This window comes from Vitis riparia, chromosome 19 (genome assembly GCF_004353265.1).
Source record: "Vitis riparia cultivar Riparia Gloire de Montpellier isolate 1030 chromosome 19, EGFV_Vit.rip_1.0, whole genome shotgun sequence".
Lineage (NCBI taxonomy): Eukaryota > Viridiplantae > Streptophyta > Magnoliopsida > Vitales > Vitaceae > Vitis > Vitis riparia.
In genome coordinates this window covers 22433785-22563676 of record NC_048449.1, presented here as the reverse complement: position 1 = coordinate 22563676, position 129892 = coordinate 22433785, and the positions used below count along the sequence as shown (strand labels likewise).

The 129892-nt window shown below is 32.2% G+C and overlaps 4 protein-coding genes and 2 pseudogenes across 7 annotated transcripts in view; all 6 read right to left on the bottom strand.

Moving 5' to 3' along the window:
* Positions 1-8757: 8757 nt before the first annotated feature.
* LOC117908963 (putative disease resistance protein RGA3) lies at positions 8758-19405 on the bottom strand. The gene is made up of 4 exons (XM_034822828.1): positions 15764-19405; positions 15528-15609; positions 15242-15441; positions 8758-8789 (listed from the first exon to the last, which is right to left on the bottom strand). The coding sequence occupies exons 1-2, from the start codon at positions 19346-19348 to the stop codon at positions 15589-15591; spliced, it is 3606 nt and encodes a 1201-aa protein (XP_034678719.1). The 5' UTR covers positions 19349-19405; the 3' UTR covers positions 8758-8789; positions 15242-15441; positions 15528-15588.
* LOC117908962 (putative disease resistance protein RGA4) lies at positions 11036-97729 on the bottom strand. Of its 4 annotated transcripts, XM_034822824.1 has the most exons (12): positions 93924-97647; positions 93406-93771; positions 93156-93255; positions 92869-93069; positions 91283-91352; positions 91126-91193; positions 90805-91037; positions 89994-90201; positions 74403-74449; positions 72718-72773; positions 72159-72212; positions 71702-72044 (listed from the first exon to the last, which is right to left on the bottom strand). In XM_034822824.1, exons 1-2 carry the CDS (start codon positions 97590-97592, stop codon positions 93754-93756), a joined length of 3687 nt encoding a protein of 1228 aa, XP_034678715.1. In that variant the 5' UTR covers positions 97593-97647; the 3' UTR covers positions 71702-72044; positions 72159-72212; positions 72718-72773; positions 74403-74449; positions 89994-90201; positions 90805-91037; positions 91126-91193; positions 91283-91352; positions 92869-93069; positions 93156-93255; positions 93406-93753. The 4 variants fall into 4 exon arrangements, with proteins under 4 accessions (XP_034678718.1, XP_034678715.1, XP_034678716.1 ...); XM_034822827.1 differs by lacking the exons at positions 71702-72044; positions 72159-72212; positions 72718-72773; ... (3 more) ...; positions 91126-91193; positions 91283-91352 and adding exons at positions 11036-11321; positions 12315-12522; positions 13125-13357; ... (2 more) ...; positions 91683-91947; positions 97695-97729 and having other exon boundaries at positions 93924-97570; XM_034822825.1 differs by lacking the exons at positions 90805-91037; positions 91126-91193; positions 91283-91352.
* Positions 38744-59509, bottom strand: LOC117908964 (annotated as a pseudogene).
* Positions 97730-115579: 17850 nt separating the features above from the next.
* On the bottom strand, positions 115580-117134 carry LOC117908329 (annotated as a pseudogene).
* Positions 117135-126335: 9201 nt separating this feature from the next.
* LOC117909285 (putative disease resistance protein RGA1) overlaps positions 126336-129892 on the bottom strand; it is a 26499-nt gene continuing 22942 nt past the window's right edge. Inside the window, exons 10-13 of the mRNA XM_034823247.1 lie at positions 128511-128594; positions 127613-127869; positions 126985-127486; positions 126336-126883 (exon numbers count right to left, since the gene is read on the bottom strand). The gene's annotated coding sequence lies outside the window, so the exon portion shown is untranslated. The remainder of the gene's footprint in view (positions 126884-126984; positions 127487-127612; positions 127870-128510; positions 128595-129892) is intronic.
* LOC117908328 (exopolygalacturonase-like) lies at positions 127250-127867 on the bottom strand. Its single transcript, XM_034821927.1, has 2 exons — positions 127613-127867; positions 127250-127486 (listed from the first exon to the last, which is right to left on the bottom strand). The coding sequence occupies exons 1-2, from the start codon at positions 127865-127867 to the stop codon at positions 127250-127252; spliced, it is 492 nt and encodes a 163-aa protein (XP_034677818.1).

The following is a 129892-nucleotide window of genomic DNA, read 5'->3' as shown; positions in this document are numbered from 1 at the left end:
AAACTGTTATACCAATTAAGTAGTTTATGCTTCTTATTCAACTTATTATTCTATTGCACATGAGAATAAAAAAAAAAAATAGTATTGCCAATAAAGTTTAAAAATTTATAAACAAATCAATTAAAAAATTATAAACAATAAAAAGATGAAAAAAAAAATTAGATATGAATCATAAACCTGAACAACGAAGGTTATATATATGGACACTATAAGGAGCTTGTAAGTTGGTGATATAGTTGAACCAACTTTTCTCATATGCTTCAAAGATGCAAAACTTGTGAGCATTTGTCTCTAGAATAGTGACTAATGGTCAAACAAGACTAAATATTATCCTTTTGGTATTAGTCATAGTACTAAATTGATTTCAATATAATAATTGATTAAGCCAAGTATCTTTACAATCAATAATTGATTATTACAAACATGATACTAAATAATTACCAATATTTGATTTCTTTTAACAAAAAACCTGGTTCACTATTCACTTCTAAGCGTATCAATGAATATAATAAAGAAAGAAAAAAATAGTAAAAAGAGTATTATTCATGCAAGCAAGTTCACCATTGTAGTAAGATTGATTACAAAAAAATAGACATGAAGTAACAAATGGAATGAGAGCAAACCTGAAATATTTTGCAAGAGGCTCACCTCAATTAAAGAAGGCATGATTCCTCTACATAATACCCATGCGGTACCTTTTAATATAAAAGGAGTATGAGATAAACAAAAAGGTCAACTTTGAAAAATTATTGATAACTAATTTAAAAAGATAGTAGCAAGATGTCCAAACCACGTCAAATTAAATACTTCTTCTAACTTTCTAGACAAATATGGAACTTGACAATGTTCCCTACAAATAATAGCAATGCCATTTAAGGGCATGTCAATAGTGAATAAAATTACACAATTGAGGAAAAGGTTGATTTTTTTTTTTTTCCTTACTGAAAGTGAACTTAGGCTCCAATAATAGTTTTCAAGAGTTGAAACTCATAGACAAACACCACTTACAAGTCTACTAAATATAATTGAAGTTTGGAAAATATACCATATACATAAGACATGAATCTCAAGTAATGTCCAACTAAACTTCATAATTAAATTGCCAAATTACTCAAGAAAGCAATATCAAATCAATGATACTTATGCTGTTGTAAAGATTAATGGTTCTTTCTCACACTCTAAAAAGAAATTTGAAAATATTAAATTATTTCAGTAATGAAACGTGTTATAAATATAAATACATGATGTTTATTAGTGGTGGCATTAGAGGTATGTTAATGGAATACTAACAATAATAGGTTGGGCATTTCACTCATGATATAATTGTTAAAAAGTCAGTGAAGTCAATTACCACGATAAAATAAGAATGATTATCATGATAGTTATAATAACAATCAAAAAATCATAACAAGATCAATTAATCACCTGAATTGAAATCCAACAAAGCACCAAAGCGAGAATTATCAAACCTTATCAACATCAAACGTTTCAACTCCAAGGCAATTAAAGATTACTTAATATATAGTTGACCATCTATTACAAATTGTATGTCATGCAATTACCACGTTGTTCTATTGTCTATAAGAACAAAAAGATAAGATTTATAAATAGAGTACAACAATTTCTTAGAAATGGATTGTTGTGTAATAAACCATAAAAGACAAAAGTTTAAAAAGTGGTTGAAAATAAAAACTTGAATGATAAAGACATTATATATGAACTTTGGAAAACAACTAAAGAGGGCAGAGAAGAGAGAGTATGATGCAAGTGCTGGGTGTTTACCTTAGCACTAACCCTTGGTAGTTTGTCAATAAATAGGTTGAGCATAGACTATATTTTGCATCCTAACCATCACCATTTATGCATTAACTTGAAAGATATCATATATGTCATAAAATACTTGGTTTAAAAATCTTCCAAATATAAGCATGCATGGACCAAGAAGATCATTTAAGAAAACATGTCTAATTTCTCAACCTACAAAGCTGTAGTATTTTTTAGGAATGGGAAAGAGGATGCTACAAATTGCCTTCTAATAAAAATGAAGATGATGAGAAATACTCATTTTCATCATTTTTTTGTTTTTGTAATTCATGGTATTTTAATTCAAACATGAAGAATCTTGAGATTAGGAAGGTGGATAGATTGATAAGCGACTTAGTAAGATGTGCTCCTCACTCAATTTGTTGGTATCTTATTACATATGAAAAAAAAAAAATCATCTCCAAATACACAAACAATTTTTAATAAATTAAATAGAAAGTAATCAATAAAAAATCAAAAGATTTTAACACATGTACATTTAAGCATATAGTATATGAAAATCAAACAAGGTGATTTTTTTCTTTATATGTCTTAATTCATTTTAGAATAAAAAAATAAAATTGTAAAAAAAGTAGAACATTGTTAGAAGATTGATTGTAAAATAATTCAAAAAAATAGAGCCAATAGAAACAAGAGAAATGTAGGATTACTGACATGAAACATATAACAGATGACACACTTGAATTAAGGAGACCATGTGTGGTTTATTAATCAATCATGCTCAAGCCAATCTTCACTTTTTCCTTTTAGCATTCTTAATAAGTGGCAAGAGTAGTAGATTATGAGTTTCTATAGAGTGCTCATGGGTTCCTTCTAGTAGTGATTTTAATTCAGGGCATTCAGCAATTTGAAGTTGCCTATCTAGTCTAATAAAGTTGTAAAACCATAATACTTACACTTCTTAGAATTTCCAAAACGGTTACATGTTGAAACCCTAATTGTATTGACAGCTTCTAAAGCTTCAAGGGTAGTGACGCACTAAAGCACTTGAGCTGAATACTTTATGCTACCACACTTCTAAATTTTCAACAACTTAGAGAGAAGTCAAGTGTGGCAGCAACTGAGAGAGGCATTGGTCCATGAAAAATCCTCACTTTCCTCTTTTGCTTTAACTTGGCAACAAGTACATTTGCAATAAAATAATTAATACATATGACAAGTAAACAACATTATAGAAAATAGAGTATAATGCTCTTAACACATTGATAGTAAAATAACAATACAACGTTCAAAATAGGAAACATGTTAGAATTGCAAGCAATACACCTGACTTAAAAGAAAACATAAATTTTGAATGCTACTAAATTCTTTGGCCATGTAGTAGATATGAATTTCTTAGACACGAGAAATGATTGTGCCAAGGGATAATCACAAGATTCTTGAGTAAGGCAAAATCTGTTATAAAATAGTAGTTCAGCCAGCCCTAACATTTTCCCAAACTCTTACAATGCAAGACTTAAAGTAATATGATTAGTTTGGTCTTTAATTACTAATTAATTGAGGATGCAAACTTTTCAAATTAATCATCTAAGTCCTTTTTGATCTATATGCTAATATATACAAAAGTTACCATATAGAATGTAAACAAAGCATATTGATAAAAACAAAACCATAAAAAATGAGAAGAAAGATTGGGATTTCAAACCTGAACTAACTCTATATTAGTCCAATCTTCACCAAATATCAATATCTAGGACTAAAGATTATTGGGCCAATCTTCACCTATTTCCCTTTTAAGTCTTTCTAATATACATGGATGATAAAATATCACAAGTGTCTGCAGGGATATGAAGGAACCAATCTCTTGTGACAATGATGTGAATCCAAGGTAGCTATCAATTTTAGTGTATGTAAGTGAAGTAGGGATGCTTATCAAATCTGCTATCATTGCCAAAATGGAGAAGTCTTGAATTATGGGTGTCAACTGAGGTTTGGATGAACCATCTAGTTTGAAAGTGATGTCAATTCAAGATAGCCATGAATTTGAAGCTCTGTAACTGATGCAAGGTTACCTATCAAGTCTGCTGAATGTTTACAAACCATAACAGTCTCCAATTGTGAGTGGTTATAGGGTGCTAAGGATGCACGTCTTCTAGCAGTGATGCTAGTTCGGGATAAATATAAATTTAAAGGTTTTTGTTAATGAAGATAGGTTGCCTATCAACTCCGATAATGTTGCCAAACCAGAATTGTCCCAAATTATAGTTGTCTGTAGAATGCTGAGGGAACTCATCTTGTGGTAGTGATGCTAGTTAACAACAAAGATGAATTTTATGTCGTGTAAGTAACTCGAGGCAACATAGCCAGTGTACTAATGTTGCCAAACCTAAACAACACATAATTGAAAGAGTTTGAAGCATAATAACATGTTGAAGCAGCTTAACTGGGAAAGAAATTATGTTATTTATGTCAATTCAAGACAACAATTTAAAGGCCCAATGTGATATCAGAATACTACCACAAAGTTCCTTACTTTCCAATTACTTTTGAGAAGTTGTTGAAACCACGTCATTATTCAATTTTGCTTTGACCTGAAAACAATTATATCTTCAATAAAATAATTACTTTAATAAAGCTCTTGAACATATAAAATGCAAGCAGGAAGTAACAAGAGGATACATTGACTATAACCATTAAAGTAAAAGCACTAGAAACTTATGTAGTCTTCAAGAGGAGTAAGAGGGTTAGAAATGCAAACATCATACCTGAATTTAATAGAAACCAAAAGTTCTAAGCATAATCAGATGACTTAGCCATCTTGAAAATGTGAATAAATGCAAGCTTTTTAAGAAAGGTGATATCTACAAGAAAATATTACAATCAAATCCAGTTGTTTCCCAAACTCAAGAATGAAAAAACTTAAAAAGTTACGGTGGAAGTTCGCATTAGCTGCATAAACATATACAAACACAAAGCAAAGTGAAGGAAAGCAATGTAAAACTTTTCCTTTCATGTGTGCTGATGGATGAGAATCAGGTAAACAAAATACAACATCCTTATAACATTGACCACAAAGTAATATAAAAAAAATGAAGTTATTTAAAGCAAGAAGAGGGTTTGGATCATGAACTTGAAGTACATTATAGATGTCATTATCAAAGATCCCTTCAATTCTTCATGAATTAGCAACAAATATTTGTCAATATCAGAACATGGGAATGTTGAGGGCACATACTTCTAGCAGTGATTTATGTTCAAGGTAGACAATGACTTGGAGCTTATTAAGAGATCTGAAGCTGCCATGGAAGAGACAACTCAAGCTTTTAAGTCCTTAGGATTATCCTTACTATGTAGTAAATGAAGTTTTTTGCGATATTTATTATAAGGTCCCCATAGTGATGAAATGTAGAATCTGTTGATATAGAGACCTAGTTTATAGAAACCTTCAATTCAACTATTCAAGGAAGGTTGTGCCCAAGCCCCACAATCGTCCCTTTTTGCATTGATTTGAGAACATTATATCTACAGTAAAATTGCTAGTCTGACAATATTTTAAAACATGAAGAATGCCAATACAAAATAACTTGAACAAAATAGTTCTTATGCTACCTACTGATTAACACAACAACAAGCATGATTTCTAGGGAAAAAAATAGCTAAATTATGATACATAACAATAGAGAGCACTGACATAATAGGTTTGTTTTAGTGATATTTTTAAAAAATAATTAACAGAACAGTTGATACACACAAAGCAAATACAAGGAAAGTAGTCAAGAAATTTTCTACTCTACAAGTTGCATCTTTCTCAATCCAGTTACCGTCTTATCATATAAAAAAATTAAGAAATATAATCACAACTTGTATGATGCTCTCAATAAACAAATAGCAAGCAGGGATTACTTAAAATACAAGGTAGAAGTGTTTTTTGCTTTAGCCATCTAGTAGATATGAATTTCTAGGCCATGAGAAAATTTTAGGTCAATCTAAAACTTTTTATTGTGATTTTAATTTGAGGAATGGAAAAATGCAGGAACTCGTTTTAAGATGGACCAAAGAATAATCACAAACTTCTAAAGTGCAGTTAAATTTTCCAAAAAAAAAAAAAATAATTCAACTTTTGAATGTAAAATTTAAATTGATTTGAAGACAAAAAAAATTCAAACTTACTTGTTTAAGCATTTTATCAAATGGATAAGGTGTGAACATAAATAAATAAAAAATTAGTTTTGTTTTATATGCTAATGTAATTGCAATAAACTTTTGCTCGACGACATGGATGTTATTATTTTAGGAACAGTGTGCTTAATGACCCTCAAGAATTTTTTGCCCTTACTTGTAAATAGACTAATAATGTCTTATTTCATTTAATCTAGTTCTTTATTCCATTCTCTACAAGAAATTTTAGCCCTTATTAATAAATGAATGGAATATTGCATGGGTGTAGAAAAAAATAAAAATGGTTTGACGCCTATCTTGTTGAAACCAAAAATTTATGAACCTCAAGATCATCTGAGACATTAGTTATCCTAGGGAATTCCCTTTTAATCACCTTGACAAATAGGTGCACTAGTAATGGTATAGAAACAGTGACAAGAAAAACAAAAAAATCTAAAATTCTACCTTAGAAACAAGGTCCTCATATGTGGCCAACCTTCCTTTGATATCTTCTGATATATTGAGAATGTTGCATTAGTTTCTTTTCACCTTGTCATGGTGTAAGTGGTTTTGACGGTTTCTTATGAGGTGGAAGCAAATTAATGAGAAAGGATTTCAAGTGTGAGAAATAAAGGCTATGCTTAAATGAGAAAAACACATAAGAGGAGGATGAATTGGGTTTTTCAAAAACTTTTTCAACACAACAAATTCAAGTACAATATGATAAAAAAATAAAGAGATAGAGTTAGAGAATTTAAACTTGGATTTTATAGTGGTTTGGCATTTCCTTGCCTACGTCCACTCTCCTCAATCTCTTAACCGAGTGAGGGTTTCACTAACTTGAAGCTTCAACAAAGCTTCCAATCTTCTTTACACTTGGATTCTGGCTCCAATAGGCTCTTACATAATCTCTTCAAGATTCAAACCTCTTGAAGGCTTTAACACTCAATTTTTACAAGAATGAATCCCTCAATCTAGCTCAATGATAGTTCAAATACAAATCAAAGCTAGGATGATTCACAAGGGTGCATTAAAGGATATGCAAGTGAGGATTTAATGCACTAAGAAATAAATGAGAGCTTTTAAGGCAAGAACAAGTGGGTAGACAATTGATTGCAAGTTTTCTCTATGTCATAAATGAAGTGGAGCTTTCAATTTATTGGTTTCTAAGCTCGGGAGCCAAAAAGAGCAAAAAATAGCCCCAATCGGTCGAGCTAGGGGTCGACTGGTTCACTAGCCGTTAAAGCATTTAATGCTTTGGCAGGTTACCATTGCCTCGACCGAACCTCGACCAGAGGTAAGGAGAGTACCTCGACTGGGAAGAGAAGGCTACTGGATGAGAGAAAGTGTTTTTGACACTCCTCGACTAGATCTCGATCGGACAAGAGCAACCGATTTACCGGTTCCCTGGTTGGTTGAGCCGGTTGGCATGTGCCTCGATCAATTCAGCCTTTTGGCCCCAAAAACCTATATTTTTCAATTCTTTTCCTTTCTAACACTTAGGCAAGGTCTTTAGGTAAATTAATATGCTAATTTTGAAACGTTTTGCCTAAGGTACATTTGATAAAACTCGGGTTTTAATGAAATCGTAATTTTAAGGAATAAACTGAGTTTTCAAAGATTCATGAAAAGATATGTAAAACCTAAGTGCACCCATGCATTCATCTTACATTGGTTTCCTATGATCAAAAGTCTTCCAAAAGTCTCGATCTTGTATCCATTTGATCCTTTGATGAATTTCCAAATTTATACCTAAGATTCTTTACCATTCAAACCAATTAGTCACTTAACCATGGTTTGTTATCATCAAAACCTGATTAGGAGAACCCTTGGGCTAACAAAGTGCTTAAATGTTTCTTTGGGCTTCTCTGTATAAAAGCATGCCTTGTGTTATTGATGATCACAAGTCGGGCCTCCTCGCCCAAAATGCATGCATGCAACAACAATCTCAATAGTGAGGAACACATGAGCTAGTGTTTATAATGTTGTGGGCATGTAGATAGGTGATATGAGTTTACCTTTTCAATTTTTGAGCCAGTTCTACTAGGAAGACGTTATCTTGGTCTTCCCAAATTATTAAGATAGGTTGCATAACAAGTAAAGGCAATTTGTAACATAACAAAAATGACATAAGGATAATTAGTGGATTGTAAACTAAGTGAATCAAAATTCAACCTGTTAGATCTTGGGTAGCTCTAAAAGTTTCTGGTCTTTAGGAATAGCTTAGATCAAATTTTTATTCTCTTCTACAAATTCTATCTACAAATTCTATGCACATTAGCTGCTAGTATTTTGTCTGTATTAGAAAACAAATATATCAAATAACCAATAATAATAATAATAATAATAATAATAATAATAATAATAATAAACTTGAATTTTAATCACTCAACTGTGATCAAATTTTGTGAATCGTTAAAAAAGACATTTTGAATTATTCTAAAAAAAACACCAAAGAAAATGTGATATCCAAAGAACTTGAATGAAATTATTGAGAAAACAAAAAAATGTGATATCTAAAGAAAATGAACATAAATAATTTCATATAGATATTGAATAAAAATGAAGCCATAAGAAAATGAGAAGAAATGAGAATTCCATACTTGAAATGGTTCTCCTTATTGATGGAACCTTCACTAAGTATGGCCTTTGTATTCCTGGGCAAGTATTCACCTGTTTCCCTTTGGTATCTTGCGAGTAGGTGCATATAATGAAAGATTTTCTATGTGGAACACATCTCTTCCAAAGTGGTGTCGATTTAGTGCAATCACCAATAAGAAGGTCTATAAGTGAGTTAAAGTTGCCTTTCGAGTGCAGTAATGTTGCAAAACAAGAGTAGCGTTCAATTTGAGTTTGGATCATATCATCTATGCATCCAATAAATAGAGACTTCAATGAAGAAGTAGAGACAAAGCATTAATTGACACAGCACCTTAGCTCACTAAGAGATGTGAGGTTGTCTATCTAATTTGATGAAACTACTAAACTAAAACATTTAGGTTATGTTTGGTTCCCTAAAAGTACTAAGAAAAAAAAATGTTAAGGAAAATGATTTTCTCATATTTGATTGTCTTTTGGAAAATACCAAAGAAAATCAAATATAATTAAAATTAATTAGAAATTTATATTGAAGAGTTAAAAAGAGTGAAGTGAGTTTGAAGTAGCATATAAAAATAATTTATTGACTTTCACTTTTTTTTCCTTCCACTTTTCCTCTCTATTTTATTTTCCTCACATTTTCCCTCAAATTTTCTAAGACCAAACAAAGCTTAAATGATTTTTTTTTAAGAATATTTGGAACAGTAACATGATAAAGCCAACCCCACACTCATTATCAACAGAAGCTGCTAAACTACAAGTCTACAACATAGATGAAGTACTGAATTCATTAACACCATTCTCTATTTTGCATTTACTGGACAATTATTGCTCTAATAAAACATTTAGACTACATCAATGGCTAAATTGAAAAGAGAGCAAAATTTCTTTTGTATCAGGCATCTAGTAAATACGAATGTTTGGACCATGTGAAATCTTCAAGCCAACCCAAAGTTGTTTCCTTTTGGGATCCTTTGGCCATTAGGTTAATGGTAAGCTTCTTAAGAAAGGAAGACTCTATGACCAATACTATTTATATTAGAGTTCAATATTTCCTCAAACTCTTAGAATGCAAAACACTCAAGCAAAATGATTTGAAGATGTAAAAATTTTCAAACTTACTAGAGTAAGCATTTAATAAAACAAATAAGGTGCAAATAAAAAGAACTACCAAAACAAATGAAAACAGAGAATTTTTGAATGTAAGATAATAAAAATGAAGTCATAGAAAATAAGAAGAAAAGTTAGGGATTTCGAACCTGAAAGGCATTATGTATCAGTTCAATCTTCATGGATGCTATTATTTTAGGAACAATGTGCTTGATGACCCTCAACAATTTTTGGCCCTTACTTGTAAATAGAATAATAATGTCCTATTTTCATGTAATTTAGTTCTTTATTCTATTCTCTACAAGAAATTTTAGCCCTTGTTAATAGATGACTAGAATATTGCATGGGTGTAAAAAAAAAAAAATATAGTTGGCACCTATCTTGTGGAAACCAAAAATTTATGAACCTCAAGATCACTTGAGACACTAGTTATCCTAGGGAATTCCCTTTTAATCATCTTGACAAATAAGGTGCACTGGTAATAGTATAGGAATAGTGATAGGAAAAACACAAAAATCTAAAATTCTACCTTAGAAACAGGGTCCTTATATGTGGCCAACCTTCCTTTGATATCTTCTTATATATTGAGAATGCTGCATTAGTTTCTTTTCACCTTGTCATGGTGTAAGTGGTTTCGAGGGTTGCTTATGAGGTGGAAGCAAATTAATGAGAAAGGATTTCAAGTGTGAGAAAATAAAGACTATGCTTAAATGAGAAAAACACCCAAGAGGAGGGTGAATTGGGTTTTTCAAAAACTTTTTCAACACAACAAATTCAAGTACAATATAATAAAAAAATAAAGAGATAGAGTTAGAGAATTTAAACTTGGATTTTATAGTGGTTCGGCATTTCCTTGCCTACGTCCACTCTCCTCAATCTCCTAACAAGTGAGGGTTTCACTAACTTGAAGCTTCAACCAAGCTTCCAATCTCCTTTACACTTGGATTCTGGCTCCAATGGGCTCTTACATAATTTCTTCAAGATTCAAACCTCTTGAAGGCTTTAACACTCAATTTTTACAAGAATGAATTCCTCAACCTATTAGAAATAACTTAGATCAAATCTTTATTCTCTTCTACAAATTCTATGCACATTAGCTGCCAGTCTTTTATCTGTATAAGAAAACAAATATATCAAATAACCAATAATAATAATAATAATAATAATAATAAACTTGAATTTTAATCACTCAACTATGATCAAATTTTGTGAACCGTTAAAAAAGACATTTTGAATTATTCTAAAAAAAACACCAAAGAAAATGTGATATCCAAAAGAACTTGAATGAAATTATTGAGAAAGCAAAAAAATGTAATATCTAAAGAAAATGAACATAAATAATTTCATATAGATATTGAATAAAAATGAAGTCATAAGAAAATGAGAAGAAATGAGAATTCCATACTTGAAATGGTTCTCCTTATTAACGGAACCTTCACCAAGTATGACCTTTGTATTCTTGGGCAAGTATTCACCTGTTTCCCTTTGGTATCTCGCGAGTAGGTGCATATAATGAAAGATTTTCTGTGTGAAACACATCTCTTCCAAAGTGATGTCGATTTAGTGCAATCACCAATAGGAAGGTCTATAAGTGAGTTGAAGTTGCCTTTCGAGTGCAGTAATGTTGCAAAACAAGAATAGTGTTCAATTTGAGTTTGGATCATATCATTTGTGCATCCAATAGATAGAGACTTCAATGAAGAGTAGAGACAAAGCATTAATTGACATAGCACCTCAGCTCACTAAGAGATGTGAGGTTGTCTATCTCATTTGATGAAACTACTAAACTAAAACATTTAGGTTATGTTTGGTTCCCTAGAAGTACTAAGAAAAAAAATGTTAAGGAAAATGATTTTCTCATATTTGGTTGTCTTTTGGAAAATACCAAAGAAAATCAAATATAATTAAAATTAATTAGAAATTTACACATTTTTCAAATGATTTAATCTTTATATTGAAGAGTTAAAAAAAGTGAAGTGAGTTTGAAGTAGCATACAAAAATAATTCATTGACTTTCACTTTTTTTTCCTTCCACTTTTCTTCTCTATTTTGTTTTCCTCACATTTTCCCTTAAATTTTCTAAGAACCAAACAGAGCTTAAATGATTTTTTTTAAGAATATTTGGAACACTGACATGATAAAGCCAACCTCACACTCATTATCAATAGAAGCTGCTAAACTACAAATCTAAAACATAGATGAAGTACTGAATTCATTAACACCATTTTCTATTTTGCATTTACTCGACAATTATTGCTCTAATAAAACATTTAGACTACATCAATGGTTAAATTGAAAAGAGGGAAAATTTTCTTTTGTATCGGCCATCTAGTAAATATGAATGTTTGGACCATGTGAAATTTTCAAGCCAACCCAAAGCCGTTTCCTTTTGGGATCCTTTGGCCATTAGGTCAATGGTAAGCTTCTTAAGAAAGGAAGACTCTATGACCAATACTATTTATATTAAAGCTCAGTATTTCCTCAAACTCTTAGAATGCAAAACACTCAAGCAAAATGATTTGAAGATGTAAAAATTTTGAAACTTACTGGAGTAAGCATTTAATAAAACAAATAAGGTGCAAATAAAAAGAACTACCAAAACAAATGAAAACAGAAGATTTTTGAATGTAAGATAATAAAAATGAAGTCATAGAAAATAAGAAGAAAAGTTAGGGATTTCGGACCTGAAAGGCATTCTGTATCAGTTCAATCTTCATGGATGTATGATATCAATTTGTGGGATATGAGCAATCTTTGGTTAGTCTTCACTTTTCCTTTCAGCAGCTTTCCTCTAAGTGTGAAAAGATGCAAATTGTTTAGTGTCTGCAAGCTTTTGAGGGAACATATCTTCTAGCAAGGATGTCAATTCAGGGTAGCCATGAATTCCAAGTTCTGTAATGGAGGTGAGGGCATCTATCAAGAGCAGTAATATTCCAAACACAAAACAACATTTAAGATTGAGAGTTGTCATATCAGACCTTAGTTTTTTCTCAAACTCTTAGAATGTAGAACTCCAAGTAAAATGATTAGTTTAGTGCACAACATTACAATTTGTTGAAAATCTGGAAAATATTTTCAAAGGTATTGATGTGAGCATTTAAACAAACATATGAGGTGCCAATATAAAAAAACTTTTGCTCAACGACATGGATGCTATTATTTTAGGAACAATGTGCTTGATGGCCCTCAACAATTTTTGGCCCTTTCTTGTAAATAGAATAATAATGTCCTATTTGCATGTAATTTAGTTCTTTATTCTATTCTCTACAAGAAATTTTAGCCCTTGTTAATAGATGACTAGAATATTGCATGGGTGTAAAAAAAATAAAAATAGTTGGCACCTATCTTGTGGAAACCAAAAATTTATGAACCTCAAGATCACTTGAGACACTAGTTATCCTAGAGAATTCCCTTTTAATCATCTTGACAAATAAGGTGCACTGGTAATAGTATAGGAATAGTGATAGGAAAAACACAAAAATCTAAAATTTGACCTTGGAATAGGGTCTTCATATGTGGCCACCCTTCCTTCGATATATTCTAATATATTGAGAATGTTGCATTAGTTCCTTTTAACTTCGTCATAGTGTGAGTGGTTCTAGGTGTTGCTTGGGAGGTGGAAGCAAATCAATGAGAAAGGATTTCAAGTGCTTAAATATTTCCTTGGGCTTCTCTATAATAAAAGTATGCTCTATGATCACAAGTTGGGCCTCCTCACTTGAAATGCCTGCACGCAATAACAATTTCAATAGTGAGAAAGACATGAGCTAGTGTTTGTATTGTTGTAGGCATGTAGGTAGGTGATACAAGTTTACCTTTTCAATTTGTGAGCCAGTTCTACTAGGAATACCTTATCTTAGTCTCCCCAAATTATTAAGGTAGGCTGCATAACAAGTAAAGGCAAATTGTAACATAACAAAGATGATATGAGTAGAATTAATGGACTGTAAACTGAATGAATCCGAATTCAACCTATGGGATCTTGGGTGGCTTTGAAAGTTTTCGATCTTTAGGAATATCTTGGATCAAATCTTTCTTCTCTTCTACAAACTCTATGCACATTACTTGTTAGTCTTATTTTTGTATTTGCAAGCGAATATATCAAATAACTACTAATGATAATAAGAATAAACTTGAATTTTAATCACTCAACTATGATCAAATTTTGTGAATAGTTAAAAATGACATTTTGAAATTATTCTAAAAAGAAAAAAAAAACCCAAAGAAAATGTGATATCCAAACAACTTACTTGAATGAAATTATTGAGCAAGCAAGAAAATATAATATCTAAAGAAAATGAACTTAAATAATTTCAAATGGATATTGAACAAAAATGAAGTCATTAGAAAATGAGAATGGAGGATTTCATACTTGAAATGGTTCTCCTTACTGATGAAACCTTCATCAAGTGTGGCCCTCTGTATTCTTAGGCAAGTATTCACCTGTTTCCTTTTGGTATCTTGCAAGTAGGTGCATATAATGAAAGATTTTCCATGTGGAACACATCTCTTCCAAGGTGATGTCAATTCAATGCAGTCACCAATAGGTAGGTCTATAAGTGAGTCCAAGTTGCCTTTCCAATGCAGTAATGTTGCAAAACAAGAGTAGTGTTCAATTTGAGTTTGGATCATATCATCTGTGCATCCAATAGATAAACTTCAATGAAGAAGTAGAGACAAAACATTAACTAACATAGCACTTCAGCTAAATAAGAGATGTGAGGTTGTCTATCTAATTTGATGAAGCTGCTAAACTAAACTAGAACATTTAGGTTTATGTTTGGTTCCCGAAAAGTACTAAGAAAATAATGTTAAGGAAAATAATTTTCTCAAGTTTAATTGTCCTATGGAAAATACCAAAGAAAATCAAATATAATTAAGATTAATTAGAAATTTATACATTTTCAAATTATTTAATCTTTAAATCAAAGAGTTAAAAAAAGTGAAATGAGTTTAAAGTATAATATAAAAATAATTTATTGACTTCCACTTTTTTTTTTCCTTCCACTTTTTCTCTCTATTTTTTCCCTCAAATTTTCAAGAAACCAAACAAAGCCTTGATGATTTTTTTAAGAATATTTGGAATGGTAACATGATAAACCCAACCTCATACTCTTTATCTAACAAAAGCTGCTAAACTGCAACATAGATGAAGTACTGAATTCATTAACACCATTTTCTATTTTGCATTTGTTTGGCAATTATTTCTCTAATAAAAAAGTTACATTAATGGCTAAATTTTAACTACTTTTTGTATCAGGCATCTAGTAAATACAAATTTTTGGACCATGTGAAATCTTCAAGCCAATCCAAAGTTGTCTCCTTTCGGGATCCTTTGGGCATTAGGCGATGGTAAGCTTCTTAGGAACGATGGACTCTACTAGTTATATTAGAGCTCAGTATTTCCTCAAACTCTTAGAATGCAAAACACTTATAGTAAAATAATTTGAAGAAGTAAAAATTTTCAAACTTAACTGAAGTAAGCATTTAATCAAACAAGTAAGGCACAAATACAAAGAACTACCAAAACAAATGAAAACAGAGCGTTTTAAAAGTAAGATAATGAAAATGAAGTCATAGAAAATGAGAAGAAAAGTAAGGGATTTCGGACCTGAAAGGCATTGTGTATCAGTTCAATCTTCATGGATGTATGATATCAATTTGTGGCATATGAGCAATCTTGGGTTAGTCTTCACCTTTCCTTCAGCATCTTTCTGTGAACAGATGCAGATTATTTAGTGTCTGCAGGTTTTTGAGGGAACATATATTCTGACAGTGACGTGGATTCAGGGCAGCCACGATTTCCAAGCTCTGTAAGTGAGGTGAGGGTATGTATCAAGTGTAGTAACGTTCCAAACACAAAACAACGTTTAAGATTGAGAGTTATCATATCAGACCTCAGTATTTCGTCAAACTCTTAGTGTACAACTCCAAGTAAAATGGTTAGTTTAGTGCACATCATCGGAAAGCGCGTCCACGCTGGAAAAAAATTTCAAAATTATTAATGTGAGCAGTAAAAACAAACACATGAGGTGCCAGGGATACAATGAAAACACAATAATAAAATGGAAACATAGTATTTTGATTCTTAAATAATAAAAATGGGAAGAAAGGTTAGGGATTTCGGACTTACCTTCATTAGCATATAGGAATCACACTTGAAACGAACACGTCGGATATGAGCAATCTTGGCCCGGTCTTTACCTGTTTCCTCTAGGTGTGGATAATCACAGAAATAAAATGTCTGCAGTTTTTTAAGGGAATAGATCTCTTCTGGCAGTGATGTCAATTCAGAGCAGTCATAAATAAAAAGTTCCGTAAGCGAGGAAAGGCTGCCCATCCAGTGTAGTAGTGTTGCCAAACCAGAGCACTTAACAATGTAGAGAATTTCGAGAGTGGAAACAAATTGAAGCGGCTCCTCTGGGAGAGATATCATACCATCAATCTCCCATATACCCAGAGACTTCAATGAAGAAGAAGCAGAGACAAACATGAACTGCCTCAGTACCTCTGCTCTGACTCCACGCAGGCTTAGTTCCTCAAGACGAGGTAATGATGCCGCATTTAAGGATGCCAAGTTAGGGCATTTTATGATCTTTAATTGAGAAAGAGAAGGAGAAGAATGCAGTTCTAAGAATGACAAGTTATGGCAATCGATGATCATTAATTGAGAAAGACAAGGAGAAGAATGCAGTTCCAAGGATGCCAAGTTATGGCAATTTCTGATCATTAATTGAGAAAGAGAAGGAGAAGAATGCAGTTCCAAGGATGCCAAGTTATGGCAATCGATGATCTCTAATTGAGAAAGACAAGGAGAAGAATGCAGTTCCAAGGATGCCAAGTTAGGGCAATTTCTGATCTCTAATTGAGAAAGACAAAGAGATGACGGCAGTTCCAAGGATGCCAAGTTATGGCAATTTCTGATCTCTAATTGAGAAAGAGAAGGAGATGAATGCAGTTCCAAGGATGCCAAGTTATGGCAATTTCTGATCTCTAATTGAGAAAGAGAAGGAGATGAATGCAGTTCCAAGGATGCCAAGTTATAGCAATTTCTGATCTCTAATTGAGAAAGAGAAGGAGATGAATGCAGTTCCAAGGATGCCAAGTTATTGCAATATCTGATCTTTAATTTAGAAAGATGAGAAAATGAAGGACCCCCCTCTGCTAGTAAGTCCATCCTCCACAATTCCTTCAACTTTGGCATGTTAATGAGTTTGAGCGATTCAAGAGATGGGAAGAGTGGCGTTGTTAATGAACCCTCGTTTAACTCCACCAGTTCTTTCATGATATGAAGCTTCAAAGACTTGAGAGAAGGGAGTTGAGAAAAGGGTGGCAGAATTTTGCATCTTGAACATCCCGAAATTTCAATTTTAATTAGGTAGGGAAACAGGGAACCCAACCCATCATTCATCATCCAACTTGGAAACTCCGTACCTCCATAACCTTCTATAAAGATATGCTTTAGGTGTGGGTGTGGTTGAAGGCCTTCCATCACTGACTTATGACCCTCATACCCCCCATCTTGGCCCCGCCGATACCATTGCAATCTCAAGGACTGAAGATATTGTTTTCCTTTCAAAATTTCCCCCCTGGATACCAGTTCAACATCCCTCACGTTTTGAAGATTACGTATGCATAACCCTCCTCTTAGATGGTTCAGGCTTTCCAACTCAATCAAGCTACCAATTTTGTGATTCCTTATCTTCCCTGTCTCATTCCCAACAACAAACAATGGTAGACTTTGAAGTAAAGTCAACTTTCCCATTCCACGTGGCATATGAGTCCATTCATCACACTCATCATTCTCCAAGTGTTTAAGATTGATTAGTTCCCCAAAATTTTTTGGAAATCTTTTCAAATCCGAACACCCTTCAAGTTTTAGTGTTTGCAAATTCTTTAACCTTGTAATAGCTTTTGGAAGTACCTCAAAATTGTTGTAGGAAAGATCAAGATACCTTAAATGACTCAATTTGCCTAAACACTTTGGCACCTTCTCTACACACATACAACTAAAACTCAATGCACGTAAACACATAAAACTCGGAAAAAATGAATTTACAATTGTATTTTCTTCATCAAAATATATACAGAGGTTTAGAAAGGTCCTTATAGGTTTTCCCTTTAGAAACTTTATCATAGGATTTTTCTCTTCAAACAATGATACATGACGAACTTCTTCTGAAATGTTATTTACATCCCTTCTTAAAATAAGGATCTCAGATCCTACAATTGATTGTGCAAGATCATGTATAAGGTCATGCATTTTAAAATGATTGGTTCCCGCCTTCTCCAACAATGACCTTGACAATAATTCCTCAACATATTGATCCCCTATATCCTCTAATTGCTCATTATTATCATTTGAAGATTGAATATAACCTTGTGCTATCCATAGTTGTACCAACGACTTTTTCTCAATCTCACAGTCTTTTGGAAATAAAGCACAATATGTAAAACATTGTCTCAAATGAGTTGACAAATTATCATAACTTAATTTCAGCACCCCTAGAACATTCTCATTTTCATCTCCAAGTGACAGCAAATTTTTATTGTTTCTAATAGACAACCACTGCCCCGGTTCTCTTTCAGACTGCAATATCATTGCTAAAGACTTAATAACGAGAGGAACTCCCTTGCACATTTTTGCAATTTCTTCTCCAATTTCTACAATTTCTGGCTTCAAAATCTCCTGTTCTCTAAATGCAAATTTTGAAAATAAAGCCCAAGACTCCTTTTCTCCTAGACCTTTCAAACTAACGGGAGACTTATCTTCCATAATGGATGCAACATTAAGTTTTCGGGTGGTTACTATAATTTTACTACCTTTAGCACCAACCATCAACAATTTTTTCACTTCATACCATTTTCCAGGATTTTCGTTCCAAACATCATCAAGTACTAACAAGTACTTCTTTTGACTTATTTTTTCGTGAAGCTTGTCTTTCAAACCATCCAAGGTCAGACTCTCCACATCCTGAACTCCCATAGATTTTGAAATCTTTTTGACCCACAGTTTGACGTCAAGACCATCACCAGAATCATCAGAAATGCAAACCCATGTCTTATGCTCAAAATGTTTTACTCTTTCGTCATTGTATACCAATTGAGTTAGGGTGGTCTTACCCAATCCCCCAAAGCCAACAATGGCAACAACGGAAAGAATTTCTTCTTTGTTAGATGACAGCTTCCTTATTATCTCCTCTTTATTTTCTTCTCTTCCTACAATTTCAGACGGCAACAAGAATGAGTGGGTTTCTCTCCCACTATTCTCTTCCCGTGTGTGTAGTACTATGTCCCGTGGAATGAGATTTAACATGGGGATGTCGTTTGCAACATCATCTAGCCTTTCTTTGATATCTTCGAGTCTATGACTCATGTTTAAACGAAAAGCAACTTGATTTTCAGATGAGAAGAAGTCACTGACCTGCCTTGCCAACCCTCCTCGCTTCAGATAATGGGTTGCATAGTCATCCAGCAAGTCATCTGCGTCATACACAACGCCTGTGAGCCTCCGGACCCAATCTTTGACTGCACGATTGCTCTGCTGCTGCTGCTTCTCCTCAGCATCCAAAAGCACAGCCTTGATGGTGCCCAGTTTCCCATTGAGCTTGGTCATCTCCTTTGGAACACCATACGTGGATCCAATTTCTTGAAACGCCTTGGACCCCAACTTAGTCAAAATGTGCTCCACAACACCGAATGGAATTTGGTCAGCCATTTCGGAACAACTCAAAGTAGCAGAAAGCCAAGAAAATACAGCACGTACAAGATGAGAAGCTGAGGGAATTGTGAGAGAACAGAGAACAAAGTAAGAGATATCTTTATAGGGGTGGATGGGATAGGCCAGGTCACATGGGTATTGATTAATAATGTGGATTCGGTGGACAAGTCATGCCATCTACATGTTCTCTCATTCATTAATTTTCAATAATTTATAAATCACTCTGGGAAGCATGCTCCAACTTGTCCACTTTATATTATATATCAGGTAACTCCCAAGTGGCCTGACAAAAAATGGACCGTTACTATTCTTAAATTAATTAATTTATCCATTTTTTAATTATAGATTAGGTTAATTAAGATTCCAAATCAATTAACGTATATACCAAGAACCATCCTAAGTCCCATGTGACACTATAGAAAATATGAACATTTTTTATTATATCTGTTTTGTTGATCCTCAGCATCCAGATATACAGTTTTGATAGTCCCCAGTTTCTTATGATCAGTTCACATGGGTACTAATATAAAAAAAACTTTTCTTATTTTAATTTTTCTTAATTTCACTATTTTTTATTTGGATGAAATATTCAATTATTAATGTTGTTAAAATTTAAAAAGAGAAATCTAAAAATAATTATTTATGTGGAAATTTTTATTGAAAATTTGAAATGTATAATGTGTGAAAAAAATAAATTTAAATGATTATTTGTTAGGAAGATGTCTTAAATTTCTATTTAGAATATCATAAAGTTATGAATATTTTCTAACTTTAGATGTGATTGTAATTAAATTCCTTATAAAATAAGGAAAATTAGTAGAAATATCTTTATAAATATTCTAAATTATAAAGGAAAAAAATTATGAGAAGAGCAAAAAACACCCAAAGTGAAAACATCTAATAGATCGAAAGGATTCATGATTCAAAGTGAAGATAAACCTTATATATCTTTTATATGATTTGTTTTATTTTTTGTGTTTTTCCTTTAATATGTTTATATTAATGCTTCCTTACACAATATTATTCCTTACAAAAAAAAAAGTATACAACTTTCATTTGTGTGAAAATTGTGATTTATCATTATTCTCAATTCTATGACAAAGTGGGCAATATCATATGGAGAGATTTTATATTTATCAATTTTAAATATTAGAAAAGACATTGGAAGCATGAATGAAAAAGGGCGATTTATTTGGATTTCATTGGGTATGAAGGAATGGAAGGGGATGGTTGGGCGACTTTGCATTAATGCCCTGCAATTGTTTTCAAGAACAATTTTTGTTTTTTAGAATAAAAGAATTTTAAAATGCATTTAACAATAAAAAATTATTTTCTATTTTCTATTATTAGAAAATAGATAATAAAAAAAATATGGTGTTTACATATATATATATATATATATATATATATATATATATATATATAATGATTAAAAATAAAGCTATGGATTAAAAATTATTTATAAAACACATTTAAAAATATTAAAAACAGATTAAAAACAATTTTAGGTTCCAAATAGACTTTTGTTCTAAAAAGCATCGGAGAACAATTTTTGAAAACTGTTCTTAAAAACTATTTTTTTTTAAATATTTAAAAAAAAAAAGCTATAAAATAAAGTCTAAATCGTCAAAATTGCGATTTTTCTAAAACAATTTATATAGGGTTGCAACTCGGCAAGTAGGCCAACCCAAGCTCAGTGCGACCTTGAAATACATCAACCAAAAGGATGACCCAACCTGACTTCCCATCTGATGTACTCAACTCGAATTGAAATTATTTAACTTAGGTTGAGTTCAGATTGATTATATGATGGCTGAGTTAAGTCGGGTTGGGGCAATAAAAATCAGTTCAAAAGGCAAAGACACAACATTCATTTGTTGCACAACCCTTCTTTTACAAAGGAAAGAATTTTCTCCCATGGCATGGCCCATATGAGGGATGCCAAGTCAGGCATATTACAGTAGACCATTATAATATAATTTGCGGATTCGATGGACAAGTTGTCCACTTTATATTATATATCAGGTAAGGGCTATAAATCTGTGAACATGTTCACTTTAAAATATTCTAACTCCCATGTGGTCTGACAAAATATGGACCGTTACTATTCTTAAATTAATTAATTTATCCATTTTTTTAATTATAGATTAAGTTAAGATTCCAAGTCAATTAACTTATCTACCAAGAACTATCCTAAGTCCCATGTGACATTATAGAAAATATAAACATTTGTTATATCTGTTCTGGTGATCCTCAGTATCCAGATGTACAGTTTTGATGGTGCCCAGTTTCTTATGATCAGTTCACATGGGTACTAATATAAAAAAACTTTATATAAAATGCATAGTATACTTCAGTGGTTTATGCATTTGATCATATTTCGTTTATCATTAAAAAAACAAAATCAAATATTACCAAAATTAATTAAAATAATTATATAATTTGGAACCATATATTTTTGAACTATTTAATTTTTATATAAATAAGAAAAATATATACCATGAGTTCGAAGAAACATGTTGAAATAATTTTAAATTTTAAATCCATTTTTTATAACATGTAGATTCTCAATATATATAACATGTGGCCCCATAGCTCTGGTTGGATTATTAATTCATAATTTTTATGAAAAATTATTATATATTTATGAGACTAATTTATTTATTTTTCTTAATTTCACTATTTTTTTATTTGGATGAAATATTCAATTATTAATGTTGTTAAAATTTAAAAAGAGAAATCTAAAAATAATTATTTGTGCTGAAATTGTTATTGAAAAATTGAAATGTATAATGTGTGGAAAAAATAAATTTAAATAATTATTTGTTACGAAGGTGTCTTAAATTCCTATTTAGAATATCATAAAGTTATGAATATTTTCTAACTTTAGATGTGATTGTAACTAAATTCCTTATAGAATAAAGAAAGTTAGTAGAAATATTTCTATAAATATTCTAAATTATGAAAGGGAGAAAATTATGAGATAAGTAAAAAACACCCAAAGTGAAAAACATCTAGAATATAATAAAGTTATGAATATTTTCTAACTTTAGATGTGATTGTAATTAAATTCATTATAAAATAAGGAAAGTTAGTAGAAATATCTTTATAAATATTCTAAATTATGATGGGAAAAAATTATGAGAGGAGTAAGAAACACCCAAAGTGAAAAACATCTAATGGATCAAAAGAATTCATGGTTCAGAGTGGAGATAAACCTATATATCTTTTGTGTGATTTGTTTTATTTTTTATGTTTTTCCTTCAATATGTTTACATTAATGCTTCCTTACACAATATTATTTCTTACAACAAAAAAGTATACGACTTTCATTTGTGTGAAAATTGTGATTTATTATTGTTCTCAATTCCATGACAAAGTGGGCAATATCATGTGGAGATTTTTTATATTTATCAATTTTAAATATTAGAAAAGAGGTTGAAAGCATGAATGAAAAAATGGGCAGGCAATTTATTTGGATTTCATCGGGTATGAAGGAATGGAAGGGGATGTGTGGATCTTGCATTTTCGCAAGATGCGTTCCCACTCGATAGTGAAACTCGTTTTTTTTATTTGAAAAAAAAAATGATTTTTAGAAAAGACTTGGAGTTGCCACTTATTTTTGTTTTATTTTTAAGGGAAAACAAAATAAGAAAGAAAACCCTAAATTTGACTCCTTATTTGAAAAAGACATTCTATGGAAGACCAAAGTCGGGTTCAAGGGTCAGGTTACTTATTGGGAAAGTACGGTAAAGACCGTAACACCCCTCTAAGCCCCTGAAAAATGGGTCTCCACTAAATAAGGTGAAACTAATATAACAATTAACTAGAAAATCAATGAATACGAAAAAGATCATAGATTAAAAACAAATCATGATAACGAATAAATAAACAAAATGAGAGTGAGAGCGTACTTTGGCTGCAGGTAATAAAGCGTTATCATGAAACATAGTGTACAATGATAAGTGTAAAATATCTCACACAAAACTAATCAAAATCAAACAATATCGATCATGCAATTCACTTAAATTATTTTCGAAAGAAATGTTATGAATGTTGGGCTCCCACCAAAGCCCAATTTATTTTGCATGAATTAATTCCACAAATTCCATTATTTTGAAATTATGAAAATTATTTTCATGCTTATTTAAAATCAAGAGAAACAAAATATTATTTTAAAATCAAAGAAAATTTATGAAAGTGTTTACCTGAAAAGAAAAGTAGCAAGTTTATTTAAAAATGAGATTTTTGGTGACTTAAAACCTCAACGAATGATGAAAAGTTGTAGAATTAAAAATATTTGAAAACTGGAATGGGATTAAAACTATTTGAAAGAAAACTAGGGTTTTGAAAATTGAAATCTTGAAAATTAAATTTAAAAAAAATGAAAATTTGAAAATTTATTCGAAAAATGGGAGTTTTGAAAATTAAATTTGAGAATTGGAATTGTGAAAAATTATTTGAGAATGGAGATTATGGGAATTAAATTTGAAAATGGGAATTTTGTAAAATTATTTGAAAATAGAAGTTTTGAAAATTGGAAATTTGGAGAATTGTTTGAGAATGAAATTTTTAAAAATTAAATTTAAAAATTGGAATTTTGGAAAATTATTTGGAAACGGAAGTTTTGACAATTAAATTTGAAAATTGGAATTTTAGAAAATTATTTTAAAATGGAAATTTTGAAAATTGGAATTTTGAAGAATTATTTGACAATGGGATTTCTTAAGAATTAAATTTGAAAATTGGAATTTTAGAAAATTATTTGAAAATGAAATTTAAAAAAAAAAATTTGAAAATTTGAATTTTGGAAAATTATTTTTGAAAATGGAAATTTTGAAAAATTGGAATTTTGGAGAATTATTTGAGAATTAAAGTTTTGAAAATTTAATTTGAAAATTGGAATTTTGGAAAATTATTTTTGAAAATGGAAATTTTGAAATTTGGAGAATTATTTGAGAATTGAAGTTTTGAAAATTAAATTTTGATGATTGAAAATTTGAAGATTATTTGAAAATTAAACTTGAAAATTAGAGTTTTGAAGATTAAATAAAAAAAAAACGTGAATTTAAAAAAAATTATTTGGAAATTCGAGTTTTGAAAATTTAAAATTAAAGTTTTGAAAATTATAAGTGAAAATTGGAGTTTTGAAAATTATATTTTGAAGGAGTGGAGTCGGTCCCAAAATAGAGGAAATCCAAAGTTCAATAAATCATCAAAATAAACCAAGAACCATAATCCAAGACCTATCCCATTTAGTCAAAATTGAGTTCAATTCATCAAACACCCATTTCACAGCTCCTTAAAATGACTACAAAATCATAAATAAAAAAAAAAAAAAAGTTCATGTTTTGACCACCAAAAACAAAAACATCCCATTAACAAACAAAAGACGCCCACTTGAATTCATCAAAAACCCATTTCAACTCCTAAAAAAAACAGTGGAATCGTCAAAAAGACCCTTTTTAAGAGCAAAAACCAAAACTTGGAAAATCACACTTGTCTTCATCAAAGAAAGATTCAGAAAGAAGTTGTAATGAGAAAACAAACAAACCTGTTCATTTCCCAATTCCAGAGCAACTCCTGGTTTTGGTATAGTTTCCCACATTATAGAAGTCGAGGCCTCCGTAGCCATTGAGCTTAAACTCTGCAAGTATAGCAGGGAGAGCAACGCCACCACCTGCGCATTCTAGCTTTTTGGATCCGTAGTCACCGGTGAGACAAGAGAACTTTTCCAGTAGAATCTAAAGGTCCTCTTCATTAGCTCTTGCTGAAAACCTCCTCCCAGTCGACCCACAACTCTCCTCCTAGTTGTTTCCAAATTAACTCCTTGTTTTCACCTTCCCTCAAAAACCTATTTTTTTTTTCCTTCATCCTGAATCAACTCACCCACAACTCTCCCAATCCCTTTGCTCTGTTTTTTTCCCCCCATAAGCTTCTTCCCATTCCATGGTTCACCGCTCAACAAGTCTCCATCTTCAACCAACACCATGGCAAGGTGGCCATCTTTTTTTTTCCACATGTCCCATACAACTCGTTCATAGAAGTCGTCCCTCACTCCTCCAAAAAATAAAAATAAAAAAAGCTTAGCTCCTCCGGGTGGCTAACAAGAAGGGACTACAGGATGGTAGGCAACACAAAAAATTGGCTAACTTTGCATTAATGCTCTGTTTGGAAATTGTTTTCAAGAATAGTTTTTTGTTTTTTTAAAAAAAAAAACTTAAAAACATGTTTAACAATTAAAAATTATTTTCTATTTTCTATTATTAGAAAATAGAAAACATGGTATTTTTATATAACATATTTTAGTTGTTTTCACTTGTTTTTTGAGAGTTATTTTAAAGAATAATTATATATATATATATATATATATATATATATATATATATATATATATAATGATTAAAAATAAAGTTATGGATATAAAAATTATTTTTAAAACGTATTTAAAAATATTAAAAATAATTTTAGGTTCCCAAATAGACTTTTGTTCTAAAAAAACATTAGAGAACAGTTTTCAAAAACTATTCTTAAAAACTATTTTTTCAAAAACGGTTACCAAACAAAGCCTAAATCACCAAAATTGCAATTTTTGGAAAACAATTAATAAAATATATAATTTTTAATATTTCATAAAATATAAATGTTAAAGAAAAATTAATTTTATATGGGGTTGCAACTCGGCAAGTTGGCCAACCCAAGTTCAATCTGACCTTGAAATACATAACCCAAATGATGTGGGTTCAACTTCCAATCTGATGTACTGAACTCGAATTGAAATTATTTAACTTAGGTTGAGCTCGAGTTGATTATATGATGGCCGAGTTGGGTCGGGTTGGGCCAATAAAAATTAGTTCAAAAAGCAAACACACAACATTCATTTGTTGCACAACCCTTCTTTTACAAAAGGAAGACTTTTCTCGCATGGCATGCCCCATATGAGGGATGCCAAGCCAAGCATATTACAGTAGAGTATTATAATATAATTTATGTATAGGTAACAATTCTACACTTCTTCCACATAAAGGATAAGGGCTTCACCATCCCCTTAAAGAACTTGTCTTGTCCTATTTATTCATCACTCAAGGAAGATAAATTTGAAACCAAAAAGGGATATCTTAGAATTATTTTCAAATCAACCTTTTTTATTATTTCCATGATTTATTAACTAAATTGTTGGCAATCAAAAACCTGGTAATAGAATGTGAACATTAATGATGGAGTTGAACAATAATGGTATTGAACGACGACTGTAACATTGAATGACGATGAAGAATCTTGAACTAAGGCTTGATGGTTTTTGCTTTCTGTCAAATGACCTTGAATGACGACAACAACACTGAAAGATGAAAGAATCTTGAACTAGGGCTTGAGGATTTGAACAATATCGAATGATGGAAGAACCTTGGACTAGGGCTTGAAGATTTTTACTCTATTAAATAATTGAATGGAAAGAACCAATGTATTATTTTCTTACAGTTATATATATATATATATATATATATATATATAGTCGGGATCGGGTTAGTTTGGGTTGCCCAAGTCATCTGACCAAGCCCAACCTGAGTTACAAAAAATGGTGCCCAAGCCTGCCCAATCATTGGGTTGGGTTTATGTTGGTTTGGGTTAGCCCGTCCAAATTGCAACCCTAATTTTATAGGAAAAATACTATAATTTTAATAATTTAATATATTTACAATAAAAAATATCAAATAAATTTGTTAATGAAACCAAATAAACTTTCAAATAAAATATTTCATATTAAATCTTATTTAAAATTCCGAATGATTTTATTTTTTTAACAAAATTTAATAAAAATATCTCAATAAAATAAACAATTTTATTGGTTATTTTTCATTTTTCATTTTTCAAGTAAATGAATATAAAGATATTAAAGAAATTTTAGATAATTCTAATAGAAAATTATATGGATATAGATTGAGTAATAAAAATCTGAAAATTTTTAGATTGACTTTTTTGATAAAGATATATTATGGGTAGAATTTCAATAATATTATAAATGTAATATGTTTTAGGTTTACATATTGAAATACTTGACACCAATGCTAATTTATGCCTCATCCATATTACTAACTTTGTTATAAATATATTATTTTATGTTTAAAAAAAATAACTTTACTTTAATATTGAGTATGTATTTTTAAAATTCATACTTCCTACCAGGATACATTATGTTATTATCTAATGTAACAAATTCATATTTCTTATCATACATTATGTGATAACACTACCTTGTTAGATTATCGACACCAATTCATGAAGAGTGTGCATGTAGTAGATAGTAGGTCATAACCCAAACTTCATCTTATTATTATTTACATAAGGTACTAGAGTGCAATTGATTCTCTATAGTGGGATATTGAATCAACTTCGGAATTGGATTTTGAGAGAGTTAGTACGCCTATTGGTCCCAGTAGTCCTCACTTTGAGCTCATATACCATGATGACACGATTTCTAAGGATTAGATATGTATAAGGGCATTTTAGAAATTACGCAAGTTTGCATAGGGGAATAGAGAACAAGTTCTCTTGATTGAGCTAATTGATTAAGTAGATGACCTTGTGTGGTTGATTAATCAATCAGGATCTATTTTGGGCTAGATTAAGTAACCTAAGCCTTGGTAGGCTCAAGTCATTTAAGCCTAGTAGGGGAACCCTATAAATATCCCCTTAGGGGTTAGGGATTCTAAGGCTTTTGCTTGTCATCTTCCACTTCCAGAGAGAAATAGAGAGAAAGAGAGATAGTCAAGGCATCTCTTTTCCAAAGTCCTCTCTTTAGAGTGCCAAGGTCATGGTTTGAGTAATTACACAGAAGACTTTTTAGAACATTCAAACATCTTCATCGCAATGAATTGATCTAGGAACATCCAAATCTAGGAATAATTCATTCTTCTCTAGTTTTATTAATCTAAATGGTTTTTAAAGCCATGTTTCCACTTATGTTAGTTTCTAGAGAAGCCTAGGTATGTTTGCATGTACCTATACGATCTAGGGTTTATGAATGAAGAAATCTAAGGTTTCCATTAACACCTACTATCCATTGTATGCAAGTTCCCCATGAAATAGTCTCCATAATCTAACAAGATGAATGTTATCAACCTTTCAAGATTACCTTTATGATTCTTGAGTCTCTTATCCTCTTATTTTGAGATGAAGTGACATATCTTATCTCACAAAGAGCATATGTCAAGTTCCAATTAAAAAACTATTATGACCATTGATTTCCTGATCAAACTTCTTTATGATCACCCAATGGGACATATTGTCTCAATCTCCATAAGATATCATGGTATCCCTATCGAGAATACCTCCTATCACTGACCTCCATCAATAGTGACCCAATTTATAGGGAATATATGACCATCTTAGGATCTCACTTATAGGTCAAAGCTATTATAAACTTTGGCACAAACTAAATATTCTCTCGAGGTTAAGAGATCATAGAGTATAGTAGCTTGGTGAGGTCATGACTACTCAATAACTTTACATCATAACTCACCATGGGCCTTATTTAATGTTGAATTGTACAACCTAATGGACCTAACATGGGAAACTCATCCCAATGACCAAGACTAGTCATCCCTTCCATTAGTAGGTAGTGTACTACAACCTTCAATGAATTGTCTAATTCTATGAACTAGTTGTAACAAATCATATACTTGCAAGCAACTCATGACTTAGATCTTCTGTATAACTCCTAATGCACCCAAACCATGTACAATGCAAAAAATGTTAGGCTAAAATGGCTATAAGTTATAATGCATGTAATAGGATAGATAAAAATAGGAAACTAAAATTTTATTAAATGAATAATAAATTTGAATTTGTTATATCATACTATGCTTTTAAGGGCTCTATCCTAACATTGGAGTTATGTAATGGGAAATTTTTCAAAGGTAAAAAAGATGTGGGATTATATATTGACACTCTACATAAACCTAGAAATGGAGATGATGAAAAATATATAAACATTTAAACATTTGAGCAGTAAACAATTCAAAAATTATCGATTGGATCAACAACTTTATTGAGAATTTGATAAGTACGTAGTTGGCAAAGTATGAATTTGTCAACAAGATCTAGGAACATTTGGAAAGATTATACATTTAGCCTAATTTTGCAAATCAATATTATTTAAAGATTGATATTTGAGCTCTTGAACAAAAGAAAATGAGTATTCAAGAGTTCTATTCCACTATAACTGATCTTTTGGACTAGTTGGCTCTCACAAAATCAACTGAGCTTTAGGTTTTTACGCCTTATATTGTTTGTAGAAAGTAACAACCATTGCTCCAATTTTTTATAGCCCTTCATAATGATTTTGAGGCACTGCATGAAACAATTTTACATTATAGTCCTTTGTTGATTAAATGGCCAATAAACTAATAGATGTTCCTAGATCAGTTCCAATCAAAGAAAATGATGGTATGGATCTCGAAAACCTCACGATCTTCCACCCAATAGCTCTTTCCTAGACCTTGGCAGTTAAAAATGGTGGAATTATCACTTAGGAATGAAGAGTGGGATTCTCTCATTCTGAAAGATAGAATGAATCAAAATATAAGCCCTAAACCTAAGGAGGTTTATATAGACTTACCTGTAAGTTTAAGTGACTTATGTTGGTCACTTAATTTAGCCCAATGAGTCCTAATTAACTAACTTAATTGGGTTCTAATTAATTAATTAACTCAACCCAAAAACATTCATAAACTCTTGTGCAGCCTTTCGTGTTTACCAAAATGTCTGTATGCATACATATGAATATAGAACTCATAATCTCTCAAAAAATCATGCCACCATGGAATATGAGTTTAAGTGAGGACCGCTAAGACTCATAAGAGAATATTGGCTACCTCATATTTCAATTCTAAAATTGACTTAATATCCTACTACAGAGAGTTAACCATACTCCATTATCGTAAGATATTATAACTATGAGATACAAACCTCTGGTCTATGATCCATTGTCCACTATATGCAAACTTCTCATAAACTGTTGATTGTAGTCTAACAAAGTAAATGATATCTACCTTACAAAATTTTCTTTTGAGTCCTTGAGTCTCTAATCCTCTTCTTATGTGATAAATTGACACACTTTATTTCATAAGAAGCAAATGTCAAATTCCAATTAAAGAATTACTATGACCACAGATTTTTTAATCACATGTCCTTAGGATCAGCCAAAAGGATATATTATCTAAAACCCAGGAGATATCATGGTGTCTATCTTAAGTATACATGTTGTCACTAACCTCTATCAATAGTATCTCAATCCATAGGGAATATATTACCACTTTAGGATCTTACCTATATGTTAAAGTCATTTAAAATTTTACTATTGACTTAATATCTTCTCAAGGTTAAGAGCTCATACAGTTTAATAGCTTTATGAGATCATGACTATTTGATAGTCAATATCATGACTCATCATAGGTCCTGTCCAATGTGTAACCATATACATTAGTGCACTCACCATGGGAAACTCATCGTGATGACAAAGACAAGTCATTCCTGCAATTAGGAGGTACTAAACTATTGTTGGGTTGGGTTTCCCTCTCATGTGGAGAATAGCCCATATATGTCAAACCCAACAAAGCCCATATGATATGGGCCTTGTTATCTTTTGGTGTAGGGTTTTTTCGAAAACCCCAAAAGGATTCACTTCTCGAAATACAGAGTGAGAAGAGTGCAACTGATGATTTTGAGAGAAAAAAAAAAAGAATAAAAAATTGAAGAGTGTGAGAGAGCCATTTTCATCTAAGTAATAGATCTTGATGGTCTATGGCCTGTTTAAGCTGAAACTTGGTCAGTTGGTTTATCACTCTCAACTCTTCATTCTGGTTGAACTTTTTTATTTCACTCTATAGCTGCCTAAACAGAGTTGGTCATAAATAGAATCATTTTGGAGCAATTTTAATCAATCTTCTTGATCTTTATTTTGCATCGTTGGATTGTGTTGAAATTTGTACAGTGTCTTCATCTCTTATGTCTCTTAATTCTGGTTGGTTAGCTCATCGATTAGAGTAGTCGGCTATAATGTATAATCATTCAAACAAAGCAGGACAGAAAATGAGAGGAGAAAATCTCGATTCTATGCAGTCTTCATCAAAGAGTGATATTTATTTGATCCTTGGTCTGATTGAAGTGAAATTTTAACAGGAGGTTCGAAACTTGTGGTAATTAAATCTTAACGATTGGATCATCGATTGGAGTTTTTTGGACAGATTAGTATAGCCTGATAGAATACCAAATTTGTGATATCTTTCTATTATTCTTTTATTATTTGGTGTTTATGTTTGTAAAACTAAGAATTTTTTTTTTTTTTTTTTTATGGTTGTTGCTAGTGATAGTCCCCAATTAATGTTGGGACAAATTGTGTACTCTCACTTAGGTTGATAGTGAAGCCTTTTTGAGTGGACTCTGGTCCTGTGGTTTTACTTCTCACATTGAGGAGGTTTTCCACATTAAAAATTCTGGTGCATGCTTGGTGATTTTAATTGTGATATTGTGTTCAACTTTCTCCCAACAAAGTGGTATTAGAGCTTTGGTTGCTTGTGTTGTGTTGAAGAATGGATGTTAGTGAACAGAATGGTGAGCTTAAATGGCTCAAATTATGCCTTATGGAATTATAAAATAGAGGATTTATTATATGTGAAGGGTTACCATCACCTTGTGTTTGTCGAAAGAAAACCCGCTAACAAAACTAATGAGGAATGTATATTACTTTATAGGCAAGTGTGTGGGTATATTCGACAATGGGTATATGACAATTTGTTAAACCATGTTAGTGGTGAGAAGAATGCATGTACATTGTGGATCAAACTTGAAAAGTTGTATGCTCAGAAGATCAGAAACAACAAAATGTATTTGATGAAATAGTTTATTCTTTTGAGATATCGTGAGGATACTTCTATTACTGATCACTTGAATTCATTCCAAGGTTTGATAAATTAGTTGGATACAATGAGGGTAAAATTTGATGAAGAGGCATAGGGTTTATGGCTTTTGGGCACTTTGTCGAATTCTTGGGAGACATTTAAAATGTCATTGTCTAATTCAACTCTAGATGGTGAGGATTACAAAGGAAATGGCTAAGAGCAGTGTTCTAAATGAAAAGATGATAAAAAAGTCACATCGTTCCTCCTCATAGTCAAATATGCTAGTTACTAAGGCATGGGGGAGAAACAAGAGTAGGGGTCCGAAAAACAAGGAATGTAGTAGAAATAAGTCTAAAGACAGATTTGCTAATGTTGAGTGTTACCATTGTGGTAAGAAGGGGCATATCAAGAAACATTATATAAAGTTAAAGAAATAAAATTAGAAGAACAACGGGAAAGAAAAAGGCAATAAGAGCAGTGATGAAGATCGAGTTGCCACCACTATAGAAGACTTTTTACTAATGTATGATGATGATGATCAATTCAGCATTTGATGAGACTAGCTGGGTAATTGATAGTGGTGCTACTATTCATGCTACATTTTGTAGGGATTTCTACACATCCTACACACCCGGTGACTTTGGAGTTGTAAGGATGGGCAACAATGGTGTGGCTAAGGTTATTGACATAGGTAATGTTTGTTTAGAAACCCATAATGGTATGAAACTGCTTTTCAAATATGTAAAGCATGTTCCAGACATTCGGTTGAACCTTACCTCTACTAGCAAGCTTGATGATGGTGGCTACTATATATAGTGGTCTTGGTAATGGTCAATGGAAGCTTACTAAGGGTTCTTTAGTCATAGCAAAATGTAAAAGGAATCGTAATTTGTACATGATGCAAGTTGGACTTTCTAAGGATGTCATTCATGCTATTGAAAATGTGGATGTTGAGTTGTGGCACAAGAGACTCGTTCACATGGGTGAGAAAGGAGTGATGGTACTATTTCGAAAGAATCACTTGTCTGGGATGAAAAACACACATCTACAAAAGTGTGTTAATTTCTTAGTAGGAAAACAAAATAGAGTTGTTTTCAAGACACACCCTTCTTCTTCATGTGTTGAATTTCTCACCTTCTATTCTTTTGCAATTTGATGTGCCAAATGGAGTTTGGATAGTCAAAGATGTTTCGTATGATCATTTGTGAGTCTTTGGATGTAAGGCCCTTGTACACATTCCTAAAGATGAAAGGTCCAAGCTTGATGTGAAGACATGTTAGTTTGTATTTTTGAGTTATGGCCAAAATGAATTTGGGTACAGATTGTATAATCCAGTTGAGAATAAGTTGATTAGAAGTCGAGACATTGTATTTATGGAAGATCAGATAATAACAGACCTTGATGAAGTGGAGAAAGCATAATCTGATAGTAGTGACAAGTTGATTGACTTGAAAATAATTTCTCTAACACCATTGGCAGATCAACTTGATGTTGAGACACAAAATGACCACATGGTGCAAGTGATGATTTAGAACCTATAGAGGTTAGAAATTCTGATGTTTTTGACCAGCCACAAGTACCACAAGCTACTCCTATAGTCCCATCTAGACGGTCTACCAAGAATCGTCAGTCTTCCATAAGATACTCCCCAAAAGAGTATGTGATATTCACTAATGGGAAAGAACCTAAGAGCTTTGAAGAAACTATAAAGAGTAAGTAGAAGAGAGAGTGGATTAAGGCTATAAAAGATGAGATGAAGTCCTTGCATGCTAATCACACTTTTGAGTTAATGAAGCTGCCTAAAGGAAAAAAAAAAGCCTTGGAAAACAAATGGGTGTGCAAGATGAAGCAAGAAGAACACACTTCATGCCCAAGATACAAGGCTAGACTAGTTGTCAAGGGATTTAGCTAGAAGAAAGGCATTGACTTTGAAGAAATCTTTGCTCCAATTGTGAAAATGTCATCCATTTGTGTAGTGCTTGGTCTTGCAGCCAGTCTTGACTTAGAGATTGAACAAATGGATGTGAAAACTACTTTCCTCCATGGTGACTTGGAGGAAAAGGTATACATAGAGCAGTCAAAGGGATTCAAAGTAAAAGGAAAAGAAGATTATTTTTGCAGATTGAAAAAAGTCTTTATAGCTTGAAACAGGCACCTAGGCAATGATACAAGAAGTTTGAGTCAATTATGGAGAAACAGGCTACAACAAGACAACTTCTGATCATTGTGTATTTGTGCAAAGATTTTTTTGGAGATGACTTTATTCTTAGGCAAATGTCATTGCTACATTATATGCAAAAAAGTTGAATTAACAACATTAAGATAAATCACTCAACTACCACTCCATGCATCTCAAGCCCATCTAGCTTCTTGGGTCTTCTATAATTGGGCAGCAAATAATACTAACTGAAGATGCTACCATGACATCTATAGAAAAGAGCCCATTGACATTCTCATTGACATCTGAAGCTTAAATTTAGTAATGTTGAGCAAAAGAAGTGCCTTCATCCTCATTAACATCTAAATATTTCCTTTTTATGTAAAAAAAACTTCACATATTAGTATGATGCTCACACATCCAATAGAAATTGCAACACCCATAATCAACCCAATGTTGTTTTTTCCTTAAAAGAGGAATTGGTGGAATTCTAACTATAGTTGGTAAAATCTAAGAAAAATAAATAGAGATTAACTCTAATTATAAAAAAGAAGCATCATTTAGAACACATATTGTATTAAATGAAATTCATAAAATATCATTCAAATATGTTACATGAAACAACATTAAGAGCTAAAATGGATGATTTATGATAACCCTAGATTGAATTGCAGCAAATTCCCTTACCAACTTAAGGCAAATGACTTTTCTGGAGATTAGTTGTTGGTACACAATCCAAGCCATTAATTATTTTCTATTCATTTTTAGGGCATAGGGCAAGCGCCCAGCAAAGCCGTCTCAGGTAGAGGCAAAATAAAAGACGCATTTTGACACTACCTTGTTCAGTAGCGCAGACGAATTTCCATACTTTTGGTTCTCGGGTTAGGTTTTTTTATCTTCCAACTTTGAAAATTAGTTCAAGTTTCAGATTGTTCTACTGACATGGAGAGGACTTGCTGATGACGTGGGGAAATTTAGGGACAATCTGGGAAAAGGAAAAGTAAACAGGACATAATGCACGTTTCCGATATTATTTTTCCCATTAATAGTTGGATTTCATATTTCATATATTTTAGTTTCCAAAAGCATATATTTTCGATATCAGAGGGCCAAAACACAAGTTTCCCAATTTTAAACGATGTCAACCTCATGATACGAAAGCTACCAAAATATATATATATATATATATATATATATATATATTAAAAAATGTTTAAATTGGTATGTTTATTTAAAAAATGCTTAATTTTTTTTCCTAGGACTTGAAAGATCCAACGACTTTTGCCGGCTAACAAAAATAATGATCACCACACCAATTCTTTGGCAATTAAACCTTGGACAAAACCTCTTAAGACCGTAGGATGTGTTTGGTATGTCAGATTAGAAATTAGAATAGGATGAGAATAAAAATGAAATAAAATGTCTTGTTTTAGGTAAGGATTAAAAAATCACGAAACGTCGATGATATTCTCAATCATCAAACGTGGTCAAAACTCGAGTAATATTCTTGATCAAACATGGTGAATACAATAGATTTGAATTCTAGACAAAAGACGACCAATTATATATATATATATATATATATATATTAAAAGCCATTATAAAAATAAATATTAAAAGAATATTTTAATAAATTAATTAATTATAATCGTTTGATAATTAAATGAAAGTTTTCATTTAATTGAATACAAAAGGCATAAAAATTATGATGACAATTTTCCTCACAAATCTTTTTTTATATCATTAATACATTTATTAAATGTTAAAGAAATTATATATATATATATATAATTGAATTAAATAGATCATAATTTTAATATCAATTATATTTTAAAATTACTTGTATTATAATCAAATGTTGCAACATTATTCTCGAATAATATTTGACATAACTAAATGATAATTTTTTTATCAATGCACATGATATTATTATCAAATTTGATAAACTATATCATGCATATATCATTTTGGTTAATATACCAACTTTAAAAATTTTATTATTATTTATTATATTATTTTTAAAGTTTCTTTTAACATTTTCATGAATTTTAATCTATTTATCTTACTTATATTTTATATCAAAATATCCATAGATATTTCTCCATGTATCTCAATACATCCATAAAATTAAATTATCAATATATCAATCAAAACAATAAGTTCATCATTGGCGTCAGGTTGTGTTTGGCATGTCGGACTAAGAATTAGAATAGGATGAGAATGGAGATGAATTAGAATGTAAAATGATTACCTATTATGCTTTGGATGAAAACTGAAATAAGCTAAGTTGTTCACTTGGAACTATTCCCTAGGGTAAAGAGATTCATATTTATCAATTTTAAATATCAGATAAGAAGTTGGAAGAGTTGGAAAAGAGAATAGTGGACAAATCTCATGGGTTCTTATATAAAATAGGGAAATTCATCATGAATAGTGGACAAATCGCATGGGTCTAATTATATAAAATATGAAAATTACTTTATAATGAATCAAAGGTATGTTTTGTAGTGTTTTTATTTGAAGTAATTTTAATGAAAGTATTCTTTGGAAGTTTTTTTAGGATAATCACTTATTATTAAGTTTTTCTTCAGAAAATACTATGCGTGATTTTTTAGACTCTTAAAAGTGTTTCATAAATTTTGTCAAGCATCTAATTTTTTTTCAAAACATTTACACTAAAAACATTTTTTAGAATAACTGTCAAACCGACTCTAAATGTAGTAGATGTCACATGCACACAATGGCTACCCTATGTCATTCACATGACCGTCATTCTTCGAATGATTCTCTATGTATAATCCAGTGTCTACAATTCACAATATCATTTGAATTATGAATTATAAATTCTTATTGAAAAATTACACATGTTAAATTAATTTTTCATTTTTTCTTTGTTTTAAGTTTTTCTTGGATCTTGGTTCGGATGAAAAATTTAAACATATAAAGAATTGAAAAGGAAATGGAAATTTAGAAATTTAGGTTTTTTATAATATAAAAACAAAAAAGTATTTACTTGTTTGAAAGTTATACACCGTTTTTCCCAACAAAAACATGATTGTAGTTTTATGTTTCCAAATTTTTTAAGGTTATTGCAAGTATAATTGTAATAGATTATTCTCATTTTATATTGATATCGTTCATTTTGATCCCTCGTGACTTTAAATGTGTCTATATTATTAAAAGAAATGTATACATGTATAATGTCATGAACTTTTTTCTCCTATCCCATGTAGGATATCACAATCACCTCCAATCAGTCTTAAGGCTTGAAAGACTTAACAACTTGAGATGGGTAATAAAAACAATGATTACCCAATAAAATGAATTTGAACTAAAGCTACTTGCTTCTTTGAAATTTATTTTTCTATCATAGAAAAACTAAAGAATTTGAACGTATAACGGTTTTAAGTAATTTCTACTATATTTTATTTTTCTTCATATTTTTCATAGTAAATCAAATAAGAGAATTTCATGTTTCTTCCTATCTTATTTTCTTTCCATAATATAGGCAATTCAAACTCAAGCTAAAAGTTGGCATTGACATAATATTGAGGATGAATTAGCGTAACAAACATGAAAATAGTTCCTAAAGGCTCCATCAGTGTAGCATTGCTGCATAGGTTATATGCTAATTGTTAATGGGGTTCTTTGGGTAACTAGGGGAGTTAGGGATTAGAGAGTTACTCAATGACCACTTTGGTATAATAATAAGAGAATTCTCTATATATGCAAGTCAGAGTTTAGCCATTGAGGCAAAGATCCTAACCTTTCTAGAGAGTTTATTGCAAGCAAAAGCTTTAGGCCTCTCCAATCTCCTATTAGAAGTAGCTTCTACCATTCTAATATCACGGATGACCAAGGAAAAAAAAAAAGAGAACCCTAGAAGTTTGAGGGGTCATAACTTCAAATCATTGATATTCGATCAGAAATGATATGGCCATTTTGTTAGGTTCATTGTTGTTCATTGCTAAAGCAGTTGTGCAGGGAGTGTTAGCAAAGCATGGAGTAAGACATTCGGTTTCTTCTATAAGAGATTTTTTTACCTTATGGATCTATAGTGAGCATTGTCCAAACCAGTTTGGCCTATAAGATAAATTGATCTTTTTGGACACTATACACCTATTTTCATAAATATTGCATAAGGGTGTTTTATACTAATTGGGAAGATTTCTCATCTTGCTTTTTACCTACTATTTTAATACAATAAAATGGTTGTTTATGATGTTCTTAAAAAAAATATTAAAAATTAAAATAAAAGGGAACACAACTACAAAATAGCAATTAATTACTATATTTAAGGTCAGGCATTGTTAAAATTACTAGAGAAACATTGTATACAAAAATAAATTTCACATTGAACAACATATGCATTATTCTTTCTAGTACATTTTCCTTATTTTCCTCAAAGTGTTTCTCCCATTAAAGCTGGTTTTGAATGCCTAATTTCCCGACTGTACCTAGTTCAAACTCTTGTTGATAATTGTAAAATGTACAAGGTAGGAACAAAAAGAATAATAATAGAAAATGTTCACAAGGAGACTTATCAGAGTGAGATAGAAAAATTAGGTTCCCAGCATCAGAAATCTCATTTAAGAACAACCTTCAACTTGCTCTGCACTTGCTCCCTAACATTCCACTGCACCCCAAAATCATAGCCAAATTCCAGGTTATTAGTCATTACCTGTAATCAAGACGAAATACTAATCACTTGTACAAAATCCCCTAAACATGAAATACCTGCAACTCGTTTATCTCCTCATCTGTAAGTGAACGCTCCATGGACCAGTATGCTATCCGATAACATTGACTGGTCATTCCTTTGTTGTTGGTGAAATTGTCGATCAATTGCACCTGGAAGTCAAAAATGTATCTTATAGTTTAGAAAACTTCAGAATGGAGCTTCACTTTCAGGCACTAGGAAAATAGGGACTTATTATGGCCACTGTTTCACTATAGATCAGATTGTCAACAATCATCTTGGAATATAGGACAAATTTTGAACGAAAAACCGACTACGATCCTATTATTTAGAGAATAGTAATTTCTCAATTTTAACCTCTTTATAAACCTTCAATATTGGAAACACTTTAAAAGAATATCAACTTCCAAAGCCTCTCTTTATCACAATTATATGTTTGGCATCAATGAATCAGAGTGGAGGTCTTCGTAAGTTCACCATCTGGAGTCCTCCCACTCATATTAGCATGTCCAATTCCTGATGGCACTCAAAGCTATGAAGGAAGAACATGTTATTTCCTATACGGACACAGCAGCTCTGCAACCTATGAAAAATGATGCAGGGGACCCAGACCAGTTACCCACCCTCACAAAGGAGAAAAGATACTGGATGCTCCCAGAGACTATTCAGGTTGTCAATGACCAGATTTTCTAAGCTTGGCTTTGTGCAAACTGGATCTATTATTGCAACTGATGGTAGATAGAAAAGAAGAGAGAGGATCTCTTTTATGAGCAGCTTCAGAGGATGGAATTGGTCCATAACTGCCTCAGTAGCTTCATGACAACAATATTATTTTCATGGAAAGTCCAAGAACTGAAAAGTGAAATAAAACTAGGGGTGTGTAAAAAACCAATTAAATGGACAAAAATGATAGAACTGAGCCACACTGGCCTGAACCAATCAATTTTTGAAGATTTTTCAACAATTTTGGTTTTCTAAAAAAAACTGAACTATGCCATTTAGAAAACAAATAATAAACCAAACCAAACCAAAAGTTATATACATACACCTATAATATACAATAACCATTAGTTACGTTATTAATTTGGCACACTTCTTTCACACTCGATAGAATCCCAAACCAAACATAGTTTTTCATATTTTTGAACTACTTAGTATGATAAGCATAGACTATAACAATAGTCATTCATGCGGCTGTGTTACAATAATATGATTTGAAATGAGTTACAATGATGTAATTTGAGCAACCTCTAAAGCAACTTGTTGTAATAAACTATTTTAAGCTTTTTGACCAACAATGTCCTATTATGAGCTTTTTGGTTTTGGCCCAAATTAATTATAAAAAATAAAAAAATCAGTGTTTGTTGTTGACCGAAATATAGTAAATTAACTTATATCAATTATTGTTATCAAACAGAACTGAACCAATCAGTTCTCTCTTTAAGTTCAATTAGTCTGGTTCCTAATACATAAAACCAATTAGGCCAATTTGGGTTCCTAATACATAAAACCAATTAGACTGGTTTGGTTTTATTTTAAAGTTCAAAACTAAACAAACCAAACCCTGAACACCCCTAATTAAAACACAAATTGGTTCGGTGCTTTCAGTGTAACTATACAAATGGTTAGGAAAATTCTACTAAGTGAACCATGAAGAGAGCTATAGCTAATGAACAATTTACAAGAAGAAACATAAAAAGGCATACCTCCTTGACAAGATCTCCAGCAACTCCTCTTACAACCTCACATAAATTGTTTTCTGTGAACGACTCATTAATCCAAAAACTCATGTCCTTGTAACAAGGAGGATACTGCAAAAAGACGATAGTCAGTTTCTAGCAGCCAATAGAGAAGGTTACAAGGGGCTCTAACAGGTATAAATATTTAGTTATTATGTTGTGTGTAATTAATCTTTTCGATTTCAGAATGTAAAAGACAAATTTGCATAAAGGACTTTTTCTGGTTATACTTAAAAATGCAGGCCCCCAAAATGTCTTGGATCCTTTTGCATGAAAATTATGCAATAGTTTCAATTAACACAACATCAGAAGAAGATACTACTATTATCAAACTGAGAAAAATATAAGCAATACCTTTGAAAATGGCTTGAACTTGACCCCAAGCTGGCCCTTTGAGAACTGCATACAAAGCGTTTAAATTAAACATTCAGGGAACCTAAATCAGACATTAAGAATGTCAACAAGGTCAATTTTCAGCATGCTTTATTTTCCTAAGGATATCAATTTTGGAAATGATTACTTAACCACAAAGACATAGAAAAGGAGAATAAAATAAAATACAGTATCATTTACTGAATTAGGGAATTACTTGAGAGGTGAACCGCTCATCAGTTGACCAGAAAAGCCGAATATCAGGTATCCCAAACAGAACCATTGCTAGCCGTTCCAATCCAAGCCCAAGCAACATTACCTGTTTTCCCACTTTTCTTTAATATTTCTTGCTCTGTCACCCCACAACCTAAAACTTCCAACCATTTCTCCTGATAAATTATCAATGGATGTTGCCTAGTGAGATCATAGCAGTTCCGCCAAAAAACTATAGGCAATAATTGTCAAATAATAAGTTAATACAAAACTATTCAAATTAAAACCATTCATTTGGAGATGTCAATGTAATGGCATAATGGTTTCATAATTCAATGGCAATAAAAGGATAATGGTTTGCTACTTCAAGTAGATAATCATACAATAAAATTTCACTGAGGCATTACAGAAATGCTAGTCCAGGGATTTGAAACTTTCTTCTCTGATACATCCCAACTCATGTTCTGAAGTTAAAAATTTCTATCTAAGGTATTGTGAATTTAGAGTGGAAAACAAGAGTCAAATATGATTATGTAACTAAAAATAAAAGAGAAATCAGGAAAAATTAATAAATTCCTAAAGTTGAATCTAAAACCAATCTTGACTAATGATGGCCTCTAACAACCCCTAGTCAAGTGACTTGTTACAACCCCTTTCCAAGTGGCCCAGTTTTGGCTCATGGCCCTGGGAAGTGCTTTTTAGCAGCCCTTGGAGGTTCTACTTAGTACTTACTCTTCAGTCTTTTCCATAGATTTTCTGAACAGTTAGTCCTAAAATAGGAAGTTAATACTGGTAAATTTATGAAAATTCCAAGAAAGGATATACACAGGACCCTAATTGTAGGTTCTTCTGCTGAAGAAACATAATCAAGGCACCTATTCTGAGAATGCATCTTTTACAACCTACAAGATAAAACATTTACTTCTTGAAAAAGTAGCCTGACTTTTCAAGGGATCACTTCAATAAAAATCTCAAGAAAATTGTATTATAAACTGGCCTCATGATCACTGAACCAGCTGCATACTGAACACTACGACCAATTAAAAAGGTATTATCCCTTCTAAAAACTCTCTTTAACTCGCCCAATCCTGTTCACACAAACACACAAGTTGCATTCAATGTAGCTATGTCACTATGAATTCATTCATTTTCCTAGAGTTCCTCATTCGGTCAACCAGCACATTTGGATAGCATGTTCAGTGTAACCATGCAAGCAGAACAGGAGCACCAATGCTCATGGTTAACACAATAATGTAGTAATTGGATCCCTGAGGTTAGCTTGTAAAAAGAACTTTTACTGCCAGATTTGGGGACATGGCTCTTCTCTGATGCTATAATCGTGTTTGTTAGCAAATGCATTTTTAATTATAAATAGTGCCTTCATGAAATTTAGACTGTACTGGGTTGTTGAATATTGTAATTTTCTTTTTCAAAAGCGTATGACCAAATGACTCCAAAATGTTGACGAAATTAAAATAATATCATCAGTGAAAAATGAGTTTATGAAAAACAATTTTATTATTAATTTATCAAATAATTATATGATTTTTAAAGTTTTTGAGAAAGTCGATTTCTCACCAAATTTTTTTTTTTAGTGAAAATCATCACTTGAAGATACATTTTCCACTTATTTATTTAGTTTGAGAAAATAGTCTATTTAAGAGACAATTTCCCACTTTTTATATATATATATTTTAAATTCGGACCTTTTTGAAATTCTCACTTTCTTGTTTTGGTTTTGGTTTTTTATTTTTATTTTATTTTATTTTATTTTATTTCTTATGAAAAATTCTCACCTTTTTTTTATAAAAAAAATAGAATTATATCTTCAAAAAATGATTTTCTATTTTTTACAATTTTATTATTTTTTAACAAAATCGCCTATTCAAAAAATTATTTCTTATTTTTTTTAAGACAGTTTTTCCCTCATTTTATTTGGAAATTGTCCCTTTAAAGAGACTGTTTTAACTAAATAATTTTTTTTTAAAGAAAGTAAATTGTCTTTTGAAAAGATGATTTTTCTAAAAAATATTTTCTTTTTTTATCTATCCAAAACTATGATATATTTGAAATTATTTTTCTTATTAGGATAATTTTAGAATTTTTTTTTTTTTAAACTATCGTACTGTGAAAGGTTAACAAATGCATAGAGATTGGACTCTTAAGGCCCAAATTATGATTTGGCATACTTTGGATGATAATAGGCCCAGTCGGGATTTTATATACTTCAATGTGGATTTCAGTCTAAGTTTTGTTTATGAGTCTAGTCAAAGGATCACAAGTGTTCTTATTTCCAAAATCATTAATGCTTTACATTTTCAAGAGTCTTTCAATTTTTTTTATCAGTTCACATTGTTGATTTTCCAACTTCATTAGTATTGCCATTAGCTCCAAAAGAGTCTAAGGTCTAGAGTTATAGTGTATAAAGTTGGTTCATTTATCTCATACAAAACCTTCCAACTTTCAATGTAATCAATCAGGTGCAGCCTCCAGTTTGAATGATCACAGGTTGTCTCCACGAGAACCAATCAGATGACACCTTATTATGAACCAATCGTACTGCGATAGTTCAACTTGTTTGCATGATGCAAACTGAACTTAAGTGTGAAGCCTAAGATTTGGAAGTGATCCCTAGAGTCCCAACATGTTTTCTTTTACCTTTCTGTTCAGCATCAATTTTGGCATCAGAGCAAGCTGAGATCATGATTACAAGACCTAGCAGGAGTTTCAAAATAGATTTATCTAATAGTCAACATGATGAGATACTATGTGGTGATGGAACAGCTTGATAGCCTGCATATTCGACTAAGCAACATTGAGACACAAATATCTCAGCCCACTAATGATTTAGCACGTGTTGTGCAAGGAGAATTATCTCAAATTAATAACAACAAAAACTTGGAGGAACATCGGTCATGCACCACAATATCCTATATCTGAATGGGCTACAGGACTACCTCAAACAAGGTGCAAACCTTGTGAAACTGCTGAAGATATCACAAGGAAAGTAAAAGGAGAAGTTCTAATTTGAAGGGCAATGCTACTCAATTTCTTGATTGGCTAGCTACAATTGAGGACTGTTTTGATTGGTATGTATGAATGATGAACAGAGAGGGTGGTTTACTAAAATGAAACTAATAGGCTTAGCAAAAGATTAGTGGACAGATGTTGAAAGAGATACTAGGAAGATGGGAAGATGAGGCTACCACCTGTCAGCACATGGCAGGAGATGAAGGATAAGCTATGTGAAAAATACATGCAGGATCAATTATTGTAATAAGTTATGTAATCACCTCATTACTATGAATCAGAACAACATGTCTGTTGCAGAGACCAAAGTACATGCAAAGATATCATGAGCTAAAGACTTGGAGTCAAATAGTAGAAGATCCAAGGGCAAACTCTTGCTTGATTCAAAGCTGGATTGAGACCTAAAATGAGAAGAGAGTTGATGCATCAGCCATTATACAGCCTAGAACTTTTTTTTTTTTTTTTTGATAAGTAAAAGGAAATGCATTAATAAAGAGGCAAAAAGCCACAAAGCATACAAGGGGTATACAAGGCGGCTAGGGCCTCAAAAAACAAAGACAAAAAGAATCACCTCCCCTTAAGTGGGTGCTACCCACTCCAGGAAGCCTATAAGAGAGAAAGTCTCCTCACCTAAATACAATTTGGCCCAACTCCACAAATTACAGACAAAAAAATTCTTTAACTTCTGAATATTCAACACACCCCCCCTAAAAGCTAATCTATTCCTCTCCTTCCATACCGTCCAAAAAATACACAACGGAATGGAATCCCAAACCTTTTTCCTTTTCTTCCCCACAAAGGAGCCCCTCCAACTAATTAAGACCTCCTTTACAGTTTCTGGAAAGACCCATTTAACATCTACTAACCCAAGGACAATATCCCACAAAGCTCTAACCACTATACAATGTATAAGGATATGATTTACATTTTCTTCTTCACACCCACACAAAAAACAACAATTCAGAAGTTGCACCCCTCTTCTTTGTAGTCTATCCAGAGTAAGCACCTTCCCCCACGTCGCCTCCCAAGCAAAGAAGGCGACTTTAGTTGGCACCCTAGCCACCCAAATACTTCTTGAAGGAAAGCCGGTTTCATTAGGATTGGTCAACAAGCTATAAGCTTCCTTGACCCTGAACTGACCATTTCTTCCTTGCCTCCAAAAAACTGAGTTTTCCTCCAAAGAAGGCCTATGACCCCTTAGCACATGGAGCAAATCCCCAATCATATCTAGCTCCCAATCATTGAAGTCCCTCAAAAAATTTAGGTTCCAACCTCCTTGACCAAAATGTTGGTCCCACATTTCCTCAACCGTTGAACTCCTTTGAACAGCCATGATGAAGAGATGAGGAAAGCAATGGGATAGCACTGTATCAGTACACCAAACATCTGTCCAAAATCTGATCTTGGTGCCCTTCCCAGCTCGGAATATCATGTTATCCCAGCACCAATCTGATTCTTTCCAAATCTCCTTCCAAACCCCTACTCCAACCGCCCCATTAGCCTTCTTTGGCCTCCATCCAAGACCCTCTTGCCCATACTTCACCGTAATCACTTGCTTCCAAAGATTATCTTTGTCACAAGCATACCTCCATATCCACTTTCCAAGCAAGGCTTTGTTCAACATGGCTAGCTTCCTAAGGCCTAGCCCACCCTTTTCCTTGTCTGTACAAACCACCTCCCAATTAAATAGATGAATTTTCCCCTCCAGATTTCCCCCTCCCCACAAGAAGTCCCTTTGCACTTTTCTCTAGCCTTCTAGCAACAATCTTGGGCATTCTAAAAATAGGCATTTGATAGATTGGCATGCTAGCCAAAGTACTTTTTATTAAAGTGATTCTTCCCCCTTTGGAGATATATTGCCGTTTCCAAAGCACAGGTCTCCTCCTTACTCTCTCTTCCACCCCATCCCACATATAAGGAGCTCTATTAGGAGCCCCTAGAGGAAATCCCAAATACTGAGAGGGTAAGGACCCCACCTTACAGCCTAACTCAACAGCCAACTCTTCAATCTCCTCTACCTCTCCAACTGGAATAATTTCACTTTTGGCTAAGTTAATCCTTAGATCTGAAGCCGCTTCAAACCAGAGTAAAATCCAACTTAAGTGAGTTAGATGCTCCTTACTAGTCTCACAAAACACAATTGTGTCATCAGCAAAAAATAAATGGGAGATATTCAAAGAGGATCTGCTGCCACCCCTAATGCTACACCCTGATAAAAATCCCCCCTCCATGGCTCTCCTAATAAGAACATCCAACACTTCCATTCCCATAACAAAGAGATAAGGAGATAGGAGATCTCCTTGTCTAAGGCCCTTAATGCTAGGGAAGAAGCCAGAGGCACCCTATTAACCAAAACTGAGAATTTGGCTGAAGACAAGCAACTCCACATCCACCCCAACCACTTAGACCCAAAGCCCATCTTTTGCAAAACTTTCAACAAAAACTTCCAATTGATGTTGTCATAAGCTTTTTCTATGTCCAATTTGCAAATAAGGCCCTTTTCGTTTCGTTTCTGCCACAAGTCTATCACTTCATTTGCAATTAAAGAAGCGTCAAGAATTTGTCTTCCCATCACAAAGGCATTTTGAGAAGTGGAGACCACCTTTCCAACCACTTTCTTAAGCCTGTTAGCTAGCACTTTAGCCAATAACTTATAAAGCCCCCTCAGAAGACTAATAGGTCTAAAATCTCCAAGGTCCTCAGCCCCACTTTTCTTGGGAATCAAAACTAGAAAAGTATTGTTGAGGCTCTTGAGGAAAAAACTATGCTCGTGGAATTCCTTGAACATTTCTAGGATCTCCTCTTTAACAAAGTCCCAACAACTTTGCCAAAAAGCCATAGTAAAGCCATCCAGACCAGGGGCTTTATCCTCATTCATCTCCATCAAAGTCGTATGAACTTCATCCTCTGTAAAAAGACTCTCCAGATTTTTTGCTTCTTGCTGACTGATTTGATCAAGCTGAAGCCTTCCAATGTCCGCCTTCCACCCCGTATCTTCTGATAGTAACTGATGAAAAGCATTAGCAATTCCTTCCCTAATCTCCTGCTCCTCTGAAAGCCATTCCCCATTGATCTTAATTATGTCCAAAGAATTGTTTCTATGATGGGCGTTTGTCATACGATGGAAGAAACCCGTGTTTCTATCCCCCTCCCTCAACCAGATCTCCCTTGAAAGCTATTATACAGCCTAGAACATGCTTTTCAATTTGCATTAGATATGGAGGAGTACTTGGGATGTGAGTTTCATCCATAGAACCAGTGCAGAGAAGGTTCACTGATGTAGGTTGCAGTGCAAGAATAGGCCAATTCAAGCCATTTATCCAACCTACAAGGTCTAAGTTGTAGTCTTCTAATGCCGTTAGTCCTAAGGGTAAGGTTAATAGGTGTTTTAAGTGTCGACAACCTAGCCAAATAACCTAAATTGTCCAAAGAAAAATTTGTACATCAGAATGGAGCATGAAGAAGAACAAGAACAACAAAAAGATGAAGAAACCGAAATTCATTTGATTATAGAGCCTATGATCCTGATGACTATAGATGTTGCTCAAAAAGAACTACCATAGATGTTGCTTGAAAAGACCTACCATAGATGTTGCTCAAAAACCTTCCTCTCTACACAACATTCAGCATGCTTATAGATTTTATGGCAAGGCCTCAATTGCCTAATCTTCCAGCCTATCATATGAATCCAAGTGAGCATGAAGCACTAAAAGGACAAGTGGAGTAGTTGCTGTCCAAGGGAACTATTCATGAAAGTTTAAGCCCTCATGCTGTCCCTGCCTTGCTAACACCAAAAAAATAAGATAGTAGTTAGCAGTCACACTACTAACAAGATAGCCATCAAGTATCAATTTCCTATCCCTTGATTCAATCATATGTTAGATATGACATGATGGCTGGCTCTTGCATATTTTCAAAGATGGATTTAAAGAGTAGATATCATCAAATAAGCAGTATATTGGAAAATGAATGGAAGACGGACTTTAAAACAAAAGATGGCCTCTATGAGTGGCTAGTCATGCCTTCTGGCCTTTCAAATGCCCCTAGTACATTCATGTGCTTCATAAATCAAGCACTTCAGCCATTTATTGAAAAGTTCCTAGTTGTTTACTTTGATGACATCTTAATTACATCAAGACCAAAGGAGATCACATCTCCCATCTATGGCAAGTTATGACAGTTGTTCGCCAAGAAAAGCTCTACATAAATTTCAAGAAATGCTCTTTCATGATCTCAGCAGTAGTATTCTTAGGCTTGTTGTTTTGGCAAAAGGATTGGAAGTATGAATGAAGTAAAAGCCATCCTAATTCCCAACACATCACAACAAGTACAAAGTTACCATGGGCTAGAAATGTTCCATGGACATTTCATCATAAGTTTCAGCAATGTTACAGCCCCTATAATTTATTGTGTGAAGAAAAATCAGTTGAATTGGACCAAGGCAACATCACAGGCTTTCAAAGAAATTGAGAAAATGTTAATTGAAGCACTGGTTTTGCAGCTTCCAAATTTTCCGGGAGGTGTTAGAAGCGGCATGCAATGCATCAAATATAAGAGTTAGAGGTGTCCCTACTGCATTTCTCAGCAAAAAGCTTAATGAAGCAAAACAGAAATATTGTACCTATGACAAAGAATTCTTTGCAGTGGCTCTTAGCAAATTGGCATACACTCTTTCTTCTATTGCTGTACAAGTTGTTGGATTTGACTCATTCAAGAGACCTTATCCTTCTTCCAAAGATTTTAGCACTATATGCGTTGCTTTAGTGCTTGGAAATTCGGGAGAATATGGTGATTTTTTACATGATTGATATTGCTTCAAAGGGACTCGGCTTTGCTTACCCAAAACATCATTTCGTCATGCTGGAGAAACAACTGGTCATTTTGGAAGAGATAAAACCATTACAATGGTGGAAAATCATTTTTATTGACCAAGTCTGAAAAAAGATGTGGCTAAGAATGTCTCCAGACATCAAACCTACAAATTATCAAAGAGGCAAAGGAAGAATACAGGTCTATACATGCCACTTCTGTGCCACATGAGCCATGGCTAGACCTATGCATGGATTTTGTCCCTGGTTTGCCGAAAACTATCAGAGACATGATTGCATACTTGTAGTGATAAATCATTACTCCAAGATGGTACAATTTATCCCATGCTTAAGGACTAAAGATGTTGCCTGATTGTTAAACTCTTCTTCAAGGAATACCTATCAAAAAAAAAAAAAAAAACTCTTCTTTAGGGAAATTGTTCGCCTTCATGATTTTCCTAAACTGGATGGGAGGTCCATGAGTTACTTCTAGTGAACTTTATGGAAAATACTGAATGCCAAACTAAAGTTTTCTTTTGCTTTTCACCCTCAAACAGATGGCCAAATAGAAGTTGTTAATTGAAGCTTGGATCATTTACTTCACTGCCTAGCTGGAGATCAGATCAATGGCCGAATTTGCAAATAATAGCTCCCTGAACAGGTCTATTGGTCACAGTCCTTTTGAGATTGTGACTGAATCACTTCCTAAAAAGCCTATGGATTTGGTTCCTTTAACAATGGATGCATGACCTAGCATTGAAGCCGATGCTTTTAGTGAGCATATAGATGACATACATTATCATGTTCAATGAAAATTCTTTTCATCAATGAAATTATAAGTCATATGATTACATGTTTTTCCTGCTTGCCCATCAAATAAATAAATAAGTCATACAATGATGTGAAAAGAAAATTTGCTGAACTTATTGAAGGTAATATGGTTATTGTGTGAATAAGGCCCGAACAATATCCTAGAGGTGCCTATAAGAAACTCCACTCAAAGAAAGTTGGTCCCTATAAAATTCTCAGGAAAACAAGTCCCAACGCTTATGTACTTGACTTGCCAGAAAATATGGGCATTAATAAGATTCTAATATTGAAGACCACACCCTTTATCCTAATCTTAAAGCTGCTACATCAATTAATGGTCCAAATGGTCATCTTCTACCAGCCCCTTGATTGAAAGAGAAGATTGAAAAGTTGTTAATCACTAAATTGTTTCAACCAGAAGAGGAGGTTATCAAAAGTATCTTGTGAAATGGAGAGAAAGGCCACTTTGAGATTGTATGTGGATCACAAGCAATGAATTTCAGCAGTTGAATTGTGATCTTTATGAGAAATTTCATGCCTTTAACTTGTCAAGGTTGAGTTTTCCAAAGGGCGTGGGGGGTATTGGAGTGTTCTTATTTCCAAAGTCATTAATGCTTTATATTTGTAAGTGCCTTTTAATTTTTATTTATCAGTTCAAGTTTCTGATTTCTCAGCTTTATTATTACTGTGATTGGTTCCAAAGAGTGTTAGGGGTCTTAAGAGTCTTAGGGGTCTTAGGGTTGTATTTACAAAGATGATCACTCTATCTTCTAAAAGGATTGTGAAACCAAGGTTTGGTTAATCTTGATTTTGATGATAACAAAACAAGATTGAGAACTAATGATTATATTTCAAGTGTGATTAGACAAGACGATTTCCAAAGTGGCAATCACAAAGACAAATCAAGCCAAGAAGAAATCATGAAGAAGAAGACCACCTCAAAGAGAAGTGTTTTTTAAGACCCAAGTTTCATAAGATCTCTTTGTAAGGTTGTTGGTGCACTAGGATTTTCATACATTACATTCTTTACTTATGCACCAAAATCATCCAAGATTTATTTTGTTTTAAATATTTTAAAAATTGGATGATTTCATGTTTTCAACTAAAACCTTGTGTTAAATGTTTTTCAAACTTGTTTTAAAAGGTTTTAAGTTGAAAAAACTTGGTTGTTGAGCCAAAAACGGCTCAACCGGTTGAACCGGATGAGGAACTGGTCGACCGCCAACTCAATTGGTCTAGGTCTGGGTCGACCCCCAGCTCAACCGGTCGAGGTCCGGGTCGACCCCCAGCTCAACCGGTCGAGGGTGCAAAAAACTTTCTCTTTCTTCCAGAACGGTTGTTCAACCGGTCAAGGTTGAACCTCAACCAGTTGAGGTCCGATCGAAGTCCAACGGTTACCTGCCAAGTATTAAATGCTAACGGCTAGTCAACCGGTCGACCCCTAGCTCGACTGGTCAAACCCCTAACGGCTAGTTTGACTTTTTTCTTCTATAAAAAGGTTCTAATCTTCATTGTTTCAAGAGTTTAACCTTCCCAAACCTTTCTTGAATATATTTGAGCCTTGGAAGAGTGTTTTTGAGTGCATCATTATTCTAAAACTTGCATATCCTTAGTGCACCTTTCAATCCTAGTTTTCTTGTATCATTTGAGCTTAAAGTTTTTGTACTAGGATTTTGTGAAATCATTTATTTGTAAATCTTTGAGAGGAAGTTTCTCAAGTGTGGGGTATCACTTAAGGGGTTGTTCAAGATTGGGATATCTCTTGAGAAGTGTAAAAGGTGCTTGGAGCCAAAAGTTCAAGAGGGTGAATTGGAACCATAATCCAATTATATTACTTGAAGGCTTGGTTTGGAAGCCTTGAATTAGTGGAACCTCAAGCTTGGAATTAAAGCTAGAGGAGAGTGGATGTAGGCCGGATTGCGCCAAACCACTATAAAATCTTGTGTTTGCATTCTCTCTTCCCTACTCTTTTAATTTATATGCAATTGTCTTTACATTGTTTATTATATACTTGCATATAATTGTCTCTTACATTCACATAGTATAAATTTGCAAAAAGAGACCATCATCCTATTCACCCCCTCCCCTCCTCTAAGGTGATTACCATAGGTTGGATTCTCCTAATTTTTCTAACAAGGATCAATGAATGAAAACATAAAACCTTCCAGCTTTCATCGTTTTCTTTTTTGTGTGATGAAAACTAAACCTATATGCGAAGCCTAAGGTTTTTGGAAGTAATTCCTAGACTCCTATCATTTTTTTCTGGTACTTTTCTGTTCTGCATCAGTTAGGGCATGAAGCACAATGCATCAAATATGTAAGAGCAACTAAAGTGTACATATCATTCACTACAAGGAACAGGGAAAGGAAAACATTCAATCCATAACAGTGTTGCCAGCATTCCATTTGCTGGAAATAGTCATTGGCATGTTGCCATTTGACATGGACATGCGTTCTGGAAAAAGATACTCCTCAAAGCAAGAATTTTTTAATTACTGTGTGGAACATCAGTGTTTGTGTATGCCTACTAGCATGTGTGTATGTATGCTTATGAATTTCTCCTTCAATAGTGACACTAAAAAATGTTGCCATAAAATAAAATACAAAAATGTCTTGAAGTCATAAATATACATTGAAGAAAGCAATGCCTTCATAATAGGTCCTGTAAGTCCAAAATAAAAGGACATAATGCATCCTCTTTTTCACATTTGGCGACAACAAAGAGCCCCACACCCCCTCCCCGCATCAGAGGAGTAAGAAAAACAAAGAAACTAAAAGAAAAAAAAAAGTGACAACTAATTTTGTTTCTACTTTTATATTATTTTATCATCAACATTACTGTTATTACTGTTATTATCAGTCTATGAATCTTAGTGTCTTCAATAACAAATGAAAGCCACACATGCCAGCAATGGAATAAACTAAAGTTCACATTTTTTAAATGACTTTTACCCTTTCTTTCAAAAGGTAACAACAGAAAAATGAAATGGAGCCTGTTTCTACTAAAATTAGTTCAAAAACAAAGTTTTAAAGAAATTCAAAATATATAGTGCTAAAATGTAACCACCAGCCAGATCAAAAGCACACCTAAAAATATATCTCCAGCGCATTTCCACATTACCTGCAAATTTCAACAGATTTAACCCATGCAGATTCTATACAGTATATGGTAAACCCCAAGATGAAAACTACCTTTCTGATAGATTTCAGAAATTTCAATAACAATAGCACTCTTAAATGTTTCTTTAGGTAATTTGTCAATGATTCTTAACAAGTACCTTGAGAATCACAAATAATTCTCTACATTATTCTGGACTATCTTGATTTGACTTCTAAATGACCAACCTGCTTTTGCATAACATGAATTGCTTTCCCCACTTAAATTTATCATTTTATTATTTCATTATTCCCCCCCCCCCCCCCCCCCCCCCTTTTACTTGCAGTATTTCCCAGATTTTGAATTATTAGACCTGGAAAATAATTCCTTAACCCATATTTCTCACTGCAGCATCCATTGATAGTATTAAGTTTGCATCTGATTAAGACAATCTCCTGATCTAAGTTTACCAAACAAGTGTTGCACCAAACCCTCAAGACATTTCTTTAAATCCTCAGCCGCATAAGACTTGCCATCCATTCCAGATGTCTCCCAATCACCTGGAAAGAAGACACGAACACCTTCCATCTGCATGATAAGTTATTGAACTGAAGAAAACATTAAGAAACTTGTTAATAGAAAACAATCATTGATCAAATCAAAGACAAGAAACCTAATGAAAAACAGGGTAGTGAGTTGAATCAATGGAATCTCTATGATAAACATCTCCAGTCACAAGGAAATGAGTGTGTCCCCTCCTCAACAGCTCTGCTTGATGAGCACTAGTGTGGTACCTCAAGACAGTTTGAGAGTCAATGTAGCATGTATCATTGTAACTCCTACTGATGTGATCAAGAGGAACTAAGACATCATCAAAATTCTGCAAGAAGTAGAATTTCTGGCATAAGAATTCACAGAAATATGGATAAGAATTTTGGAAGCAGACATTGACCAAAACTCCCACGCCTTATAAATAGGATCTATCTTGAGGATTTAGTAGGTTGTTTTGTTGAAACTTAAATATCCAATCTTAATAAGAGGGAAACGGTGATGGCCAAGAGAATGGATTAAAGATAGAAGCACAACCATGAAGAACATTAACAAACAAGCTTTAAATCCAATAACTATTAGTTATTAGTTTGAATATGCTTGTGTAAAGAGAAAGAGGAAACCAGTGACCATTTAATCTTGTTTTGCAGAAAGGCTACAATGCTTTGGAGTTTGATTTTCTCCCTTTTTGGTGTGCAGTGGGTTTTGCATTCTTCGATTAAAAGGAATTTGCTTGGTTAGTATGGTGCCTTTATGGGTAAGAGAAGGGAGAAGTCTTGGAGGGTCGCCCCTTTATGCTTAATGTAGACTTTACGGAAGGAAAGAAACGAAAGAGCATTTAATGATATCGAACAGTCCGACCAAGCTTTAAAACATTTCTTTTTGTATACTCTTGCAAATTGAGCTAGGGTGTTTATAGAGGATCATACTTTGTCTATGTTTGATTTTATGGAGTGGCCATATGTCTAGTTAGGGGAAAGGTTTTTTGTCTTCTTTGCCTAGTTTCTTGGGCAATCTGTTTGTATACTTCATGTGTACTGTTTTCGCCACTTCTAGGCACTTCTAATACAAGCTCTTATTTACCTAGCAAAAAAAAAATTAGTTTGAGTGTTAGCAGGTAATAACCATTGAAGCCATAAATTTTAAGCCATTGAAATTCAACATAAGCAAGCAAATGGCTGTGTTGAGTGACCTGGTATTATATGCATTAACAGCAAGAGTTAATGCAGGGCATTCTATTCCGGATAAGCCTGAAGACTCGTGACACAAACTTTTAATTTTGAATGTTTATTTTGAAAAATAGATAAAATAATTAAAATTAGTTAATAATTTTGGAAATATAGATACAGAAATTGCATAACCAAACTCCAAATTCCAGACCAAAATGCAGCTCATTATCTAGTCATGCCATCACAAAACACCTAAAAGCTTCATGGCTTCTGGAAAGACTCTTTGATGCACACATCACAACCTAGATTCAGATTAGACCTCAACACACTACTGCAAAATCTCTAGTCAGATTTGTGATCTCAAGTCAAGCCAAAGTTGATGCTAATTTGTTTTCTTCCTGCTTTGCCAAAGAATTTAGCTCCAAAGAGGTATGGAGCAAAAGGTACCTACCATGCCATATTCTAGATATCTCGGCAAAGAGAAAATAAAGAACCCTAAAAAAAAAAAAAACCATATAATAATGAACCTCTCCAAGAAGTTTTGGAAATCCATAAACTTCATTGGTTCATTAGGTAATATGATGCAACATATCTCATTAGACCTAGGCCTTTAAATTGTAAAAAGTTTATGAATCATATGTTGCTAAGCTCTCCTTTTCAATAATATGCAATTAGCGAACTACTCATATATTTTTGGCCTTTGGCTAATGTAATTATATTTTCTCATCAAGAAATATGTGTGGTTCTTTCTCCCCTATTAAGTAAGTTCCCCTGTTCAACAATTCCCAACCAATAAGCTTCACAATGCATAAGTCATAGTGTCATACAAATAAATTAATTATCTTTCTTTCTCCTCCTAATATCTAGCTTCACATTTCATTCAGTAGTAATTCCAATTTATCAAAACTAGCAAATTTATTTTATCAAACACTTTACACTTTAACTATCCCCACAAACAAAAATCCATCAAAATAGGCATGTTTCAATGAGCCTACTCTTGACACCATAGCCCAGGCTAAGAACTGTTACATGTAGTTGTGCTTAGAAGAAGTTATCTTGAATAGTAGTAGATCCTTCCAGTAGTTCATTGACAGTTTGGGAGGTAGGGGCACTTTCTGCTGCTTTTCTTCATTGTTGTTTCTTTCAATTTTGATGCCCAGAGTAACTTGTCGGCTACAAGTGCACTTGGATTATATCCTCCTTTGTGTCCTTTTATAAATAGTATCTACTCATGACTGGTCAAAAGCAATAGCTGATAACATACATTTGCACCATATAAAGTCCAAGTTGTGAGTTTATAAGCTACCACTACTGCATAAAAGTTTGAGTGAAATATGCACTTGCTCTGTAATAATTTTCGGTTCCATTAAGCATTTGTAATGGACTTCTAATATTTTATCAATCATCTATTTTATGACATTGTTATATTTTATGATAAGACGTGCAGATCATGCTTTATAATTATGCTTGTAAGTACAAGACAAACATGGGGTTTATAACAATGACAATTTCTCATGCCTAAGAAGAGTTTCATATTTTGGGTTCTTTATAAATCTAATGGCGAGTTAGAAATAATTTGATAAATGCTATTTAGATTACTGAATATTATTTGATGTGAAAAGTGTTCAATTAGTAGAAATTGCACTAGTCATGAGCCTGAAGATTATATTGAAGAACACAAAAGGGGGCACAACCCAAAGTACGCTCAGAGAATACAAGCTGCAACTGAACACCTATAAGAGAGAAGAGCAGCAAATACTAAAATAGATAGCAAACAGCCCCATGCATTAGATCCCACCTAAGCTCTCCATGAAATCCAATAATTTCTACTCCTATTCAAACTATTTCCAAAAGCTTTTATTTTGAAAAAAATTTCCAATTACAAACTTATATTATTCTAATTAATTATTATCATTATGACAATTGTGTTTAACTAAAATTCATAAATATTATTTTTCTCCTGCAATACTATTAGAGAATTTTTACAATCTCCATCAATGCTAAGTACCAAAATAATGATAATAGTAGGTGTTGTAAATATATTCTTTGCTTGCCTACAACAAAGAAAAAAATTAAATAAATCAATTTAAAAGGACTAAAATAACTTGTAAGTGATTGAGAATGCTATGACTTATATTTTCCTAAGAGACAACATGTCCCTTTGAATCATAGGTTGTCTAATGTCCCTCTCAAAACATAAATTAACTTTCAATTTTTTTTTAAACAAAACAACTTTCCTGAATTTTTTCTCACTTGTATCATGATAGAGAAATATATACCCATACGATACATATCTGCAAGACTATCTTTGTATTTTTTACACAAAAGCTAGGTCAAACAAACCTTTTCCTTAATAGACCACTGTAAGTACCATGCCTTTATTTTACCAAAGGAATTTCAAATTTGGAGTACATCCAGAATACTGCATTTAAGAGTTGAATAAACATTGGAGAGAATTGATAAACCTGGTAAACTGAATACCTGTTCTGGACTTTTTTTTATATGTAAGTTTGGATACTAGGTTCCCTACTTAGAACATCGTCGATGGAATAATTGGCAACAGATACAAATACCACTTTCATGGACTCTTAAATGTTAAAACACCAAGGACAGGACAGAAACCAACAGGAAATGGGCAGCAAAATAAATATAAACAGCAACAAAATGTCAAGCACTAGTCATAGCAAGATAATATAAGTTCCAAATAGTGCAATTTCTATTTTATTTCTTAATGGTCAAACCTCTTTTGTGGAGACTATTGGGCAAAGGTCGTCAAACTTATCAAATTTGTTTGAGTAATTGGCATCAAAATAATCATATATTGCATTCTTCAGAATTCCAATTGGGCGTTGATCCCTCCTGTGAAGCTGCATTCCAAGTTTCGACAAAATTGCGTCCGGGACATTGTTTGTAGGATCATCCCTTACCACATCTACAAACCCCACAACCAAATATATCAAGCCAACCAAAAGAACTTGAAAAAGGTTCAGTACATGAATTCCAATTTTACCAAATATTTAGAATAGAATAACCCAAATAATTTAAAAAATACAAAAACTCCAAGTTGCATTTCACGCCCTGACGAAGTATCATCTGAGATATAGCTTAGTGAGTATAGTTTATTTTTTAAGGCTCTGCAAGCCAAGTTTATCAAGGCAATCAGCAAAATCCAAAAACTTGAGTACATCAATTCCAATCACATAGACTCCCAGGTCTTCGAATTGAAAAAATAAAAATAAAAAATAAAAAAATAAAAAAATTGAAATTGACCCTAAGTTTTAGAAACAAAATCCACCATCCAACTACATTAAACCAATCCAAAGCAATAAAAAACAACCCATTAGATGAATTTTGACATCAACCAATACGCAAATAAGCATAAAAAATATAAATATAAATATAACGGAAATCAAAGTTGTAATTGCATTCTTACTTTCGAAAAATTTGCACATCTTCCCTACAAAACCCACATTCACAAATATCAAACCAATTGAAAAAATGCCATAAACCCAGTACAGAATCCCCATTTCACCAAATACCCAACACAAATACACCATTAAAAATTAAATGAATAAAAAGGGAGAAAATTTAACCTTTATCAGAAGGCGAAATTGCAAGCCTAGTTATATAAATGCACCAAACACCTCCAACAGTACAACAAATAGAACAGAAACGTAACCCGCTAAGCTTGTAAAACGCAAAATAAGTTCTGCAATTCCAATTTCACAAAAAAATAAAATAAAATAAAATAAAATAAAATAAAAATGTAGAATCCATATAACCAAAAGAAACCCAAAAATTAAAAAATAAATAAATAAAAGAAAAAAGAAAAGGGAAACCATTCCTGAATTCTACTATCGCCAAACAGAACGAGGAGTATGACAGGGAAAAAAAAAAAGGAAAGAGAGAAAGAAGTGAAAGTTGAAACATGCATTCTTAATTTCACAAAAATGACGTCTCTAACCATGCAAGTCTCAAAAGAGAGAAGGAAGTCTGATAACGACAATTGCAAATTGAATGACACAAGTTGGGCATAAGAATACCCAGAAAAACACAAATTGGATGCTTGAATTCGAACCTAGCAGGAAAAAAAAAACGCACAATAGAAAAGAAATCAGATTGTGAAATTGCAAACAAACGACACGACTTGAGTGCAAATGCCTGCAAAAACGCAAATTGGGCACACAAAATTCAAGCTAAAGATCCTTTTTAAACGCAATTTTGGGATGTGAGTATGTTACCATCTCTGCCAATCTTGACTCCACCAAGCTTCATTAAAAGGAATGAATCATCTCTTAGTTGTAAATCTATTTGACTCTACTTAATAAATGTTCCCTGAGATAAATGGATGGTTTCATGAAGAATTTTTGGTAAACTGATTCCTCCTTGGCCCTAAAGTTACAAAGGGAGCATTGATACTCTGGTCTATCACCCTCTTATAGCGAAACTCCATGAACACTCAAAGTAGATCCTCTCTAATCACGTCCTAACACTCCTAAAACACGGCTATGCAGTGTTAGGTCTGTGCGGAGGTTGATGGTTGGCGTGTTGGATTTTCTGCTTGCTGTGATGGAGGTGGCCTTTCATGGAGGAGGATTGTTGGTAGCGTGGTGGCTGGCATGAAGATGTGTGTGGAAGGTGATCCTGCCCATGGGCTTTTGTTTGAGATGAAGGTTGTGGGCCCCCGAGAATGACCAGGGTCGTCCCTTGGGTTGTTGGTTTGATGTTTTTAATGGGCTGGCCCACATGGATAAATAAACAGTGGTCTAATCCATGTAAAGATTACTTTCTTTAGAAATAAAAATATCCATATAAAAATATTAAATAATGTGCATTTAATACCACTCTCTTAACATTCAATAAAATTATTATTTACAAAAAACTAATGCAATCATATAAGCAAGTTCTAAAATTGATTTTCCTATTCTGTAATTATTATTATTATTTTTTGAAAAATTTGAGAAAAATAAACTAAAGAAAAAAAATAGAAGAAAAGAAAAGAAAAAAAAATATTAAAGTTAACAAATCATTTTTACTTGTTTTTTTCAAACTTATTTCACTCTTTTTTTTTCTTTTCCATATAAAATAAATAAATAAATTTAAAATATATAAAATTTAACTAATTTTAATTATATATATAAAATCATTTTTTTTTATATTTCTCCTTTTTGAGTAGTTTCCTTGAACAAAAAATAGTTTAAAATTTTATTATTGTGTATGGTTCTTGGTAGAAATGCAACTTTGGTGGGTTGGTCAAATCCAATTCGATATTCGTGTTTGGACAATTACTTTTAATATTTAAGTTAGACTTTTTCAACTTGAATTCATTTTGAGTTAGATTGAAACCAAAGTTTAAATTATGGATAGAAACACTTATTCCAATCACTATTTAACAAACTTTTAATATTTTTATAATATTTATAATATATATTATTTTATATAATAATATTTATTCTTTCTAGATTTTTATAAAAAAAATCAAATTATATTATATCATTTTTTTTTCATTTTTTTAAAAGATATATAACTTTTTTTTTTTTGTTATTTTAAAATTTTGTCCTACTTACTATTTAAAATTTGATATAAGTATATAAATTTTTATTTTTTTTATTAAAAAACATTCTACATGTATTTTGAACTATAAGATCAAGAGTTAACCCAAGTTTAACCTCACAACCCGAACTCGAAGAAATGAAGTTGGTTGAGCTTGAATTGAATACCTTTGTTTAGAGGTTAGGTTAAACTTAAATTAATTATTTATTAATCCCTATTATATTATCCAGATTAGCTATGAACCCACCAATTTGTCCAAGTTGTAGCGTTAATCTACCAATTTGTTCAAGTTACGACCCTTGTTAGAAAGCTTAGAGGTTGGGTTGAACTTAAATTAATTATTTATTTATCTCTATTAGATTATTTAGATTAGCTATGAATCCAACAATTTGTCCAAATTATGACCTTAGTTAGAAAGCTTAGAGGGAATAAAGACTATGAATCCAACAATTTGTCCAAATTATGACCAAGTTGTAGCCCATATTTCAGTGAGCAAAGGCTTTTGTTTGAGATGAAGGTTGTGGGCCCCTGAGAATGATCAGGGTCGTCCCTTAGGTTGTTGGTTTGATGGTTTTTAATGGGCTGGCCCACATGGATAAATAAACAGTGGTCCAATCCATGTAAAGATTACTTTCTTTAGAAATAAAAATATCCATATAAAAATATTAAATAATGTGCATTTAATACCACTCTCTTAACATTCAATAAAATTATTATTTACAAAAACTAATGCAATCATATAAGAAAGTTCTAAAATTGATTTTCCTATTCTGTAATTATTATTATTATTTTTGAAAATTTTGAGAAAAATAAACTAAAAAGAAAAAAATAGAAGAAAAGAAAAGAAAAAAAATATTAAAGTTAACAAATCATTTTTACTTGTTTTTTCAAACTTATTTCACTCTTTTTTTTTTCTTTTCCATATAAAAAAAATTAAATAATTTTAAAATATATAAAATTTAACTAATTTTAATTATACATATAAAATCAGTTTTTTTTCTTTATTTCTCCTTTTTGAGTAGTTTCCTAGAACAAAAAATAGCTTAAAATGTTATTATTGTGTATGGTTCTTGGTAGGAGTACAACTTTGGCAGATTGGTTGAATCCAATCCGATATTTGATCGTGTTTAGACAATTATTTTTAATATTCAAGTTAAACTTTTTCAACTCAAATTCAGTTCGAGTTAGATTGAAACCAAAGTTTAAATTAGGGATAGAAACACTTATTTGAATAACTATTGAACAAACTTTTAATTTTTTTATAATATTTCCAATATATGTTATTTTATATAATAATTTTATTCTTTCTAAATTTTTATATAAAAAAAAAATCAAATTATATTATTTAATATATTTTTTCACTTTTTAAAAAAGATATATAACTTTGTTTTTTTTTTTTTTTTGTTATTTAAAATTTTTGTCCTACTTACTATTTAAAATTTGATATAAGTATATAAATTTTTTTTTTATTAAAAAACATTCTACATGGATTTTGAATTATACAATCAGGGGCTAACCCAAGTTTAACCTCATCAACTAGAGCTCGAAGAAATGAAGTTGGTTGAGCTTGAATTAAATACCTCTGTTTAGAGGTTGGGCTAAACTTAAATTAATTATTTATTAATCCCTATTAAATTATTTAGATTAGCTATGAACCCACCAATTTGTCCAAGTTGTATGATAACCATCCAATTTGTTCAAGTTATGACCCTAGTTAGAAAGCTTAGAGGTTGGGTTGAACTTAAATTAATTATTTATTTATCTCTATTAGATTATTTAAATTAGCTATGAATCCAACAATTTGTCCAAATTATGACCTTAGTTAGAAAGCTTAGAGGGAATAAAATAAATGAAAAATTGAAAATTATAAAAATAGATTTAAAATTAATAAATTATTATTTTTATGTGTTTATTTAAATATATTGTAATTATTTTTACTCTTCAATGTAAATATTAAATAATTTTAATTAGTTTTAACTTCTTTTTTTTCATTTTCTTGTTCATGCAACCAACCGCAGTAACTTTTTAATGGCATCTTTGCAGACTGATTGCAACCAAAAAGGGGGAAAAATGGGTTTTAAAACCAACTCCTGGGACGTGTTTGGAAGCTGCCTAATTTCAGCTTCAATTCTTCTTACTTTGCGTACTCACATAGGGGGTCTAACAAACAAAGCTTGGTCTCTTTTTCTTAAGCCTCTGGTGCTTCAGCTAGTTCGATGAACTGCGATTAGGTAAAACCATTTTCTTGCACGATTGCACCAGAAGTAAACTCCGTTGGGTTTCCAAGAAATTCAAAGAAAAGATAAAAAAAATAATAATAATAACAAGGGAAGTTCTGTTTGGTTACAGGAAAACGAAAGATATACTAGACCCTCGCTCAATTGAGAAAAATTCTGTTTGGTTGCGGAGAAACCAAGGGAAAGAAATCTAAATTGTATACAACAATGCTCAATTAAAAAGTTTTGTTTGGTTGCCGAAAAAAGATAATGTAAGAAAAAGAAAAGGAAAAAAAAAACTGTTTAATCGAGGAGGCACTGTCCTTTTCTTTACTTGTCCTATGCTTTTTGAGTAGCCAAACACATAATTGTTTATATTGTTTTGGTTTCTAGAAAGTGGGGACTGAATTGAACTAAGGCAGGTGGTTGGATTAGGCTCAGTTAAGTGAATGCTCCCATTTTTGGGGTCCCTAACAATGTAAAATTGAAATTCTGAATTGTTTTTATATTTTATTTGAGGGCTTTTTTCCTCATTTTCTTGGCAATCAAACGAAGTTCTTAGTCATTGACACCCTTCATGTTTGAAGCCCTAGAAAATCAATGTCATATCAGGTCACTCTATGGAAGGATGATCTATCATCTTGATTGAAACCGAAGAAATTCAAGGATGGTTTATCTAATGAACCATGGAATTTCAATATATAACTGTATAGTATCTACCATATCAAAATTTCTTTTTACACCTAATTTAAAGTTGTAACTTGATAAAAAAGAGGGCTATTTGGTTAAAGGGGTCAAAATAACCCCCATATTTGCAAATATAACCCATCGGTTAAAAAACAAAACAAAATTGTTGATTGAGACAAAAATGCCCTTCTTCGTTTTTCTCTCCAACACTTACAACTTTTCCTTTTCTGCTTCATTTACAAAACGACTTCTCATATTTTCCAAAAAAATTTATCATCATTTTCTTCTACTTCATTATCTTCCTTTGGTGCACAAAAAGGAAAGCTCATATCCTCTTTCGCTTCATTTATAGAACGAGTCTTCATCTTTCATCGTCTTTTTCTATTTCATTATCTTCCTTTGATGCACAAAACGAAAATCTCATATTTCCTTCAAAAACCCTAGAAAATTTCTCGTCTATCATTTCATCCTTTGTTTCATTCTGAATCCTTAGAAGAATTGTTATTCTATTTTTTTCAAGTTATCTCATATTGTGTCTTCAAGCACGAAGGAAACAATGAGTTCATTGAAGAGTGATTTGATAAAAAGATTAAAAAAAAGTGACGAAAAAACAAAAATGCCTATTGCGAATAGAAGAAAAAAGTGAAGCAGAAGAAAGTGAAGCAAAGGAAAGCGAAGCTACTGAGCAAAAATCCCAATTACCAACAAAAGAAGCAAGTGATTCTGCTAAACCGGTGAGTGTAGTCTGCACATTTGATAAATTATTGAAATTTTTAGAGATGTTATACAATAATATTTGAGTATGGTTAAGTTTATTAGTTAAATGTTTTTAAAAATTTAGGATTTATTGAATTGTATTCAAAGTATAAAATTGTTATATTTATAATTTTTTTTTTTTTTAGTTCTCCATTGTTATTAGTTATGTATTTTGAGTGAATAAATTTAGGTTTGTTAGTTAATGTTTGAAAATATTTGGGAACTATTACAGTGTGTTGAAAAATAATAAATTGCATATTAATATTGTTTTAGTTTTTTGTATTATTATCAATCATGTGTTTAGAGTGAATTAGATATATTTAATGTAATAACATCTAATTAGGGATAAGTTTGTAGAGAATTTATGAAATTTTAAGTATTTTTGGAAATTTTAGGGGTATTATACAATGGTGTTTGAGTAGGTCTATGTTCTTTACTTGATACTTTTAAAATAAAAACTATGAATTTATGTATTTTAAGAAAGAATTTTGCAAAAAATAAAAATAAATAAAAGGAGAGGAAGTTAATGAATTGTAATAGAGAAGCAACCAAGTATTTGAAAAAAACAAAAAAATATACATATGAGAGGTAATAAGAAGTGTAAGGTAGACTTAAGAGAAAATATTGCAAAAAAAAAAAATAAATAAAGAACAAGAAGTTACATAAATTCTAGTGTAGAAGTAAAAAAGAATATTGAAAAAAAAAAAAACTAAAAGTGTGGTGAAAGGCAATGGTATTCCTAAGGGGCTAATATAAAAAAATAATATTAACATTGCAAGTTAACTTTCTAAACAAAAAGGTTTCAACTCACAATGCTTTTTGATTGGGAAAATGAGAAATATGTCTTCGTAGCTATTTATATTGAGTTGGTAATACATATGTTTCAAAGAACATAAAATGTTAATTTATAGCTTAAACAATGGGTATGACAATATTATTATAGAGAACTAAGAAAGAAGAGACACTCTAGAAATTTATGTTGCATTTGGTTTGGGATATGTTATTTATCATGTTATTATTATATATATTAATTTTTTTTACTATATTTTTATTTTAAAATAGTTTAGTAAAATATTCAAATATACTTATAATTAAGAAAATGGTTTATTCTAATATAAAAATATATTCACTTATGACAATTCATAGTATAATAAATTGTTGAGTTGATGGAAGCTCTAATATTGAAATATATTAATGGAAGAACACAAAATAAAACAAATACTTAAGATTTTAACATGGTACACCTAACCATGCTTACTTCCATATTTGAAAGATAATATTTCACTATATAATAAAAAATATTGTAAGGGACAAAAATAGATACATCTATTTCCCCACACTTTGTATGACTACCTTAAACTGTTTGCCCTCTTACTCTACTGAATGTTTTTCACTCTTCCTCACATTTCTATTCATAAAGTATAGTTCTCACAAATCAATTTTCCTCTCATAATACACCAAAATTATTACGTGATATGTTTTAGAACTATTTTTTTCCCTTGGACTGACTATCCTAACATCTGCATATCGTGCCTATTTATTAGATCTTATGTTCACCCTATAGATTTTAATATTTTTCAAGTAAGGACTCCTATGTACCTCTTGAGGAGGTAGGTCAACTTCAAGGAGCCAGTCATTGGGTACCTAGATCCAATGTTTTCCCTCATTAGATCTGTCAGACATGTAATTCATTTCTTAATTTAGTTGTTCTTACTTATGTGACTCATCTTGTAAACCTTTATTTTCACTATCCATTGATCTAGTTGTTGCTTTATTAATATTATTTAGTGATGTTCTATTCTTTTTAGGCTTTATATTTATCTATAGAGATGGTGATTCTACTTTAAATTTCAATCTCAAGTAGACTCATTATCTCTTAAAAGCCCCTTTAAGGGCTGGTTGCTATATATTTCATTTGTATTATTGTAATATCAATGTAGTTGAATTTTATTATCACTTTGAAGTTTAGTTGTTACTTATTAATGCTTTTTGCAGTTTTTGAGTCTTATTCATGAATAAAGATAAGATAAGCAATATAAATGACAAATAAATGAAAAAGAGTAATTATACTATTAACAATTATAAATATAATATTTAGAATATTGTAAATAATAGCCTAAATAATAATAGGAATAAATAAAAGAAAAATAGAAAAATTGGAATTGTAGAAAAAGACAAAAAAAAAAAGGCAATATAAGCATTTTTGGACAATGAAGTGGTCAAATATCCTTCAAAGAATTTAATTAAAATTCAAAGGTTAGTGAAGGCAAAATGTGAAGGCTTGAATATTACATTACCCTGAATGTTCAATATGGGAACACCAAAATTAAATGACACTGGAAAATGAGTGTGAAGGTGACATCAAGTCATAAATAATTTAGAGTACATTTGGGAGTGATTCTAAAAAGCTCTTTTAACATTTTTAACACTTAAAATTTTTATCTTTCGAGTTATAGAAGAGTTAGAAATGCTTCCAAAATTACTACCATTCTTCTTATTTTTGTAGCTTCAAACTCAACCAAGTCAAACTCATAACCCCTCAACCCGTTTATTAGTTGCCTTCAATCTGAAGAAGGCAGCAGAGGATTTGCTTCCCCCAGAATATGGATGTGGTTCTTGTTCTTGTTCTTGTTCTTTACTGCTTTCCCAATTCTTTCATGGCTTTCAGTGTAGGCAAAGCCAAGAAGAAGTATGTATTTTTTCTTTTGATTTTGATTTCATTATAATTAATTATTAACCTAGAAAAATATTTTCTTGATTTTTTATTCCAGTTAATTTTCTGATTTTTGGTTAATTTTTTGTTGTGGTTTTTTTTTTTCCTTTTTTTTTTCTTAGGTACAAGGTGTTTTACCCCAATCTCTATATATGCTTTGGAATCTAAAAACAAGGATGCCAAGCTCTTCAATTGTGTCCAGGTTTAATTCCTTTCTTAAGATTTGTTTGAATAGCAAAAATTAGTAAAAGGAAAAAGCTAGAAAATATCCCAGAAAGGACTTTTAAAAAGTTTAATGTTCTAAAAATAAAAAATAAAAAATTTATTTTCTGACATAAATATGAATATAATTTTTTTTTAAAATAGTATAGATATCATCATGTCTACTGAATTTGATTAGATGCAATATCTTTTCTGGGTTAAGATCACACATAGATTTTTCTATGTATGGATGACCGATGATTAGAAAAATTAAATGTTTTGCATTTTTTTTTCTAGAGAGGGCATCAGGAATAATTGTAAGGTTTGATTGATTATTTGTTTTCATTTCAATGTTAGGTAGGAATGAAAATGATAATGGAAAAAGAAATAAATTTGCAACAATTATGTAGACATAATTTAAAATAATTTTTATTTTTAAAAAAAATTCTCAAATCAAACATCGTTTAGAATATTATTTTTATTTTTATTTAGAAAAAAAAAACATCTTTTGAGAGGTCTTTTACTAAATAATAAAAGTTTGTTTGATAGTATGATAAATAAATTACACAAAAAAAAAAAAATGTATTGGATTCATTAATAAGTCTAATAATTTTTAAAATTAATTTAAAAATCAAATAATAAACTAATAAATACAAAAAATATATGGATAAAAATTAGTTTAAAATGATTTTATTGTATTTTTTTTCACAAAATAATATTTTTTCAAATTTTTCACTAGAGAGATTGAATTTCAAATTAAGTAAAACTTTGTATTGAATTTATTAATGAGTTTAATAAATTTTTAATATATATATATAATCACTACAAGATAATAGACTATTAAATGAATCAATATAAAATAAAAGATTCGTTAAATGTAAAGTCGTTACTATTTCCTTTATACATAAAACTATATTTTATGAATTTTCTCACTAGATAAATAAATTTAAATTAAGTTAAACATAATAAACACTTTCAATTCTTTAATGAATATTTTAATTTTTAAGAACAATTTAGAATTCCAAAAAATTGATTAATTAGTGATAGACTAGATAAAAAAAAAAATTAGAATACACTATTACTAATTAAGTATTGAATGTATATATGTAATGAAAAACTTATGCATGTATACCTTAAAAATTAAACTTTATTTATTTTAAAATCCATTTGAAATAAAATCGTACTAGTAATTATTATTATTATTATTAATTTTTTTAAAAATAAATTAATTATGCTTTTATGAGGATAAGGATATTAATATTCATATTTTTATGATATTTATAATTATAAAAAGTGAACTAGGCCTAGTGCCCAAATATTTCTCTTCCTATAAATGTGCTAAGGAATATAAATATATGATTTTATTTGAATATTAATATTAATATTTTTTTAAAAAATGTTTCCTTGGTTTGGATGTTGGCCACTCATAGTAGCAAGACAAGAGGATCAAAATTGAAAATCAAGGCTAAGAAATGAGAACTACCGCCTGAATAAAGGAAATACAAGTTTACAAATAAGCTACCTTACTTAAAACCAACCTTCATCTCCCTTGTATAAAGTCATTTCCACACTAACTCCACAAGAGGGTAGGAAGCAAAATTAGAAATTGGAGCAAGGAGCACAACTTAATGGCGAGGTTGGTGGAAGCTTTTCTCAACTTTACCAACCAATTAAAATAGTTGTCAATCTTTTTTTGGCATGGAAAATACTTGGCAAGGAGGCTAAGGTAGCTGGAGCATGTGGCAGCCCATAGTTGGATAATGTAACAACCATTAGTTGGATGATGTGACAACCATGGAGTGTAAAATTAGCAACCAATACATGAAAAATATAATGGCTAGCAAAAATGTGATATAAATATACCAAAAAAGAAGGAAAATATTTAAAAAATACATTAAACCCAAAATTAAGGACTTAGGAATAAAATGAGTAAAGGGATGAAACTAGAATTGGATATTAAACATGAATGCCTAAGTTTAGGCACACAAAATGTACTTATTTGGTTCCAATCATTGATTATTGTTATCATGGTAGCTGTCACAACCCTGAATATCTCACTTAATTTTTCATGAGTGCATGATGCTAAGGACCCTTCCTTAGCCAACCTTCATTCCTAATGTTTAGAAAAACAGAGTAAAACACAGAAAGAACAAAGCAACAGGGACACACACGAGGTTATGGGAATCATTTCCCAACTTGTATTATTTCACTCTTATAAGACAAAATCGTTTCTTGAACCATAGTACAATGCTCTCACCCAAGCATACGAGAAGGAACCCTTTCCCCAAACTCTCTCTTTGTTTCAAGGCTGTAGGAGCCCTTTTAAAAGACTCAAACTGTAGTTACAAATTTGAATTTCCAAATTCAAATGTTGGAGCCAACTTGGTGGTTATGCAACTGGCCAGAACCGCCCTCAATTGCCTTGCATAACCACCACCACCCAGATAGTGGCCTGCACATGCCACCCACTTGCACCAGCCATCATCCCTCAGCCAACTACAGGTCAAATGATGGCTTGACTTGGTTACTTGCTGTCTGAGCTAACTGCCACTAGCTAGCTGCATTGCCATCTCCTCAGGTCTTGCTCGTCAAGCTGTTGAAAAGTCACCCTAACAAGCTGACTCCTTCCTCGCAAGGTGCATTTTGTGACCGGGTGCCCATCAGCATGTCTTTAATCAAGGCCCTCTGAGTCAGGTAGTGTACACGAACCATTTGACCAAGCATCTAGTGTATCAATGTGCCTTCCCCACACTAATGTGTGAGCCCATGCCATGTTTAGGTGCCTATGGCTTGGGCTTGTTGCTTGCTTCCCAGCTTCCCAACAACGAGCCATGGCATTGCGCCCATGGCTGATCCCTCTTGGTGCACAGGGCATTGTTTGGAGCCATTAGACCATGACATTTTGCCCATGGTTTCATCAGCTAGCTCACCGCACAAGGCTTAGGCGCCCTCGTGCTTGCGCGGGAAGGGGGTAGGCCGCGCTAGGCCCTGTGCCGTTGTGGCCACGGGGTGCACACCACACATGTCGTGGAGCCCATGTGTGTGTGCTCGAGTTGCGTCCATGTGTCCTAGGCACTCCCAAGGCCATGCCATGGTGCCCCCTTGGTGCGGTCAAGGCTTCTCTTGGTGGATTCCTCCTTTGAGTCACCTACCCCCCCTCCCCCCTCCTTCCCCTTAAAGAGCAATACGGGCCGTTTTCATTGTTTCTAGAGGAGACATCAATATGCCTGAGGAGACATAATGGAATAATAAATAATTATAAATTAAAATTTCAAGTCCCTCAGCCTTCATCTGCACCACCTAAGTCAGGTGCGTGCGCAATGCTCATTTGTTGCGCACGCGGTGCATGTCTGGCTCACCCGCAATGCACGCGCAGTGCACGTCTGGCTTGCCCGCGGTGCGTGTCTGGCTCGCCCACGGTGCACGCGCGGTGCGTGTCTGGCCCGCCCACGGCCTCCTGACATGGCCCCTAGAGTTTGAACCACCAAACCTCCAAGATTTCCTTGCTTTCATCCTCGACTTTCATGGGTGCAAAGCCTACCCATGAGGCCTATTCCTCCATGGTTAAGTCAAAAGGCTAAGGGGCTGACAGTAGCCAAGTGACATACTTTTGACTAAAAATCATATGTTACATGAGAGAACCAAACATATTGATGTTAGAATGCATTTTATTAGAGATGTGATTGAACAAGGTGCTAATGTAATGAAAAAGATCCCTATAGTTGATAATTTTATAGATATGATGGCTAAACTTATTTCTATGATTAAGTTTATGCATTGCTTAGACTTAATTGGTATTGACATTACTTGAAGTCCCCTTAAGGGTGTATAAGAGCAAAGTAACATGGAAGACTTTTGAGTTTATTTGAATATTGAGAATTTGAGCCAATGTGGAGATTGTTGAAAAATATTTCAAATTGTTTTGAGTCAATTTATAAGTCTTTAATATTTTCCTATTGTGATATATTTATATAAGATAATTTTCTTTTAGTATAAAGGAAATATCATATTATAAGATTTTTCTTAGGAAGAGATTTGGATTAAAAAAAAAAGAGTCCATTTTTAGTGTAATCATGAGATTTGAAAGCTTTAGGATTTTAATCTCCTTTAATAATAGTGGAGGTTCTTCTTCATTTTCACATAAAAATGTAGGTTTATGCCAAACCACATAGATCGTCCTACTTTATAAGTTTTATATTTTTGTTCTTTTATTTCTTCTCCTTATTATTGTTATTTGCCATGGTTTTTCCATAACATATTAAGATAGCAATTAAAATAGTAGTGAAGGCATGTGAAAAGAGAAACATTTTTTCACTTTTAGCTAAGATGTACTTGTTAAGAATGATCCACCAGTAAACTTGTAATGCAATATGATAATAAATACACTTTTTATCAATATCATCATTTTAGGTTAATAGAAGCATAAGAGATTTTCATAATGTGTTTCTATAGAAACATGTTTTCATCATCATCAACATGTTTTCTTAGAAGTATGAATCTAGTAAGTGATTACAAAGGAAACACCATAAAAAAAAAAAGCAAAATAATAAAGAAAATTATAAAATTAAAATACAGACACCTTACATTGGATTCAAGTATTGAAAATAGAAACAAAGCCATCAAAAAACCAAAAAACAATAGAAATGATTAAAAAATATAATTGACAAAAAGCTTGGAAACAAAAATTGATGAGATGATATTAAAGGGAAAATGTGTTGTATATGACTTATAGAGACTTGAACCAAGTTTCATTGGTTCATAAAACAAATACATTTCAAGGACATGCTAAGCTCAATTGTTCGGCCTTTTAAACAAAATCTTCAAAAACATTAACAATGGAGATTATGGAGAATTTTGAATCCATCATTCCTTTCTCAGTCAACAATTCTCTTAATTTTTGTTGAAATAATGCAATGCAGGTTCTGAAATGTGAGGTTGTCTTCTAGTTTACAACTATAACAAGTTAAATACACTTGTTCTTCTTCACCCTTCATCCAAAGAAATTTCTCCTACATGGGCCACACCTATTGAAATAAGAGAAAAAAATAAACTTAAGATGATTTGAGCCTTTAAGAATAAAAAGGATAAAACTATCCCTAGAGAAAATAACCCGATTAAATAAAACACATGGAACTTACTTTTCAACATAATAATCATCTTTGAGATTCACATTGCACTTTTTGCATTGCAATCTGTCAATGGTACATATGATGAGATTATGGACTATATCAAAATTAAAATTTTGACATTAATATAATAGTACAAAAAGAACTAGAAAATCATCATCCATTATAAAGCCAATTGTAATCATCTTTAAAAGTATAGAAAGCATAGCATTCGTATATTGTGAAATTGATCTACTCTATCTTCTTTCTTATCAAACATAGAAGTTGTTTATTTTCCCTACAAATAATCAAATAAGAATTTATTATTTGAAATCCACTATAAAAAAAGATTAACATTAGGATTGAATAATAATTTTCAATAGTTGAAACCTTCAAGCAAACAATTTATATCAATGTTAAAAATATCATTAGAATGTGCTAGAAAGAGGATAACTATGCCTATAAATGTTTAAATAAATGTATAGAACTCCTATATAGATATATGCAATATAAGTGTTAAATTAATCAAGGTAAACATCCTCATTAGTATCATAAAAAAAAAAAATTTCAGGTACAAAAACTACTAAAATACCTGATCCATGAACTCCAATTGCAAAACTTGTGATGCTTTTGTAGCTTGGTGAAGTTCTAGTACAAATAAAAAAAATATATAAATTTAAACAAATCATAGAAGTCCTTAAAAAATTGGTTGTAAAGAATAGATGACAAATATATATGATGGACAATACATAGAAAACTAAGATGTCAAAGATAGAATGATAAACTCAATCTAACTCCTATACTATACATCCATAATCTACAACTTTCAATATGAATCTCCAAAACATAATTGAAGTTTTGTAAGCCTCATTGTTTTAGCTTTTCACATTGGCTTGGTAGTGATTACATCTAGAAAAAATATACTTATTAATTTTTTTTGTTTTCAGAAAATGTTGAAACAATTGTAAAATAACTTTATTAATTTAGCGTATAACTACCTATTAATGATTGTAAGCAAGATTTGACACACAATTACCAATTCATTTTTTTTATAAATAAAGATAGAAAATGTGAATAAAGGTAACACAATTACTTTATGAAAGAGTTGCAAAATTATATATAGTGCCAAATTGTTAGATTATTAAGTTAGGTAATTGCTAACATGTTGAAACTCCTTTTAAAGAGACTTCACCTTCAGGATAAGGTTCATATACTTCATTTGATGTTGTAAAAATTATAAATATATAGAACCTAGAGATATGTGAATACTCTAAGACCTTATGCTAAAAAATTCACTAGATTATGACATGCATATATATGTTAGCAAATATATTAGGGTATGAATGCTATCAATAAGCACACAAATTATGGTCAAAAGAAGGAAGGAAAATGGAAATAAAGAAGATATTTTTTTCATCATAAATCCTTTAGATGCAAATGTAATGGCATAGATGTCAATCAAGGATATGATATCAGTAATCCAACTGTAGTTATTGCTTGTTTTAGGAATGGTCCTCACTGAGTTCAAGTACCTTTAAAAATAAAAAGAATGATACTTTGATTACCTTGAACAAAAATATCTGAGAAGAGAATTGAGTAAACGGTTATACCAATTAAGTAGTTTATGCTTCTTATTCAACTTATTATTCTATTGCACATGAGAATAAAAAAAAAATAGTATTGCCAATAAAGTTTAAAAATTTATTAACAAATCAAGTAAAAAATTATAAACAATAAAAAGATGAAAACAAAATAAATAAATAAATAAAATGAGATAGGAACCATAAACCTGAACAACGAAGGTTTAATATATGGACACTATAAGAAGCTTGTAAGTTGGTGATACAGTTGAGCCAAATTTTCTCATATGCTTCAAAGATGCAAAACTTGTGAGCATTTGTCTCTAGAATAGTGACTAATGGTCAAACAAGACTAAATATTATCATTTTGGTATTAGTCATGGTACTAAATTGATTTTAATTTAATAATTGATTAAGCCAAGTATCTTTACAATCAATAATTGATTATTACAAACATGATACTAAATAATTACCAATATTTGATTTCTTTTAACAAAAAACCTGGTTCACTATTCATTTCTAAGCGTATCCATGAATATAATAAAGAAAGAAAAAAAAAATAGTAAAAAGAGTATTATTCATGAAAGAAGGTCACCATTCTACAAGTAAGAAACTTTTGCTTGATTGATTACAAAAAATAGACATGAAGTAACAAATGGAAAGAAAGCAAACCCAAAATATTTTGCAAGAGGCTCACCTCAATTAAAGAAGGCATGATTCCTCTACACAATACCCATGCGGTACCTTTTAATATAAAAGGGGTATGAGATAAACAAAAAGGTCAACTTTGAAAAATTATTGATAACTAATTTAAAAAGATAGTAGCAAGATGTCCAAACCATGTCAAATTAAATACTTTTTCTAACTTTCTAGACAAATATAGAACTTGACAATGTTCCCTACAAATAATAGCAAAGCCATTTAAGGGCATGTCAATAGTGAATAAAATTACACAATTGAGGAAAAGGTTGATTTTTTTTTTTTTTCCTTACTGAAAGTGAACTTAGGCTCCAATAGTAGTTTTCAAGAGTTGAAACTCATAGACAAACACCACTTACAAGTCGACTAAATATAATTAAAGCTTGGAAAATAGACCATATACATAAGACATGAATCTCAAGTAATGTCCAACTAAACTTCATAATTAAATTGCCAAATTACTCAAGAAAGCAATATCAAATCAATGATACTTATGCTGTTGTAAAGATTAATGGTTATTTCTTACACTTTAAAAAGAAATTTGAAAATATTAAATTATTTCAGTAATGAAACGTGTTATAAATATTAATACATGATGTTTATTAGTGGTGGCAATAAAGGTATGTTAATGGAATACTAACAATAATAGGTTGGGCATTTCACTCATGATATAATTGTTAAAAAGTCAATGAAGTTAGTTACCATGATAAAATAAGAATGATTATCACAATAGTTATAATAACAGTCAAAGAATCATAACAAGATCAATTAATCACCTGAATTGAAATCCAACAAAGCACCAAAACGAGAATTATCAAACCTTATCAACATCAAACGTTTCAACTCCAAGGCAATTAAAGATTACCTAATATATAGTTGAACATCTATTACAAATTGTATGTCATGCGATTACCATGTTGTTCTATTGTCTATAAGAACAAAAAGATAAGATTTATAAATAGAGTACAACAATTTCTTAGAAATGGATTGTCGTGTAATAAACCATAAAAAGACAAAACTTTAAAAAGTGGTTGAAAATGAAAACTTGAATGATAAAGACATTATATATGAACTTTGGATAACAACTAAAGAGGGCAGAGAAGAGAGAGTATGATGCAAGTGCTGGGTGTTTACCTTAGCACTAGCCCTTGGTAGTTTGTCAATAAATAGGTTGAGCATAGACTATATTTTGCATTCTAACCATCACCATTTATGCATTAACTTGAAAGCTATCATATATGTCATAAAATACTTGGTTTAAAAATCTTCCAAATATAAGCATGCATGGACCAAGAAGATCATTTAAGAAAACATGTCTAATTTCTCAACCTACAAAGCTATAGTATTTTTTAGGAATGGGAAAGAGGATGCTACAAATTGCCTTCTAATAAAAATAAAGATGACGAGAAAGACTCATTTTCATCATTTTTTGTTTTTGTACTTCATGGTATTTTAATTCAAACATGAAGAATCTTGAGATTAGGAAGGTGGATAGATTGACAAGCAACTTAGTAAGATGTGCTCCTCACTCAATTTGTTGGTATCTTATTACATATGAAAAAAAAAGTCACCTCCAAATATACTAACAACAACTTTTAATAAATTAAATAGAAAGTAATCAATAAAAAATCAAAAGATTTTAACACATGTACATATAAGCATACAATATATGAAAATCAAACAAAGTGATTTTTTTCTTTATATGTCTTAATTCATTTTAGAATCAAAAAATAAAATTGTAAAAAAAAAGTAGAACATTGTTAGAAGATTGATTGTAAAATAATTCAAAAAAAAATAGAGCCAATAGAAACAAGAGAAATGTTAGATTACTGACATGAAACATATAACAGATGACACACTTGAATTAAGAAGACCATCTATGGTTTATTAATCAATCATGCTCAGGTTAATCTTCACTTTTTCCTTTTGGCATTCTTAATAACTGGCAAGAGTAGTTGATGCGACTTATGGTAGCTTAGCTTTAAAGGTGTATCAACAAAATTTATACCTTAAATACTATTACTAAAGTAGCCAAGCTACTATAGCATAGTGGTTCTAGGATCGTTCACTGGGAAGGGTTTTCGCAAACACCAGTGATATTCAAATTAGGAAAATAGGTGATTTTCTTATGGATGTTAGCTTTAAAAGAAGATGTAAATGTTTTAGAGAGATTTAAACTAATTTAAGCTAACATTAAAGACTAAAATGAAAGGGTGTAAAAACAAGTTTCTCAAAGATAGGATAGCTATGCTCTGGCTCTTATGCAAATTGGAAATCTCAGGATAGGCTCCTCGCGTTGGGGTTGCAACTATGGTGATGCTTGCTTCCCGAACCGGTATGGATTTAACAAATCAAGTTTTAATCCTTTAAAATGGCAAAACAGATGGTAGTGAATTTCATCAATGGTTATTCACCTTAGACTTCCTTTGAATGGCTCGTAAGAGATAACTAATGGTCTAAAGCTAAAAGCTTACCAAATATTGGCAACTCAAAGTCATTCCAGGTGATAAACTCACCTTTCAATGGCCATTGAAATTGGTTCTAACGGATTAATGCAAAACTTGGAATTGAAAACCTCACCTTTCAATAGCTCGTAGGAGATAACTAATGGATAGAAATCCAAAAGCTTATCAAGTATTGGCCGTTGGAAGTTGTCCAAAGGAAATAAAAACCAAACTTTGCATTAATGAACCATTAATGAAAAACGACTACCTTATCTTCCAGGTGCGAGAAATTTCCATGGGACTGCATCCAAGCCATCACATAACATCCATACTTTGAGAAACTTAAAAGTTTTAGCCAATCATCCTCTAGGGAAAAGTCCTCAGAGGCTGTTTGGCTACTAAGAAAATAGAAATGGGGAAGAACCGGAGAAGAGAGAAAAACAGAGCTTTATATATTTCTAAGTTAATGTACAGAGGATCGATCCCCCAAAATCTCCTTCTTTCTTTGGAGGCGTTGTGCACCTCTATATATAGCAAAATTACAAGATAAAGCCTTATGTCGACTGAATACAAGGTTACAAGAGGAATTTACACGAGAAAATATCAAGCTAAAAATATCTGGGAAGTCGGTGGTGCGTGCATGGAGAAACAGAGGAAATTTGGCAAGGTAAAAGGTTACTTGCGAATTGGCAAGGTAAAAGGTTACCTTGCGAAATTTTCGCAAGGTGAATTACTCATGATGCGAAGTGCCATATTTTCGCATCATGAGTAAATTCACCTTGCCAAATTTGGCAAGGTGCATTTTCACCTTGCGAAAATTGCATTTTGGCAAGGTACTTTGCCTTGCCTTGCGAAACGGCTATCCCTTTGTTTGTGCTCGTGTTTCCACTTGAAATTCAAGCCTGTAAACTTCCAAAATCCTTGCTTTAACTTGTCCAAGTAGCTCCTCCATCATTTGGCATGCTTGAAATGATTCATAAGCTCATAAAAACATGTAAACTTGCCACAAAATGGTTAAAACCAATTACTAAGGACCTTAATGAATTAATTGGGTTAAATGAATATGATTACTACTCAAAGGTGCTTAAAACCATTATAATTAGGTCTACAAAATAACACTTTTTGGTAGTAATCAGTAGTAGATTATGAGTTTCTATAGAGTGCTCATGGGTTCTTTCTAGTAGTGATTTTAATTCAGGGCATTCAACAATTTGAAGTTGCCTATCTAGTCTAATAAAGTTGCAAAACCATAATACTTACACTTCTTAGAATTTCCAAAATGGTTACATGTTGAAACCCCAATTGTATTGACAACTTCTAAAGCTTCAAGGGTAGCAAGGCACTAAAGCACTTGAAGAGTTGAATACTTTATGCTACCACACTTCTGAATTTTCAACAACTTAGAGAGAAGTCAAGTGTGGCAGCAATTGAGAGAGGCATTGGTCCATGAAAAATCCTCACTTTCATCTTTTGCTTTAACTTGGCAACAAATATATTTGCAATAAAATAATTAATACATATGACAAGTAAACAACATTATAGAAAATAGAGTATAATGCTCTTAACACATTTATAGAGTTTGCCAACTATCAAGTGACAAGTGGCAAGGCTTTGACTAAGCTCAACTAGCAAATAATAAAGCTGGCTGAGAAAATAACGGATGAGAGTATTTGTTAGTTAGTTAGAGGCTTCTGATTGATATAAAAGGTGCAGTCTCAAGAAAACTAAAAAAAAAAGGGCATTCAGTTGTATAGAACAGAGAGCAAGGAATCAAGAGAGCTTTGCAAATCCATAACCATAGGTCTGTTTAGGTTATCTTGTATAGAAAGAAATAGAGGTGAAGAGGGTTCTTGGGGAAAAGCTTGTAATTTCTTTGTTTTTGATTCTTGTGTAATCTCTTGTTGGCACAATTGAATAAAGGCTTTAGGAAATCAGTGTGGATGTAAATCAAGTTGATCGAACCACGATAAGCCTCTTGTGTTCTTGATCTTGGTTGATTGCGTACCAGCTGTTTGATTTGATTCCTAAGAGAAGTTCTTGCAAACTGGTTGTTTTTCCTTTTAGTTTCTGCTCTAACAGTCCCTAGTTCAAGGCTGGTTATTCTTCAACAATTGGTATCAGAGCCTTTGGGTTATAATGGGGACTGCAAAGTTCGATGTAGAAAAGTTTACAGGCAAAAATGATTTCGGGTTATGGAGACTAAAGATGAGGGCATTGCTGGTTCAACAAGGGTTCCAAGATGCCCTACTTAGAGAGAAAAACCTACCCAGTACCATGCAAGAAAAGCAGAAAATAGAGCTATTGGAGAAAACTCACAATGCTATCATTCTTTCTTTAAGTGATACTGTGCTGAGAGAGGTGGCCAAAGCAAAGTCTGCAGCTGAGTTGTGGCTCAAGCTTGAGAGCCTATACATGACCAAGTCATTAGCAAACCAATTACATAAGAAGATTAAGTTATATACATTCAAGATGACCTCGGGTATGTCAATTGAAGAGCATCTTGATCACTTCAATAAGATAATCTTGGATTTGGAAAATATTGATATCGAAATATCAGATGAAGATAAAGCAATTCTGTTACTGACTTCTTTAGATGCATCATATACTAATATGAAAGAGGCCATAATGTATGGGAGAGACAGCCTGACCTTTGACGAGGTACAGTCCATTTTGCATACTAGAGAATTACAGAAACAAGAAGAATCCAAGGAGGAGTCGGGTGAGGGTTTAAACATCACGGGCAGATCTGAAAAATGAGAAAAGAAGGGCAAAAATTCAAAGTCCAGATCAAAATCCAAGACCAAGAAATTCAAGTGTTTTATTTGCCACAAGGAAGGACACTTCAAGAAGATTGCCCGGATAAGAGACAAAACACAGTAAAAAAAAACGTGAATGAGGGTGATGCTGCTGTGATTTTGGATGGATATGACAGTGCTGAGGTGTTGAATATGGCAGAGGTGGACTCGGGCAAGGACTGGATACTTGATTCAGGGTGTTCTTTTCAAATGTGTCCTATCAAAGCTTGGTTTGAAGACTTTAAAGAAGCTGATGGAGGTTATGTCCTGCTAGGCAATAATAAACATTGCAAGATTCTTGGTACTGGTATCGTCAAGATCAAGCACTATGATGGCATTGAAAGAGTGCTTGAAGATGTCAGGTATATACCCGAGTTAAAAAGGAACCTCATCTCACTTGGAATGCTGGACAAGTCAGGATATACATTCAAGTCAGAACCTAACTCTTTGAGAGTGGCTAGAGGTTCACTTACTGTCATTAAAGGGATAATAAAAAATGGGTTGTATACTCTTATAGGCCAAACTGTGACAGGCAAAGTTTCTGCTGTGTTGAAGGAGGATGTGGGAACAACCAAGCTATGGCATCAGAGGCTTGGTCACATCAGCCACAGGAGACTACAAGAGCTGGAGAAGCAAGGAGTGTTGGGAAACTACAAGCTGACAGATTTGCCTTTTTGTGAACATTATGTGTTTGGCAAGGCTACAAGGGTGAAGTTTGCCAAAGCAATACATGAAACACAAAACCAGCTGGACTACATACACTCTAAATTGTGGGGACCATCACGGGTACCATCAATAGGTGGAGCAAGGTACTTCTTAACTCTTATTGATGATTACTCTAGGAAAGTGTGGATTTATTTTCTTAAAAATAAAAGTGAGACCTTTCTAAAGTTCAAAGAGTGGAAAATTCTGGTTGAAACTCAAACATGTAGAAGGAAGTTGAGAATAGATAATGGTCTTGAATTCCTATCAAATGATTTTAATTCGATTTTAATTCATTTTGTCAAAAGGAAGGCATAGCTACACATAGAACTGTTAGATATACACCTCAACAAAATGGCCTAGCTGAGCGCATGAATAGGACCATTTTGGAGAGGGTGAGATGCATGCTGTCAAGTTCAGGGTTGTCAAAGGGTTTTTGGGCTGAGGCTGTAGAAACAGTTGTCCATTTGATCAACAGGAGCCCATCATCAGCATTACAATTCAAAACCCCTCAAGAAAAGTGGATTGGGAAAGCTGCAGATTATCGACATCTCAAAGTTTTTGGATGCACAACTTATGTACACACCAAACAGATAAGTTAGAACCATGGGCTGTAAAGTGTATTTTCTTGGGGTATCCGAAAGGAGTTAAAGGTTACAAGTTGTGGATAGAAACACAAGGCAAAGGGAAGTGTATAATTAGAAGAGATGTAACTTTTAATGAGCAAGATATGTCAAAACAAACTCCAGCCAAAGATGTGGAAGGGTCAGATTAGTTACAGTTTGAGGTGGAGCATGAGACTTTGCAACCTGAAAAGTCTAAAGAGACTTCATCAAAGACAATTCAAGAAGAAATTGTACATGAAAGACAAGATGAACCAACTCAAGGGCTGGAATCCTATAGTCTGGCAAGAGACAGGCATAAAAAACAAGTCAAACCTCCCAAGAGATATGGCTAAGCTGAGATGACAACATTTGCATTGAGTGTAGTTGAAGAAATAGTGGATATGGAGCCAAAAACATGCCAAGAAGCCATCAATAGCAATGAGGCTGATCATGGGTAAAAGCTATACAAGAGAAGATGGATTCCTTAAGGCAAAATGAGACTTGCGAATTGGTCACTAAACCCAAGGACCAAAAGGTAGTAGGCTCCAAGTGGGTTTTCAAAAGAAAGCAAGGGACACTAGGAAATGAGGCTCCAAGGTACAAGGCAAGGCTGGTGGCTAAGGGGTTTTCACAAAAGGAAGGAGTTGACTACAATGAGATATTCTCTCCTGTAGTCAAACACAACTCAATTCGATTGCGGTTGGCTTTTGTAGCTCATGAAGACTTGGAGCTGGATCAACTGGATGTGAAGACAACATTCTTGCATGGAGAACTTGATGAGCTGATTTATATGCAACCACCCGAAGGCTTTGGGGAAGGAATCAACAATGGTCAGGTATGTTTACTTAAGAAATCTCTTTATGACTTAAAGCAATCACCTAGGCAATGGTATAAGAGATTTGATAAGTACATGCTGGATATTGGATTCAATCAGAGCAGCCATGATGGATGTGTATATTTTAAGCTAACTGAAGACAGCATGGTATATATTTTACTATATGTGGATGACATGCTAGTGGCATGTAAGGAGAAAAGACACTTGGAGCAGGTCAAAGAGATACTTAAGGCTGAATTTGAAATGAAAGATCTTAGTTCAGCCAAGAGGATTTTGGGAATGGAGATAGAAAGAGACAGGAGCAAGAGGGTACTTAGGCTTTCTCAAAATTCATACATCTCAAAGGTACTAAGCAGATTTGAGATGAATAATGTAAAGATAGTGAGTACTCCTCTAAGACAACATTTTAGACTTTCCATAACACAAGCACCTGAGACTCATGAAAAGAAAAGGTTTATGGAAAGGATACCTTATGCTAGCATGGTGGGTAATGTGATGTACACTATGGTGTGTTCTCGACCTGATCTTGCATATGCGGTTAGCATGATAAGTAGATACTTGAGTTGCCCTGGAAAGCCACATTGGAAAGCAGTAAAGTGGCTTTTTCAATACTTAGCTGGTACTAAAAGCTTGGGCCTGGTTTATGGAGGTAATAGTCAGTTGGGAACTCAGTTACAAGGGTTTGTAGATACTGATTATGCTGGGAACATTGACACTAGAAAGTCTCTTACTGGATATGTATTCACAGTGTTTGGAGGAGCAGTGAGTTGGAAGGCCAACCTTCAGTCAGTGGTAGCTCTCTCAACCACTGAAGCTGAATACATGGCAATGACAGAGGTTGTGAAGGAAGCAATTTGGTTGAAGGGTATTACAGAAGAATTGGTTATGTACAGAGGTAAAGTTGTTGTATATTGTGATAACCAAAGTGCAATCCATTTAGCCAATAATCAATCCTTCCACGAAAGGTCCAAACACATTCATGTAAGATTGCACTTTGTGAGAGATATCATTGCTACAGGAGAGATTGGAGTTGGAAAAGTTCCTACTAAAGACAATCCATCTGACATGTTGACTAAGTCTCTAAATGTGACTAAGTTCAAACACTGTTTGAATTTGATCAACATGGGAGATTGCTGAAGACTTCCCATTAGGGAAGGTACTGAGACTTGAAGGTAGTTCAGACACTTGTCAACTTAATAAATTGTCAAGGTGGAGTTTTGTAGAGTTTGCCAACTATCAAGTGACAAGTGGCAAGGCTATTGACTAAGCTCAACTAGCAAACAATAAAGCTGGGTGAGAAAATAATGGATGGGAGCATTTGTTAGTTAGTTAGAGGCTTGTGATTGATATAAAAGGTGCAGTCTTGGGAAAACTAAAAAAATGGGGCATTCAGTTGTATAGAATAGAGAGCAAGAAATCAAGAGAGCTTTGCAAATCCATAACCATAGGTCTGTTTAGGTTATCTTGTATAGAAATAAACAAAGGTGAAGAGGGTTCTTGGGGAAAAACTTGTAATTTCTTTGTTTTTGATTCTTGTGTAATCTCTTGTTGGCACAATTGAATAAAGACTTCAAGAAATCAGTGTGGATGTTGATCAAGTTGATCGAACCACGATAAGTCTCTTGTGTTCTTGATCTTGGTTGATTGCGTACCATCTGTTTGATTTTATTCCTAAGAGAAGTTCTTGCAAACTGGTTGTTTTTTCTTTTAGTTTCTGCTCGAACAGTCCCTAGTTCAAGGTTGGTTCTTCTTCAACAACATTGATAGTAAAATAACAATACAACGTTTAAAATAGGAAACATATTAGAATTGCAAGCAATACACCTGATTTGAAAGAAAACAATTTTGAATGCTACTAAATTCTTTGGCCATGTAGTAGATATGAATTTCTTAGACATGAGAAATGTTTGTGCCAAGGGATTATCACAAGATTCTTGAGTAAGGCAAAATATGTTATCAAAATAGTAGTTCAGTCAACCCTAACATTTTCTCAAACTCTTACAATGCAAGACTTAAAGTAATATGATCAGTTTAGTTTTTAATTACTAATTAATTGAGAGTGCAAACTTTTCAAATTAATCATCTAAGTCCTTTTTTATCGATATGCTAATACATACAAGAATTACCATATAGAATGTAAACAGAGCATATTGATAAAAACAAAACCATAACAAATTAGAAGAAAGATTGGGATTTCAAACCTGAACTAACTCTATATTAGTCCAATCTTCACCAAATATCAATATCTAGGACTGAAGATTATTGAGCCCTTCACCTATTTCCCTTTTAAGTCTTTCTAATATACATGGACGATAAAATATCACAAGTGTCTGCAGGGATATGAAGGAACCAATCTCTTGTGACAATGATGTGAATCTGAGGTAGCTATTAATTTTGGTGTATGTAAGTGAAGTGAAGATGCTTATCAAATCTGGTATCGTTGCCAAAATGGAGAAGTCATGAATTGTGGGTGTCAACTGAGGTTTGGGTGAACCATCTAGTTTGAAAGTGATGTCAATTCAAGATAGCCATGAATTTGAAGCTCTGTAAGTGGTGCAAGGTTACCTATCAAGTCTATTAAATGTTTACAAACCATAACCGGTTCCAATTGTGAGTGGTTATAGGGTGCTAAGGATGCACGTCTTCTAGCAGTGATGCTAGTTTGGGATAAATATAAATTTAAAGGTTTTTGTTAATGAAGATAGGCTGCTTATCAACTCCGATATTGTTTCCAAACCAGAATTGTCCCAAATTATAGTTGTCTGTAGAATGCTGAGGGAACTCATCTTGTGGTAGTGATGCCAGTTAACAACAAAGATGAATTTTATGTTGTGTACGTAACTTGAGGCAACATATCCAGTGTACTAATGTTGCCAAACCTAAACAACACATAATTGAAAGAGTTTGAAGCATAATAACATATTGAAGCAACTCAACTAGGAAAGAAATTATGTTATTTATGTCAATTCAAGACAACAATTTGAAGGCCCAATGTGATATCAGAATATTACCACAGAGTTCCTTACTTTCCAATTACTTTTGAGAAGTTGTTGAAACCACGTCATTATTCGGTTTTGCTTTGACTTGAAAACAATTATATCTTCAATAAAATAATTACTCTAATAAAGCTCTTGAACATATAGAATGCAAGTAGGAAGTAACAAGAGGATACATTGACCATAACCATTAAAGTAAAAGCACTAGAAACTTATGTAGTCTTCAAAAGGAGTGAGGGGGTTAGAATTTCAAACATCATACCTGAATTTAATAGAAACTAAAAGTTCTAAGCATAATCAGATGACTTAGCCATCTTGAAAATGTGAATAAATGCAAGCTTTTTAAGAAAGGTGATATCTACAAGAAAATATTACAATCAAATCCAGTTGTTTCCCAAACTCGAGAATGAAAAAACTTAAAAAGTTACGATTGAAGTTCACATTAGTTGCATAAACATATATAAACACAGAGCAAAGGGAAGGAAAGCAATGTAAAACTTTTTCTTTCATGTGTGCTGATGGATGAGAATCAGGTAAACAAAATACAACATTCTTATAACATTGACTACAAAGTAATATAAAAAAAAAATGAAGTTATTGAAAACAAGAAGAGGGTTTGGATCATGAACTTGAAGTACATTATAGATGTCATTATCAAAGATCCCATCAATTTTTCATGAATTAGCAACAAATATCTAGTCAATATCGGGAACATGGGAATGTTGAGGGCACATACTTCTAGTAGTGATTTATATTCAAGGTAGACAATGACTTGGAGCTCATTAAAAGATCTGAAGCTGCCATGGAAGAGACAACTCAAGCTTTTAAGTCCTTAGGATTATCCTTACTATGTAGTAAATGAAGTTTTTTGCGATATTTATTGTAAGGTCTTCATAGTGATGAAATGTAGAATCTGTTGATATAGAGACCTAGTTTATAGAAACCCTCAATTTAACTATTCAAGGAAGGTTGTGCCCAAGCCCCACAATCGTCCCTTTTTGCATTGATTTGAGAACATTATATCTGCAATAAAATTGCTAGTTTGACAATATTTTGAAACATGAAGAATGCCAATACAAAATAACTTGAACAAAATAGTTCTTATGCTACCTACTGATTAGCACAATAGCAAGCATGATTTCTAGGGAAAAAAATAGCTAAATTATGATACATAACAATAGAGAGCACTTACGTAATAGGTTTGTTTTAGTGATATTTTTAAAACATAATTAACAGAACAGTTGATACACACAAAGCAAATACAAGGGAAGTAGTTAAGAAATTTTCTGCTCTACAAGTTGCATATTTCTCAATCCAGTTATCGTCTTATCATATAAAAAAATTAAGAAATATAATCACAACTTGTATGATGCTCTCAATAAACAAATAGCAAGCAGGGATTACTTAAAATACAAGGCATAAGTGTTTTTTGCTTTAGCTATCTAGTAGATATGAATTTCTAGGCCATGAGAAAATTTTAGGTCAATCTAAACTTTTTATTGTGATTTTAATTTGAGGAATGGAAGAATGCAGGAACTCGTTTTAAGATGGACTAAAGAATAATCACAAACTTCTAAAGTGCGGTTAAATTTTTTTTAAAAAAATAATTAATTCAACTTTTGAATGTAAAATTTAAATTGATTTGAAGACAAAAAAAATTCAAAGTTACTTGTTTAAGCATTTTATCAAATGGATAAGGTATGAACATAAATAAAAAAAAATCAGTTTTGTTTTATATGCTAATGTAATTGCAATAAACTTTTGCTCCACGACATGGATGCTATTATTTTAGGAACAGTGTGCTTAATGACCCTCAAGAATTTTTTGCCCTTACTTGTAAATAGACTAATAATGTCTTATTTCATTTAATCTAGTTCTTTATTCCATTCTCTACAAGAAACTTTAGCCCTTATTAATAAATGAATGGAATATTGCAAGGGTGTAGAAAAAAAATAAAAATGGTTTGACGCCTATCTTGTTGAAACCAAAAATTTATGAACCTCAAGATCATATGAGACATTAGTTATCCTAGGGAATTCCCTTTTAATCACCTTGACAAATAAGGTGCACTAGTAATGGTATAGAAACAGTGACAAGAAAAACACAAAAATCTAAAAGTCTACCTTAGAAATAGGGTCCTCATATGTGGCCAACCTTCCTTTGATATCTTCTGATATATTGAGAATGTTGCATTAGTTTCTTTTCACCTTGTCATGGTGTAAGTGGTTCCGAGGGTTGCTTATGAGGTGGAAGCAAATTAATGAGAAATGATTTCAAGTATGAGAAAATAAAGGTTATGCTTAAATGAGAAAAACACCTAAGAGGGGGGTGAATTGCGTTTTTCAAAAACTTTTTCAACACAACAAATTCAAGCACAATATAATAAAAAATAAAGAGATAGAGTTAGAGAATTTAAACTCGGATTTTATAGTGGTTCGGCATTTCTTTGCCTACGTCCACTCTCCTCAATCTCTTAACCGAGTGAGGGTTCCACTAACTTGAAGCTTCAACCAAGCTTCCAATCTCCTTTACACTTGGATTTTGGCTCCAATGGGCTCTTACATGATCTCTTCAAGATTCAAACCTCTTGAAGGCTTTAACACTCAATTTTTACAAGAATGAATCCCTCAATCTAGCTCAATGATAGCTCAAATACAAATCAAAGCTAGGATGATTCACAAGGGTACACTAAAGGATATGCAAGTGAGAATTTAATGCACTAAGAAATAAATGAGAGCTTTTAAGGCAAAAACAAGTGGGTAGAAAATTGATTGCAAGTGTTCTCTATGTCATAAATGAAGTGGAGCTCTCAATTTATAGGTTTCTAAGCTTGGGAGCAAAAAAAAAAAAAAGCAAAAAACAGTCTCAACTGGTCGAGCTGGGGGTCGACTAGCTCACTAGCCGTTGGAGCATTTAATGTTTTGGCAGGTTACCATTGCCTCGATCGAACCTCGATCGAACCTCGACCAGAGGTCGATCAGGAAGAAGAGTACCTCGACTGGGAAGAGAAGGCTACTGGATGAGAGAGAGTGTTTTTTACACTCCTCGACCAGATCTCGGTCGGACAAGAGCAACCGATCGTCGGATTCCCTGGTTGGTTGAGCCGATTGGCCTGTGTCTCGATCAGTTCAGTCTTTTGCCCCGAAAACCTATATTTTTCAATTCTTTTCCTTTCTAACACTTAGGCAAGGTCTTTAGGTAAATTGATATGCCAATTTTGAAACGTTTTGCCTAAGATACATTTGATAAAACCCGGGTTTTAATGAAATCGTAATTTTAAGGAATAAACCGAGTTTTCAAAGATGCATGAAAAGATATGTAAAACCTAAGTGCACCCATGCATTCATCTTACATTTGTTTCCTATGGTCAAAAGTCTTCCAAAAGTCTCGATCTTGTATCCATTTGGTCCTTTGATGAATTTCCAAATTTATACCTAAGATTCTTTACCATTCAAACCAATTAGTCACTTAACCATGGTTTGTTATCATCAAAACCTGATTAGGAGAACCCTTGGGCTAACAAAGTGCTTAAATGTTTCTTTGGGCTTCTCTGTATAAAAGCATGCCTTGTGTTATTGATGATCACAAGTCGGGTCTCCTCGCCCAAAATGCCTGGATGCAACAACAATCTCAATAGTGAGGAACACATGAGCTAGTGTTTATATTATTGTGGGCATGTAGATAGGTGATATGAGTTTACCTTTTCAATCTGTAAGCCAGTTCTACTAGGAAGACCTTATCTTGGTCTTCCCAAATTATTAAGACAGGTTGCATAATAAGTAAAGGCAATTTGTAACATAACAAAAATGATATAAGGATAATTAGTGGATTGTAAACTGGGTGAATCAAAATTTAACCTGCGAGATCTTGGGTAGCTTTAAAAGTTTCTAGTCTTTAAGAATAGCTTAGATAAAATCTTTATTCTCTTCTACAAATTCTATGCACATTAGCTGCCAGTCTTTTGTCTCTATTAGAAAACAAATATATCAAATAACCAATAATAATAATAATAATAATAATAAACTTGAATTTTAATCACTCAACTGTAATCAAATTCTGAGAATCGTTAAAAAAGACATTTTGAATTATTCTAAAAAAAACACTAAAGAAAATGTGATATCCAAAGAACTTGAATGAAATTGTTGAGTGCAGTAATGTTGCAAAACAAGAGTAGTGTTCAATTTGAGTTTGGATCATATCATCTGTGCATCCAATAGATAGAGACTTCAATGAAGAAGTAGAGACAAAGCATTAATTAACATAGCACCTCAGCTCACTAAGAGATGTGAGGTTGTCTATCTAATTTGATGAAACTACTAAACTAAAACATTTAGGTTATGTTTGGTTCCCTAAAAGTACTAAGAAAAAAAATGTTAAGGAAAATGATTTTCTCATATTTGGTTGTCTTTTGGAAAATACCAAAGAAAATCAAATATAATTAAAATTAATTAGAAATTTATACATTTTTCAAATGATTTAATCTTTATATTGAAGAGTTAAAAAGAGTGAGTGAGTTTGAAGTAGCATACAAAAATAATTTTTTTTCATTTTTTTTCCTTCCACTTTTCCTGTCTATTTTGTTTTCCTCACATTTTCCCTCAAATTTTCTAAGAACCAAACAGAGCTTAAATGATTTTTTTTAAGAATATTTGGAACAGTGACATGATAAAGCCAACCCCATACTCATTATCAACAGAAGCTGCTAAACTACAAGTCTACAACATAGATGAAGTACTGAATTCATTAACACCATTCTCTATTTTGCATTTACTCGACAATTATTGCTCTAATAAAACATTTAGATTACATCAATGGCTAAATTGAAAAGAGAGCAAAATTTCTTTTGTATCAGGCATCTAGTAAATATGAATGTTTGGATCATGTGAAATTTTCAAGCCAACCCAAAGTCGTTTCCTTTTGGGATCCTTTGGCCATTAGGTCAATGGTAAGCTTCTTAAGAAAGAAAGACTCTATGACCAATACTATTTATATTAGAGCTCAGTATTTCCTCAAACTCTTAGAATGCAAAACACTCAAGCAAAATGATTTGAAGATGTAAAAATTTTCAAACTTACTGGAGTAAGCATTTAATAAAACAAATAAGGTGCAAATAAAAAGAACTACCAAAACAAATGAAAATAGAAGATTTTTGAATGTAAGATAATAAAAATGAAGTCATAGAAAATAAGAAGAAAAGTTAGGGATTTTGGACCTGAAAGACATTCTGTATCAGTTCAATCTTCATGGATGTATGATATCAATTTGTGGGATATGAGCAATCTTTGGTTAGTCTTCACTTTTCCTTTCAGCAACTTTCCTCTAAGTGCAAACAGATGCAAATTGTTTAGTGTCTGCAAGCTTTTGAGGGAACATATCTTCTGGTAGGGATGTCAATTCAGGGTAGCCATGAATTCCAAGTTCTATAACAGAGGTAAGGGCATCTATCAAGTGCAGTAATATTCCAAACACAAAACAACATTTAAGATTGAGAGTTGTCATATCAAACCTTAGTTTTTTCTCAAACTCTTAGAATGTAGAACTCCAAGTAAAATGATTAGTTTAGTGCACAACATTACAATTTGTTGAAAATCTGGAAAATATTTTCAAAGTTATTGATGTGAGCATTTAAGCAAACATATGAGGTGCCAATATAAAAAAACTTTTGCTCAACAACAGGGATGCTATTATTTTAGGAACAATGTGCTTGATGGCCCTCAACAATTTTTGGCTCTTACTTGTAAATAGAATAATAATGTCCTATTTGCATGTAATTTAGTTCTTTATTCTATTCTCTACAAGAAATTTTAGCCCTTGTTAATAGATGACTGGAATATTGCATGGGTGTAAAAAAAAATAAAAATAGTTGGCATCTATCTTGTGGAAACCAAAAATTTATGAACCTAAAGATCACTTGAGACACTAGTTATCCTAGGGAATTCCCTTTTAATCATCTTGATAAATAAGGTGCACTGGTAATAGTATAGGAATAGTGATAGGAAAAACACAAAAATCTAAAATTTGACCTTGGAATAGGGTCTTCATATGTGGTCACCCTTCCTTCGATATATTCTAATATATTGAGAATGTTGCATTAGTTCCTTTTAACTTCGTCATGGTGTGAGTGGTTCTAGGTGTTGCTTGGGAGGTGGAAGCAAATCAATGAGAAAGGATTTCAAGTGCTTAAATATTTCCTTGGGCTTCTCTATAATAAAAGTATGCTCTATGATCACAAGTTGGGCCTCCTCACTTGAAATGCCTGCACACAATAACAATTTCAATAGTGAGAAAGACATGAGCTAGTGTTTGTATTGTTGTAGGCATGTAGGCAGGTGATACAAGTTTACCTTTTCAATTTGTGAGCCAGTTCTACTAAAAATACCTTATCTTGGTCTCCCCAAATTATTAAGGTAGGCTGCATAACAAGTAAAGGCAAATTGTAACATAACAAAGATGATATAAGTAGAATTAATGGATTGTAAACTGAATGAATCTGAATTCAACCTGTGGGATCTTGGGTGGCTTTGAAAGTTTCCGATCTTAGGAATATCTTGGATCAAATCTTTCTTCTCTTCTATAAACTCTATGCACATTACTTGTTAGTCTTATTTTTGTATTAGCAAACGAATATATCAAATAACTACTAATGATAATAAGAATAAACTTGAATTTTAATCACTCAACTATGATCAAATTTTGTGAATTGTTAAAAATGACATTTTGAAATTATTCTAAAAAGAAAAAAAAAAACCCAAAGAAAATGTGATATCCAAACAACTTACTTGAATGAAATTATTGAGCAAGCAAGAAAATATAATATCTAAAGAAAATGAACTTAAATAATTTCAAATGGATATTGAGTAAAAATGAAGTCATCAGAAAATGAGAATGGAGGATTTCATACTTGAAATGGTTCTCCTTACTGATGAAACCTTCACCAACTGTGGCCCTTTGTATTCTTGGGCAAGTATTCACCTGTTTCCTTTTGGTATCTTGCAAGTAGGTGCATATAATGAAAGATTTTCCATGTGGAACACATCTCTTCTAAGGTGATGTCAATTCAATGCAGTCACCAATAGGTAGGTCTATAAGTGAGTTCAAGTTGCCTTTCTAGTACAATAATGTTGCAAAACAAGAGCAGTGTTCAATTTGAGTTTGGATCATATCATCTGTGCATCCAATAGACAGACTTCAATGAAGAAGCAGAGACAAAACATTAACTAACATAGCACCTCAACTGAATAAGAGATGTGAGGTTGTCTATCTAATTTGATGAAGCTGCTAAACTAAACTAGAACATTTAGGTTATGTTTGGTTCCCAAAAAGTACTAAGAAAATAATGTTAAGGAAAATGATTTTCTCAAGTTTAATTGTCCTATGGAAAATACCAAAGAAAATCAAATATAATTAAGATTAATTATAAATTTATACATTTTCAAATTATTTAATCTTTAAATCAAAGAGTTAAAAAAAGTGAAATGAGTTTAAAGTTAATATAAAAATAATTTATTGACTTCCACTTTTTTTTTTCCTTCAAATTTTCAAGAAACCAAACAAAGCCTTGATGATTTTTTTAAGAATATTTGGAATGGTAACATGATAAACCCAACCCCATACTCGTTATCTAACAAAAGCTGCTAAACTGCAATATAGATGAAGTACTGAATTCATTAACACCATTTTCTATTTTGCATTTGTTTGGCAATTATTTCTCTAATAAAAAAGTTATATTAATGGCTAAATTTAAACTACTTTTTTGTATCAAGCGTCTAGTAAATACAAATTTTTGGACCATGTGAAATCTTCAAGCCAATCCAAAGTTGTCTCCTTTCGGGATCCTTTGGGCATTAGGAAATGGTAAGCTTGTTAGGAATGGTGGACTCTACTAGTTATATTAGAGCTCATATTTCCTCAAACTCTTAGAATGCAAAACACTTAGAATAAAATAATTTGAAGATGTAAGCATTTAATCAAACAAGTAAGGCACAAATACAAAGAACTACCAAAACAAATGAAAACAGAGCATTTTAAAAGTAAGATAATGAAAATGAAGTCATAGAAAATGAGAAGAAAAGTTAGGGATTTCGGACCTGAAAGGCATTGTGTATCAGTTCAATCTTCATGGATGTATGATATCAATTTGTGGCATATGAGCAATCTTGGGTTAGTCTTCACCTTTCCTTTCAGCATCTTTTTGTGAACAGATGCAGATTATTTAGTGTCTGCAGGTTTTTGAGGGAACATATATTCTGACAGTGACGTCGATTCAGGGCAGCCACGATTTCCAAGCTCTGTAAGTGAGGTGAGGGTATGTATCAAGTGTAGTAACGTTCCAAACACAAAACAACGTTTAAGATTGAGAGTTATCATATCAGACCTCAGTATTTCCTCAAACTCTTAGAATGTACAACTCCAAGTAAAATGGTTAGTTTAGGGCACATCATCGCAAACATGAACTGCCAAAAATAGCGTCCAAGCTGGAAAAAAATTTAAAAATTATTAATGTGAGCAGTAAAAACAAACATATGAGGTGCCAGGGATACAATGAAAACATAATAATAAAATGAAAACATAGCATTTTGATTCTTAAATAATAAAAATGGGAAGAAAGGTTAGGGATTTCGGACCTTATATTCCATAACTCGATCACTTTGGAAATTAATACGTGGGATATGATCAATCTTGGCCATCAATCTGGGAGAGATATCATACCATCAATCTCCCGTATACACAGAGACAAACATGAACTGCCTCAGTACCTCTGCTCTGACTCCACGCAGGCTTAGTTCCTCAAGACGAGGTAATGATGCCACATTGAAGGATGCCAAGTTTGGGCAATCATGGATCGTTAATCGAGAAAGAGAAGGAGATGAATGCAGTTCCAAGGATTGAGAGTTATCATACCAGACCTCAGTATTTCCTCAAACTCTTAGAATGTACAACTCCAAGTAAAATGATTAGTTTAGTGCACAGCATCAGAAAATGTTGAGAAGCTGGAAAATTTTTCAAAAAGTTATTGATGTGAGCATTTAAACAAACATATGAGGTGCCAACACAAAAGAATTACCAGAGACAAAATGAAAATATATCATTCTGATTCTAAAATAATAAAAATGGGAAGAAAGGTTAGGGATTTCGGACCTACCTCAAATTCCTTATTGAAATCCAACTGGAAATGAACATGTGGGATATGAGCAATCTTGGCCCAGTCTTCACCTGTTTCCTTGTTGTATCTTTCCTCTAGGTGTGGATAATCACAGAAATAAAATGTCTGCAGTTTTTTAAGGGAATAGATCTCTTCTGGCAGTGATGTCAATTCAGAGCAGTCAAAAATAATAAGTTCCGTAAGCGAGGAAAGGCTGCCCATCCAGTGTAGTAATGTTGCCAAACCAGAGCACTTAACAATGTGGAGAGTTTCGAGAGTGGAAACATATTGAAGCGGCTCCTCTGGGAGAGATATCATACCATCAATCTCACATATACGCAGAGACTTCAATGAAGAAGAAGCAGAGACAAACATGAACTGCCTCAGTACCTCTGCTCTGACTCCACGCAGGCTTAGTTCCTCAAGACGAGGTAATGATGCCACATTGAAGGATGCCAAGTTAGGGCAATTTATGATCCTTAATTCAGAAAGAGAAGGAGATGACGGCAGTTCCAAGGATTGCAAGTTAGGACACTCACAGATCTCTAACGTTACCAAGCCAGAAACATGTTGAAGTAACTCCTTCGGAAGAGATATCATATCATCTATGCTTTCAATATACAGAGACTTCAACGAAGCAGAGACAGACATTATCTGCCATATCACACCATATCTAACTGTGAACAGAGATAGTGTCTCAAGAGAAGGTAATGGAGCCACTTTGAAGGATGCCAAGTTAGGGCATTTTCTGATATATAATTCAGAAAGACAAACAGATGACGGCAGTTCCATGGATGTCAAGTTTGGGCAATCATTGATCCTTAATTGAGAAAGAGAAATAGATGAATGCAGTTCCAAGGATGCCAAGTTATGGCAATCTGTGATAATTAATTGAGAAAGAGAAGGAGATGAATGCAGTTCCAAGGATGCCAAGTTATGGCAATTTCCGATCTCTAATTGAGAAAGAGAAGGAGAAGGATGCAGTGATGCCAAACCAGAGCATGCATAAATATATAACTTCGAAAGATGAGAAAATGAAGGACCCTCCTCTGCTAGTAAGTCCATCCTCCACAATTCCTTCAACTTTGGCATGTTACTGAGTTCGAGCGATTCAAGAGATGGGAAGAGTGGCGTTGTTAATGAACCCTTCTTTAACTCCACCAGTTCTTCCATATTATGAAGCCCCAAAGACTTGAGAGAAGGGAGTTGAGAAAAGGGTGGCAGAATTTTGCATCTTGAACATCGTGAAATTTCAATTTTAATTAGGTCGGGAAACAGGGAACCCAACCCATCATTCATCATCCAACTTGGAAACTCCGTACCTCCATAACCTTCTATAAAGATATCCTTTAGGTGTTGGTATGGTTGAAGGCCTTCCATCACTGACTTATCACCCTCATCCCCCCCATCTTGGCCCTGCCGATTCCATTCCAATCTCAAGGACTGAAGATATTGTTTTCCTATCAAAATTTCTTCCCTGGATACCAGTTCAACATCCCTCACGTTTTGAAGATTACTTATGCATAACCCTCCTCTTAGTTGGTTAAGGCCTTTCAATTCACTCAAGCTACCAATTTTGTGATTCCTTAACCACCCTATGTCATTCCCAACCACAAACAATGGTAGACTTTGAAGTAAAGTCAACTTGCCGATTCCATGTGGTATATGAGTCAAGTCATCACATCCACTATTCTCCAAGTGTCTAAGATTGATCAATTCTCCTATATTGTCTAGAATTCTTTTTAATCTCCGACATCTTGTGAGTTTTAGTGTTTGCAAATTCTTTAACCTTGTAACAACATTTGGAAGTACCTTAAAACCATTGTAGGAAAGATCAAGATACCTTAAATGACTCAATTTGCCTAAACACTTTGGCACCTTCTCTACACCCATACAACTTAAACTCAATGCACGTAAACACATAAAACTCGGAAAAAATGAATTTACAATTGTACTATCCTTAAAAGAATCTTCACCAAGGTTTAGAAAGGTCCTTATGGGTTTTCCCTTTAGAGCCTTTATCATAGGATTTACCTCTTGAAACAATGATACATGACGAACTTCTTCTGGGATGTTATTTACATTTCTTCTTAAAACAAGGATCTCAGATCCTACAATTGATTGTGCAAGATCATGTATAAGGTCATGCATTTTACAACTTAATGTATTATTAAAATCATCTTTTTCAACCTCTTCCAACAATGACCTTGACAATAATTCTTTGAAATATTGATCTCCTATATCCTCTAATTGTTCATTCCCATTTGTAGACTGAATGTAACCTTGTGTGATCCATAATTGTACCAACAAGTTTTTCTCAATTTCATAGTCTTTTGGAAATAAAGCACAATATGTAAAACATTGTTTCAAATGTGTTGGCAAATTATCATAACTTAGTTTCAACACTAGTAGAACATTATCATTTCCATGTGGAAGTGATAAAAGATTTTCATTCTTTTGAATAGACAACCATTTGGACAAGTCTGATTTAAACTGCATTAATGTTCTCCCTAAAGTTTTGATCATGAGTGGAACTCCATTACACATGTTTACAATTTCTTTTCCAACTTCTATGATCTCAGAATTCACAGTATCCATCTGTCCTCCAAATGTGATGTCTGAAAATAAATTCCAAGACTCATCTTTGTTTAGACCTTCCAACTCAATACTAACAGTATTATTTCCCATAAATGAAACCTCAGTGTACCGGGTGGTCACTACAATTTTACTCCCTTTAGCACCAACCTCCAATAGAGTTCTCACTTTCTCCCAATTTTCACATTCATTGTTCCAGGCATCATCTAGTACTAGCAAGTACTTCTTTTGACTTATTTGTTTGTGAAGCTCATTTTTCAAATCATCCAATGATAGGCTCTGTGAACTTTTATCACCCTCATCATTTTTAGATTTTGACAACTTTTTTAGCAGCGCACTTTCACCAAAACCCTCACCAGAATCATCAGAAACGCAAACCCATTTCTTAAACTCAAAATGTTTTTTCACTCTTTCATCGTCGTATACCAATTGAGCAAGAGTGGTCTTACCCAATCCCCCGATGCCAACTATAGCAACAATGAAAACATTTTCTTTGTCAGGCGACACCAACAATTTTACTAGGTCTTCTTTTTTTGCATTTCTTGGATTAAGATTAAATAAAGGTGGGGATGAGTGGGTCTCTCTCCCAATATTCTTTGCCCGTGGGTGAATTGTGCTTCGTGGAATAGCATTCAACAGAAAGATATCTTTTTTTATTTCATCAAGTGCTTCTTTGATATCATCGACTCTCCCACTCATTTGGAAACGAAATGCAACCTGATTTGAGGACGAGAAGAAGTGACTCACCTGCCTGACGAGCCCTCCTCGCTGCAACCGGTAGGTTGCAAAGTCATCCAACAAGTCATCTACATCATACACAACGCCCTTGAGCCTCTTCACCCAATCTTTCACTGCATGGCTTTTCTCCAGGTGATCCTCAGCATCCAGAAGAACAGCTTTGAGGGTGCCCAGTGTCTCCTCAAGCTTTGTCAGCTCCCTTCGAACGCCATACATAGATCCGATTTTTTGAACAACTGAGGATCCTAAACTGCTCAAAACAGTCTCCACGACGCTGAATGGAATTTGTTCCGCCATTTTTTGAAGAACACAAACTGCACAGGGCCAAGAAAACATATATATGGTAAAATTATGACAAGTAGAGAGAATTGCAAGAGAGAATACTGGACAAAGTGGTGATATATAAGGTTCGTGAATCGTGGGGATGATGGAACTTACCTGCTTTGCTCGCCCTCCCAAAATGGTTGGTTACTCTGAGAGAATTGTGAAAGAGTAGAGAGCCAAGTACGAGAGATATATATATTTATATGGGGCGGCAGGGACAGAGTAAGTCACATGGGTACTGATTAATATTATGGGTTTGGTGGACAAGGCAACAAGCCAGGCCATATACATGCAAGTTGTAATTATTAATTAAAAGCTCTGGATGTATTAAATATAAAACGTTGTCTCATCTGCTCTCATACATTAAATTACAAAGACGAATTGTAATATTATAATAAAATCATAAATTATATTTTATAAAAAAAACTATATATTTTAGTATATGTGGTAAAAAAATTGGATATTATCATCTTTCTAAAAGCGTAATTGACTTTTAAAAAAATAAATAATTATTACTATTAATAACATTTCATCTAAAATAAATTTAAAAATAAATAAAGTTTGAACATGTAAATGAGACAAATTTCTGATTGCATACATTTAGAATTCAATTAGAAATAAAGTATATTAAAATATTTTGATTTAATTTGTAATTAATTGATCAATTTCTTATTAAGTTCTATAACTTTCTAGTGCTAATTAAATCAATTTTTGAGTTTCAATTTATTTTAGAAAATTAATAAATTTTGTATATAAAGTATAATTTGATTTAAAATTTATTTATTTAATGAAAAATTTTAAAATAATTAAAAAAATTTCAGAGCAGTAAATGCAATTTAAAGGAAAACCAAAGTTGCAGAAAGCCATTTTGGAACAACTCAAAGTTGCAGAAGGCCAAGAAAATACAGCACGTACAAGATGAGAAGCTGGGGAAATTGTGAGAGAATAGGGAACAAAGTAGGAGATATCTTTAGAGGGGTGGATGGGATGGGCCAAGTCACATGGGTACTGGCTGATATCATGGATTCGGTGGACAAGTCAGCAAGTTGCAGTTAAAGGTACTCAAGGTAGTCAATATAAAATTAATGTACCATTTGTGCTCCTGTACTTCATTCATTTTATTTTTTTCCTAACATTCAGCTCTTTTGGATGGACATGAGGCTAATTGTTCAAACGTAGTAAGAATTTTCAGAATTTATTTTATATATATATATATCCATCCAGTGGACTTGACTTGTGAGGCTACAATCTGCAGAATATGATATGACTTGTGTGGCTCTAAATCTCACCCTTTTATGGCCACGGTTAGAGATTGACATTACAAATACTTTTCCTGCCAAAAAAAAGTTAGAATGCATTACGATGCTTTGGGTGGAAAAGTAAGACATGGGTCCCCTGATATGAAACCTTCTTCATACCCTTCCAAAAGGGTTAGATTTTTCAATGTTCTCATTTAATGAGAATGACCCCTCGATAATATTGAATTATTCAAAGAATGCAAAAGATCAAAGAATGTGATAAAGATTGTGAAGATCAAACAAAGTGGCATTGAATCACCTTTAGGAAAGGGTCCATCAAGTAGTGGGGTTATAAATCCCTCATGTTTAAAAAGAGATTAGGATGCATAATTATGGATTTGAATTTTTTGTTTTTTTTTGTTTTCATATCTGGATGACAAAGATGAATGTGATTCAAAGTGCCTATACATAATTGAGATCAAATTGATTAAATTATAAATTTATATATTTTTTAAAATACTATCTAGATAATCATAGTTTGATTTGGTCATTTATTTTGTGTTTTAAGTTATGTATCTAAAACACAAACTTAAACCTTAGACACTAAAAAGAAAGAAAAAGAAGGAGCCGAAAATCTTGATTTCCATCCACAAAGTTGTGTGTGTTAGCTTTTTTCCTATAATGCGTGGTCATATATAATTATATTTATTGAATATTATTTAAGGGTATCAATTGATAGGTAGGTGAATCAATTGATTGGGCATCCAAGAGTCTTATGTATGGAAGACTCAAATTATAAATGGGAAGTTCTAAAATTTAACTCATATGAATGTGGTGTTACAACTTTTGTAACTCCATCATTATGAAATTTATTTGTACATTATGTTTATGAGTAATGGAGGAAAATGGAAAGGTATAACCTATGCAATTATATAGATGTATTCAAGTTCATAACCCACCATTACCCATTAATTTGTATATAATGGGTGTAAATAATGAATATAACTCTCATATAGTTTTTAATGGAAAGACTAAGAGATGTACAACTTATTATAAATTGAGGTCTCAAGCCACACTCTCATTCTTATATCTTTTTTTTCTTATTGTTTATTTTTAACAACATGCACCACACAAGTGACCCATCCACTATATGAGAGTAGTGAGTTGAAGACCTTGACAGTACAATTCACAAGGTGACTCAATCTCACTTCATGGATCAATGTAAAAATATGATCATTATTTTAACACTTATAAATTATTTTGTTTTATGTATCCAAAATTATTTTCAAAATAATTATTTCCACATAAAGTTTATGAAAGTTTGGTTAACAGTGTGGATTCTACCTTTTTCATGTTATTGATTTGTGTACAAATCTACAAGTAAGAATTATGTAGTCTTAGGTGGTGTTTGTTTTTTTGGCTTTTTGCTGAAAGCAATTTAGTTTTAGAATTTAGGTTGTTTGTTTTTCTACTTTTTCATGACTTATTATAAACTTTTTACTAAATAGAAAAAGCCAAAATATGTAGCTTTTTCTAAATTGAAAAAATAACATATTGGTTTTTTTTACTTTTTAATATTTAATAGAAATAAAATACTACAAAAACAAACAACCTAATATTTAATACTATTAAGCATTAAGGTTCTAATTAGAATTAAGTAAAAAAACAAACGCCACCTTAGTCTTATCTTTTAAAGAAAACTCTATATCAATAGTTAGAAGTCTTGGTCTTCCTTATAAAGTAGTTCTAACTTTTAAAGCACAAACGTGTCTAGTGGATTAGATTGAGAGACAAAAACTTAAGGTTGAAAAACTTCATTGTATATAAATGTTGTTTCCAAGTAAAAATAATCTTCACTTTCAAAGGGAGAAAGTTTTGTTGTTGAATTGTTTGTTTTGTACTTGTATCGATATATGAATCTTAACATTTATCATGTATATTTATAATTTTTCTTTAGATATATTTTCTTAAATAAATTTATTGTAAACTTTCTAATATAAACCATTTCATACTAATATTATATTTGAAATCACTTGTGTAGCAAGTATTTGACCTATAGATAAATAAAAATATAATTAAAAAATTATAAGTGTTGTTTGGATCTTTCAAAGGCCAACTAATGGCATTGATTTGGGGCTTGTATGGACCAATATTTGTTGGGTGTCCTAATCCTAACAATATTCAATCTTTATCAAGACATTTAATGAAAGAGTAATTTATATAACCCTAAATTAGGATCAATTTTTCTTGATATTTCAATTCTTTATCTATACATGATATATTATATTTAGGCAAATTATTTAAATAATAATAATAATTATATTATACTTAAATAGTATCTTATGCATACAAAAATACATATTTGTGCTAGAAAAATATTTTGTGCATAGTATTATTCAATGCCATGTGTCGTAATTTTTTACAAAATAAAAACCAATCACATCATAAGCATATTTGATGGTGGCAACGAGTAAAGAATTATATTTTTCACCAAGAGCTTTAATTTATTGACAATCTTGAAGGTTCTTCTATTTCTCTCTTTCCGGTCTGCATCAATCAAACATCAAGACCTTGAGAATATCAACAAGTCCTTGTCTTTTTATTTATTTATTCCTTTTATAACACGGAACTTCAATTATTTTGTTAGATCTAGACCACACAAATATTTATTAAGTATGGGATATAGAGTCGTGGAAAAAAAAAATTACTTTCTTATCATTCAATCAACATCTTATGTTTCATAATCCTTAAGAGCTATCTAATCCAATAAAGATAGTAAAAATAAATAAAAAATTTAAAAAATCAAACTCATGTCAACCCACTATTGATCCACACCCAACAAATTTCAATACTTTAGATGGGTTTCAGGTAACATTTCGTATGAAATAGTTAAAAATAGTGGTTCAATCATTGTCTCAACTGTATACTATAAATGGGCATGATAGAATACTTGAAAAAATAAATATGATAAAAGTTTTGTTAAAGATAATTTGAAGGAAAAGTGATGACTTGTAATATTGGAGAAAGCAATTAGTCTTAGTCTTCGTATCACAAGGGTAAAAGTCTAGCCTTATCCATAAAAGATGTGGGCCAGTGGATGACTTAGAGTAGAAGACTTGGAATAGAGGAAACAATTAGTCTTGGTGATCACATAACAAGGGGCAAAAATCTAGATAGTAGCCTGAGTGAAGTTTAAGTCCTCATGCCCTTAATGCTTTATTTTTATGTTTAGGGTTGATTACTTTGCCTAGTAGGAGGTTTTCTCAAATTTCCATCAATTGGATTAGCTCTAAAAGTAATTCTATGACTTTAATTTTCTCTTTCTCATCTTGATATTTAAAAAAAATAAAATTTCTTTCCACTCAATTAATGATTACTTATAATAATTTTATTTGTAACTTCTTTAGAGAACTTCCAATTTTTCAATTAGGCATCTTGATTCAAACTAATGATGAAAACTTATATTTTGGAAAGTCCAATCCAAATTTTAATTTATGTTTGTATAAATATGATCCGGCCTATAAAAAAAGGAGAGGATTACAATAGTATTACCTTCCTATTGTATTTTCACAAGGGTTCGACAATATCTAGGCCCATTCAATTTATAATTTTTCATATTCACCTAATTGAAGTTTTGTTGAATATGTATTCAATGTTAAACGATTCCTACCATATATATTTTTTTTTTTTGAAAAAAAAAAATTGATAAGAAGCATTATATTGAAAGTAGAATTAAAAATAGCACAATACAAAACTAGTTGGGAGGTATATAATTTTAAAAAAAACTACCAAAGACTTGCTTTTAAAAAACTCTTCGAATCCCTTGTTGTAAAGAAATATCTTCATGGTTAAATGAAATTCGTAGATACCCACAAATAAAGATGATGGCACTAGCAACAAATTCTTAGATAACCAAGCCCAGTCCATTCAGTTGAGTATTAGGGCTTTGCCCCAAGCCCATTATTTATTTGGGCCTTAGTTGGAAGAGAAAAGATATATTACATCAGAAGTGACCTGTGCTTTACTCCCCTAATCTCACCATCTCAGATTATAATACCACCAAATAAATAATTAACAGTTTAATAATTATTCACAAAACCCCAAGATGAATATGAAAATAAAACTAAAAAAATGATAATATTTCTAATGTATTTTTTTTTCTATCTTTGAAATAACCTTGTTTCTTTTTTTAATATAACTAAAAGAAATAAACCTTTTCATTGTGATATTTTTTCTATTACCTATTTTTAGAATATTGTCTTTTTTTAATATGCTTGAATAAACGAATAAATATTTTTTTTATTGGATCTTTTTATAATTTATTAAAAAAATTTACTCTTCTAATATTTCTTAATTTTCGATATTAGAAGAGCAATTATTTTTAAATGTAATATATTTAGATAAAAGAAAAAATTACATCTTTCTTGAAGAAAAAAAAATTAATATATCCTAAATTATTAAAAGATTGTTATTTTTTATTTTATCTTTTATAGATTAATAACTTATTAGGAAGATTGTTATTATTTTCTTTTACACTCTGGAATGAAGGGATTTAAATGAAAAAGGAAATAATGGATTTGGAATAGAGGGAATTTTTAGAAGGAAAGAATTTTAAAGGATTTGATTGGATACTTTTGAAGTTTTTAATTTATGAGATTTTAATTTTATTAAAGTAAACTTTCTTTTTTTCAATGCTGACTTATTACTCTTACCTTTTCTCTTTAAATTTAAATTAATATATATATTTTTGTCTTTTGTACTCTTTTCTCTATACATACTATTTCTGGCATCTTTTTTTTTTTTTTTTTTGGAACTTTTGTGGAATTTTTAATGATAGAATCTTCTCAAATAAATTATTTTAAATATGTATGAGGTTTCTTTTATTTCTTTTTTCAATATAATAGATGCCCAAATAGAGTGGAAGAAAAAAAGAATTTGCTACAATAATTAATGTATTTTCTTAGTATTTTTATTAGAATAAATAATTCTCCAACTTGAGTGAATTCCCAATTTTAATCTCACTTGTATCATTGTAGTTGTTATCTATTTTTATATCATTTATGTCATGTCATTTTAGTTATCTCTCTATTTTTATAATTATTAATATAAGAGTACAGGGATTTAAACAAAAACAAATATATATATATATATATATATATATATATATATATATATATATATATATATATATATATATATATATATATATATATATATTAATTAATTATCATAATTAATAATATATATATATTTTTAACTTATTCAATACTTTAAGTGAATTAAAAAGTTGAAATCTAAGATAATTTAGATCATACAAGAGGGATTTTTAAATTTAATTTTGAGAAGTGAATTTAAATAATTAAAATTGATTGTTTATGTGATATTTTAACTTTCCATATCAAAATTTCAATGTTTTCAAAGGGGAAAACATGAGATTCCTCCCCCCTTAATTGGCACAAATTATGCCTTAAAAGGTTCTCAAATATGAGATACAAGTTTCTAAATCTTAAATAGAAGTTGTTGAGTGAAGTTAGCAAATCTCTTATACCCAATTTATTCATTGAAATTGAAAAATGGGCATCTAAAGAAAGCATTTAAAGTCTCTAAAAATGGATGGTAAAATGAAAGATGATGAATACTAACATGTTAAACGAAGTTATCATCCATAAAATAAAACAAAATTATTATGTACTTATTCAAATTCCAACAAAATAGAAACATGATGGGAAACTATGGACCTCGCATTTCGGCTAATGTGTTTTCCACTCGATGGCGAGTTCGATTTTTATTTGAAAATGATTTTATTTATTAAAAAAAAAAGATTTGGAGTCGTCACTTATTTTTGTTTTATTTTTAAAAGGGTAAACAAAATAAGAAAGAAAACCCTAAGTATGACTCCTTATTTTGGAAAAGGTGGTTTGTGAAAAACCGGATCGGACTCGAAGGTCAGGTTACTTATCGAGAAGGTACGGTAAAGACCGTAGTACCCTCTAAGTCCCTAAAGTCGGGTTTCTACTACTAAAATGAAGCTAACGTGGCAATTAATAGGAAAATCAATGGATACTCAAATCGATCATGCACATATGGAAATCAAAACATGCATAGAGAATAACTAGAATGGGAATGGATGCATACCTGGGCTACGGACGGGCAATGCGCTATCATAAAAATGGGGTCAGTGTACGATAAAGAGCACAAAACATATCAGATGCATCACTTAATAGAAATTAAAACTGTTCGAGAGAAAATTGGATTTTTGAAATTTATTTGAAAATTGGAGTCTTAGAGATTATTTGAAAATTGAAGTTTTAGAGATTATTTGAAAATTGGATTTTTAGAAATTAAATGTAAGAATGAGAATTTTAGAAATTAAATTTGAAAGAAATTGGAATTTTGAAAATTATTTGAGAGTTTGGGATTTAAAAAAAAATAAATTACGAAAATTGGGACTTTGGAAATTAAAATTTAAAAGAAATCAGAATTGAAAATTATTTAAGAAGTAGAAACTACGAAAATTGAATTATAAAAATTGGAAATCTTGAAAATAATTCGAAGGTAGAATTTTTAGAAATGAATGAATAAAATGATAATGATAATAATAAATGAATAGCTGAATAAATGCGAGAATTGGAATATTGGAAACTGAAAATTAAGTTCGGTGATAGGAAAATTGGAATTTCAAAGAACTAAATTTGGAAATCAGAATTTTGAAGAATTATTTAAAGACAAAATTTTAAATAAATGAATAAGTGAATAAATCAATGAATGAAATAATAATAATGATGAAATAATAATGATTGGATAAATAATTGCGAAAGTTAGAATTTTGGAAATTGGAAATTGAACTCAGGGATTGAAAATTTAAAGAATTATTTAGAGATGAAATTTTAAATAAATGAACAAATGAATAAATAAATAAATAGAATAACGAAAATAATAACGATTGGATAAATAATTGCGAAAGTTAGAATTTTAGAAATTGGAAATTGAATTTAGAGATTGGAAATTCGAAGGATTATTTAGAGATGAGATTTTAAATATATGAATAAGTGAATAAGTAAATGAATGGAATAATAATAATAACGAAAATAATTATTAAACAAATGAATGTGAATAGTAGAATTTTTGAAATTGGAAATTAAATTTGGAAGTCAGATTTTTGAAGAATTGTTTAAAGACGGATATTTTTTTTAAAAGATATAAATAAGTAAATGAACGGAATAATAATAATAATATCGAAAATAATACTTAAACGAATGAACGTGAATAGTAAAATTTTTAAGATTGAAAATGAAAATTGGAAAACGGAATTTTGAAAATTTGAACTTTAATGATTGGAATTTTTAAAGAAAATAAACAAATAAATAAATGAAATAATGATAATAATAACAAAAATAATATTTAAACAAATGAATGTGAATAGTGGAATTTTTTAGATTAAAAATTAAATTTGGAAGTCAAATTTTTGAAGAATTGAACTTTAATGATTGGAATTTTTAAAATAAATAAATAAATAAATATGGAATAATAATAATAATAACAAAAATAATATTTAAATGAATGAACGTGAATAGTGGAATTTTTGAGATTGAAAGTTAAATTTGGAAGTCAGATTTTTGAAGAATTGAACTTTAATGAATGGAATTTTTAAAATAAATAAATAAATAAATATGGAATAATAATAATAATAACAAAAATAATATTTAAATGAATGAACGTGAATAGTGGAATTTTTTAGATTGAAAATTAAATTTGGAAGTCAGATTTTTGAAGAATTGAACTTTAATGATTGAAATTTTTTTAAAGAAATAAATAAATAAATATGGAATAATAATAATAATAACAAAAATAATATTTAAACGAATGAACGTGAATAGTGGAAATTTTGAGATTGAAAATTAAATTTGGAAGTTAGACTTTTGAAGAATTGAACTTTAATGATTGGAATTTAAATTCGGAAATCGGAATTTTAAGAATTACTTAAAGATAGAATTTTAAAAGTGAATAAATAAAATAATAATAATAATAACAAAGAATAATGATTAAATAAATAAATATGGAAATGGGAATTCCGGAAGACTATTCTAAAATGAAAGCTTTAAAAATTATTTGAGAAGTGGAATCATGAAAGGAATTTTGGAAAATTGGAGTAAGGAAAACTATAAGAAAATAAATAAAAAGTCAAAAACTTACTGGGGCCATGTGCCAAAGTGACCACACTTAGAGGTGGCCAAAGTGAAAAAAAGGTTTTCAAATGATGTTTGAACATCCTGGCAGCCCAAAGAAAAATAAAACAAAGTGTTGCAAGGTGCATATCATGAATTTACATCCGTGGCCCCACCATCAACTACAAGATATTTCCAATTGTAATGCCTTAGATACTTTCTAGCATCATTTAATGCAACCTCATAAGAAGTCGGAATTATAGGAAATTTGGGGCTAATTTTTCCTTGCATATACTTCATTCGTATTTGATCTCTTTCTTTCCTATTGCCATGGTAGATGATTGCAATTATTGAAGGCACAAACCTTGCTATTTCATTTGCCCAGTTTGAGAGAGTAGAAAGAGGAGCAATGACCAATTAGGGGCCATCTAACCCCTTTCCTATTTTCCCCACACCGATCAAAGAGATCTTTCTGGGCATTCAAACTCAATGCTGCATAAATGGGATGAGAACCACATAGCTGAAACACCGCTCAATAGAAACAGACCAATAACGGTTTGCCATTTCACAAATTCTTCACTCTTCCTTTTCCACAAGAAGAAAAAAAAAATACACAAACACTTATTCCCCAAAATCCCCCTGTAGACCCCTCCTAGAGACAGATAGAGCTGGCATTTTTTTTCCCATTATTAATTTTTACTGACCACCCGGGAAAGAGGCTGTCTGGGCGGCCATGAGATGTGATCGGGCTAGCTGGGGCGGCCAGATGGGACACGAGACAGAGGGTTGGTGATGGCAGAGGAAAGGAGAAAAAGCGGGAAAACAGAGAGAGGAAGGATTTCGCAAAGAAGAGGGATCTGGTTTGGAAAAAGAAGAGGGGAAGAAACAGAGAGGGGGGGGGGGGGGGGTTCGGAAAAATTTGGAGCGCATGAGGGAGAGGGAGAGAGGACTGAGGAGAAGAGTTGGAAAGCCATGGAGAAGCTGTAACCAAGAGGAGCTATAGGGAGGCGATTTCGAGCTGAGCAGAGGAGGAGCTTCTCGTTTTGGTCCAGGTATTTTCTATGCTAGATACACAAAGCCTATGCTACACTGCAGCTACTTGTACAATGTTTCATAAGTGTGCCATGGATTCTTTGTGTTATGCCATTATTGACTTGACGACAATAGTTCCAAAGGTTAACAATGCAGCTGTATTTACAATGACCCAATGAGCTGGAAAAGTCCTTCAGTAAGTGTTCTTTTTATTTATTATCTAGATCTCTTAGGCTTGGTACAGTTTCTGCACCATCTTTGTCACCCGGATCTTCTCAGCCATTGGTTTATACCATTAGGAATTCCGTAGATGCAGTTGGTTTTTTTCATGGAATGTTAAAATATCCAGACCTGGGAAGAAATCATCCATTCTTTCCATAACCTGCTTAACAACTTCTTAGTGGGGATAGTGGTGCTGTTGGGGCCCTTTTGAAAAGATTGCACTTTTACAACATTGAAAGAATGGATAACACAGCACTATACGAGCATGGCTACCCTCATCTCACCGCCCATCGGAAGCACCACCCTCTCATTTCCATCATCCCTTCCACGAGCATGAGGACTGTACATGCCACCCTTCCTCTCTTCATCACCACATTTTCTCTCTCTAGAGCACCTCTCCATTTCGCTCTTTCTCTATCTTCCTCTCTGTAGATCCTCTCTTTAAGTCATCAATGGGTACGCGAATCCCATCTCACCCGCTCAGCAATGGCCTTCACATGTTTAAGCGGCAGATTCAGCACAAGGAGTGGCAGCCGATGACAGGGTCACGTGCAACGCCGACTACCAGAGACGACGTGAAGAAATCCGGCGGCGTCGGGGGGCAGCGGTCAGGGCAGTTGGAGCCTTCAGGCTCGATGGGGGAAGGCGGTGTGTGTCCTTTGTCAGTGACGAGCTTAAACGAGGAGGTGAAGTTCAGGCTCAAGGTGTCAAGGGCGGCAATGTGGGTTTTTCTGGTGGTGGCGGGTTCAGATTTGAGCCCAAGCCCAAGTTTGTAATGGGAATGGCTGTTTTGGGCTTGCCCATATTGGCCATTGGGCATGGGCTTGAGATGGAGCCCAGGCCCATGTGTATTGCTGAAGGGCCTCATGTTTTGTTCACCCATTTAAAATTGGCCCATTCGATTGTTTTCAACTTACATAATTTACCTCCTTAAAGCATAAATTTCTCAATAAATTTTCTCAACCCCAATTTCTAAACCCTACTTACAAAACTTGCATATTTAAATAATTCTCCTAAATTCTACTTTTTTAAATTTAATCTAGATTTCCGAAATTCCGATATTTTATATGTATTTATCTTTATCACCTTATCCATTTATTTATCTATTTAAATTTAAAACTTACATTTTTTTAAATAATTCTCCTAATCCAGATCTTTAAATAACGCTTCAAAATCCCGATTTATAAATTTAAAATTCCAAATTCTGAAATTTCAATTCTCACATCAATTGATTTAATCATCGTTATTTATTCATTTGTTCATTTTTAAAATTCAATCTTAAAATAATCTTTCAAAATTCCGACTTCTAAATTTAAAATTCCAAATTCCGAAATTTTAATTCTCACATTAATTTATTTAATCATCGTTATTTATTCATTTGCTCATTTTTAAACATTCAATCTTTAAAATAATTTTTCAAAATTCTAAATTCTAAATTTAAATTCCAATTTCCGAAGTTTTAAATTCTCACATCAATTTATTCAAATCATCATTATTTTATTTATTTATTTAAAATTCTATCATCAAGCAATTCCTCAAAATCCCGATTTCCAAACTCAATTTCCTAATTTCCGGAATTCTAATTTCCATATTTATTTATTCAATCATTATTCTTGTCATTTATTTATTTATTTAAAATTCTATCATCAAGCAATTCCTCAAAATCCCGATTTCCAAACTCAATCTCCTAATTTCCGGGATCCCAATTTCCATATTCATTTATTCAATCATTATTTTTTGTTATTATTATTATTATTGTTGTTTATTTATTTATTTAAAATTCCATCATTAAGTAATTCTTCAAAATCCCGATTTCTAAATTCAATTTCTAATTTCCGGAATTCCAATTTCCACATTTATTTATTTAATTCTTATTATTTTTATTATTATTATTTCATTTGTTTATTCTAAAATTCAATTTTAAACAATTCATCTAAATTTCCGACTTCCGGTTTTAATTTCTAAATTCCAAAATTTCCCATATTCACATTAATTTATTTAATCACTAATATTTCATTCATTTATTTCAAAATTCCATTTTAAATCAGTTCTTTAAAGCTTCCGATTTCCGAATTAAATTCTTAATCCCGAAAATTCTCGTACTCCCATTAATTTATTTAATCATTAGAATTTTATTCATTTATTTTAAAACTCCATTTAAAATCAATTCTTTAAAAATTCTTATTTCCGAATTAAATTCCTAATCCCGAAAAATTCTCATATTCACATTAATTTATCACTAATGGTTTATTTATTCATTCTAAAATTCTATTTTAAACATTTCTTTAAAATTTCCGACTTCCGAATTTAATTTCCAATTTCAAAAAATTCCAATATTCCCATTTATTTAATCATTATTTTCGTCCTTATATTATTATTCCATTTATTTGTTTATTTATTTTAAAATTCCATTTTTAAACAGTTTTTTTCAAAGTTCCAATTTCCGAACTTAATTTCCGATTTCCAAAATTCTAATTTCTTTCAAGTTTAATATCCAAAATTCCAATTCTTAAATCTAATTCTCAAGACTCCAATCTTCAAATAATTTTCGAGACTCCAATTTTCAAATGAATTTCAAAAATCAAATTTTCTCCTCGAACTGTTTTATTTCCACTCGGGTTCTCAAATAAACCTTCTATTCTTCTTGGTTTTTATATAAGCATTAATGTGATTCTCGCAATTCCAAGATTATGGAATTTGTGAGACTAATTCATGCAAAAATAAATCGGGCTTTGGTGGGCCCCCCACATATGTGATTTCATGACTAATTGATTGATTGATTTATTTATTTATTTGTCATGCGTGATTGATTTACTCTATTCTTGATATACATATAATCATTCCGTGTTTATTCACTAACCCCATTCCATGATAGCGCGTTGCTGTTTGCTGCCCAGGTACGCTTTCACTTATTCTGATAATTCACTAATACATATTCTGATTCTCATATACGCATGATTGATGCGAGTATCCATTGACTTTCTTATTAATTGCCACATCAGCTTCATTTTATTAGTAAAGACCCAACTTTAGGGACTTAGAGGGGTGCTACGGTCTCTACCGTACCTTCCCGATAAGTAATCTGACCCCCGAACCCGATCTGGTTTTTTTCGTAGACTAACCTTTTCCAAAACAAGGAGTCCCACTTAGGGTTTTTCTTTCTTATTTTGTTTACCCTTTTAAAAATAAAACAAAAATAAGTGGCGACTCCAAGTCATTTTCAAATAATCAATAAAAAATCAATTTTTTTCGAAATAAAATCGAGCTCACCATCGAGTGGGAAACGCATGAGCCGAAATGCGGGGTCCACACCCCCTTTTGAGGTTTTCATTGTAAAAAAGCCTTAATTAAGGTACCCGACACTTTAGAGACATAGATGAGCCACAAATTTCACTGGCACAATCAAATCTTTAGGTAAAAACGCTTACAATTGAAGAAACATATAAAGAAAACATCAGAGGGAATAAAAATATAGGAAATTGAGTGCCTAAAAGGGGCTACAAATGTAAAATTCACCAGCAAGACAATCGATGCAGCGAATCGAAATAAAATATCTGGATGAATTACGCTGGAAAAGTCATCAAATTCATCAAAAACTGATCTCACCTGAAGGGCCGCTTTTCAAAGGAAAGCTCGCCTGACTCTGAGCTCTGTTTTCTACTCCCTCTAGGAAATCCTCTATCCCCAAGCTATCCACCCTCACTAGTTTCTTCTCAAGCTCCTCAAATTTTCCTCCAGGCAAGATTGCTCCTCCAGCCAAGCCCCGAAAATTTTTCGGAATCCTCTTAAACGCCAGAAAAACCTCCTATCCTTTCTTCTTTCTTCTCTCTGTTTCCGGACCCCCCCCCCACGATGGCTAGCTCAACCCTTAAAAACACGAAGACACTCCCCTCTGTTTTTCTTCTCCCACAAGTCTTCACCTGCTCTCTGCTACCACCATGCCATCTTTGCCACATGTCCCATGCGGCTTGCCCCCTCCAGAAAGAGGTCCCCCCACTTCAAAAAATGAAAAATTTTCAATTCCCGGGTCGTCCGCAAAAGGGGTCTACAAAAACTTTTTCTTGACCATCTTCAAATTTGAGAAATATGATAATCTTCAAGTTTAGAGATAACCTATTTTTATCAGGGATGTTGTTTTTTCAATATTATTCCATAGAACATTATTTTAGTTTATTAATGTTGTATTTTCTTTAAATGGTTTGTCTATGTTTTGAATTTTTTTTAATCTAATTTGAGTGATATGTTTTATATAAGGACATTAATTTTACATTATAAGTATATTAATTTTATATTTTAACACATAATTATAGATTACATAATTATTGTAAAGTATATAAATTTTTTATAGTAATTTAAACAATTCTTTTATATATATATATTTTGGTCATTCTTATAAAATGGGAAATCCCTTGTTTAGGAAAAAAAATATTTATATATTCTTTTCCTTTCCTATTTTTCCTATGATAATAGTTATTATCATCCATTTAATGCTTGGGGCTTTGAACCAGAGAGGTTTCCAACACTTTAACAATCTTATTTCCTTTTCTTGTGTAATCATATTTCCTAAACAAAAATTTCATTTAATATACTAGTTAATTTTATATTTTAAGCATGATTGCAAGGTTCCCTACATCTATTGAGAAATTATACTCAATGTATGTGCATGGCATGTGAGCCTTTACTAGTAAGTATTAAAAGAACTAGAAAACCATTATCCCTCATAAAGCCAATTGTAACCATCTTTAAAAGTATAGAAAGAGTAGCATCCATGTATTGTGAAAGTGATCTACTCTATCTTCTTTCATATCAAACATAGAAGATATTTATTTTCCCTACAAATAATCAAATAAGAATTTATTAATTATTTGAAATCCACCATAGAAAAAGATTAACATTAGGCTTGAACAATAATTTTCAATAGTTGAAACCTTCAAGCAAACAATTTATATGAATGTTTAAAAATATCATTAGAATATGCTACAAATAGGATAAATATGCCCATAAATGTTTAAATAAATCTATAGAACTCCTATGTAGATCTTTGCAATATAAGTGTTAAATTAATCAAGGTAAATGTTCTCATTAGGTACAAGAACTCCGAAAATGCCCGATCCATGAACTCCAACTGCAAAACTCGTGACACTATTTTCCTTTCGAATGTGCAAGAATTCCAAAGATCAATTTGAACCAAAAAGATGAAATAGATTTCCATTTTAATTTTAGAAGAGAATCTGACTTAGAAAATGATTTGGAGTTTTGATTCCAATAGCATAAATTTCATATCTGTACAAGAGATAAATTGGAATTTTGATTTGTCACGGTAAAAGAGAAAAACATATTTGGATTTTGATTTCTAATCGAGAATCTACTTGATAATCAATTTTGTTAGCCCAAGGGTTTTCCTAATCAGGTTTTGATGATAACAAACTATGGTTAAATTACTAATTGGTTTGATTTGTAAAGAATCTCAAGTATTAATTTGGAAATTCATCAAATGACCTAATGGATACAAAATCAAGACGTTTGGAAGACCTTTATTCATAGGAAACAAATGTAAGATGAATGCATGGGTGCACTTAGGGTTTACATATCATTTCATGCATATTTGGAAAACTCAGTTTATTCTTTAAAGTTACAGTTTCATTAAAACCCAAGTTTTATCAAATATACCTTCAGCAAAACGTTTCAAAATTGGCATAAAGACCTTGCCTAAGTGTTAGAAGAGAAAAGAATAGAAAAAAAATAGGTTTTTGAGGCTAAAACGTTAAACCGGTCGAGGCACTAAGCCAATTGGCTCAACCAGCCAAGGTACCGGTCGACCAGTTCACTTTGTCCGGTCGAGGAGTGCAAAAACACTCTCTCTCTTTCAGTAGCCTTCTCTTCCTGGTCGACCTCTGGTTAAGGTCCAGTTGAAGCAACGGTAACCTGCCAAAACATTAAATGCTCCAATGGTTAGTGAATCGGTCGATCCCTAACTCGATCGGTTGAGGCTATTTTTTGTTTTTCTTGGCTCCCAAGGTTAGAAACCTATAAATTGAGAGCTCCACTTCATTTATGACATAGAGAACACTTGCATTTATTTGTCTACCCACTTGTTCTTGCCTTAAAAACTCTCATTTCTTTCTTAGTGCATTAAATCTTCATTTGCATATCCTTTAGTGCACCTTTGTGATTCATCCTAGCTTTGATTTGTGTTTTATCTATCATTGAGCTAGGTCGAGGGATTCATTCTTGTAAAATTGAGTGTTAAAGCCTTCAAGTGAGTTGAATCTTGAAGAGATTGTGTAAGAGCCCATTGGAGTAGGAATCCAAGTGTAAAGGATATTAGAAGCTTGGTTGAAACTTCAAGTTAGCGGAACCCTCACTCGGTTAGGAGCTTGAGGAGAGTGGACGTAGGCAAGGAAGTGCTGAACCACTATAAAATCTGACTTTGATATCTCTAACTCTATCTCTTTATATTTGCTTCTATTGTGCTTGAATTTATTGTGTTGAAAAAGATTTTGAAAAACCCAATTCACCCCCCTCTTGGGTGTTTTTCTCTTTTAAGATTAGCATTTATTTTCTCAAATTTGAAACTCGAGTTCATTTTTTTTTTCCAAATTATCTAGAACCCTTTAAAACTTCAAAACACTTGAAATATATGATCAATATTCCTCATCAACTCAAATACATGGGGATAAATGTGGAGTATGTATGTATTGTAATACTAGAGAACAAAATTAGGGGTCTAGAAATATGAGGTCAATTGTTCGTTTGTGATAATTTAATATATGGAGTCCATTATTATTCAAAATAAGTGTTACTTCTCATATATAGTGATTTTGAAATGTGGCAAAGATGAAGTGGTTAAATAGTATGATGCCATGGTATGAAGGATGTGGTTAAATAGCCTCCAAGTGGAGTACATTAGCCAAGCGCTTTGACTAATTGTGACGAATCAAAGGAGTCATTGCATCAATGAAAGGTGAATTGGATGTGGCAGGATGTGGCTACCACACAGAAATAATAAGAAAAGGCAATGAAGAGAAAGAAAGAAAGAGATTTCAAACGTGGTGAAGAGAGAGAAGAACAAAGGGATTTGAATTTAGAAGGTTCTTTATTATATATATATATATATATTTTCTATTTGATTTGAGAGATAATGAAGGCTACTTTTACAAATTATGGGTTATTTTACTTACCCTTTTAATTAAATATTCTTATAGAAAACCAAATTCCGAAGAATGACTAACCTTTTTTAAAAACATAAAATGTAACCTTTTGGAGAAAAATAATCTTTAATAATTTATAAATCCCTATTTATTGTGTTTACTTTTACTATGTGGAGGTGGTTTTTCAGCAATCAACTAGAAAACGCATGAGGTAGCCTAATGCGTGATGGAATCTAGAAACAATGGAAAGTTACAGCCTGTTTGACTATGTGATTTAAAAACAATTTTTTGCTTTTAAAAATAGAAAAATGTTTTTAAAAATTCCTAATATTGTTTAGCTATTGTTTTCTAGAAATAATTTTTAAAAACAAAATGAGATAGAGAACAATTTTTAGAGAACAAGTAGAAGTCGTTTTCATTAGTTTTAAAAACTATTTTTTGTTCTTTAACTTAAAAACAGTTTTTAAAAATAAGTTTTAGAAAACATGACTAAATGAACCCTTAATTTCTAGACCGATGAAAATGAAGGGAAAAATGGGAAAAATAAGCAATAAAAATGACACTTTTCATTTCCTTTAAAAGTACCTTCAAGTTGCATTGGTTATGGGGGCAGTACTCTTGATCTATGATTATGGGATTGCCAACATTATTCATAGCAATATCTTCAAAATGCATTTCAAAGGCAGTGCCTTGATGGGAAGCAGGCCATGTCTTCACTCTCACGCCATTCTGGGTGTTGGTGAAGGTACAGTTCTTGACACTAATGCCAACCACAGGTTCGTCATTGGAGTACTTTCCAAGACTTCCCATGCTGATGCCATGGCCAGGACCACAGGTTACTCTTTGGATAATAGTTTGCTCACTGCCATCACCAATTGAGACACAATCATCTCCGGTTTCGATGGTTGAATCGGTGATATTGATCCCCGAGGAACATCCAATGTGATTTCCATCGATCTGTGTTAAGGCTCTCTTCTGGTGCACTAATTGCAATGTTGTAGAAAGTCAAATTCTTGCACCCTAAAAGATTAATATGAAACTGTTAGCTGTCTCTTGAAGTTATGTCGTTGACCATGCTATTGGTGATGAAGTTGAACCTCAGATTCTGTTATAGATATTTCAAGTCAAAAAAAGAGACACCAAAGCTTATGCTGTAATGTCCTCATTATGCACACAAAATGAAAGAATTACATAAGCATATGTATACATGAACTTACAATGGGAAGTTGGTTGCAATATGCAGAACGGGGGCTTTTTCTGCCCCATACAGTTTTTCCTTGGCCATAAAAAACTCCACCACCAAACAATGTGAATTGGTCGATTTGTTGGAAAGCAATCCAACCAGCTTCAGCCTTGAACCTGCTGGTATCCACCGGGGCCTTCATAGTGCCTTGGACAATGAAATTGATAGGAGCCTTGCAAGGGCCTCCAATGGTTATTTGGCCTAGTGCATATGTCCCTTCTGGAATCATAACTGTACTTGCCATAGGCGATGCACAAGCATTTCCGCAAGCTTTAAGTAAGGCCTAAGAAACATTCAATAGAGGACCCATTTAGCAGAAATTTAAGTTCAACATATATCTTACAATATTATAATTGAATTGTCCTCGCCTGGCTGATATTGGAGTTTCCATCAGCCCGGGCACCATATTTGGTAACGTCAAAATTGATATCACCAGATACTTTTGCAGCAGATGCTAGCAATAGCAGAAGAGAGGTTGCTGTGATATTCAATTTTAGGCCCATCTTTTCCTTGTCTCTCTCTTCTCCTTTGTTTGGTAAAACTTGTAAGCAATTAACAATGGTGAAACCTCATTCTTCTCAAACCATTTTATAGTGTAATTGGAGAATCTCAACACCAATAAAACCTTTAAACAATTACTATCTAATTAAGTTTTATAGTTTCAAATAGGTTGTGATGTTTGGGTCAACTTCCCTCCTATTATTGGCCTTAACCGTCTCAAATTTTATACTCTAAATCCTTTTTTGACGAGTTTTTTTTTAGGCTAATCACAACCTCTCAATGACTAAGTAAAAAGATTAAAGTGCAAAGAATAGTTGATATGAAGATTTTTCCTAATTATAGAGGAAATCTTATCAGCTGCTTTCAAGTAATTGTGAAGGTGGCCTTTGAGAAACTTTCTTAATTAGACTTGTATTGATATCTATCTTCTACCATTTTATTACAATGCTATTAGTAATACTATATTTTAATGGTTCCAAGTAAAAACAATGTCTAGGCATACATGCCATTTAAAACCTGCATTGTACCATATAATTTGATAAGTACCAATTGTATTAGAGAGAGAGAAGATATAATTTATTCTTCATACATTTTGCATTTTTCTCCCATATTTTCTTAATTTCTTCAATAACTCTGGATCTGCAAATCATTACAACCTCAAGGAGTTACCAAACCTTGAATTCCAACTTTTGGAAAACTTTCATAGGAATATTTTCCAAGTAAGCATCCTTCACATATATAATTAATCCGAATGATTTGTAGAGGGCAATCCTTATACCATTTTTTTCTTGATCAACAATTTCAATCCTCCTAAATTAAGATGTTGATATCTTAAGTGGAAAATCTAGATGGGAACATTGACATAAAATTTTAGCAATTTTAATTACAGAAACATTATATTTCTTATCATGACCACATTTGCAAGGAAGTCAACATATTGATATCTTATTGAGAGAACTTGATTTTTCTTGTGAATATTATATATTTTTTAAAAGTTATTCCAAACTTAATTAATTGTTTTTCATAATCTGCACATAGTAGATATTTGAAATAAATTAATATCTTCCATTTTTCAAACAAATTAAGATTTTACCTTTGCCTTTTTTGAGAATTTTGAATAGATTCAAAAGTAACATGATTAGTGTCTGAATATTCATCAATTTCAAAGAAAATATTTTTGAAGCTACATATATGGCTGTTTTCACCATCGAGTGAATACCATGTATTTTTCTCCTTATTACTTTATGTTTTATATGCCAAACATAAAGTGGCTAGGTTCTTCTTTACCTATTTGTTTTAACATGATTGGCTTTTCTTTCCATATTGCTAGTAGTACTTTTTATTTCATACACATAATGACAATTTTTTTTATAGTTATAAGGTTGAACTTGAGATTTCTCATAACTTCTTTCATTTTGTCTTTAGTTGTGCTCTCTTTCATGTCTTCTTAAAAAATATGGGTTTTGACATGCATGTTCTTGATTATTTAATGAAATAAAACCACATAAACCACATCTTTCTATGTTTACTTGGTCATAACCACTCCAGGATCGTTTTGACTTCTTTTATTATTAAGATTTTCTTTAGTTTCTTGTCATTTAAGTTTTGTTTGAGGAACTTTTTCTTGGTTCTTCTTTTTTAATTTGTCTTCATGCTACAATGAAAATCATTTTACTGTCTAATGAGCACAACAACCAAACTTTGAATCTAATAGACTGAATTATTTGTTCAATCACACAAGTATGATTTAAAATTTCATTGTTTCATTTTAGTTGATTCATGGGTGATCACTATAACTCTTGAAAAAGTAATGGGAGATTGATTCTACTTCTTTTATGGTCAAACTTTTAAATTCTCCTCTAAGGGTACAAAGAAAAACTTTTCTTAATTAATCAATTTCTTTATGTGCATTTTCTAATATTGTCCATGCTTTCTTGGTAGTGCATGGTTGCATTTGGAAAATTTCCAAACATGCCTTTATCTATTGCTTGATAGATAAGGGTAAGAGCTTTCTTCTTCCCTTTTGGCTTTTTTTTTTTTTCGTTTTCCATATACCTTTAAAAAAATTACTTTGATTTTAGAATAGTGGTTTTATGTCATGGCTTTTTGTTTATAGCCTTCCTCTATAACCTTTTCATACATCTTGTGAATCAAGTAAAGTCTTTATCTTCATACTCCAATTATTGTAATTATTTTTATTGAGTTGAAAGACTTATAACAAATATATCCTACTTGTCATTTTTTTCTCACGACCTAATTTGTTCAAGTAATAGAGTGGAGAACACATAAACAAATCCATAGAGAGAAATAAGTAATGGAGAAAAATCAAGAAAATGACATTACTTTCCACCATTCTTGTTCAACTATCACACTAACTCCTTTTTTTTTTTTTTTTTTTTATGGATACCTTTATCTAACAAATAGACTCTTAATAACAAAAAGTATAAAAAATAACTTGTAGGACTTATGTATAAACATATAATTAAATCAACCACTCAAATTTGTAAATATTCTAATTTACTTTTATAAAACAAAATCAAATCCTAATAATTGGGAACTTCCTAAACTCAAGGTTCCTTTCTAACAAGTTCTGAATGTAAATGAAAGATAAGCAAAAATATGTAATTGAGTCAAGTAATTATATTTATTGTTTGGATAGTGGGAAATGTGGAAAGGAAATGGTGAAGTGTTCCAAAAATCGATTTGAATTGAGGATGAAACCAATTCCCATTTCAATTTTAGATAAGAAATTGAGTTGAAAAATGTTAGGTAATAAACCTTCCAAAAGACCAAATTAATGAAGCGAATAAAAAATGTGGAAATAATAACAAAATAGAGTAGAAAAAACAACACACGAAATTTATATGGTTCACTCAAAATTTACGTGGTTCTCTCACTTGAAGAGTTACTTACTTCAGTTATGTCTTCACACAAAATCAATGCAACAACTCATCTTTCTTCTTCTATGTTTGTAGGCCAATTGAAATTGAACATAACTTTAGTTTGTGAATTGTCACTGTCTTTGTTAGCATATATGTGGGATTTCATTTCCATGAATCTTCTTAGGTCTAAGAAATTTGTAAATGATACTTTGTTTGAATATGCTTCATTCTGGCATGGAAGGATGGTTCTTCACAAGTGAAACACACTCTGATTATTTGAATAAAATACATTGTTCTCCTATTTTTCCTAGCTTTTCCAAGAAACCTTGAAGAGAAATCATCTCCTTATTGGCTTTTGTAATAACAATATATTCTGCCTCGATAGTGTAGAGAGTTGCAACTTTCTTGAGAAACCCAACTAACCATGGTTCATTTAAGAGTATACACATATCTTTTAGTGCTCTTTCTGTTTTCGACATCTTCGGCACCTAGGTCAATATCAACAAAGCCTTCCAGTTTCATATCCCCACTTCTTAAATAGAGTGCCATTTTTTAGGTATTTTGAAAATATCTAAGGATCCATTTAACCACTTCCTAGTGCATCTTACCATAATTGTTCATGTACCTGCTCACCACTCCTACTACTTGCACAATATCTAGTCTTGTACAAACCATAACATATATCAAACTTCCAATGGTTGAGGCATAAGGAACTTTTTTTATGTGATCACATCCTTCCTCTATTTTTGGTGATTGCTCTTTGGAAAATTTGAAATAGGCACCTAAAGATAGGCTCACTGGTTTAGCATTCTACATGTTGAACGTAGAGAGTACTTTGTTGATGTACTCTACTTGTTACAACATCAAAGTCTTTGCTACTTTGTCCCTATTAATCCTCATTCCAAGAATCTAGTTTGTAGCACCTACATCTTTCATTGCAAACCACCTCAATAATTTTCTTTTTAAGTTATTTATCTCTTGCATATCAAAACCTGAAATGAGCATATCATCTACATACAAAAGTAAAATAATAAAGTTGTTTTCAAACTTTTTTATATAACAACAATGATCTACTTGACATCTTGTAAAACCGTTGCTACTCATAAAGCTATTGAACTTTTTGTACCATTATCTTGGAGCCTGTTTCAGACCGTATAGAATCTTCTTCAACTTGCACTTGAAGTTTTTTTTGCTTACTATCATGAAGCCTTTTGGTTGCATTATATAAATCTCTTCCTCCAAATCGCCATGAAGGAACATTGTCTTCACATCTAACTGCTCAGGATGCAAATTTTCTACAGCTACCATCTTTAGCACCAATTTGCTTGTCATCAACTTCATTATTGGAGAGAAAATCTCAGCATGGTCAATTCCTACTTTCTGCTTAAATCCTTTGACTACCATCCTAGCTTTGTAACTCTTGCTTCCATCATGTTCTTCTTTGATCTTGAAAACTCATTTGTTATGTAAAGTTTTCTTTCCTTTTGGTAGTTCAATCAAATCCTATGTCTTATTTGACATCAGGAAGTCCATCTCATATTTTATGGCATAATCCCACTTGACCAAATCCTTAACCTAAATTACTTCATCATAACACTCTAGTTCTCTATTGTTAGTCAACAATAAATAATGCAAAAAAGGTGAATAACATTATATCAATTTAGGGGTTCTCAATGAGCATCTCACTTCTGCTATAGGAGTGTGTGGTTCTTCTTGAGATAGTTCATTTATAGGATTCTTTCGATCCCATGATTGTATTTCCTTCTTAGATTTTTCTTCAAACTTAATGTACTCATTTTTTTTCAGTTTTGACTTTTGTGCTGATAGATTCTATAAATGACTTGTCCTTGTACATTACTTTCTCATTGAGGATGATATCACTGCTTCTGATGATTTTTTTATTTTCAAAATCCCAAAATCAGTAGCCAAATTCATTAATGTCATATCCAACAAAAGCACATTTCTTAGACTTCGTGTCGAGCTTGCTCCTTTTAGATAAGTCAATATGCACATAAGAAATACAACCAAATAATCTCTAATGTGAAACTTTCACCTCTTTATCGCTCTATACTTCCTTAGGTAACTTTTCTCCAAAAGACACTAAAGGCTCATGGTTGATAAGGTAGGTCGCTATGCTAACGACTTTAGCCTAAAACATCTTAGGTAAGCCTGCATGTATTCTCATGCTTTTAGCATGTTCATTGAGAGTTTTGTTCATGCATTGTACTATACCATTCTACTAAGGTGTCTTTGGAATAGTTTTTTCCAGTTTAATTCCATTGGCTACACAAAACTCTTTACGATTCTCGTCTCCATACCCTCCTCCATTGTTGAACTTCAAATGCTTCACTTTCAAGCCCGTCTTGTTCTCTACCATGCCTTTCCATTTCTTGAAAACATCATAAACTTTTGATTTCTTTTTCTGAAAATAAACCCATACTTTCCTAGTAAAGTCATCAATGAAGGTGATGTAGTAATATGAGCCTTCAATAGATGAAATTGGTGATGACCCCCACACATCTGTGTGAACTAGGTCTAACTTCTCTACTTTGGGTGGTTTGCCGATCTGTGAGAAATTGACCATTTTCTGTTTGCCAAAAATACAATCCTTGTATAGACCGATGTCTACTGATTTTAGATTTGGCAGCTTCCTCTTTGAAACAAGAACTTTCATCCTTGTCTCGCTCATATGACTGAGTCTCTATTGCTAGATTTTCTACTTCTCATATGATTCTACAATTGCAACAATATTCTCCATGTTAGAAGTAACATAGAGAGTACCATTCTTCTTTCCATGAGTTATGACTATAGTTTCCTTGGTGATCTTCCATTCGCTCCCTAAGAAGGTTGTATGATGACCTTCTTGATCAGGTTGATTCATTGAGATTAAATTTCTTTTTAGACTAGGAATAAATCTCATGTCTTTCAACTTCCAGACAGTCCCATTTGCTCGCTTCACTTCAGTATCGTCTTTCCTCGTAATCTTCATGGTCCCATCATCAACCAGATAAACCTTCCCAAAATCACCATTGACGTAGTTCTCCATGATTTTGTAATGTGAGGTGCAGTGATATGATGCCCCATAATCCAAAATCCAGGATTCAACTAGACTATTGACACTTAGGATTAGAGCATCGCCAGTATCTTCGGCCATGTTCACGCATTCCTTTGCACCGCCATTGTTCTTTTTTGGTGCTCTACAATCTCTCTTCAAGTGACCATTCTTACCACAGTTCCAACAACTATTCTCTTTCTTCTTGGATCTAGACTTTCTTCATCTTGAATTTAATTTGCTCCGATTTGAGTTTCTATAATTGTGTCTACCTCTAGATTTGATGTTTAAGGCGGAACTTAATGTTTCTCCTAGTTCTCTTTGGTGTATTTTTTTTGCTTAGAATTAGACCTCGAACATCCTTAAATACCATCTTATTCCTTGCAGAAGAATTGATCACTATTGTTACCATCGCGATTCAACTTTTAGATAGAGAGGATAGGAGGATCAAAGCTCGAACTTCGTTATTGAACTTGATTTCCACTAAACTTAGTTGTGTTGTGATTGTACTAAATTCATTGATGTGAGCTGCTACAGATGCACCTTCTGTCATTCACAAATTGAATAACAACCTCATAAAGTGCACTTTATTTGAAGCAAATGACTTCTTATACATGTCAGAGAGAACTCCCATAAGACTCGCCACGGTCTTCTTCTTCATTATGTTGAAAGCAACATTGCAAGATAACGTTAATTGGATAACTCCAAGTGCCTGTTTGTCGAGTAAAGCCCACTCTTTATCTTTCATATCGGTTGGCTTTTATCCTAAAAAAGGGAAATGCATGTCTTTCATATATAGATAATCTTCAATTTGCATTTTCCAGATGGGAAAATGTTCACCATCGAACTTCTCAATTATGATGTTCTTTCTTCATCTGCTGCCATCACTCCCACTCAAATCTAGTTCCTTAGGACTTCAACAAAAATTGTACTTCTTACAGTATCTCTATACCTATAAAAAATTATAGAAAAACTTCTACCTAGAGCTTTAAACTAGTAAGAAAGTTCCCAAGAAAGATTGGAAGGATCACAATGATCCCATTTAAAACCTTGTCTCCTTAGACATAAATAAAAGTTCCTAAGAAAAATTGGAGGGGTCACAATTGTTCCTCTTAAATTCCAACCTCCCTAGACAAAACCTCCTTATAGTACCACTAAGCTCCTAGAACACCACAAGACATGCCATTTTGATACCAGTTGTTAGGAAATAAACCTCCCAAAAGACCAAATTAATGAAGTGAATAAAAAAACATGGAAATGATAAGAAAATAGAGTAGACAAAACAAAACACGAAATTTACGTAGTTATTTTTCTCCCTACAAGTGTTTATAAGCACTCACTTCTCACAATCCAAATCCCGATTACACCTGAGAGAATAATAATTCTTTAATTCTCAAGAGAACCTCACTTTTTCACTCAAAGTTAGACCACTCTTTTTCTTTCAATTCTAGGATAAATAGAATGAGGAGAGAAGGCCTTTATTTATAGGCTTTTTCCACCAACAGGTTTCCATGTAAATCACATGCTATTGTTAAATACAAGTGATTCAAATTTGGCCATGTCCACAATTTCCTCATCCATCATTTTATATATATATCACACGCACACACACAGTTATGTACACGCACACACATAACTATGAGATTTTTCTTGTGTATTCTGTGTCCTTAAATCAAAGACTCTATTGCCAATAGAAAACGATTTAAAGTTCTTAGTCCAACGATAGAAATTGAAATTCCCAATTTATAGAAAAGAGAGAAATTGGAGTTTTGATTTGATAGGAAAAAAGAGAAAAAACATATTTTGGTTAAAATCAATTTGAAGTCTAAGTTTAAGCACCATTTCGATTTTTCATAGTAAAAATTCAGGTCTTGCTTTGAAAATAGTTTTTAATTATCTAGAATATAAAAAAACAAGAAAGTATGTTTAACAACTAGAAAAAAAAAATGCTTTTAAATAGAAAATACAATGTTTCAAAAGAACATCTTTTATTTATTTTCATTTCATTTTACTTTTTTTCTAGGGTTGTTTTAAAAAATAATTATACAAATATGGAGAACGATTAAAAATAAAGCAATGCATATGAAAATTATTTTTAAAATGTATTTAAAAATATACCAAATAAGTTAAGAATATTGTAGGTTCTCAAACAAACATATGTGGTATAAAATATTAGAGAATAATTTTCAAAAGCTATTTTTAAGAAGTGTTTTTTCCAAACTATTTTCTAAAACACTTCTAAAAAGAGATTGAAATTTTGGATTACGCAACTTTGAAATTGATTTGAAAGAAAAAACATCTCACTCAAGGTCTCATCTACTTGCACAGTATCTGGGGCTCTCCAAATCATACACACCAAAGACAACCTTTTAATACTTGGAGCATGTACTTTATTATTTATGCAAAATAAGTGTTGTTTCTCCTATACAATTATTGGATTTTGATACATTTTTATCAACGGATTTTTGTCGTTTATTGTATCAAAATAAAATTTATAACCTAATTCAACTATGCTAAGGTAGCTTATATAGGATATTTTACAATTAATTCCTTATATAAATAGGTTTGCCTATAAAATAAAAGTTGTTAGGATTATCTCTATATATATTTTAATTAGGTCATGAGGAGAAAAAAGTTATGAGATGAAAATAGACATGAGAAGTTTAAATGTAGGTAGAAATTTGAAAAAGAATGTGAGGCATTTTGTGGGGTGAAAGTCCATGGATCAGAGTGTAAATACAAAAAGCGGAGAAATATAAGATGTTTTTAAGATCTTAAATAGTTTTATATATTTTTTCTATCCTCTCAGACAATAAATTGTATGAATGATTTAATATCTTCATGTCCTTGCACTAATATGTTGGGGTTCAAGCTTCCAACTACCCAGAAACTGTTATCAACTCTCCGCTAATGCTACAGCTTCCACATGCTAGCTTAAGGAGGATTGGTAAAACTAATATTACTTAGTCATCTCCAAACAACAAAGCCATATGATGGAAAACCATTAAAGATTCATCGTGCTGCAGTTTCCAAGAGCATTTCTTCTTTACATATAATTCAAATCCCAAACTACACACCTTGAGAGAATTACAACTTCAATATTTTTGTTGGTTCTTGCCATTTATTACTATTGTGTTTATCATTCTTAGCTTTTCTCGAAGTCATTAGTTCGATCACTGACCATCAAGCATTTTCAACACACCAAATACCAATCTATAGTTTTTTCTTGGTTCTAGTAATCCAAAGACTAAATTTCAAATAATACACTCTAAAGGAATTTTAATTCACTTGACTACATTTGGTAATCCAAACTGCATTAACATTAAGATTATTCTTTGGAGCTACAATTTGTACTACGGCAGCTCAATCCTCATCTAAACTTGGATGCTTATGTAAAAAAACGACTGAATAGACATTTGTTTTTTCTCATGGGATCAAACTGCACATACCTTCCATAATAGACGAGTGTTGTATTTTCGTCTGTTCATTGTAGTTTATTCACCAATAAACTAGCAGACGCGTAAGCATGAAGAGGTAGCTATATAATAGAAGCAGTACAATTTGTTCAGACTTTGAAAGAAGATTAAGCATCTTAGGCACAAGTCCTTGGCAGTTGCTTGCCCAGTAGATTTGGCTTAATGTTGCATTATGACATGGCAAGGCCTTCATTTCCGTTGTATTTCAAGTTGATGTCACCAAGCTCCACGTCTTGGCATGGTACTCCCTGATCACAAATAAGCTTGACCACAACCTGAGTTGAGGTAGTGCCCCGGATGTTTCTGAAGCTAACATTGCTGAGCTTAATGCGTGATGGACTCTGAAAACAACGGAAAGTTAAGTTCCAGACCAATGAAAATGAAGGGAAAAAGAGGGAAAGTAAACAAAAAAAATGGCATTTTTCGTTTCCTTTAAATGTACCTTCAAGTTGCATTGGTTATGGGGGCAGTACCCTTGACCTTTGATTATGGGATTGGCAACATCATTCATGACAATATCTTCAAAATGCATTTTAGAAGCAGTGCCTTGATGGGAGTAGGCTATGTCTTCACTCTCACGCCATTCTGGGGGTGAAGGTGCAGTTCTTGACAGTAATGCCAACCACAGGTTCTTCATTGGGGCACTTTCCTAGACTTCCCACACTGATGCCATAGCCGGGTCCGTAGGTTACTCTTTGGATATTAATTTACTCACTGCCATCACCAATTGAGACACAATCATCTCCGGTTTCTACGGTTGAATTGATCCCTGAGGACCGTCCAATGTGAATTCCATCTGTATTAATGCTGACTTCTGGTGCACTAATTTCAACGTTGTAGAAAGTCAAATTCTTGCACCCCAAAAGATTCATTTGAAACTGTTTGCTATCTCTTGAAGTTATGTCCTTGACCATGCTATTGGTGATGAAGTTGAATCTCAGATTCTGTTATAGATATTTGAATTAAAAAAAAAAAAAAAGACGCCAAAACTTATACTGTTAGCTAGTGTCCTCATTATGAACACAAACTGAAAGAATTACGTAAGCATATATATATACACATGAACTTACGATGGGAAGTTGGTTGCAATATGCAGAACTGGGGCCTTTTCTGCTCCATACAGGTTTTGCTTGGCCATAAAATACTCCACCATAAGACAATATGAACTGGTCGATTTGTTGGAAAGCAATCCAACCAGCTTCAGCCTTGAACCTGCTGGTATCCATCGGGGACTTCACAGTGCCTTGGACATTGAAATTGATAGGAGCCTTGTAAGGGCCTCCAATGGTTATTTGCCCTAGGGCATATGTCCCATCTGGAATCATAACTGTACTCACCACAGGCGACGCACAAGCATCTCGCCAAGCATTAAGTAAGGCCTAAGAAAACATTCCACAGAGAACCCATTAAGCAAAAATTCAAGTTTAACATCTTACAAATATTATAATTGCATTGCCCTCTCCTGGGTAATATCAGTGTTTCCATCAGCCTTGGCCTCATATTTGGTAACATAAAAATGGTATCACCGAACACTTCTGTAGAAGATGCTAGCAATAGCAGAAGAGAGGTTGCTGTGATATTCATTTTTAGGCCCATCTTTGCCTTGTCCCTCTCTTCTGCTTTGTTTGGTAAAACTCGTAAGCAATTAACAATGGAGAAACCTCATTCTTCTCGAGCCATTTTATAGTGTAATTGGAGAAGCTCAAGATGAATACAACCTTTAACCAATTGTTAGCTAATCATGTTTTATAATTTCAAATAGGTTGTGAAGTTTTAACTTCCCTCCTATTATTAGCCTTCACCTTCATAAACTTTATGTGGCAAACTCTTATTACTCTAAATCTTTTATTCAGTTTTTCTTTTTCTTTTTTAACCAAACACAACCTTTTAATGCTTGACTAAGTAAAAAGATTTAAGTGCAACAAAGATTTCCTAATTATAGAGAAAATTATCTTATCAGCAACTTACAAGTAATTGTGAAGGTTGAGAAGTATGCTCCATTAGACTTGTGGTGGGTACTCTGTAATGGTGCTTTAGTAGCTTCAGGATGTTCTAGTACAAATAAAAACAAATATATAAATTATAAACAAATCATAGAAGTCCTTAAAAAATTGGTTGTAAAGAATAGATGATAACTAAGATATCAAAGATAGAATGATAAACTCAAGCTAACTCCTATACTATACATCCACAATCTACAACTTTCAATATGAATCTCCAAAACATAACTGAAGCTTATATCCTCATTGCTATAGCTTTTCACATTGGCTTGGTAGTGATTACATCTAGAAAAATATACTTAATAATCTTTTTTTTTTCGAACATGTTGAAACAATTGTAAAATAACTTTATCAATTTAGCATATAAGTACCTATTAATGATTGTAAGCATGATTCAACACACAATTACTGAATCAATTTTTATTTATTTTTATATGAATAAAGATAGAAAATGCAAATAGAGGTAACACAACTACTTTATGAAAGAGTTGCAAAGTGATATATAGTGTCAAGTTGTTAGATTATAAAGTTTGCTAACCACTAACATGTTGAAGCTCCTTTTAAAAAGACTTCACCTTCGGGATAAGATTCATATACTTCATTTGATGTTGTAAAAATTATAAATATATAGAACCTAGATATATGTGAATACTCTAAGATTTTATGCCAAAAAATTCAATAGATTATGACATGCATATATATGCTAGCAAATATATTGGGCTATGAATGCTTTCAATATGCACATAAATTATGGTCAAAAGAAGGGAGGAAAATGGAAATGAAGAAGATAGTTTTTTTTTTTTTCATCATAAATCCTTCAGATGCAAATGCAATGACATAGATGTCAATCGAGGATATGATTTCAGAACCCAACTATAGTTATTACTTGCTTTGGGAATGGTTTTCCACTTTAACTTGTCTTTAAGTTTTCAAAGATGGGTTCAAGACCTTTAGAAATAGAAAGAATGATACTTTGATTACCTTGAAGAAAAATGATGAAAAACAAAAAAGATTTGACAAGAGAATTGACTAAACGGTTATACCAATTAAGTAGTATATGCTTCTTATTCAACTTATTATTCTATTGCACATGAGAGTAAAAAAATCAGTATTGCAAATAAAGTTTAAAATTTTTTAACAAATCAATTCAAAAATTATAAACAATAAAGAGATGAAAAGAAAAAAAAAAATGAGATAGGGATTGTAAACTTGAACAACAAAGGTTATATATATGGACACTAAGAACATGTTTTTAAAAAATTGATTGACATATTTTTAAAAATTGATTGTCAAGTGATAAACCATAAAGAGACAAAAAGTAGGATAAGAAGTAGAAATTTAAAAACTAAA

Bases quoted from the DNA above. Each gene is read 5' to 3' on its own strand.
- LOC117908963 (XM_034822828.1), bottom strand. From the start codon at position 19,348: ATGGCTGACCAAATTCCATTCGGTGTTGTGGAGCACATTTTGACTAAG. The intron at 15,610-15,763 runs GTAAGTCCGAAA...ATTTTTTTCCAG, and splicing joins ATTCCTATATGCTAATGAAG to CGTGGACGCGCTTTCCGATG.
- LOC117908962 (XM_034822824.1), bottom strand. From the start codon at position 97,592: ATGTTTTCTTGGCCCTGTGCAGTTTGTGTTCTTCAAAAAATGGCGGAA.
- LOC117908328 (XM_034821927.1), bottom strand. From the start codon at position 127,867: ATGATTCCAGATGGGACATATGCCCTAGGGCAAATAACCATTGGAGGC. The intron at 127,487-127,612 runs GTAAGTTCATGT...TATCTATAACAG, and splicing joins ATTGCAACCAACTTCCCATC to AATCTGAGATTCAACTTCAT.